Source organism: Amblyomma maculatum, chromosome 8, assembly GCF_055883805.1.
Source record: "Amblyomma maculatum isolate TAMU_Amacu chromosome 8, ASM5588380v1, whole genome shotgun sequence".
NCBI lineage: Eukaryota > Metazoa > Arthropoda > Arachnida > Ixodida > Ixodidae > Amblyomma > Amblyomma maculatum.
This window is the reverse complement of record NC_139351.1, coordinates 70555403-70665110: the sequence shown is the minus strand read 5'-3', so window position 1 is coordinate 70665110 and position 109708 is coordinate 70555403. Positions and strand designations below refer to the sequence as shown.

The following is a 109708-nucleotide window of genomic DNA, read 5'->3' as shown; positions in this document are numbered from 1 at the left end:
CGTGTGTGCATATGAGGCGGAGTGTAGTATAGTGGTGCTTGTACAGTGTTTTAATTTTGTTTTGGGTTATGTGCGTGTTTTTTAGTGTCGGCCGGTTTGTGTTTTAATTTTTTTTTTGCATATGTTAGTTTTATGAAGTGTTTAGCCTTTGTGACTAGCCTCTTGATGCGGGCTAGGTGGTAGTCGTGCGCGTTTAGGCTCCCGACCGGCCTTAGTTGTTGAGTGAAATGCCTCCGAGAAAAGACGTGCCAGATAGGGCCGCCGCTTCGGACGCCAGTGCGTCCGGAAGTGAGGTAAAGGACGCGGTAGAGTCTGTGCAGGTTACCGATGCGGCCGCCTTGATGAGGCAGATGAACGAGGTGTTGTCGGTGTTCGCCCTTCAGCTCGGTTCGGTGGCTAGCGCCAACCAAGCCACAGCTGCGGCGGCAGTCTCGCGTCCGCGGATAAATGTAGAGGTTCCCTCCTTCTCCGGTTATACGGACGTAAAGTCAGTCCACGAGTTCCTGCAAGAACTCGAGGATTATCAGACGGCACTGGGTTCCCCAGACGACGTGGTGCTAGCGCAGGTAATCCCCGTGGCACTTGTTGAGAGCGCGGCGCGGTGGAGACGCTGCCAGCCGGCCTTCCAGTCGATGGCAGACTTCACAGATCGCTTCCGCGCCGAGTTCTTGCCGCCCGATTACGAACGCCGGATGCTTGAGGAGCTAGCGTTGCGCACACAGCACCCAGAGGAGAGCCTCCTCGAGTATGTACGCGCAATGCAGGAGCTCTACAAGAGGGCAGATCCCACGGCAACCGATCTTGAACAGGTCGCGCGCGTGATGAGGCAATGCCATCCGCGCTTCAAGCCGTATTTGCGGGGACGTGGTTTTGCAAACCTCGAGGCCCTAGCACAGGAAGCGAAGGTAGTACAGGCGGATTTACTCGCTGAATTGCGCTACCAGCCACCCCCCAGGCCAGCCGAATCGCTAGAGCCGCAATGCGCCTGGGCCGGAGGCCATGACTCCGCGCCGCGCGCCAGGGGCGCAGACGTAATGACGGTAGGGCAGGAAAGGCCAGCGGAAGGCTCCGATATTCCTCGCGCTCTTGACCCGTACGCGTTCGAGCAGCGGCGTCGAGCTGGGCTCGCCAGCGACGTACGCACAGGCGCGGAGAGAGGGGAAAGACGTCCCCAACAGCTTCGTGGAACGCGGCATCCCCCGTCCGCGCGGCAGGTGAACGACCGGCTTTGCTGGAATTGCAACCAGCCGGGCCACGTGGCACGAGAGTGTCAAGCAAGGCGTATGCAGGGAAACGCGGACCGCCGGCGGCCATAATTGGTAACACCAGCCTGTCGCCGTCGGCGGGAGAATTTCGTGGTAGCCACGGCGGAAAATGGGAAATGTACTCCCACGCCGCGTCACCGGGCGCTGAGGCTTTTGTCCCCCTCGCCTGTAGAGCGCAAGGAATGTTGTCGCGCTCGAGCCCTTTTATGCTAGTGCGGTTAGTTGGTCAAAGCTACTCGGCACTCGTTGACACGGGCTCAACTCTGTCATTGGTCGGTGATGATGTTTTCGAGGCCTGCCGTAGATGTAACATCCGTGTCAGGCCAGCAGAAACCCCTTTGAGCTTAGCAGCAGGGACAACAAAAGCAGAAGGAGCGGTGCGTCTGGTCCTGCGTTTTGACGGCAGGAAGCGGAGGCATCGCTTCGTCTATCTGCCCGGCTTAGCCATACCAGTTATTCTGGGAAGAGATTTTCTTTCGAGCGAAGGCATTGTGCTTGACATGGGAGAGAACGGCTATCGATACAGCCCCTTCACCCCTCTCATTCCCTTTGTTAGCGCGCCCAAACAGGAATGCGTCGCTGAGCGAGCGAGCGTTCACGCTTTTGTGGCAGAGGGCTCCCCCGCGACAATAAATGGTAGCCCATTAGAAGCAATTATCGCGTCCTTCTCGGGAACCGGTAGTCAGCGCCGAAGGCTCGTGGAAACTTTACTCCCGTTTTCGGATTGCTTCACAGAGAAACCAGGCAGAACCGACTTGCTTCAGCACGAGATCGAAACGGGTGATGCGCGCCCTTTCAGATGTAACCCGCGGCCGTTAAGCGCGCATAAGAGACAGCTTCTCGACAGCGCCCTTGATGAGATGATTGATACCGGCGCGGTGAGACCCTCACAAAGTCCCTGGGCGTCCCCAGTGGTTCTAGCGCCAAAGAAAGATGGTTCGGTCAGGCTGTGTGTTGATTATCGAAAACTCAACTCACTGACGCCTACGGTTGCGTACCCTTTCCAGTCGATCGAGGCTGTGATGTACGCGTTAGGGAACGCAAGGTTCTTCACAGTCCTGGATGCAAGCAGAGGGTACCTGCAGATTGAGGTGGCGGAAGGTGACATTCAGAAAACCGCATTCACCTGTCACCGCGGGCTCTTCGAATTTACTCGACTCCCGTTTGGCTTGTCTAATGCACCGAGCACGTTCATGCGATTGATGGACATCGTGCTGGGCGATGCAAGGTTCAACTACGCGATGGCGTACCTCGACGACGTCGTGATATTCTCACAGTCGTTCGAAGAGCATCTCATTCACTTGAATTCCGTTCTTGAAAGAATGAGACGTGCGGGTATAACGATCAACCCAAAGAAAGTGCAGTTGGCATCGAAGAGAGTGAACCTCTTGGGATTTGTGGTTGATGATGGCACTTTGAGACCGAACGATGACAAACTGCAGGCAATTCTGAACTACCCCTGCCCGACGGACGTGAAAAGCTTGCAGAGGTTTTTGGGAATGGTTGCCTTCTACAGACAATTCATCCCTAGTTGTTCAGAGCTCGCTAGGCCGTTGAACCAGCTGTTGCGAAAAGGCTCGAAGTGGGCCTGGGGCAAGGAACAGAACGACGCTTTTGTTGCCTTGGCTCGCGCGATAGCGAACACCGCTAGTTTGCGCCTCCCCGACCTGAACAAGCCGTTTGTCTTGCAGACAGATGCTAGTGATGCCGGTGTAGGAGCGGTTTTGTTGCAGGAACACGAGGGCAAGCTGCGCCCTGTCGCGTTCGCTAGCCGCACGCTCACATCAGCGGAGCGGAATTACTCCGTGACCGAAAAGGAATGCCTGGCGATAATGTTCGCATTGTCAAAGTTCGACATGTACCTAGACGGAGCGGTTTTCACCGTGCAGACAGATCACCAGGCACTTTCGTGGTTAAAGAGGCTGAAAAACCCCGCAGGCAGACTCGCGAGATGGGCGCTGACGTTGCAACGTTACGCGTACGCCATTGAGTACCGCCGGGGCAGCATGAATAAGGTGGCCGATGCGTTATCGCGCGCACCGTTGAAGGCTGGCAGAAGCGCAGAAGAGGCGCAGACCAGCATTGCTGAAAGCGGCGTCGCCGCTAGTGGAGAGGAGGAGAGGGCGGACGCGAGTGTCGCGCCCTGCGTTGTTAAAGAGAGAAATGAGGCGGACAGAGTTGCCGCGCGGTGCTGCGAGAGAGAGAAGGCGCAGCAGCTGGTGGCGGCGACTACTCGCCTGCCAAGAAGCAAGGCAGAGAGAAATCTGTCATGGGGAGTAGCGGTCAGTAGGGAAGAGCTAATTGAGGCCCAGAAAGCAGACGGTCTATGCCAGCGGGTGCTGACAGAGCTTGCGAGTAGTGCAGCTTGCACCGGGAACGCTGAGGGCAAGTACGACGCGTATCTGCTGGGCGATGATGGCTTACTGCTCCGCTACATCCCCCAACTTGACGAGGAAGAGGCGATTGCATCCCCCTTCCGAGTCGTGGTCCCGAGGAAGTTGCGGAAACGATTCCTCCAGTACTTCCATGACTCAGCGCTGGCAGGCCATGGCAGCGGCAGTAAGACTTACGACAAGTTATGCCGTGTCGCGACCTGGCCAGGTATGAGAAAGGATGTGCTGGGTTACGCCCGTACATGTCCTGTTTGCCAGGTAGCCAAGCCTCGGGCGGGGAAACCCGCTGGCATGATGAAGCCGGTAGTTAGCAACTATCCGTGGCAAGTGGTCGCGTGCGATATCATGGGACCCCTCCCTCGCTCCGCGCGCGGACACCAATATATCCTGGTAATAACGGACCACTATTCCAAGTGGGTTGAGGTTTTCCCCCTTAGGAAGCTTGTGTCAGAACGGATTTGGGAGAAACTGTTGGAGACATTCACTCGTTTCGGTTTCCCCTCCGACCTCATTACAGACAATGCTTCGTATTTCACAAGCAAAGTCTTTGTTGATTCCTGTCGGGCGCTTCAAATCCGCCACAGGAAAACGAGTCCCTACCACGCTCAGAGCAACATAACCGAGAGAGTGAATCGGAATGTTAAGAGTATGCTGATTGCGACGACCGAGCAGCACAGAGATTGGGACGCACGGTTGTCCGAACTGGCTTTCGCCACTAGAACAACCGTGAACAGGTCGGTGGGTATGACACCTGCTTACTTGAATTTTGGGAAAGAGATCGCTTTTCCGCTAGAGAACGCCCTACTTGACGCGGCGGGGCCCGCGCCCCCTCCGCTTACACAGTACGCGGCAAAGCTCCGCGAGCGCCTTGAGGCAGCGCAGCGCGCGGCTCGTGAAAACCTCGATGTCGCGCGCATGGAGCAAGCGGATCAGTACAACAAAGGTCGTCGTCACGTCGTTTTCAACACGGGCGACTTGGTACTGAAAAGAACGCACCCGCTTAGTGACGCAGCGCGTGGTTTCGCCGCGTCGCTAGCGCACAAGTGGGTTGGACCGTTCGAAGTTACGGCACGGACAACGCCACTCACCTACCAGCTGCGGTTGTTGGCGAGCGGTGAAACCGCTGGTCCGGTGCACGTCGCAGACTTGAAAGCTTACCACCTTCGCAAGGACGATAACTGCGAAGCGGGGGAAGCTCAAAACGATGCAGGTAGCAACCCGGTTCGCAACCGACGCTATAACCTAAGGCCAAGGTAGTGCACTACTTTGTCTAACGTCTTTGCTTCTTTCAGAATGCATTCTGATAAGATTTTGCAGCAGCCAGATGAACCACCGTCGCTGGGGCGGGAAACCGGACCGAGCGCTTGGTTCAAGGAAGGGCCACTTAAACAGGGGGTACCCCCTAGTTTGTGGCCCATTATTGTGACCAGCGCGGCCATGCTGGCCGTCTTCAACGCGTCTGGAGTGGAGCCCGCTGCCCAGGCCTGGAGTACGGGCCTCAGGAAGCCAGGTGTGCCCGGGGCGAAAACGCCTGCTGCAATGTACATCCAGCACGGCGCCACGTGGCAAGGGGTCCACGATGCAGAGCAGCAGCTCAGGGCCGCTGCCAGGCGTATCCAGGGCCAAGCCCAGCTGCGCTGTGACCCCGAGGATGTGGCCGCTGCTGGAGAGGGACCAGCCGGAACAGCCCCGCCATGCCTGCTGCTTCTCCCGTCCCACGGACCAGCTAAGATGGCATCCCGCCAGAGCCAGGCGACAAGCCTTCATATTTTACGCTGACCCGGGCTCGGACATGGACATGGCCCGGCTGTTGGCGGAGCCCGGGTCGGACGCTGAGGGGGGGGAAGATGTAGGGCTCGTGGCGCGCCGCGCATTCGAAGGCCGCGCCACTTCCCAATGCTCCCTGCGCGCGTGCCTGTTTCCCTCTCCCCACTCGCGCGGGGATAACCGGTCCCGCGCGAGGGGGCTATAAAAGAAGGCACGCGCCGCCGTCGCGCTCTCTTCTTGGTCCCTGGCGCTTCCTGGTCCCTGGCTCGTCGCTCCCGCTTCCCTCCCGGCTCTCCACGGAAACGACCCGCAGCCACCCGGACGACAAGATCCCTGTGAGATTAAATATGTTTGTTATACGGCCCACTGTGTGTTTGTCGTGCGCATCCCTCGGGCAGAGGAATCGCCCACAGTTCTCAAGCTGTAGCCTCACTGCCGCCTTCCAGACGGCGCTGGGGACTTTCTGCCACGTCCTGGTTATATGCAGGCAGTCTGGGCAATTCTGTGCCAGCTTGCATGAAATTTCCAATAGCATAGCTGCTTCAGACTGTCACGGACCTGGAGATAGCAGGGTGTCAGCAAGCTATTCTTTTCAAGTTCCCTGACTTTTCCATGCTTTACTGACAACACTAACTTCTGTTTAGGGGGGACATAGGTTTTAGAGCTATTTTTTTTTTAATTTTTTTGCAAATTCAAATAAAAATTCACAGCCTTGCTTAATTCTTCATGCTGATTTCAAATATCTGTAGCCCAATTAGTTTGCAAGATAATTTACCTCCATTGTTTGAGGCCTAAATTCTGAAATAATAGATTGTTAAAAAACGAAATTTAAAGCATAGTTAGATAGCCAGAAGAGTAAAGAATGAAACGTTGGAAACAGTTTTTTTGATATGTTAATTAATAGTCATTTTACAGGCTTATGAACTTCACTATCGAAAATTGTTGTACCAATTATCACTAAATTGAAATAATTTTTTTTTAAAGCAAAATGCAAAAATCTATTCCCAACATCTCACACAGCATACTTTCAGCTGTATGTGACTTGGTTGCAGAGATATTGAGATCGCAAAATTGACAGTAGTCAAGAATTTGTGTTTTGAGAGAAGTCCAAAAAACAAACGGGACAGTTTAATGGATATTTACAGGTGCACTAGAGATATTTACAATAAGAAAGAGCTAGTAGCCACCAGGAATGTAATCTTTTTGCCTGCTGGTGTCCAGGTGCCGCTTCTTGAGCACTCCTTGGAGGTTTTCAGCGATGGTATGTTTTCGAGCACATTTTTGCTCTCGGCGCCCATCCGTCTCTGCCATTCTTTTTGCGACCTTTGCATTGGCACTGAGGCAAAGTTCCTTCAGTATTGCTGAAGATGTTCTCCCGCTTCCCCATTGTGCGATTTTAAAGCCCAGGCATAATGTGAGCTCAATTTTGTTACAAGGTTATATTTTGTGTCAGTCTGCCCTTGCCTCCAAGGTTTTCATTACCTTTGCGCTTTGACAACAAAGTCCGCAGGGCTGTTCCCATAAGTTTTTGTACATGGTTGACGCAGTCTTCCTTTTGTACTTTGATGAATTCATACACATCTGCCTCTTGCACAGCAAGAAAAGCCCGGCTATCACCGTCTGAAAGCATTGTGGTGTAGCGAAGGCCATACTTCTTTAGTGACCTTTCAAAAAGAATAACAGCTGCCTCAACCTCCATCTCTCCAGCCTTTTTTTCCGAGTTTTTTTGGCAAAAGTGCCCAGCCTTCCAAGACTGATAAAATTGATCTTCTTTCGGACCTCATTCGCAGCCGGCACAGAAGTTGCTCAACACAACATAATCGAGCACAAAACCAGTGAACAGCTCGATGACGGTCCCCACGCCTATGTGAGATGTGTGGCTGCGCGTCATCCACTTTCCGTCGTACGATACGGCGATGTTTCCAGCGTTACCAAGGTCCAGCTCGTTGTACAGTTCTCGCACTGACCGGGCACACTCTTGAGCCACTTGTTCGGCTGCACGATTCGCTGCAGGCGTCAGTTTATTCTTGACGTAATCTCGCCGGGTTTTCGTATGGAGACCGCATCAAGAAATATTCATCGTCGAAAATATATCGTTCACAGCTGTCTGCTGGTTCCCAGTGCTCTGCATTGCACGAGCAGCAAGCACATTTGCGACGAACGGATTAACTTTTTGTTCCGCACATACCCGCGGCGAACTCCGTGCAGACGATGTCTCTCCGCAGTTCAAACACCGAAGCACAAGTTTAAAGGCGAGGCCATATTTTCGCTCACCTTTTTCGAATTCCACATCGCCGCCGCCCGTTTTACAGCTCACTAGTTGCAACGAACTGTTGAGCGACTCCAAGCGAATTATCCCGAAGCTTGCCTCGTTGGGGGGACATGCCGCCGCGTCTTCCGCTTCGTTGCCGGAATTGAGGCGAGATCTTGAAGCTGTTCTTTCGTTTTTATCGTCTTTCGGACGACATCTGAGGGCTGCAGAACCACTGTATCGCGGCGAATGCAGGTGCTGCCACCAGCAGCTTCCCGAGCCGATGAGCACGCTAGGCCTACTTCTGCAGCCTCGCCGACTCGATCGCTCGGCGCGAGATCATTTTCGGCACGCACAGTCGGAGCAGGGTGTCTCTTCATATTCTCTTCATAGCGACTTCTTCCTTTGCCTCCCAAATTTATGCCGGGAACGGACTTTGCGCGCCGAACCAGGCATCGTTGTCACCACTGTCGCACAACACAAAGCGTCGCGTCTCTGCTGCGTTGCGGGGACGTCGAGCACCGAGCAGACGCTTCCAGCTCCACCAATCGGATGGCGCCCTCCGATCACGTGCGCTCCGACAGCAAATGGCGCTAGGAATATTACCTCTTCTTTTTTGTTTATTTCTCGGCGCCCAATAGCCAACAGGGAACTGGAGAGGCGGGAAATTGAAGCTAAAAGGCGGCTCTCTCAAATCAGACCAAGATGGCGCATAGAACGAGCACTATGCGTCATGGAATATTGCCGTTTTTTTTACAAATTTCAGGTGAAATTAGAGCGACTTCGGTTCTATAAATTGCTATTTAGACTAAAATATCGATCTTTGAGGCAAGAAATTTGGCAAATAGGTGGGTGGATAGCCACTGATTTCGAAAATCCTATTTTCTAAAAAGTGATTTTTTCGCGATTCTTTAGTCCGAAATATCCGTGTCCCCCCTTTAGTTTGAACCTGGAGGGACTGGAATAACTGTTCTTAACAGAGGTTCCCCTAAAAAGTGCTGTCCATGTCCAAATAAATTGTTAGAAATGGATAGTGGTGCAGGCAAAAGTGCTTGCTCTAAGCCTGCTGTAATTATTAATACAGTGTCATCACCATCGGTCAAGTGCTGTCTTTATTGGTTTGTCACCCTGTTACAATTATTTTACATGAAAGCAATGAAACAGTGCGATGCACTAACTTATATTACTGCACTATACAAGAAAAACTAAGGTTATGATCTTCTTCTTTAAAAATAGCATTAATCTAGTCCTTTTTTTTTTTTTTTTGTGAGTATATGTGTGTGCACGTGCCACCAGGGTAGCTGTGCCTCACTTAACTGCTGTTATCTGCAGTATAGTTCCAAAAGGCACACGACACACGAATTTCCAGAAATCCATTGTAGGCACTCTGCTACTCTGCAAAGCTCCGATATCTGGTCATCTTTGCACTGCGATAACTTTTTCATGTAGGGACGCTGTGCAAGTTGAAAATGTTCTTTGCAAATGGAGGCAACGCAATGACACATGACATGCGCGTGGTCAGATCTCTGTGCCAGTGCTGGCATGAAGGCCTTTTCTTGCTCTGGCAAAGCTGGCCCCCCATGAAAGCTTTACACAAACGTGCACAGGAGCAATCTTTCATCTTTTGGTGATGCGTCTGCTTGCATGGAAACTATTTTTTTCTGTGTGCATCAGCGTGAGTTGCAGTCGCTGCAAAATTTTGTACCGAAGGATGCACAAGCAGTTCTCCTCTAGAATTTTTTTTTTTTTTTTTTGAGTTGTATAAACCCAGTGGTTTCACAATCTTTGGCCTACTGTATTCAGTTGAAGTTTTCCTACCAATGAAAAGACGGAAAAACGTAGTGGCCTATGTTGCAATAAAAACAGTTCTGTTCCCGTTTGAGAAAGCAATTTTTGTCCCTATAGGGTGTCTAGTTTTAAACTTTAGACTATTTATCAATTTAAATCACTTGTTATCGCATAACTTGGGCTCACTGTATATTATAGAAGATCATGTAAGCTGTTTTCATGCAGGGAATCTCTTGCACAGTTAAAACTCGATTTAACAAAGTGACAAACAGGTACGAATAATTTTGTTAAACCAGGGAAGTTTGTAAAATTGAGAAAGGCATTTTTTGTTCTTTCGAAGTCTAACACTGTAACGTAGTGGCACCCAAAAGCTACCGCGGCCTATATGTATAATTTTTTTTTGAGATCGGAAAAAAAAAAAAGAACACACTTTGCTGTTCTGGAGAGAATTGTAAACTTGTTTTGCAGTATTCTGTATTCGTTGACACGTCCTTGCACAGCTGTCCTCAAGTCAGTACAGGTCAGTTTAACATGCTTGATCATTCCACATGGGATGTCCTCAGAATTTCTTCTGACACAGTGCATGACCGCCTTATCCATTTTACACACACGTACACCTTTATCATAAAATGACATTTCATGACCTACGAGTGCTTTCAATGCATACTCGGTTCCCTCGTGGGCCCTCAGCAAACTGGCTCAAGAGATAGACAGCATCCATCACCTGGCTTGGAGAAAACAAAATCTTCGGCATCTTCCACGACGTTCACATGTTCTGACTGCTCTTGTGCACTGTTAAAGATCCGAAAGATACCTTTCATCTACAGCCTCCATTGTATTCTCGGCTACATCAACATCAGCGCAAAGCCCTTCAAGCTCAAGTCTCCAGTCACCTCATTTCTCTAATGATGCTGTTCCTAGGAATTGGAAGCACCTCATTATCGTGTTGGGGGCTTCCAGAGTCGGACGCAGAGTCCGAAAAAACTTTGGCGGTGGCTGCTTAGAACTGGCATGTCTGAAGCAGTCGACAGTGCCCAAGTGCACAGTTGCCCTGAGTGATGCTGCCACTGTCTCGATCGCCATAAAAACATTGATCTTTGTCTCCGCTTTAAGTCCAAGTTGAGCAGCAGCTTGTCTATCACCATTACGCACACCTAACACTGTTAATTATCTCTTGATACCGGATCCAGAGAAAACACTCTGCAGATTGGGCCGCCCATAAAGCCGCAGTCGGCAACTGTTGGCCAACAGAGTGGTGATGCATGGTAACGGTTCGTGGGCTGTGAACAGTCGTAGTAGTTAGGCCATTTAGCCTTGAGATGCTATCAAGCTATGGCGATTGATTTTTACAGGTGTTTCAAGCTGCAGTACACTATTTCTAACATAATCAGAGTTACATGCTCGTAGCTCCCAAAGTTACGTTTTACTTCAGCCTCAGTGGTCATTGCAATGCACAGAAGCAGACCTGAATCAGTTTTTTTTTTTTTGTGAATGTTTTTTATGAACAACTCGTTTATGGAGTTTTGCTCAAGAACCAAAATGCCTGTATTAATGGTGCACTCCTGAATGGTCGTGATAGTTGAAATTAGCAGACAAATGAATTTCCGTGAAATGCAGTGATCAGCAGAAACAGCCATAGCATACAAATATTCTCCTTGTATCCTAATGCCTATCATGCATCATATAATAAGGTGAGGGAAATAATGTAGGTGTGGAATTTGTATAGGACGTAAATGTATTCACGGAAAAAAGCTGACAGCGTAATTTGATGTTTACACGACAAGGGAGTTGCTGAATATTGTCGTGAAACATTCTGCCCAATACGTTCTTCAGGTAAGAGGTGCTCTTGCTGTCAGTGTTCAGGCACAGAAGAGTGTATTTTTCTTTAGCGGCTGCTGAAGCTAGGTGTCTCCTCACTGGTCAAATGGGATCAATTATGCATATATGCAGACAAAAAACAACGGTTTATGTTGACAACACTCCTTCCATGTTTTCTTGCGACACCTCAAAAAAGAGGTGAGGAATGGTGCCAAACTATGGAATGGCATCAAATACAGTGTTCTTGATAGGACGGTGTCGCATTAGTGCAGTACTTTTTTTTTTCTTCTCAGCATTCTAAGAGAGCCAGACTGATTTGGGCACTAGGTTTTGGAGTCTGCTAAAGTTAAGCTTACAAATTTCTGTGCTAGGTACTTTATTGGTTCATAGGAGTGGTCATGTCAGATAGCATTACTTGGGCTTTCATTAGAGGAGTATACATCTTCAGATTTTCATTCTGATGGAATTACGTAGGCTTTCATTAGAGGAGTAGACATCTTCAGAATGAAAAAACTTTCAGCAAATTCCCTACATGGTGCACCTGATCCATATAGGGTGGTGCCTTTCAAGCAGAGGGCTAACGCAGGCAATGGTTCATCATCAGTGGCAAGCACTTTCCGACCTGTTCAGGTTCATGTCACTTTCAATAGCAGCATTGCTGTGGAATAAACATAAGTCGATTTTCATAAGAATATTCATGAAAAGCAGCTTTTTCTAATATTGGCGTCATAGCTCGAACCGTAAAGCAACTACAAACCATATTAGCTTTAGTTACTGCATGTTCAACCCTACTAGATTGACACATCCCAAGAGAAAGCTTTCCAGAACAATTTCGATGCAGCATGGTGGAAACTGAAGTTCACAAATTCCTGCATTTTTGGTTCTGGAACGTAGGCGGGAACTAACACAGAACAAACCAGTATGTGAAATGCTTTCCGGTCAGCAAGAAGGGAACATCAAATGGATAGGATGTCACACCTTACCCGCATTTGAAGCAAAAAAAATGCTGCGCCACCTTGACTAGACCACGTGCTGGGCACTCGCAGTTCTGGTACAATGCACAGCAGACCGTCGCATTAATACAGCCATTAATTTTCCACTACTTAGGCTAACTACGGTATCCCTATATCCCATTTTTCCTGGTTCCCATTTCCCCCAGAATTTCATGTTTTCCCAGGTCACTAGACACCCTGCATGTATACTTTGTAGGGCGTCTAGGCGACTTCAGCATTGATCTGCCCATTGTCGCTGCACAAATCAGTTTCTTCCACAAAGTGGACTATGTTTAATGGGAAATGCTCACCGAGTTTTGCTCCCATTCGCTCCTCCAGAACCAATATTTTCCGAGAGCCAGGATGGTTTAAACTCGGATTTTTCACTTGATACGGCAAGATGATTAAGGCCAGCCACACTGGCATCTAAAATAGAACGCCCCTCAGAGGTACCAGCGGAAGACAGAGATGACAGGGAAAACAAGTATTTTGAAAGGTTCTTAGGATAATGCTGCACTCTTGGGAGTTCCACTTTAAAACTAGTTTGTTCACACTAATTCGCTCGTATAAGAGGATGGTGGACTACGGAAACGAGAAAACAAACAAAAAAAGGGAAAGGGATAAGGAAACATATGAAAGATTATAGGCTCGTTGCAGAGAGGGAAAACTGAGCCACTTGTGACCTCAGCCCAGCCAAATGCTGCATTGCCTCTCTGGATTTTGCTAATTTCTTTATTGTTCTGTCTAAGGGGTGCTCCTAGTCATCAGTAGACATGCTTTTTGGAAACAAACAAGCTTGATCCTAACTTTTTAGCATAAATTTCCGTTAAATAGTTTCTTGGAAGCATGTTGGCGTATAGGTGTCAATGTTTACTAGTTTGCTTATTTTGCATGAAATTGTTTGAATTTCAGGTGGCCATCGTAGGCAGAACTGGAGCTGGGAAGTCGTCACTAGTTCCTAACTTTTTAAAGAGTGCATGAAAACTTAACGAGTTTCAATGGCCATTGAAGAAGTTTCTCTAAAATCAAGGATACTTAAGGATTTCAAGGACTTCTGTGGTCCTTGCGTATACATGACCAGGCACGGTCACCACAGAGAACGTAAACCGCAGCCATCAAAGTAACAGCTGCTGTTATGCCACCCTCTCCAGATGCTGCCTCATTTTTCTGTCGTCGCTTGCTGCCTCGGGTTAATTTATCAGTCCAAATTTAAATGACACGTCCTTGCAAGACTGTCCTCAGTCAGTTTAACATGCTTGATCATTCCAAATGGGATGTCCTCAATTTCTTCCGACACAGTGTACGATTGTCTCATGCATGTTACACACACACGTACACCTTTATCATAAAATTACATTTCCCTTTATTAAATCACAATCGTATTGCATACTTGCTACCAATAAATAGTGCTCGCTGGCTCCAGCTCACTTGCACAAATGGGATCACGACAACTTTTTGATGGACGCACGTTCCACGAGTGTTAAAAGAAAGGTTCACAAACGGTAACAAACAAAACAGCATAAAAACTTGAGTGCAATGAACGATACTGTGCAAATCTGCACTATGGAAACAAAAATGAAGTCCACATTATGAAGACATTATATTACGAAGGTTCTTTTCTTTTAACACTGGTCATTTTAAGTTTTGTGCATGTACGTTTGGGTTGCAGACTAACCATTATGTACCAATCTTGTTTTCAGTGCAAATTTCTTATGTCACTGCCCACTTGCTTTTTATACAGGCCTTGGCAAAACTACTTCGTAACTGTAGGAAATTACTCAATCGGCCTAGCAAAGAGACAGAGCAGACTTTTTGGCTATGGACATCCATAGTTAGATTATAAATGAGAAGGTGAAATTTGGAGTGCAAGAACTAAACAAATGACGAGGAAAAGTGAAAATTTTCATTTGGAAATCACTAGAACCACACTGTACTGCTTGCAAGCTTCTGTTGATACAGGGGTCTAATAAGATTCGACTGCTAATTTACACTCATCCTTGCCATCGGTCTTCTTGTGTAGTCATTTCAACCATGGTTTTGTCACCTAATTATTTTAATCGAGTACAGTCTTTTTCTCTATATAAAAATTTTTCCAGTCCTTCTCAGCAAATCAACAAATTCAAAACAGACACACTGTCCACAATGAACTCGCTAGTATAACAATGCACCCACCACAAACTGCACTGACCGAAAATGCCTTTTCTGTCGGAGGAAAAATGGCTTGGGCAGCTATGCACGGTCAAAACAAGATTGCAGCTGTACCTTGCGATGTTGTACTAAAGCTATAAGTGCGTTTAAGTAATCCCACACCCGACTACGATACACTTGCGGCCAGTTTGGTTTGGCCAGTCCACCCTGGCACTTCATAGTCCCCTAAAAACCAAGTAGGTACTCTGAAGGACCGGGAGGGGCTGTGCCTGTGTACTTCTGAGGAAGCAGCTTTGCCTGTCCGGGTTCTCAACTGGTATGCCTCGAAGCACAGCAAGAACAAACTGACCGCGACTGTTAGACATTCTGGCCACTGCTCGGGCAAGGCTTGAATCGTGCAGGAATTGCGAAGTCACTTTTTTTGTTGTGCAGCATACCACTAGAGTACTCGGACAAGTGTGCTGCTTGCTGGGACGTACATCCAACAATCCTTCGCAGCAATTCCACGCCCAAGCTCTCGGCGTTCCAAACGATGATGACCAGGTTTGGCTTGTGAAACACAAGCAATAAAAACGCATCACGCTGCGTGGCAAAATGAAATGGCAAATGACTCGAAAGCAGTATCTTCAGCTTGCTCTGCGGCATTAACATAAATGCTTTTACAACTTGTACATTGAATAAAGAAATCCAGCCACATATTTCCAGCGCATTAGCAGTGACGGTACAAAAGCACAGCATTTACGTTTAAAAGCAAAATAAAATGCGCTGAACGGACGGGGGGTGTGCTTACACCATTATAAAAACGGGGTGACTGTGTGACGCTAAAAGCATGCTTTATCAATGACGACGAAAAATTGAAAAGAAGAAAAAAATAAAAAAAAAAAAAAAAACGGAAGCAGTCATCCGGTGCTTTGTTCTTTGGGTACCTCAGCTATGTTGCCGCACAATGTACAATCTATGGAAGAAATATAACGGGAGTGAGCAACAAACGAAGCAAAGACAGCAAAAAAAAAAGTAACTACAGGTACCCTCTTCTGAGATGGTAGACACTAATCCCCCCCATGTCTTTTTATCCCGTCACACTACTGTATGTATCTGGGTTCTGACAGGGCACGAAAACTGATCACATCTGAGACAGCGAGAGAGGAGGGGTTATAAGTTCAAGAAAGGCACTTTCTGGCAATAACACTCCCTGCACTTGTGATCGAAGCACAGTTTGCCACGTACGCCAGCAGGGCGGCATGTAAACGCAGCTGGTCGAAGATGTCTCCGGCTTCGGCAACCCTTGCCAGGAAACCGTTGTAATCGTGTGTGTTAAAGGCAGGTAGAATTCTTCTGCCGGAAGATCGGCGCAGGAGAGAGAGCGATGACCGGGCATACACTGTTGAGGTACTGCACTCACATGACCTCTCCACACATTTCTTTTGTCTTGCGACCCTGAAACACAGCTGTGCTACTCCACAATTGCCCTCGCACATTCTTCGCTTACTCTTCTGAAAGAACTGTTCTTCCTGTTGTAGCTTGCTTTTCCACTTCGAAAGGAAAAAATATAAGTGCACGTTGATACTGCCAATACATGCCGGAAAGTTGTAACTCATAAGTCGAACTGCGCACCATAGGATAAAAAGATGAATGCAAACCCTGGTTTGGAGGCGGTGGAACAGATGGTCTCGCTGCATGGCCAACCAAAAATATTTACACTGTACACTGCGAGGAAAGATGCACGCAAAATTACTTTGGACTCTTCTGACCATGACCTGCACTGGCTGCTTTAATGTAGAGCTCACCAAAATAGCCAATTTGGACCAAAGCTAGGTTCACTGGGGTATCGACTGGACATTTCATCACCCTCGATTCCGCACCTAGCCCACAAATTCTGAAGGAACCTGAGAGGCTGACTACAATGACGTGCTCTCCATTTTGACCAAGTGTGTTAGGTACCAACCGACAGTACTTCTTTCTTCGTGACTTGCACTCTTCCAATCACTTTCACTCTCTTCTCATGAACCTGTCATGGGCCAGGCTAAAATGACGACTATTCAACAATTGCACAGCCCCCCCTCCCACACAACTAGGCAAACCCGGCATTCAACGAAGCCTCGACAAACCTGCTCCCGTAGCAGCAGCGCCAGCGGCCACACGCGCAGTCTGTCCTGCTGCCAAGGTGTCCTTTGCGTTTGCCATCTGCTCCACGCACACTGCTGGCTCAACACACGTGACGTTAAGTAATAAGCACACATTGTGGTGTCGTTCACAGAGGACACAACACGACTTTTCACCGCACTGCACCGAAGTTGCTTGAAGCGTGTGAAACACTGTTTAGCCCTGCGGTGGGGGCACCACTTTGGTCCCAGTTTTGCGATTCCTCATCTCTTGGCTCCGGCGTACAATGTTGGTGGCAGGGATGGATGCAACGGTGATGACGAGCAGAGATTCCATGCGCACGGGTGTCCGCCACACATTACTCGTCGGGAACCACTGTGTGCGGCCGGTCGGTCTGCCCAACAAGGGGTTGGGCAGCGGGTGCCGTGCTGACCAGGCTGGTGGCGGCCATCTTGTTCAGGACCTGAATGGTTGGGACACAGGATTCTGTGTCTGGTTTGCGCTAGACAAGCCTGCCGTAACGGCTGGGTAGCAGCAGAACTCTGCTAAAATAATGAGGTCACGCTTGCTTTTCAATTCAAGCAAAATGCTATACCACTCATGCTGACATTTCGGTCAAAATTATTTGTAACCTTTTGATAGTAAGGGCCTTGGCACCCGGATGTAGCTTCTGTGCATAAAAATATGTTAATTACACAGTAGAACCCATCTAAGGTAAAGTTGTTCAGACAAGAAAACATCCTACTATATCAGTATCTTTACTATCAGTTGTTGGTGATTGTATGGCTCTGATGATGCTCTCTGGTAACTAATTCAGCTGCATTTAATTTAAAGCATTGCTCAGAAAGGAAACATTTCAAAGTACCTTCCACCTTGTGCTTATCATCCCATCATATTTTCAGTCAGCACGTTTTATGTTACCATGTCTTCTATTTTACCTGACTGCATATGCAGGAACATGAGAATGTGGGGCAGAAAGTTCGATTTTGCGTAAAAAGCAAAGCATCTAGTGAACAAGGTGTCGTCTCCCATGGCTGCAGTAGAAGGCACCAGTTACGCAACGCACGATACACTTGAGCACTTGCCTCCTTTACTTAGTTCTCCATGCCGTCAACTACAGTGAACGCCTGTCCTTTTCTTCCCTTCCTTACTCTTCGCTGCATTTTAGTAGTTTAACCTCTACTGATCGCATGCCAAACCTCAAGGTCATCTGGCTCTGAATTTTTTACCTTGTACTCTCGCAATGTGCAGCAAACACCATCGCCTTCATCAAGTTCCAAATGCGAAACTCTCATATTGTGCAGTGAACATTGTCGGCTTCATGTAGTTCATCTGCGCCACTTCTTCATTTAATCTAGGTAAATAATTCATACATGTATGCTATCTCGTTAAGAGAAAGAAACTGCAGCCTTGCCGGACAGGCTGCCAAGGCCATCGAACAATGAGAATCCAGACTAGCCTGTTGCCAAGAGGCTTAACTAGCGCAGAGGCAAGCTGAAATTGAAGTGGCAGGTGCGACTGTGGCTGATATCTAACGCTTGACAAACTTGGTTCAAGGATAGTTGAACCTCTACAATTTTGTAGCGAAAGCTACACTACTGTAGGTTTTCAAGCCGTTGGTGTGGCACCGTAGAGGACGAAGAAAAGAAAAAGAAGGAAAAGAATAAAAGAAAAGAAAGAGGAATAAGAGGAAGAAAAAGAGGAAGTGAAAGGAGAAGAAGACAGATAACTGGGTAGTTGGTAGAGGCGGCGACAATAGCAAGTTGCTAGGACAGAAGGGGAAAGAAGGTTCCTTTGAAGGTTGTGGCAGCAGCACATTAAATCCAGGTGTCCGCAGAAAAATTCTCTGCAACACTTACAGCTTTCGCTCTATCACTAGGTTCAAGCCATGCTTAAACCCCCACAATTGTCTTTCCTTTCTCAGCAGCATGTGCCACCTTCTCTCCATGCATGCATCAGCTTTAATCTTTTTTTTTTCCTCACGCACTTTACTCTGTTTTTTATTGGGATAGCAATACTGCATCAGGTTTCCAGCTGTTGTGTAGCTCACCATCCCCAGGGATGACCTTCAAGTGACCTTGGTGTCCACCCGAAGTATACTGAGCCTTCTTTTCCTCAAAAATTCCTCAAGAACCAGTGCAGGTGTCCACGATTCAATGGTGTCCACCGAAGTTACTGTGCCTTCCTTTCCCCAAAAATTCCAAGAAGAAAAAAAATTCCTCAAGAACAACCAGTTAAAGTGTGGGTGTCCACTCGAAGTATACTGCCTCTTCCTTTCCCCAAAAATTCGAAGAAGAAGAAGAAGGCTCGGTCACCGGCAGCTAATGCTTTCGCTCCACATTCGGTTCAGCAGCACTGAACCCTTTTCATTTATATGTGGGGTGGTAGCTTACGCTCTCATGTCATACTCTTAAAGGATGAGCTTAAAGTGTCTCCAGTAATGTAGCAGGCAAGAGAAGCTTCCGCCGTTGCTATCGCAGTTCAACTAGAGTTAACCAGAGTTAAACCACAACAAATTCTGCCCCCCCCCCCCCCCCCCCCCCCCCCCCACCCAAGTGCTTTTCCACACAGCCCTCAGGCTTTCCTTTAGTTGGCTTTTTCCCGCTGCTCACACATCTTTCTAACTCCTTTCTAATTCCATCTGCCAGCCCAATCCTCTGCTGTCCTTTGTTACATAACTAAACAGACCATCATTTATCTGTCCTTATATTATGTTCCACCCATGCCATATAGTTATGAAGACAATGCTGTTTCAGCTGTTTCCCTTTATAAAGTGTATGATAATTATGCAAGTGTGGTGTAAACAGGTGCAATCAAACAGACTGGGGCAATCATCCACATGCATTGAGAGAGCCTCATTGCAGCCACGGAGTTAGGAGAAAAAGGTGTGCCATGCACTGACCTGTGCTACAGCACCACTCGGTGGCGTTGGTGGCACGGTCGCTGCAGCCTTGACGAGACTTGGCCTCGCAGTGGTGGCAATGAGCGGGAGATCGTCTTCGTCCGAGGAGCTCGCCGGCACCGCCCAGAGGCGGTCGCGCCCGTTTTCGCGCTTGGTGTCAGAGGCTGGTGTCGCTGAGGTTGTGCCGGATGCCTCGCGCCCATTTTCCTGGTGGGCCCCGATGAGCTGGCTGGCAAGCTGCAGGGGCAGGGCGAGCCGTGGCCGCTTCGCCTCGTTCGGGCTCGTCGACCGGTCACGCTGCGACTGCTGCTGCTGCTGAGAATTCTCCTGCTCGTCCAGGAACCGGTCCATGTAGTCCCTGCAGATTATACACACACGTGCGGTGCTTGAAACAAGAGGCTGCCAGTCTGTCCTGTCACTGAGAGCAGGTGAAACTACAGAACACTTCGCAGCAGCCAAGAAGGCTACAACCAAACTTTACACTAAGGACTTTTCATCTAGCCATTCTGGGACCATCGTGTACAATTCAATGAGGCTCGGCAAATGGCTGGCATAGCACCTTAGGCACAGGAACCCCGTTGTAAACAGCTCACTGCTGCCTCTTGCTACACATAAAAGTTTAGTAGGTTATACTGCATCTAACTTCATTTTTATATGCTCCTACCGAGACACTCCCACAGGTTCATTCCTTTGCTGTTCAGCTATTAGGCCATTTTAGCGCGAAAGCGCTAATCTGGAGGCTGCTATTTCAGTCAAAATCTTGTCTTGCTTGTGGAGCAGCTGTGATTGGTCAACAGCTGCATGGCAACAGTTGCCTAGCAACTGTTGCCATGGCAACGAGCAAGTCCTGCAGTATGGCACTGCAGTCACCCAGCCAATCAATAAAAGCCAAGGTTCAAGTGATGGTGACAAATGTCTCTCATTCTAGCTAACAACACAAAGGTAAGCAACCGAAGCGAAAAATGTGCACAACCCTGCTTTTTTCAGAACATGAGAATCTTAGTATAAATTCTCCATATTTTTTAATTCCATGGGCCACCAGTCCCGAGTCAGCGATCAAAACTTGCCTCGGTACTATTATATTTTCAGATGCCAGAGAAACAAAACAGTAAACTCAAGTTCTACTTAACAGATTGCTTCTCTCTTTTTCTAGCAACAAATTGGTGCCCTTGCAGGCTAAAAGTGCAACACACAACCTTTTCATTCTGCACAAAGATAACCTGCAAATAAAATTAGTGGCTGATTGGACTAAAGTGCAGAAAAGAGCTGATGCTAATCATTGAGCAGAGAATACCAAAAGAGGATCCACTGTTCACAAGTTTGGAAGCGAGGGCTGCAAAATGTAGTCCCAGCATATAACTACAAGAAGCTCTGTTCAGAAATACCTCAGAGCAAGTCCATTTCATGGACCCTGTTACTCGAGCTTTTCTGTGGCCACTTCCATCTTCTACACCAGGATGATTGCTCTCTTCGCCTCGGTTACCAAGTCGCACTGTAAGCTTGAAGCTTGTCACCGTTCACAGAACTTTCTCCACACAGTGTGCAACTTTGGGATGCCATTACGGGTTTAAAATCCATCGACAAACTTTGAGGCTGCTCTAAAGTGCTGAGAAAATACTAGTTGGCACTGGCCACTCACGTGGTTCCTGGGTGCAGCGAGTACTTCTTCTTTTCAAGGCGCACCCTGCTGGCGAAGATGTCATGCCGCTCCGTTTTCTTCCACAGGTAGTAGAAGTGGACTAGCTCGCCGACCGAGCGTGTGCGCACCTGCACGCGCGGATGGGCGAGGACATTATATTACTCGGACCTGCTTCCCCTCGTCTTTACCAAGAACCAAAACCCGTTCATTGCTTGGGCTGCCATTTCAGTTTCTAGGGCTCGGCACAAATTTCATCACTTTGTTGCAAAGCCCGTGAGCCCACAACTATAGTGGTGGGAGAACGTAAACCAGTAGCATTTATTAATTTATTATGGGAGCAGTTGTTGTCTACTCGAACTCATGCCGCACTGCATCTGACAATTTTGACAGGTGACACAGCTTGCAGCCAGCACTGTTGCTTATGTGCATAAGCCAATTACTTTGCTTATAACCGACAGCAGGACTTGTAATGCAAACCCAGTGCTCCAAAGCTCCGGAGATCAGAAAACTGCCCCGCTAGCCTCAAACACAAGGCCCTATATTTTCAGGCTCCAAGTTATTTTAACATTCGAGGCACCATTTCAAACCTGACATTATCTTTCGTCAACAAGCAGGCAGCAACATGGCTTTTCTCGAAATCATCCCAGTGTGACCACCTCATATGCTAAACCTGTATGTTTTGCAGTGCATTTGAACAATTTGTACAATCAAGCTTGCTGCTGACCTGCATTGAGAATAAGGGTGTTTGCAATTATCTTTCCATTCAAAAGAACCGATTATGAATGCCCATTTCGTTGCAAAATGTGCAACATTTACACGCACCCTAGAGAAAGCCAAATAGCATAAGAAAAAAACTTTGTCACACTTTCGCTTTTTGTTCTGCCTCTTTCGTTATCAGTTTCAGCATGCTAGCTTTGTTAAAGGCCCTATTCTCCAGTTCGGAAAATCTAGTGTCAGGTTTGGCAATGCTGTCATTGCACGTGAAAAATCACGAGCATGCCTTTGGCAGGTGAAGTGGCTGGCCAATGCTGTTGCACAATGCCACAAGACTATACAACATGGCTGTGTAGGTCATAATAAGGTATCCCACGACTGTATGCTAACAATCATGTATGAGATAATAAGGAACCAAATTAGAAGTTTAGTTTGGTTTGCTTTGTGGGGTTCAACGTCCCAAAGTGACTCGGACTATGAGAGACGCCTTAGTGGATGACTCTGGAAATTTCGACCACCCAGGGTTCTTTAACATGCACTGACATCGCAGAGCAAGCGGATGCCTTGCTTTTTGCCTCCATCGAAAAGCGGCTGCCAAGGCCAGAATTCGATGCCGCATCTCCTTGGGCACAGTAGTTCTCAGTGTACCCGCAATTTTGTTTCTCCACTTTCCTTACCACTTGCAAATGTACCACTTCTGCATCTATCCCTGGGTCTACCACATAGGTTCCACACGGTGCCTGTCTCCGCCGCCCAGTGATCACCAGTATCTAGGGTGCAGCTATCAGCTGAAATTGAGTTTTAACGAAAATAAAAACCCCATTCATGCACAGAATCCCCAAAATCCAAGATGGGAAGCAGCCTCTGCCGTCTCTTGCAAAGACACGTAGTGAGTGTCCACTGCAAGAGGAAAGCCCCTACCTTGTGAAGCTGGATGAGGTGGAAGTCTTTGCCATACAACCGGAGGCCACTCTCAAAGCTTCGGCACTCCTCTTCAGACCAAAGGCTCATCTCTAGAAGAGGGCAGGAGGGGAACAGGTGAGGTGCTGCAAAGCCTATAGGCACCTGTCTCACATGTAACAGTCCACCTTAATTCCAGCCCCTCCTCTGTATGTGCACTCGGTACTGATGCCTGCTGCTGCTGCAGCACAGAGCGTCAACTACCACCTGTGGCATCAGTGCGGAGATTGATGTATTTTCTTGTATGACACATTTTCTGTGCTTACTCGAGGTTTCATTGCTGCAGTCTAACTCAGTAAGTACTCCCCAAACACTGTTTTGACAACTGCGGTGTGTTTGAAGGCATTTTTGTGGTACCACCGGCTAGAGGTGCTGCATTTGTCTCTGTAGAAAGCTGTTTGTTCACATTCAAAACTCGCACCTTGGCTGAATTCGATTGCGCAGAAGCGAATGCACAAAAAGCAAAAGCTTCAAGGTCTCATCATGTCTCACAATGTGACTGTCCGCTTCAGCCCTGGTTTCCTCAGCAGCTTCCCCTAGCAACCGGTAGAGTTTGTGCAGAGGCTGATGATCTTCCGCTCAGCTAGCTACACTTGCTTGTCTCATTTTATGTTTTGGGTTTTAGACTATAGTGACCAACGTGCCTTTGAAAAAAAGTGATTTAATTTACACCAATTTATTGCAAGTAGCCGAGAAGTATTCCATATGGAGAAGGAGACGTCAAAAGAGCACCAGGCAAAAGGTTGGACAAGAAAATGCCGAATTCATAGCGGCACCAAGGGTTACAGCTCTGTTTCCCTTTAGAGACATACACATGGTGCTCAACTTTGAATGCCTTTTTCTCAAAACTACATTTCTTGACTGCCGCTCATCCTGTGGTGTTGATTTCCTCATGACTGTTTGATCTATTCTGACACTGTTTTCTTGCCCTCCCTGTACCGCATCAAATACTAATAATTGATGGGCCATGAATTCTAGGTATAATTATTTTGTTCACAATCTACACACATCTACGATAGCTGCGTCACAAAAAATAACAAGAAAATTTTTGTCTCGGTGATATAAAATCGTCACAATGCAAAGCATACGTTCAAAAATCGAATGAAGGTCAAACCGGTCTTCTATGTCATTTAGCAATGTGGAGAAGAAATTAAGTAGAAAATAAAGCTCATCAGAGATATAAAATGCAGAAATTTAGCAAGCTCAGTTTTGCAAGCATTAATAACAGGCAAAATATGAAACAAAATCCATCAACATTTTAGCCGCATGAAAAAAAAAAAAAAAAAAAAAAAACTAACCAAAAACCCCTTTTCTTGATATGTGTTACACAAAGCTGATGAATTAGAAAGGAACCTATATCCCAAAAGAAGTATAAGGCTATGTTCAAACCAAGGCACAAAGTTCTACACCCGTGTTGCAGCTAATATTTCTTCCCACATGCCTGCATGTTGCAAGTAAAACTTTCGTGGAATTGCAATCTCTGACTGCGTCACTAGTATAAAGTGCAAGAATAAAGTGCAAGACATCCATTGTGTCATATCTTTTTCATATTATTGAAGCATTTTGTGTACACAAACCCTTCAGCTTTTCTTTGAATGTTCAGAGTTCACTTACACATCTTATTTCTCAGATGTCCCTGGCTCGGTTTTGATGCATAGATTTTATAGATGATGAAAAAACAACTAAATAACAGCAAAACGCAGGTAGCTGGAACCATATAGCCAGAACCATAGCTTAAATAGTTCAAATAGGTTTTAAGGCGAAAGCCTTTATTGCCTCATCGTTGTCGTCAGCAGAAGTGTCAAGCTTTTGCGGCGGCTCTGAGTAGTCGAGGCAATATGACGTCATGGAGTTCTCGACCAATCACAGTGCACCACCACAGTATGCGCGAATGCGTGCCTTATATGGCCATATATCAATCAATGATTAATTACTGAATAATAATTAACTAATTAATGACTAATGAAACAATTACTAATCATTGACTAATGAAATTATGACTAATTATTGGCTAATGAAATAATAATTACCAATTAAAGACAATTGCATAATTATTTATTCATGAATGCCGTGCACCCGGTAAAATCAACCGCATAACAGCAAACGTAGAACGACTGCGAAGATACGATTAGGAGCATAAATGCACTCACAGAATGTGAAAAAGCAGTCGCTCGCTTTACTCGTAGCAGCAGTCATAGCTACATGCGCAACAGTCGCGTAGCAAAATGCAGCACTCGGGCTTTCGCCTTTCATCACTTTAGTCGCCAAAGTGTCCTCGTATTTTTTTTTTTAATAGTAGTTTGAATAGTAGTTGCCATTCAATTCAATTTGCATCACACTTTCCCTATTCGAAACTCCTAAATGTTCAAGAATTATGACTGCATAGTTAATCTCTGACAGCAAAACACTGTGACATTTTTAAATGATAGTAACGTGAACTTGTCACATGAGTTAACTTTCTCTTCCCTTCTAACCCTTGGAAGCGCCTGCCGGCTAGCAGCAAAAACGAGAGTGCAGTAATGCGCTCATGCCCATTAAGAGCTGCATCCACATACCTATGGGTCGGAAGAGAAACTGCAGCACCGTGTGGCATGCCAGTGCGTGTAGCCCCAATGCAGTGGACAACTAGCACCGAGCCCGACTGACAGCAATCACAATGTTTCATATTACCATATACATGCGCACGTAAGTGGTCTGGCTTGACGAGATTAGCGAAAGGCACGAGGTTGGCGCCTGCAGTCAACTACCTTGACTGTTTTAGGTCGTCAATTAAAATCCAGAAACTGTCCATCTTAGGCCACAGTGGTCAGAAAAGAACGCGTGAAAGAAGGGCCTGGCTTGAAGCCAGCACAAACAACTGTATCACGTACAGTGCGGCAAGCATGCTGGGGTGCCTGACAATGCGCTTCGATTTTCTTTTGTGCCTTCGCAGTTCACAATATTGTTTCTTGTGGTCAATGTTTATCATGAGGCTTGCATTCTGATGAAGCCTATATATGAGAAGGCCAAGCAGGTTACATGTCATGAATGCAGTTTTGGGCAACATTTCACGAGGCTTTGTCTTCATGTGTTGCAAGGGAGTGTGAAAGGGATGGTCCCGCTTGTATTGCATTGCCTGGCCTTTAATCGGCTGCTTATCTCACTTCTCCAGTAAGAAGGTAACCAACCGCCTTACAACGCTTCGTGACAGCATTCAGTAACTCTCTTTTCGATGTGATCATAAAGTGAAACTGCGATAGTTGACTTGTTTTCACTCGCAGAGTAATTGTTATCCAAAGAATTGTAAACAGGGTATTAGTCTATAAAATAAACTTTATTGCTGTTATTACTACATGATTCCAGCTCCCTTAGCCTGGTAGGTATTACAGGTGCAATAAACTATGCTGATAATTGTGAAAATGAAAATTTGTCTGCAATAACTTTTATTATTCATACCTAAAAATTTCATATTTGCATAAACATGCTTTCTTTTTTTCTGGCCATGTTTAGCAGAATATTTGATCTGTACTTTAAACTGTGAAAAACATTCAATTTGGTTTGCCCAGCTCTAGCTTTGACTTACAAAGTCATGGATAGCGTCACAAAACTGTGTCACGCTGAGTGGCTATTCTGGCGAATGTAACTGGCAGCGCTGATTATCATCTGTCTAAAGTGACCATGGTCAAGCTTGCAATTTTTCTTCATCAGCAAACGTGGGAAAATACTGACAAGCATGTATCTCATGGCATCATACCATGCCATGTTGCCCCACAAAAAACACCCCGACTGGGGTGGCAGAACGTGAAAAAAGAATGAACTTTCATTTGTGCCAAAGCTGAACAGCAGCCAGAAGCAAAACAGAGCGCAAGGAACCAAAGGACTCCAAAGAACCTACCGTGAAACTTTCAGTGAAATGTATGGGCACCAAAAAACCCGAGAGGTTCGCCTTTAACTTGTATATTGTGCACAGCTACGCATGCCGAGGTCTATGTAGCAGCTAACAAAGCAAGAATACAAAAGGGCACATTCGCATGAGGAACTATTCAGAGTTCCACTTATCATTCATACCAATACTGGTCGGTTAAAAGCCTGAGTGTATCATTTGGGCGGAGCACTGTTCAATTGGAAACATGAACATTCACACACTGCTTTCAGTCGTTTCTGTCCCCGGATGCTCTTGCGTGGTGTCGGCTTTCAGCTGACAAGTCTGACTCAGTGGCAAGCAGTGGCCAGCCTCACCGGTCGGTATGGTGGGGTTCATCCGCCGTCTCCGCAGAGCCTCCTCAATGTTGTGTCCACACTGGAGCAGCAAGTACAGGGCCTGTCCGTGCGGAAATCGAGACAATGTGCTACAGCGGTAGCTCAAAGGCAGAGTCGTGCACTCCAACCTCAAACAGCTCTGAGACTAACTAACTTTAACAAGCAATACTGAAAACCGCATAAATGATGCACCCTCCGTTAAACTTGGAGCTTGAGAAAACGAGAATGTATTGCGACCGTCCTAGAAAGAAGTACTCTGTGGTTGAGCAACACTGAGCACCAGAGTGCAGCAGAAACTTGATGATATGGATATCAAAGGGTTTGCAAAAAGGCAATTCCATTATTAAAATTTCGTATCACCATAGAACAAACAAAATCTGTACAACGGAGCATGTTGGACACATATGTAGAAATATATTTTTGGCTAATGGGACTTATCCATATTTTGCTTGCCAGTGCTTGGTGTTCGGGGTAACACTGCATGAGAGGCAATCGTGGGGACAGCATTTAGTACTTAATGGGTGCGGTCATGGCTCCCGCACTCATAAGGGTAATAATGTGTCCGGTCATGGCTCCCGCACTCATAAGGGTAATAATGTGTCGGAGCTGGCTGACACATCATTGGCCTTTCTACTGACCCTCATCTCAGATCTTGACTACCACCCTAATTTCCTTGCCATCTGGAAACAGTTTAAAATTGACAGCCTCAAAGCTGCGTTCACAAACAACTTACGATTGCGCTTAGGACAAGTTGACTCTCTCTAGTGCGATAACTGCACTGCAGTCAAAACAGTGGAGCATACTATCCTGTCTGCCCAGCACGTGCCGAAGAATGTGTGCATTACGAACATCTAGCAGAGTCACTCTCACTCAACTAGCTGCCCTTATCAGTGGACTGTGTATATTAGGTCCCTTTGGCCTGCAACCATCCTCATCATCTGGGCGTCTCTCATAACCTGAGTCGCTTCGGGACGTTAAACCCCACAAACCAAACCAAACCAACCCCTTTGTGCATTTAAATCCGCATTCTTGGCTTCCCATTTATTCTTTTTTAATACATTTTCTACATCTCCCTCTTCTGTCCTTTCTACCCTCATTTCCCTTCCCAGCGCAGAGTAGCAAGTGAGTAGATTGAAAACACCAGTTAATTTATCTGCCCTTTTCATTAAAAGAGTTCTACTTTCCTCAATGTTGCACCTCTAAACAATGGACACAGTCAGCTCATTTGTGGGACGCTGCACATCCCCTGCAATTATTGCCTAGCATACCCCTTCGTGCATCTCATTCCGCATTCTTGGCTTTATAATCTTTCTCATTTATTCTTCTTTAATACATTCTTTACACCTCCCTCTCCCATCCTTTCTACCCTCATTTACCTTCCCTCTGCAGAGTGACAAGTGAGTGGATTGAAAACACCGGCTAATTTCTCCGCGCTTTTCATTAAAAGAGTTCCTCTTTCACTCAGGTGCACAATCTGTGAGGAATCAGGTGTCTTTGCCTGCAGTGCACTCTGCTGGCTCTGAGAATATCACCCAGACTGCTCACCTGCTCGTCATCTCGCGTGTGGCTGCCCAAAGGTAAGGAGTTGATGCCCGTGATGGCATTGGTCGGTGGCTCCTGCGCTGTGGACAGGTAGTCTTCCACTGCACACAGAGATGCCCACGCACGGACAGTTAGCCATGATTTTTTCTCCCCCACCAATTGTGGTGTTCCGCTTCTCCAGAAACACACTGGAAGCAGCATAGCACTACATCAGTATCTCTGCACGCACAGACTGGAGTATATTTAGGTGTCCCTTCTTGGACCATGTAGTTGGAAGAGAAGAGTGGCGGCAGTCCTTGAGGGGAATGCAACCTTCCCATATAAAATTTCTCACTCGAGAAGGAACCAAGAGGAAGTAAACAGGACCTCTCAGAACTCTCACAACAAAACCTGTATTAAAAAAAAAAGGGCTAGCCCTGCAATATGTTCATCTGGTCAGAGCAGCATGTCAGCAAACATTTGTAAGTTTAGGATCTGAGAGCATAATAAGGTAGGATCTGAGAGCATAATAAGGGCACGTTCCAAGCATTTTCGATAACAGAATCAATAGGAATAGGAATCAACGGGAACAGAGCCAGTGCAACAGTTTCCTCTCTTGGAAAAATAACTGCAAAAATAAATAACTGATGAATGTGCTCATACCATCACTGTCTGATAGCTTGGCTGGATCCCAGAGCAGCCGGTCTTCATTCTCGTAAGCTGCAATCGTAACAGGTCGTCATGCAAGAGCAGAACAGAGCACAAGGCCCTTCAAACAGTTGGGGTGTGTGTCAAAGTCAATCAGTGACAGCTTATTTGGCAAAAGCACATCTGCCCACAAGTACGATTGCCACGAAAAGCAGCTTGACCAACAAAAACCTATGCACAGCAACTACAATAGCAAATAAATTGGTTATTTTGTCTTTGCATTACGTGCCTTGTTCGTGCCTATTTCTTCATCTTGGTTTTAGCTAGGGCATCATCAACTTGCATTTTGGCTCTGGCCCACTCTGCTCACTTCCCGTTCCTTATTGTTGCATTTACCATTTTTCTTTCCATGGCTCGCTGCATTGTCCTCAACATAAGTTGCGCCCTCTTCCGTTAGCCTCCACGTTTCTTCTCCACAGGTGAGTACAGGTGAGATACAGCTGTTACATACTTTCCTTCTCAGGGGTCTTGATAAACTACCACATATTCATTACAGGACAATGCCTCCCCATTCTGATTCTCCCAGTTATTTCAATCTCACGGCCTTGGTCAGCAGTTACTACTCACTCCAAGTAGATGTATTCCCTTACCACTTCCAATGCTTTGCTGTCTATTGTAAACTGCTGTTCCCTTCGAAGACTGTTTTCCATTGCTGCGAATTTATTCATATTAAATTTTAGACCCACAGATCCAATGCTTTGCCTTGCCTGTCTACGTCATTGATCAGGCACATTACTTACACCACAGGGAAAGGGCACTACACCTGTGAGCACTGAAAAACATTTTCCATAATCCACCTGTGCCCAAATCCGTGGCGCACACGTCAGGGTACGCACACATTACGAATCTGATGTGGCTGCGATTTAATGAATTTGAAAGACCCCTGCATCCGAGAAAAGAGGTGCTTCTCACCGGGAGCATCGTCGTATTTACACAGCCCCACAGGAATGGTAGCCTGGTACTCCGAGCCAACCTGAATGGTCTGCAAAAGAGAACGGATGGGAGTGATAAGGAATTTCATTTTACTGCATCAAGGCATGCTTTACGAAACAGCCGCTATGCTAATGCACTTTTTTCTTCAACAGAACTGACACACAGTAATGATTCATCACCTGTTTTCTTTTTTCACTTCTCCTTTCCTTTCACGTTCTCAGATTCCTTTACAGGACTGTAACATATTGTTATGTTGGGGCATTGTTATGAGGGGCCCAGAACGAGTTAGGCCACACAGGGCTCTTTAACATGCGCTGACATTGCACAGGACATGGGCCTTTTCAAATTTTGCCAGAATAAAAAGGCAGAGTACAGCCAGGATTAAGTTCCACAACTGTAGGATCGGCAGTCCAATGCCAGAGCCGCTGATTCATTGAGCCATCAAAGCAGATATTCCTCTATGACTGGGCAATGCACAAGCCAGAAAGCAGGGCCCTACACTTATCCATGCACCTGATAGAGCAGTTGGTGCATGGCTGAGTCTGTGACACATGAATACGAGCTTCACTGTGGCATCACCCACTAACATGCTTGAATGACTCTTCATGATAAAATTATTCTGGATTACACCTTGGTGCAACCTTAGCAGCATTATACAGTGGTGCCAGTAAAAATGCAGGCACCTGAAGATGGCCCAATGTAAGCATTCACGAGGTTACTGTATTGGGTTTTATGCACCATAACACCTAATACATTACAATACAATTACTATCTCAACATGCCTTCTGAACGGTCCAGTAAAATGCTGTGCAATGACAATCTGCACGCGACGGCTTACCTGATGTGGAACTCTTGCATAAGCTGGTCCCAATATGTTGACATCACTGCAGTTTTCATTCTGTAAGTTTAAAAAAAAGGATAGTGAGGAGAAGGGAATGGTTTTTAACCTGAGTATACTGGAAAAAAAAAAAAAAAAGCCAAATCTAAGGAGCACTATCCCAGTGAACAGTACTTCTGAACAATTGACACAGCTATCTAGCTGCACTGTCTAGGAAACCTCTTAAAAGGCATTAGAGGAGAAGAATGAAGCACATAACAGGTAAGCAAGGGTTCGAAGAAAGTGAAAGGCTCACAGTAATAAACAAAAGGAAACAAGAGTGAATAAGCAAAAAAAAGGAAATCAGGTTTTAAAAAGACACCGAGGTCCAACTGAAGATGGCTTGGATTCATAGCTCTGATGACAAAGAACTGCTTTTAGTGAAAACAGCATTTAATAATAATGACAATAATAATAATAATAATAATAATAATAATAATAATAATAATAACAACATCCCAGAAGCTATGGTGCCATACACTTTAAAACATTCTATTAGGAGCTATTTTCAGTGTAGATGCCATGAGTTCAGATTGAGTGGTGGAAAAAACTTTCATATGTAATAATCCTGGCAATGAATGCCTCTCGTGCCACTGGAAAAATGTCCACATAGACACAAAGAGCCATAGAGCAGATATTTATTTTTACTACTAGTAAATACTGAATGCAGCTCGCCACAGTATCCCATCAAATCCATTCAGAACCCTCTTTCGACACCCAGGTGCAAGATGAAGTTAAATTAGTGTGTTCCTTACCTTCTTCCAGTACTCCTCGAGTGTGAAGTCTTCGTCGGAGTCGGAGTTTGAAGATTCGCTTGCGTGAGAGACAGCTGCAAGAGAGAGGAGACAGTAACAGGGTGGCCAGAATGAGACGAAAAAGGAAAGGAAAATAGGGTCATCAAATGGCAAAAATTATCTATAAGCTATCCTCAATGACAGTTTATGATGTACGAGCACGAGTAGTCCTTAACATAAAGGCTGACTGACGTATGCACTGAAGTTGCTCTGTAAATCAAAAACAACAAAACTAACTTTCAAAGAGCACGCTAGATGTGTCAGCACATCATATATTGACATGAACCAGTGAAAGCTTTATTTGTTGTTATTTTTAACAGCCGCCGGCACACGGCCTTATCACTGCGATTGTAACACTCGAAATGATCTTGTCCATGCTAAGAGCCACCGAGACGCAGCTTTATCATTTTCTTTGTTGCACAAGATGCGCCGATATATATCTCGAACAATTCCAGCCTCTTGAGTCCGTTTCCACATTGTTCCAGATTGTTCTAGTCATCTTTTGCGTATTTATCTAGCTGCTTCTTTGCCAACTTTAAATTGAGCACTGTCGGATGCAACGGGCATCCATACTTCGATGACCGACGAGCATGCTCTTGCTGTTATCGCCGCTGCTTAGTTGCTTAGTTTTTTTTTTTGCGGGTGCAAGTCAGCCCAATAAAGAGTTAAGTACAACACCAGTCTTCATTTACTGCCTTCAGCACTGTCATGGCTACATGACAATATCAATGGTCGAATGGTACAGAAAATGCGACACTCACATCGAAGCAGGTGAGCCGTAGAAGTGGTCCGGTGCTCACGCCTGGGCGGTGGCTGTGGTGGTGTGGGTGTTGCTCGGGTGATGGGGGATGGAGTCTTCACACGGTTCACTGCCGCTCCTTTAACCTCGGCAGACGGTGGCAGTGCAGCTGGCACGGGGGCGGCTGCGGAGGAGGAAGAGGACTGCGGCGCGTCCTTAGGTGCTGCCACAACAACTGGTTCCTTGTGCAAGGACTCGGCGGCCGGCTTGTCTGCCACTGATGCCGCCGCTGCTGCTGCTGCCTTGGAGGCACAGCTCTCCGCGACCTCTTCGACAGATTCGTCCTCTTCGTCTTCTTCGTCCGATTCTTCCTCCTCGGATTCGGGCTCACCGCCAACCCGCTCACCATCCTTGTAGCCAAACATAGCGAGTAGGTCTTCTAAAGGCATCTCACCTTCCTGCCGTCACCCATGCAAAAAGCAAACGGAAGGCTTTAGGGAAATGCTCATAAGATTGGAAAGCGTTAGGGAATCACACAGGGCTTATCCCTACACCAAAGAGCTGACCAACATTTATTGCCTAGAGAAACAAATCCAGAAGCCAATCAATGTCAGTTTGAAAATGGATCAAGTTACAAAAAGTTACACTTACTAACAAGCATTAAGAGGTAGTTAGTGAAAGAGCTAAAACAAGCCGCATTTTGTCCTTTTTCTCTCTGTGTTTCCATCTCTTAGCGCTTCCTATGGACGAAGAGAAATGAACAAATGCTGAAGCGTCGACCATAGCTGAAACCACTGAACAACATTAACCACTTATGGTGGCATCCGCTCACCTTTTGCAGCGTGTTGAGTTCGTCGTCACTGGCGTCGCTCTCCAAGGCCTCCTCCTCGTCTAGTGTCTTCTCATCGTCATACTCATCAACGAGCATCTCAGCCGATGGGTCGAAGTCTTGGTCACTGTCTGCTGCGGAGAAAGAGCAACCCTGTTACCACAGTTTTACATGCCAAAACAAGGTTAGTGGGGCTACAGTGGGCTTGAAGAAATGAAAGGCGCGGTGACTGCCAAGTGGCACTTGAACTGGAGAACTACACGGCTGCATTCTGGGGCCTGAGCCCAGCCCGCAAAACTCAATGTTCTGAAACCCAACTTGAGCCCAGGCCTGTTCCTATAGCTCACCAACAGGTAAATTACTCTCGGAGTGCAAGCGGTCTTATGTTGCATGAGTAAAGTGGCTGATTGGTACGAACACAGGCATAAAGAGAAGATATGGCGGGTTAACCCACTCGGCTTTCTGAACAGTGATTCTGTCAAAGTTTCGAGAGCCAAATGAAAGGGTTGCATACATGCGCAATAAACTTTGCATTACCCCAATATTTTTAATCGGGAACTTTTTATGGCCCACAATGCCTAGATACCAACATGTCCTCAAAGCCATAGCAATGCCATTTTTTTTAAGGACCACAATCTTGCGGGCTGAATTAGGTTGCACTGGCCATGTTTTCATGCAAATAAAAATGCAAAGTGCTCGATAATTCAGACGCTCAGAAACTGAACTGGAGTACCTGCGTTCGAACCCAATCGCAGCAGCCACATTTTGATTGAGGCGAAATGCAAAGGTGTCCTTGTGCTATGCAATGTCAGTGCACATTAAAGATTCCAAGGTGGTCTGGATTATTTCGGAGCCCTGCACAGAGGACCTCTTTCCACTTCACTCCCACTTTCTTCCCTTCCCTTAAGGTGAGGTTTAGGTGCTTGCCGAGATAATCCAATTTACCAGTGCTACTACTAATACTATGGTATGTGTTTGAAGACCTGAAGTGTCCTAAACCAATATGCACTTCTCCACTGTTGCTGCTCCTGGCGTAATGATCTCTTTTAGAGAGATAAAGGCAGACATCCAAAGGGTATTTTAGAACAGGCAGCTGCCCGCACTACCTTAGAATGAAGCTCTAGCAGAACTTATGAAACTTAAAATGTCCAGTCATAAATGGCAACATGAAACCGAGCAGACGTGAGATACCGTCTGGTGGATCTGACCGTGTGTTCTCTCTGATAGTTTAAACAGCCCATGATAGCAATGCTGTGCACTATAGCGGACAAAATCACTCATGCAAATAAGCTGTGTGTCACGAGCTACAATGTTCCACTAAGAAAGCCGCTAAGTACGGCCTACTGCTTGATGTTTTCAACTTCATCGCCACTGTTCAACGTGGCCAGCCATGCACCCCTGAAATTACTTGGACATATCACCAAGCGAAAAGATGATTAAACTCTGTCTACAGATGAGCCTTCTGTCACTGTGAAATAAGTGAAAAGTTGTAGCTGTGGTTTATTAACAACCATGGGAACTATTTCACAGCCAGGATTCCTCCACTTTCAAGATGGTCCAGGCAAGAGCAAGAAAAAAAAAAGTCTTGCTTGCGATTTTTTTATTGTAAGAAAAGTGCAGCTATAGTTGACACCAAAACTAAGTAAATCAGTGCCGAGATTTCTTTTTCAGCCAACATCACGACTCTCTTTCAACCACACATTATTAGGACGCCTCAAATAAATGAGCTGTATACAGCCCCTTTTATGTACGGGCTTATCCTAGGTTAGCGACCTCAAGCCATTGCTGGGCAAGGGCTTTTGGGCCAGACCCAGCCCGTGTAGTGCCATAACCTGAACAATGCCACAGTGGAAAGCGAGTAAGTGAAAGGAGGAAGAGTCATTGTGGTTGAGGGTTCCAGATCTGTTTCCACCACTCGAGTTTCTTTACTGCTAGCTGATTATCCTCTTTGCTTTTTTTTTTGTTCATTGAAAAATAAAAATCTTGCAAACTTTTGCTCAGCAGCCAGAGAGCACAGCCATTGGGGTAGTGCAGTCAGTGGGAAGAGTCAAATACAGATCACAAATAGCATCACAGTGATTAATAGCTCAATAGATGTTAGCCCTTGGCAGCATGACATCTATGAATGTGCCGTGTGAATGGCATGTGTGAATGCAAATGCACATTTCAAACTTTTTTATAAAGACTCTAGGCAGTTTTCACAAAGTCACTGAAGACTGCTATATTCGAAATCCGTTCTGTACAAAATGGTAGGGCTATCCTCGCCTAAAAAAAAATAAATAAAAGATCGCTAAGAGAAATAATGATGGACATCATGAAGTTTTATGGTATGCAAACTAACTTTCTTCTCGAACACCATGCAATGTTCTACAGAGCACATTTAACAAACTTTTCAACAACAAAGAAACAGCTTTAGATGATAACGAAATTCATTCCTTTGGTATAGATGTCTGCAAATAAACTGGAAGTTTTGTGAGCGCATAAGTGTAATTGATTTCCTGCCATATTGGAGCCATTTGTGTTATTCTTGTAAAGAAGGTTCAAAATATGCACAAATCTTCAGGTTTCTTTTAACAGTAGGACACAATGGGTGTCTGGAAGGGTTATGCTTTTATAGCAATCCACTGTACAGCAACACAGTCATACAGAAGGTTTTTTTCCTCACGCTTTCCGTTGAAAAACTTCCGCTATCTTGAGCTTGCCCATGTAAATGACCGTAACAACATAGTCATGTCAATCACTTCAAACTGCAACTAACCGATACTGAATGCATGCACATGTGTAAGATCATACTAACTTTAGCGGAATTTCAGTGCTAACAAGATGTGCCCGGGAAGAAGGCATGCATGACGTATAATGTGGGCGTAGTACATGATTAATGCGAGTCTCTTCCGTGTCAAGGTCATGAGATTACTTTCTTTAACAATGAACTAACAACCCATGAAAAGGCACTCACTTAGCTCAACTATGTTATCTGTGTTTTCGCTTTCTAAACATAACAATAACTGATCCAAACAATGACCAACAATGGCATTATTAGCATCTCCAGAGCTCTACACTGGATGTAATAGCTGGCATTGAAAAGGCCAAAAACAACAGCCCCGCCTCAAATGTATAGCTACATTTCAAATTATGTTTATGCATGCATATTCATTTCACTTCTCAGGTTTGACAATGATGCTTCCCCCCATCTTTATCGCTGTTCATTATAATGAACTTTAAAACTTTGACGACCTGCAACTAAAAACGGCTCTACGCGTTGTTCAAAAAAGGAGTCAGCTGGGCTATCTACAGTATTGCGAAGGGAGTCAAAAGTCTGTCTTGCCTTATCTATGTGCACAAATGCACATATCTCGAACTTATCTATCTAAGCCAAAGTGTTTGAAATGGTGCCGACAATAGACCGGGAACAATCCAAGAAATTTCTATGCAATACCCCAGGCTGACCAATTTGATAAAAAATGTGACACAGTTGCTAACAGTAAGTGAACAATCATGAGGATAAGAAACAATACAATATGATCTTATCACACACCCGTGTAAAGAGCGAGCTTTGAACACCTGAATGGGCTACCTAAAATTAAAAGCAGAACCTTCACCCCGAAAGCCTTGACATGAGGCTTGCTTAATGCTACATTGTACAGAAGCTAAAGATACAATGGGTGTAAAGAAGACAATGGACCTTGTGTAATCCTCTGAAGAAAATACATCTAGCATCAGCCAAAGAAGTCAACTCAATGGTAAAATATGACAATTCCAACTCCTTATTCGTGCGATTCATTAAGTAGAGACGGCTGCAAGCTCTCTTCTTATATACAACTATGGCCGCGGCAGCTGCGACTCAATGACGGTGAGAGGTTAAAGGTGCCGTGTGCGTTACAATGTCAGTGCACGATCATCAGGTGGTAAAAATTATTTTGTCGCACTCCAGTGAGGCACTTCTGTATTCTCTGCATCCATTTTTCACCTCTTCCCTGACACCACAGTTCACAGAGAACTAAGGCAGTTATTGCACTCTTTCCTTTCTTCAAAACACATTTTCATTTTTCATGCAGCACTACTAGGCAGTGTAGATGGTGTAAAGGTATATAAATCATGCATTTTGCCTTGCAACCAACTGCTCACTTTTACAGAGGAGGCAGGCCACTCTATGCCAAACATTTTGCTAAAAAAGATACAAATGACTAAAAGTAAAAGGCAAGCTCTGTTGTGTTCAGTTTTATTGTGCATAAGACAGCTAAAGTGTGTGTGTGTGTGTGTTGGGTGCAGCTATCATGTGCAGTCTCCAAGTTCTTTAGGTTTGAGCCATCAGCCATTTGTGGCTTTCATGGGGGAAATAGACCTGTTCGTAGGAGTAAACAAACTGACAGTACAACATATTACAGTCTTAAGATATTCGCTCCATTTGGGAATCTAAAGATTTGTTCAGCACTCAAAAGCGAGTTTTCTATGAGAAGCAAATTGGGGTGTAAGTGACTGCATTCTTCAAAATATTTCACAAGATACTCTCTCTTTACTTCAGTCATGTCTAGTCAGCATTTTAGGGAGCTATGGGCAGCCTCTGAATGAGTTATAATAAAACAGGTTTGTCAACTCGTGAGACGCACACTATTAAAAATTGCACAGAATTCACAAACAGTTTTTTTTTACATGCCCAGAGTAGCAGTGGGCAACCGTCATAAAAATGGAACAGAACTCAAAATAGAGGAGGGTGAACCTGACAGCAAGGGATGAATGCAGCGGTCTTAAGTATTTGAAAATCTAGACCAGCTCCCCCCCAACCTTATATAGTTGCTCACTACTTCCTATGGCCCAGCAAAACCTCACTTCAAAGCTGAACTCCGTGCTAAGAATTGCCAATGTTTGTGCTGGCACTTTGGAACTCTACTGGCAGCCAATACAGAGCTGACATAATCCAGAACAGCAGCTGCCAGATCCATCATGCACTTCCTTTATTAACGGATTCTGCTCGCTCTGTAATAGGGCTGATTACTAGGAGCAGCTGTTGGCTATCCGGGAGAAGCAAAATAAAGGGACAATACTTACAACCTTCGCCTATGCCTGAAACAGCTGGAAAAATAATGTTGACTTCATTGTTTACTGGCACAGAGGGCTACCCACCAGTGGGTACCAAGATAGTGCTAAGCTTAGTTTGTCTCACACAGAGGGAGAAAGTAATTTACACGCAGTGCAGCGCAAAGAAAAGGAGACTCAATGAGAGCCTGGTGCAGAAAGCTTACATGAAATGCAGAAAAATACAGCAAAGCAAGCAGCACACATATTATCGGATGAGACGCATTTTAAGCATAAACGAAAAAGATTGAAAAGTAAATTATCTATACATTGGGGTACTACACAATGGCAGCAGAATATCTGCCAGCGGCTGGAGAAAGCAAACTATAAAGCAAGGTCAACTATTGGCGGCTTAGCGATGAACACCGTGGTGTTCTCTGCCTTTTCTGTCTTTCACTCGTTGTGTGCACTTGTAAGTGCATGTATTTGGAGACAGGCTTATTCCAAGTAAACCTTGAATTCTTTAAAACGCATACAAACACAAAAATGAAAAGACTGAAAGCAAAAAAAAAAAAAAATAAATAAAATAAGGTGCCTCTTTTAAGCCTAAACGACAAATCAGCAGCCACCTGTTGCTCTGGCTTCAACAGCAGGGTGAAAAAAAATATCGCAAGTACCAATTTATATGCCAGTACACATGGACCTATTGTGCTTTCTAAAAGTGGCGAGTCAGTCCAGAGCTAATTAGCTGCTAGAATACTTTTTTTAGTATCATTACCGAACTGCTATTAGTGTAGAAACTAGCCCAGGAGCGGCAGACAATAGAAACATTGGGGGGAAAAACAACAACACATGAGTTGACAACCACAGAGTTACAAATGAATGCCAAAATGCACCTCTTACAAAACTTACAAAATGCAACGTAATATTTGCAGAGGTTGAATGCACGCTTAAAGTATTAAAAGGCCACAGAACAAACAGAAAGAATCATTTAACACTTTTAAATTTTCCTGCAGCATACGATTACTTTCTGCCTATAGTTAGGCAATTTGCATGAACTCTGTGGCAAGGTCAACGCTGTTAAATTCTGAAAGGTTGCGATTTCGACAACTGGTAAGGCTCTGCATGAAATCTCAATTAATGTGCAAATAAATGCACTTCTTGCGCTTCCTCGAGCACAGCTGGAAGGGAGGCATGCTTCCTGGTTCAGAAAAATAAATACGGGCAAGCCATTTTTACAAACCACTTGTGCGCACGAAACGCATGCAGACAAACAAACTGTTCATGAATGAGAGACAACAAAGCCAAATTGTGAGTTGGTAACAGCGGCATAAGCATCGGCTACTACGTTCAGCCATTCAGTCACACTTTTATATCGGGCGGCATAGGTCACATGAAACACAAAAGCCAGCACAGGTCCTGACAAGTTCGCCTTATGAGCTGCATGCTAATGTGAAGTGGAAATTCCAGTCACAGTGGACTACAACTTGTAAGGACATCATCTTTTCTGTGTCCACCCCATTCACAACTCTATGTTAGTTACAATCACACGGGCCCTGAAACCGATATAAATGTGGTATTCAGTTTCTCTCATTTTCGGTCCTGCCAAGACCTTGACATATTTTAAACTTCAGACTTGACAGAGTGAGCGCAATGCAATGATAAACAAAAGCAAAATCTTTTTTACGAATACAGCAAAGATCACCTTTTACTACAACTTTCTGATTTGCAGTAACAATAGTTTAGTTCAGCCAGGCATTTAGAAGCAGCACATTACAGGGAGTCCAAGTTCGGTAATAAATGATTCTACTAATGGCAAAATGAGCTGAAAGAATATTGTTTGGTCAGTTTTATGAAAGACATATTAAAAGTGGCTGTTTCACCTCTTCAGAAGCGCATTAGACAAAATACTTTTATAAAACCCCTACATAAGTTGCAGATGCCCCCAGCTATGCCACAGCAACAATGAAGCTAAATTTCATTAAAAACCCCACAGTCCATTCTCCCTGGGCTCATGCAAGCAGGTTCTTTAAGCTGATGATCACCACGACTAGGCAGCAAGACCAATGCTTTTTTGCCTAGAATAGAGTATTATCCACAGATTAGCCATGAAACTGCAGTGCACAAACACTGTTATCCTCAACTCGAAAACAGATAGTGGGATATAAAAAGTCTGCAGTTAAAATGAGGGTTATCTCCACACGAGGATTTCCCAACACAAATCATGGACTCGTGGTGCGCAATGCTGGTGCTATCGCCAGATCAGCAAAACGATGGTATACTCTGGTACCCCAGATAAACAGAATGGTCTTGACAAACGAAGCCGGACACTAGCAGAGAAAGTCTATATGCGATCCGCGCCATGAACATTTCTTTCGATATTCTATTTGTGTGGTTTCAGCAAAGAATAGAGGAAAGCCTACTCACCCGCGGATCCATCGCTCGTGTTGGCCTGTAACAGCAAGTTTCTGGATTACAATGCGTCACAGACTGCATCGCTTGACGCGCTTACGTCACATCTCTCGGCGTCAGCACTCCAAACATGCGAACATGCGACTTATGGGCGCTGTGGTCGTAGAACGCGAAACGAGGGGTCCGGGAGGCGGCCAATCGTCTGCTACGTCTCGCAGGTTGGTTGCCGAGGCGCTTCGCGACGCTGTTCCGCGCTAGCACTGGCGTTCGAGGTGCTTATCGGTCGCAGCGATTGTCGCGACGTCGCAGGGAAAGGACCCCGTCAACGCCGCGGCTTATCACGGCTACGTCCGATCGCGCGCTTCGGAGCGTCCGTCGTTTCGTTCGAATTTGTACGTGCGCCTACCCGCGCGCCGCCGCGATCGTCGTCTGCAAACGGGCGAAAGCGCCGCGAGCTCGTCTGCATACAGGGCCAGTGAACGTCCTGCCAGCACGCTGCGCAGAATCGTTCGGTCACTTGTTACAATTCCGTTTTTCTAAACGATCCCGGATAGTTTGTGCACCGAACCTTGTCGCCACTGACAGCAGCAGCCATAGGACGACATAACAACAAAAAAGCGCGCGGGTTCGGACGACCACCGATACGCGGAGGCTGGGGCGGACGCTGCCCACGGGTTCAGTGGTGATCTTGCAACGCCCTGCGTCTGTCGTAAGCGGTCTCCGCTGTCCGCGAAAGAATGAAAACGCGCTTTTCGCGACGAGAATCGAAGGGTAAATAATGCTTACAAACCTCCGCCATTTTGCCCGCTGATGTCCAAACAAGTGGCCGCATGAGGCCGCCAGCAACAACTGCAATTAATGTCCCTCGTCGACCTTGTTTATAAAGAAATAACGACGTAAACTTTTAAAAATAAACTTAACCATAGTGTACATTTATGCGCGTATTATGATTTAAAATGCTTGTACTGCCTGAAAAAGTTATTTTCTCAAGAGCGACAGAAAACGTTTCAACTGGCAACAAGGTGTGGCCAGCGGTTGCAGACGACGAATTCAACATGGAGCAGACGAAAGAATTTGGACGAGCATTACTTCATTATATCTCAGTTTAGGACAAACCAACACCACGCAAACACCACATAAATAACTATGTAAAAGCATGATATTGCGCACCCGACATTACCTTCACGCAAACGCTAACATGGAGGATCCGTGCGCAAAACCGAAACCCCTCAAATACACGGTTCACGCACTTAAGAAATGCGCATAGTGATGCATCCGAGATTGATTCGACCGCTTTGGTTACTGAGTACATAGCTGAAATGCTTGTAATGATCCCTATCAATAGTTTTATTATCTAGTGCTTTAAAATACAGTAGTGACGCCAACGAGTTGTACCTCCATCAATTTATTCCGTTCTTTTCTTAATCCCCCTAAAAGTTTTAGTTTGCCTTAGTTATTATAGGCTCCTCACTGGAGTATACAGAATGTACCTCATAGATGGAATTAAGTGAGCTTGTATTGTTTTAAGGCCGTATGAAATGGTTGCTGGAGGAGAAATTCATTGCTAGAAAGCTCCCCCCCCCCCCTTATTGTATACAATAAAATGCTCCCGGCGGTTCCATTCAGGTAATAATGTGGAAATATCATTATACTCCGTCAACCAATCTCACGTAATTAAACGATGCCTCATATCAACCTGGCATGAAAGGCGCTGAGAAGTTCTTCATTATATATGGAGCGTATGGGTATTCCCTGTAGATCATGAACACAACATTCTGGATTTTTGGAATATGCGACAAATCGGGATGTATGACTTGAAGGAATAAGTGCCACGTGGTTTCAATGTCATCTATGGCACTTTTGATGTCACATGCGTAGGCTATAACGATTTTCACGAAAGCTGCGCCATATGCAGACGAGACACGAGGTACGACGGACGTCCGATAAATATCGGAAATAAAGAGCCGAGGCAGAAACATCCGCCGGAGTTACAACGTATGAACGAAAGTAGGCTTCTCAATCTGGATGCTCAGCGGACGGTCGCTGTATGTCCTCCATTGGATTCACTTGACATAAAATAAATTGCTTATAGTTACCGTCCTCTTTTGAGCGGTGTATAAATCATTACTGCTAACGAATCGGTCCGATGAGCGCAAAAGCACTCCTATACCCTGCCAGTCGCTTTTTCACTGAGATCGGGTAAGAACACGAGGTTCCAGCTGGCCTCGGCGGGGAATGGATATAGGAACGGCAATGCAACAAGCAATGCAAAATTTAGCAATGACCCTGCAGGATAAGAAGACAATGCATATGATATAGTACATTTGAAAATGTTTAGAACAAGTCATCGCTTACTCAAAATTTGACCTTGGAATAACCTCGGCCGAATTTTAGCGTTGATATGTATGGTTGTGTTCGAGTTCGAATGGGCTTGGCCTATGCTCCAGATTGGGTTACGGAGTTCTCAATACTGCCTTGGCCCACTCTAAAACGAACTTGGTCACTCCCAAAATTTGCGTGGCCCACCCCAAATTTGACCTTGCATATATCGAGAATTGGCCCAATCACAAAATGAACTTGGCCCACCACCAAAGTTTTGGTAGCCCATCTCCGAAATTGACTTCTCCAATTCAAAAACAGAGCTTACCTGCGTACAAAGCCGACTTGACTTGGCCCACTGCCAGAACTTCAAAATTGACTTTGCCCATTTCGAAAATTGCGTTTATTGCCGTTTAAAACTAACTTGGATCATCTCGAAATTTAAGTGGCCCATCCCAAAAATTAGGTCCGAAAGTCTACAAATGTGGATGGCATATCAAGATTTGGGCACTTTGGTACGGTACTAAGTTGATTGAAGAAGTCAAATCGCCTCATTTGTTTATTTTATGCCACGTTTAATCGTTTCATTTTGCTCTCAATTTTTTTTTAATGAAAAATATATGGCCACAAAATATTTAATAATTGTAATGCCGCCCTGTAAATCTAATTTTAGGCTGCGTAGACGCAACAACCGAAATGTTCATGGAGAACGAAACCATATTGATATCTCGACATCTCCAGGATATCCCATATATATATGTCCGAAAGCCCGATAGATTCCATGGTGAAGCATCAACTAGCATTGTTCTTTCTTTGTTACCGTTGCAGTATGTTTCCCTGTAACAAGCTTATCTACACTGTCCAGGCAGTGTGTTTCCGGGTGGACCCAAATAGCAAAAATTCGACATTTCGCTTGAGTGATTTGCGCATGCGCGAAACCTTAGCGGCGCACGATGGAACCAGTCTGGGCGGCGTGGCCAAAACCTCTCTAACATTCGGTAGTGTTTCTTTTTCTTTTGGTTTTTTTTTTTGTCGACAAGAAACATCATGGAGGGGCTTCAGAACTTAAGACATTAGAAACGGCCCTGTTCGTCTGCTACGTCACGTTCAAGCGCCTTCCAAAGCGGCGAGGAACATTTCACGCCAATAAAGACATTTTTACTACTAGTGCAAAAAGAGGATTACGTGAACCATGGCCTCTCGTAGTGCACAAAAAGGGTGCCTGGCTTATGATGATAAGTTCTGCAAGCATATGATGAAAGCTACCATTCAGAAGGCATTCAGGCATCACATGCGCTACGGCTTAATCATGGTTGGGTAGCGTAAATCATCTTCGAAATTCGTGCACGAGATATGCAGAATTAGCAGGTCATGAAGGAATGTGGTGGGTAAATGTCTTGACGCAAAGGAATGGACCTTAGTTTGGCAAGATATGGCGTAGTTTTCTCGGAAAAAAAAAAGAAAATGTATATCACTATAGAGGTGCACGGAAAACGCAGTTTTTGCCATTTCAAAAAGTTGCAAGTTTGGAGACCTGCTGCGTCCGCACTAAGACATTGTCATCTATTATTTTTTACGCATTAGTTCTATACTTTTATATCAGCTATTAGCAGCCCGTTTTATTTTGCAGTTAATTTTGTAAAAAATCTCAAACTTTGCTTCAGGAGCGACGCGCTGCAAAAATGTTGATTTTCAACCTTATATACTGACATCATGCCTTAAGTTATTTGCACTATACCACTACCCCCCCCATACACACACACACACACGCACGCACGCACGCACGCACGCACGCACGCACGCACACACACACACACACACACACACACACACACACACACACACACACACACACACACACACACACACACACACACACACACACACACACACACACACACACACACACACACACACACACACACACACACACACACACACACACACACACACACACACACACACACACACACACACACACACACACACACACACACACACACACACACACACACACACACACACACACACACACACACACACACACACACACACACACACACACACACACACACACACACACACACACACACACACACACACACACACACACACACACACACACACACACACACACACACACACACACACACACACACACACACACACACACACACACACACACACACACACACACACACACACACACACACACACACACACACACACACACACACACACACACACACACACACACACACACACACACACACACACACACACACACACACACACACACACACACACACACACACACACACACACACACACACACACACACACACACACACACACACACACACACACACACACACACACACACACACACACACACACACACACACACACACACACACACACACACACACACACACACACACACACACACACACACACACACACACACACACACACACACACACACACACACACACACACACACACACACACACACACACACACACACACACACACACACACACACACACACACACACACACACACACACACACACACACACACACACACACACACACACACACACACACACACACACACACACACACACACACACACACACACACACACACAAAGAAGGAAACGTGAGAATATGTAGTCCCAAAATGCACGTGGAAACAAGCATAAAAATCAAATTTGTGTGCTGAAAACTTTCGGTCACAAAATGCTAATTGTTTTCATTTTTGCATGCGGTAAAAACGACACTAAGAATCTGACAATCGGGCACACTGAGCATTGTGGCTGTTGGTTCTAGTAATCTGGCTGCTAGTCAACAGTTCATGATTTAAGGGGTTTAACATGCGCCTCAGGGCCACAAAGTTAATAAGGGGAACTATTGCAGAGGGCTCCAGTTAATACTGATAAGGGCCCTGGAAGCGAGTGATGTGTCATCTGACTCAGCACCAAGCATGTTCTAACCAAGCTTTGATAAGAACAGGTTAAATAGGTCAAGGACAGCAGAATCAATTACCTGCTGAAAACCGGTCCTTCGACACACTTATATGTGAAGAACAGGAGAAGCAGAGAAGAGGCGGGGGAGGAGGAGAAGGTGGGGGGAAAGAAGTGCGTGATAAGGAGTCTTAGTCAAACTATTCCTGGTGGAGTCTACTCGTGACTCACCTAAACACCCTCTCCGGATAGGTGGAGCGAATTTCGTGTATCCGCAGGTTTAGTGGGGCCAACCAATCGCTTGTCTTTATTTATTTGACACGTGGCAAAATGAACTGGAGTCTTCAAACCTTCACTCGCACCATTTGATAGCAGCCGTGTCGAGCTTATTTGGCCGTGTTTTGCTGAGCTGCGCCTTGCCGCAGTTGTGGTTTGCATTTGCGATCGCGTTTTTTCTTGCTCGTGATGTCTCCTGCCGTGGCTGTCTCGTCTTCCGCTCCAGCGACAAGCAACGATCTTCCCGATGTGATAATCGATACCAAATCCCAGAGGGAATACACCCGCGGAAAGCTCCTTGGGAAGGTATGGCCTGTCCTATAGGATTGGTACAAAATGCAGTGAACTGCGACTTTCACCGTTGGAGCACTAGCAATTCGATCTTTGTCATTCATTCAATCAGAGTTTCAAAGCCTATTTGTAGTAGGGCACTTGCGTTAGCCCTTTATATCCCTACGTGTGTATGGTGAGAACTCATGCCCTCGTTTTCGCAGCCTCTTTGACATTGATGCGCGGCTTCAGGCGACCACCAGAAGGCTGGCGCACAAACTGTGTTGGCTAGTTACTTTTGGAAATTGCGGCACATGTAGCTGCCTGTTGAAAAATCAAAAGTTGTCACAATCACAAGAATAAGCTTGTTTTTAAAATCCTGAAGGTTGGTGCTGTGGGTAATAATGTTAGCATTCGTTGTTTGAACTCTTTCCAACGTGTATAAAGCGGTTTCGCTGTGTGTGCGTATAAAGCATCTAGGCGCCCTGATATCTCAAATCAGCGCTGGTCGACTGCAGGTGTTCGTAAAATTGGCGTTGTGGTAGAGTTCTGTATAAGACCAGTTGGTTTGGTTGGTTTGTGGGGTTTAACGTCCCAAAGCAACTCAGGCTATGAGAGACGCCGTAGTGGAGGACTCCGGAAATTTCGACCACCTGGGGTTCTTTAACGTGCACTGACATCGCACAGCACACGGACGCCTTGCTTTTCGCCTCCACCGAAAAGCGGCCGCCGAGGCCGGGATTCGATCCCGCGTCCTTGGGAACAGTAGTCGAGCGTCGTAACCAGCTGATACCATTAATTCTTGCACTGGTTGCAGCTTTCAATTTACGTATGTGTATCTTTGACAACGGTGCCTATGTTTGTTCTCCGCTTTTGGGTAGACGACCTTTTAACTGGCATGATGGGGAATAGTTGTTTTATTGGGACTAAGACGCTGAATGCATGTGCGTCGTACACGTAAAGCAGGGCATTCCGGGACGCATTCAAGCGGGTGTCTTATTTTTGTATGCTGTGTTATGATTATACACCATGCTTATGGAAGGAAACTATCGACGTTTTGAACTGTCAACGCTCCCTGTTCTTTTTATTCGAGAGCTCTTTGCTGGATATTTACTTCACTTATCTGTTATCAGGATCTGCTGTGACAGTAAAGAAGTTAAGTACCTGGGAGTAACAATCACGGAAAATTGAGTTGGGAATCTCATATCGATAACATATGCACAAAAACATACCGACAACTTGGATTCATTCGACGGAAATTATCAGCTGCACCAGTGCAATAGTTTGGAACCCTCATCAATCTTATCTGAACAAAAAACTGGAAAGAATTCAAAACCGTTACGAAAGTGTGCACTTCTGCGTGAAAGCGCGGGCATTTCGACGTTGGAATGCCGGAGACAGACTGCGAGCATGAAATTTCTTTTCCTTCTATATAACAATTGCATCAACATAGATAAAGATTTGTACCTAAAGCCGCCTTATCATGGCTCTAAAAGAATTAACCATGACATGTGTATAAGACCGTTTTCTGCTAAATGTGACTTGTTCAAATTATCATTTTTTCCCCGTTCCATAGAAAAATGGAACAACCTGCCCCACCAGTTTATGAATAATGTATCGCTTGATGCCTTTTCTGCCAGCGTTGAATCTCTTTTTCAAGAGATGTCATTGTCGTAGAGTTGTTGTTTCACTGCCCTCTTTGTTGTTCACTAGTCTTAAAGTAGCTTTTAAATATCCGCAACCTCGATGTGTTATTCACGGTGTACTCTGTATGCTTTCCCTGCTGTTTTGGAACACTATGCCTGCTGCTTATACATTTTTTTTCCACTCCTGTCAGAGCCTGAGAAAGGCTCACAGTATTGTAAAATAAATAAATAAACTGCCGTGGTGCCAGGCTCATTAATATACGCGCCATATTTAATCGGATGAGACAAGCGGTATATAAAGAATGCGACATCCTGTTCATCATCATCAGCCTGATTATACCCACTGCAGGGCGAAGGCCTCTACCATATTTCTCCACTTAACCCGGTTCTGTGCTAGCTGCATCCACTTGACCCCTGCGAACTTCTTAATCTCATCCGCCCACCTAACTTTCTGCCGCCCCCTGCTACGCTTTCCTTCCCTTGGAATCCAGTTTGTTACCCTCAGCGACCAACGGTTATCCTCTCTTCGCACTACATGCCCTGCCCATGTCCATTTCTTCTTCTTAATTTTTATTAGAATGTCGGTAACTTGAGTTATTTTTTTGACCCACTCTGCATGCTTTCTATCTCTTAATGTTACCCCTACCATTTTTCATTCCATAGCCCTCTGGGTTGTCCTCAACTTAAGTAGAACTCTCTTGGTTAGCCTCCACGTTTCAGCCCCATAGGTGAGTACAGGCAAGATGCAACTGTTGTACACTTTCCTCTTGAGCGATACCGGTAAGCTGCTAGTCATAATCTGCGAGTGCTTGCCAAATGCGCTCCATCCCAATCGTATTCTTCTTGTTATTTCCTTTTCGTGGTCCGGATCTGCGGTTACTACCTGTCCTAAGTAGACATATGCCCCTACTACTTCCAGTATTTCGCTACCTAATGTAAACTGCTGTTCCTTCCCGAGGCTGTTGAACATTACCTTAGTCTTCTGCATATTGATTTTCAAGCCTACCTTTCTACTTTTCCTGTCTAGGTCATCAATCATTATTTGCAGTTCATCCCCCGAGTTGCTTAGCAAGGCAATGTCATCAGCAAATCGCAGATTACTGAGGTATTCTCCATCTACCCTTATCCCTAACTGCTCCCATTCCAAGTCTCTGAATACTTCCGCTAAACAAACTGTGAATAGTACTGGGGAGATTGTGTCTCCTTGCCTAACACCTTTCCTTATGGGAATTTTGTTACTTTCTTTATGCAGAACTATGGTTGCTGTGCAGCCACTATATATATCTTCCAGCACTTTCACGTACGGCTCGTCTACCCCCTGATTTCGCAATGCCTGCATCACCGCCGAGGTTTCCACTGAGTCAAATGCTTTTTCGTAATCAATGAATGCTATGTATAAGGGCTGGTTATATTCCGAGCATTTTTCTATCACCTGATTGATGGTATGGATATGATCGATAGTAGAGTACCGTTTCCGAAACTCTGCTTGATCCTTTGCTTGATTGCAGTCTAAGGTTGTCCTGATTCTATTAGCGATTACCTTAGTAAATATCTTATACGTAACAGACAGTAAGCTGATTGGTCTGTAATTTTTAAGGTCCTTAGAGTCCACTTTCTTGTGAATGAGGATAATGTTCGCATTCTTCCATGGTTCCGGTACCGTCGATGACACCAGGCACTGCGTATACAGGGTGGCCAGTTTTTCTAGCACGATATCCCCCCCGTCCTTCAGCAAATCTGTCGTTATCTGATCCTCTCCAGCTGATTTCCCCCTTTTCATAGTTTCTAGTGCTCTCTTGACCTCGTCCTTCGTCACTGGTGGAACGTCTGACTGTTTTTCCCTACCGCCAATCTCATTACGGTCCTGACTACTTTGGCTACTGTAGAGATCTGTATGGAACTCCTCGGCTACTTTGACTATCTTTTCCATATTAGTGATGACGTTGCCCGCCTTGTCCCTTATCGCATACATCTGGTTTTTGCATATGCCCAATTTCTTCTTTACCGCTTTAAGGCTTCCCCCGTTCTTTACAGCATGCTCAATTTTCTCCATGTTATACTTCCTTATATAGGCCACCTTGCGCTTATTGATTAGCTTTGATATCTCGGCCAATTCGATCCGGTCTGTTGGATTGGAAGCTTTCATACTCTGGCGTTTCTTAATCAAATCTTTCGTCTCCTTAGACAGCTTGCCGGTATCCTCTCTAACTATCATAACCCCCTACTTCTACCGCGCACTCAGTAATGATATCTCTGAAATTATTGTTCCTTCCCTCTAGGGTAATCTCGCCATCCTCAGTTAGAGCTGAAAACCTATTCTGTAGCGAGATCCTGAACTCTTCTGCCCTCCCCCTCACCGCTAATTCATTGATGGGTTTCTTTCTTACTAATCTGTTGCGTTCCTTCTTCAGATTTAGGCTAATTCGGGACCTCACCATCCTGTGGTCACTGCATCGCACTTTCCCGATTACCTCTACATTTTGCATAATGGCGAGGGTTGAACACATTATGAAGTCGATTTCATTTTTAGTCTCTCCGTTAGGACTTTTCCATGTCCATTTCCGGTTCTTCCGCTTGCTGAAGAAGGTATTCATGATTCGCAAGTTATTCCGCTCTGCAAACTCAACTAGTAACTCCCCCCTGCTATTCCTAGAACCAATGCCATAGTCACCTACTGCCTTGTCTCCTGCCTGTTTTTTCCCTACCTTGGCATTGAAATCGCCCATTAGTGCAGTATACTGCGTCTTTACTTTTCGCATTGCCGATTCTACATCTTCATAGAAGCTTTCAACTGATTGGTCATCATAAATACATGTAGGTGCATAGGCCTGTACAACCTTCTGTTTATACCGCTTATTAAGCCTAATTACGATGCCTGCAACCCTCTCATTAATAGAATAGAATTCATGTATATTACCCGCTATATACTTATTGACAAGGAAACCTACTCCTAGTCGCCTCTCTGGTAAGCCTCGATAACACAGTACATGCCCATCATTCAGTACAGTATATGCCTCATTCGGCCTCCTAACCTCACTAAGGCCTATGACATCCCATTTCATGCCCTCTAGTTCCTCTAACAGCACTGCTAGGGTTCTAGCATTAAACATTGCCAGGGTCAGTTTCCAATGGCGGCCTGTCCAGCGGAGCCAGGCTTTCTTAGCACCCCCTGCTGCGTCACAGGTCTGACCGCCGCCGTGGTCAGTTGTTCCGCAGCCGCTGGTGACTGAGGGCCGGGGTTTTATGGGGCTTATCATAGGAGGTTGCGGCCAACTCCTGTTCTGGTGAGGGAGTGCGTTGCCGGAGGTGTTCACCGGCATCAGGTCGCACCCCAAACCTGTTTATGCAATGCCATCGACACGCGGATTTTTTTTTCTTTCATCCGGTGGAGAATTGCGCGGCACCGGGATTTGAACCCCGGTCCTCTTGCATGTGAGGCGGATGTTCTACCGCGGCGCCACCGCATCCTGTTCGGTACGAACTATATCATATTGTTGATTAAATGGGCAGACACTTGTACTGCAGTAAATTTCTAAATACTGTCACATTAAAGAGGTCACGCGTGTCTGTGTGAATAAGCCGGGCGGCTCTAGCAGCGAAAGGTGCAGGAGGGAAGGGGGAAAATGCTTTTCCATAATGAGGGTTCCACAGCAGCCGCACTTAGAGCATTATATTAATTGGCAGTGCGATCTGTGGAGCTGGAAAAACGGTCCACGAGGTAGACGGCGCCACACCTCCGTGTGCATCCTGTAGCCTTTCCGACTGCAGTGTCATCACTCAATCCGCAGAACTGCCCGATTGGACATATTCGGGCAGTGATCAATGAACTAACCATAATCCGAAATGTCCACTCAAGCCTGCTTGTGGAATGGGTGTTTGCACTCTGGTATGTATGAGTGTAGGTGAAAATGTCCCCAGAAAAGACATCGCCGGAAGACAAGGTCCCTGGTGAAGCGGTCCAAAAGAAAACACTTCACCGAGCCAATAACTCAGCCATAAGAATAAGTCGTTCGGGAACTCAGGAAAAAAACAAACATTGTCTGATCCCCAGTTCCTCTGCTTTTTAACGAGTCAGCAAGACAAGTCTCATTAGCTCGGTAATATTACTCATTAAGAAACGTGCACTCGGCTGATTGAACTGCCCATGAGCGGCGGGGTCGCTGAAACACCATCTCAGATGTTCTGTTGACGGGCGTCAACCCTTTCCATGGTGACTGAGTAGAAAATGCTGTATAGGGACGGTAGGCTCAGCCTTAACCAGCTTTTGACCTTGGCCACCTGAAGCACTGTTCGCAGTGTCGGGCCCACAGAAGCAGCGCGCAATTTATCTTGCCCCTTCATCCCCCCCCCCCCCCCCCCCTAGAAAACCGAAAACAAGGACGCTGTGAATGGGACCATTATGGAGCACTAGATCACGTCACGCCAGTGCAGCGCAGGTCATGTCAAGAAACATGGCACTACTAAACACTTGCACCATTCATATCGTTGAAGCACAGTATTATCTAGATAGGCGCTTGCCCTCGCCCAATAATTTTCTGCTACCATCATTATTTGTGTTCTGAACGCCCCGCTTGAGTATGTTTGGTCACCTTGCCGCTTCATATCCAACAGTGAAAGCGATGTGCCATACAGTATTGCAGCACGCCACGGGGAAACGAAATCTGCGCCTTAAAGCACACACGCGAACTACACCACGCGAAATTAAAAGTAAAACGGCAGAAACAAAATGAAGGCTGACTACAAGCAGAAACCAGTTACAGATGTGAAGTACAATCAGTAAAAGCTAGTGATGGTAAACGCAATATCACTGATAAGCCGGGCACCAGGCGAGTTGAAGATTGATGTTTGAGTACGTTTGATCGCAACCGTTTGGGGAAATTTTCCTACTTCGCAAATGGGGACTTTTCTTCTGGGGACGTTTACTCCGGGCACGCTTTTACCGGAGCCCGGTATTATATATAGGAGGAACCTCTGGTGTAATCCATAGTTCTAAAATATTTATACATCTGCGCATTTCCGTCGTCACGAAATTTTACCGCAGTGCTGGAGAGCATGCTCATTTACTTGCCCTTACCCATGACTGTTTTAGCTACGTGAGGGGGTGTCTCGTCGATTATTTTCACTTACCACTTGACAGGCGAAGTATAGTTCCGTGTTCACATACATCTATGCTAGTATGCTGAGATAAAACGTATAATATAATTTGCTTATATATACCGGGTGTCCCAGCTAACTTGAACCAAGGGGTACAAAATAATATATTTGAGGTAGGTCAGTGAAACCAATTGCATTCAACTGCCAGCCTCCTTGCGCACTACAGGCAATTTTCTGTTTTGCAATTACTTAATTAGCTAATTATGTTAATTTATCTAATTTATTAAATATCGACTTTAGACCAAACATGTAAATTGGAAAGTTGTAGAGCACCTTCAGAAACCCCCATTCCATTAATTGCGATAAAGAAAGTCTCACGTGTATCTTTTTTTCCGGGCTCAGAAGAAAGCCCGCGAAATACAAATAATACCACGTGACTAGTGCATTTGTGCGCCGCGATTGTGGTGCTCTCAGTCGTGATTTGAGCGAACGAAATCAGCTGCGGCCGTGTCTTCTTGGCCCCGTTAAAGCGGCAGGCCGGTATGCCTGCGATGGCTTCTTCGCCCGCGTCAGACAGCCGGCCCACATGACGGTGCAGTAGCAGCGAGAGCGGAGAGCCGACACCACCGACATTCTAACAAGGCCTCCTTCTCTCCCATCAGCGAACGTCACGACAAACGAATGAGCGATAAGGTATCAGCCACTGAATCTGCGCATAAAGGATTGGGTAAACGGGCGAGATGACATCATGTGACTCGACTAAAATTAGCGCTGCACCTTCATTTGCTGGTTCTTTACCGCCATCCCCTGTCGTGATGTAGGCTACAGCGATGCGCAGGCCTGGCCAAAATCGCAGTGGCGACGGGCGAGCTCGAGCTTGCTCGAACCATCGCCAACATTTCTGCCTGCCGCTGCAACGGGACCATCGGGTCACGGCCGCAGCTTATGTCGTTCGCTCAAACCACGACTGAGAGCACCACAATCGCGGCGCACAAATGCGCTAGTCACGTGGTATTATTTGTATTTCGCGGGCTTTCTTCTCAGCCCGGAAAAAAAGATACACGTGAAATTTTCTTTATCGCAGTTAATGGAATGGGGGTTTCTGAAGGTGCTCTACAACTTTCCAATTCACATGTTTGGTCTAAAGTCCATATTTAATAAATTAGAAAAATTAACATAATTAGCTAATTAAGTAATTGCAAAACAAAAAATTGCCTGTAGTGCGCAAACAGGCTGGCAGTTGTATGCAATTGGTTTCACTGACCTACCTTAAATATATTATTTTATAACCCTTGGTTCAAGTTAGCTGGGACACCCGGTATAGAATACTGCGAACCACAAACAGCCGAAGAAATAGTGCCCGAAGCGGGCACAGTTCAGATCCATAGGGAAAGAGCACCGTAAGAGGCCACGAACACATATTTGCAATTCTTAAATCACACTTTGCGAACCCCGACAAAATTGGCAGCAAATTAGTTGGTAATAAAACACCCATTCGGCGTCCACAGAGATAGTAATCGGAAAAATTGGGGCTGTTTTGTGTACCGTCCTTCTGGATAGCTTGCCAATACAAGCTAAGAACAAATTTAGACTGTCTACTATGATATGACACCATAAATGTGTGCATGATATATGTATAAACGTGTTAGCGTAATGCAGCTCTAGCGACTTCTAAGCATAAGTAATGGCGTCGCATCGGTTATCCAAAGCCCACTGAGATCAGTCAGTCCTCGACAAAGTCATCGTGTCTCGAATCTCGTTGCAGGGTCAACTCAACTGTGCGCACGCACACTCTCTTTAGGCCGCATGCTATCACTTATCCTCCACAAACTACGCCTTTAGTTCGTGATCCTCCCCTCCGCCTTCGTCATGTTGATTAAATTTAGTTCCAACGCTATGATGTGCGCGCTGCTACCCAGTAGCAGGGGAACAGGGCTACAACAAACAGCTCTGTACAAGGGCTATAGCTGAATAAAACTCAAGAACGCACCGGAAAGCATCCTTCAAAGGGGCTTTCCAGACCATGCCATTGACAGGCCACCATCCTGTCTCTATTAGTCTTGTTTCTTGGCAGCACTTGTTCGCTAAGAGCGATTTTTAACTGGTTTACCCGCACTGACTTCATGAAAATCGGTAACCACAATAGCTTGAAGCTCCATCTTCCTCCATTTTATTTTTTTTTTTTACGCAAGCTTACCATAAGGCATATTATAAAAACCGGTGTAAATTATTGTCCGTAAGGAACTGGAGAATGTTCCTGCTCTTATTGTTGTCGGTGAGTCATTTGGAGAAGTCCTCCTTTGTTGCGGTTATTCCCACTTCCTGCAGAATATTTATCATTGATGCCCTGGTCCCTGCACAAGTCCACAGCAGGTGGCGAACATCTACTTCAGCAGCTGGTGTGAAACACTTTGGGCATGTAGTGGGTCCGATGTCTTTTTCAGATTCCCATCAGCATGTTACCGACGAGGTAAGGGCTGCCCCAGCTATTATCCTTCTAAGGGAAACCTCCTCAAATCTCGTTAAGTTATGAGGGTGGGGGAAAGTACACGGGAGAAGGAGAGCACTCGCTGTGCCTTTTTCAGTTGTATCGGATTGTTTTCTTTTTATTTTTTCTCGTCATGTCAACGAAATTGTAATGCATGTGGAAGAGATATTTTATGGCGCAGGTATTTGGGATTTTCCCATTATTTGGTTAGCAGTGCAAGCAGGCTGTCATTTGTTCTTTTTTCTCTTAGGGCGGATTTGCTGATTGCTATGAGTTTGCGGACACGCAGACCAAGGTTGTCTACGCAGCCAAGGTCATCTCCAAGAATCGTCTCGACGCTCCAGGTCTCAAGGAACACGTACGTACCCATTACTGGACTTCCTTCTTGCTTGAAAGCGTTTCTAGCTGTATACGTTTTCTTGACTTCACAAAATATTTATTCGCAGAAAAAATTGGTTGTGCTTTCTGGCTTGTTTGATAGAAGGTTATGGTTTTACGAATAATTTTAATTAAAATTTTTTGTTTGCTATTTGAGTTAAGCCCGTGACGACAATGACTAAAAAACAAATGCGTGATTGCCAGTAGAAAGTGATTCGTATAGTGTCAGCCCGAATAAGTGAATCAGAGTAGAAAAATACTCTCTTGAAGAGCGGCAGTTTGTCTGAGAAAGCAGTCAGGGCGGTGACGCCTGTGCGCTGTTTTTGTTTTCCTTTTCTTAGGTAAGCGGAGTAATGTAGGATGCTGTGGACAATGACCCATTTTTACAACCTGCTGTTCTATTATTATTGCGAAAGCATTAGTAGACTATGTTGGCACCGAAAGTGTCCGCAATAAAGTATGTGACGTCATCAGCAAAAGACCGGAAGGAATTTGCGTCATCGTTTCAAAATGCTGCATAATCAATGAGCCGTGATTCATTAGTCATGTGACATGAAAGTGTCTAGTCATGTAATTCATGAGTCACAAGTCACGCGAGCAATGAGACAAAAAATGCGAGTCACGCTATGTGGGTAAGCAGATGCAAAAGGCGTCGACAAGGAGCCATCAACGTCATGCCAAAGCTAATGCTTGCGCGTGCTTCCAATGCATTTTCTGCAGTTGCCTCGAAGTATTTTTTATCCAAATAAAGTGGGCGAATTTCTTGTCATCATGGTGGCTCTTGACGGCTTCAGTGTGCGGCTGAACTAACCTCACTTTGGAAACTCTTTTCCTTCCACATTTACTTCTTTTCCTGTATGATACATCCTTGCTCAGTTTTTAATTTCTTTGCTATCCGCAGATACTAGAGGAAATAAATATCCACAGTAGCCTCGGCCACAAGCACATAGTTGGCTTCAACAGCCACTTTGAAGACGAGGATAACGTGTACATCATCTTGGAACTGTGCACAAGAAAGGTGAGCTAACGTTTCTGCCCACTGGTACCTGTTAATCTATCAGCCTTTTTTTTTTTTTTTGCCTCTTATGCACTATCTCAGACTTTTTCTTTCTCCGGTACGACTCGCATTCTCGAAGAGCGGACCAAAATCATAACAGAACGCGCGCGAAGGACATTCTCCTACGACACGGGCGCCTTGCTTCTCGCCTCCATCGAAAAGCGGCCGCCGTGGGCCGGATTCGATCCCGTGATAGTGGTGATAGTGGATTCGATTCCGTGATAGGGCATTGTGATAGTGGTATGCCCTCAAGCGCTGCCCATGCTGTGCGGGTGGGGTGGGCCCATAAGCTGCTGGTTGCTTCTTTTTTATTTCGCAGGCATGCCGTCAGGTGGCAGAGTAATGAAATTATAGTTTTTTTTTCTCTCTCTTACAACTGGGGCACCAACACGGTGCCCACCCGATGCAAAGGGAATAGTCAATAAATCATCATCATCATCAGGAGGGACCACAAAGCATATGAAATAGCGTTGGCGAGTGAAGGGAAGAGGAAGGGTAGAGCAAAAAAAAAAAAAAAAAAAAACCCCTGAGTGTATGAATGTAGCCTGTTATTATTCATGTAGGTATACTAAAACACACTGCGGGTCTTTCGACCGGCTTTACATCCCTTCAATACAGGAATCGAAGTTGAAATCGCGGGTAGAAATAGAGAGCCAGATTTCAATAAAGTACCATAAGAGTGGCAATATAGAATCGGGCTCTTGCTTACATTCGTGTCATAGCTATTTTTGGATCTACGAAGTTACTATCATGTCTTTATTTTCTTATGATACAATACTGTGAGTAGCCATGTTTTCTTTCATAAATCGTTGTTTACGGTGCATCCACAACCGCAGTCTACATCCGCTTTTGCGACGACTGCCATTTATTTTTGAGATGCCTTCGGATATTTGACATGTGCTTTAGCTCGAAAAATACGTATACTCCAATCGATCTCACTGGATAACATACTTTGCCAAAGCTTGGTACAGTCGTCACATCTCAATGTAATATTTCAAGGCAGCCCTATCATTGTTGTGATTACTTCAGTGTGCCTCAACTTCAGCAAACTTCATTTGCACATTTATTTCGCAGTCTCTGTTGCACATGCTTTGCCGCCGCAAGGTGTTGCCCGATGCCGAGGCGCGCTACTTTCTGCGCCACCTTCTCCTTGCCTGCGAGCACCTCGTTGAGCAGCGGGTCATCCACCGTGACCTGAAGCCCAGCAATCTCCTGCTCAACGAGGACATGCAATTGAAAGTGGCCGACTTCGGTTTCGCCGCTCGCGTCGACTACGAGGGGGAACTGAAGACGGGTACTCCCGGTACCCCTTACTACATCGCCCCCGAAGTCCTGGCCAAGACGGGACACAGTTACGAAGCGGACGTGTGGTCCCTCGGATGCATCGTGTGAGTACCACATGAATGAGCAAATATATTCCTAATAGGCTGCTTGAACTGAGAACCCGATCCATGCTTTCAAAGTATACTAAGCATCAATAAGGGACAGTTTAAGCGTAGAACTGTAAAATATCTTGGCATACTCGTGCTATAGTCGCGAAACTTGGTGAGAAGACATAGGATAAAGATAACGACGACGAATGACGTGACCGGGAGTTGGTGTCTCCGTCCTAGCCGCTCTAGTGGCAGTACTACTAGGTTACCTGCATGTGTAAATTTTATAAGCTAGAGTGTATTGTAAGTTAAGGAGCGTTAATGTTTCTTCTCACAATTCGTCACCGTTTCCTGCACGTCTTTTCTTTGTTTTTCAACAATTATTAAGATGCTTAAAGGAGGCCGCTGTCGCTATGCAAAAATTGTTACTACCATCGTGCATGCTTTGGGGGCAAAATTGCTCTTATCTCTAATACTTAGTTGTAAGAAAGGATACCAACAATTCATTGGGCCGCTCATTGTGTTCTCGGCGGCTGGTGAGCGATGCTCTTGAATGCCTCATCTGGTTTGGTTTGGTTTGTGGGGTTTAACGTCCCAAAGCGACTCAGGCTATGAGAGACGCCGTAGTGGAGGGCTCCGGAAATTTAGACCACCTGGGGTTCTTTCTTGGACACATGATATCATGGCTCGCTTACTCCGATAAAGACGGAAAGTGACGTTCTTACGTAAACAAAGAAGATTGCGTTTCAGATTTGTCTGCCGCATTTCTTAGCCAGGCGGCTGCGTTTCTGTTTCTTCGGCCGTTATTTTTGGATTGCCACGAGAAAAATACGTTTGATAAAGTTAGGCCGAACGCCGCATATCAAGTCAAAATAAAGAACATTCTGCTCCACGTTCAAAACCGGGCACTTCGAGTGTCGCTGCCCTGACCTGCATTACTAATCAAGTGGGATTATAGAATATGGGTTTGCTGCCGCTGCTGTGCGTGTACTTCATGAAGCTGTAACGTGCTGATATGATAGCCGTCACAAATGGTGCGAACATCCCGCCGTAATTGATTTGCGTGGAACTATTCTTCGCAGTTACAAGATGCTGGTGGGACATCCCCCGTTCAAGTCGCCGTCGCGGAAGAAGACGTACGCCCTAATAAAAAGCAACGAATACAGCGTTCCCTCGACGGTGTCCCCCGATGCAAGCACTCTTATCCAGTGGATGCTCCATCCGGAGCCCGCAAAACGGCCAAGCATTAAGGACATCATGCAGCATGATTTCATGACTAAGGGTAAGATTTATTCCTTTCTGATTCGATTCCTAGTGTCATTGCCGAAATCTGTATGCTGTGGTGTCTAGTAGGTCCGAAACGTTTATAGCACTGGTGCAGTGGCATAGCACTGCATTTTAATACGTATCTACGCGTATGCCATGAGAACGGAATAAGAAATACGTGAATTGATTACTTTGAATCGGTTTGGAACTAGTATTTTGTCTATATATACACACCACTGGCAGACGTGCATGAGGGCCTATTTTCCTCATCACTGTGCGAAAATATTTATCCAATATTTCCGTGTACAGATTTAAGAGGGCAGTTAGTTAGATTAGAGCCTAACTCACGTCAGAGATACGAACCGACGACACACGAAATTTTTTCGAAATTAAATATATCCAGAACAAAACTAAGTCAACATTTTCTGTACTCAAAGGATCACCTAGAGATCCTAATTTCCCAAAAGCTTTGTGAATGTAAGGCACTCAGTAAAATCCAGAAATCCTGACCGCAAGCCCTGCGTCAAAATAAAATATTACGAGGGACAAAGCCCGAGTACCGCATTCTGCTACACAACAGACACTAATCACTATCAGTAATAAGTAATATATTTAATCAAATAATCATTAGATAAGTGAATAACTCTGCACTTACTTAAATAGTGATTGGTTTATTGGTCATTAATGAATTGTTGATCGTTGATTGGCATATGGCCATATAAGGCACGCATTCGCGCATACTGAGGTGATGCTTTGTGATTGGTCGAGACCTCCATGACGCCATCCCGCCTCGGCCAATCAGAGCCGCCGCAAAAGCGGGGCGCATTTTGTTCACGACAGCATGAGCCATTAAAGGCTCCCGCCTTAATAAAAAATTGAGCGATATCCTGCTGATGTCAGTAGCAAAATGCACCACATGTACTCGTGGGATGCTTTCGCCTCTCCTTCAGCCTCAGAGGGGAGTCTGTTTCGAGCGAGCGTTAACGTTCGAAACAATCTCCCTTCTGAGGCCACTGCTACTTTACCGTCGTCTGGCAAGAATCTGGAGAGACTGTTGTAAGATCAGAGCCCAGACGACGAAGATAACGATATGACCACTAGCCCCGTTGTGGATAAGGCAATAGTGTCTCGCTGCTACTGCGAACGTTAAGACATTTAACTGGGTAAGTTCGCAGTGACTTTCTCAATCCAACAGTATAAATGAAACAGTCGAGCCAGGCAGAAAACAATACTAACCGTTGCCATGATGCGTTGCGCTCTCTAGGTGTCTACCATTGGGCGAATGCTCAAGAATTGAAGGTGGTACAGAGAAGTAATGTTATTTTTAAGTACACTCCAGCTATTTTACTTTCCACGGGTGAATAGTGCACATCAGAAAATACAATCGCAGGTGTGCTTGAAGCAGAAGCCGGCTGCTTGCTCGCGTTAAAATACAACACTGCTCCCGATTGCATACAATGAATTCTCCCTTCGTTTTAGCGCTATATTAACAGTGGTATAATTTATAGGCATTATTCTTAATAATAGAGGTGAAAATGACTAAATGTGTGTTTTTTTTTGTTTTTAGAGCAAAATTGTCAAATCTTGACTTTTCATTTAGAAAGAAAGGCAAATTTAAAATTCGGTCTGAGGCATTTTTAATGATGTGCGTTATTCGTCGTTTAATTGCACTGTTTTGTTTGTCCAATCAGTATATGAAGCATATATATATAGATATATATATATAGAAAATGAGGGTGCTCGTTATAATACGTGAAGGAAAGAAGCCAACAGTCGGCGAGGCCAAGGAAAACGTTGGGGATGGAACTTTGTCTTTTCTTTTTTATAGTTTGCTTGGATAATCACAGAAATTAGTTATGTATTCTGTTTAGGGGAAAGATAATTAAACACAAAGAAGAAAAAAAACAACGTGCCGATGGTGGGAACCGAACCCACGACCTCCGAATAACGCGTCCGGTGCTCTTCCAACTGAGCTACATCGGCCGCTGTCCCCCCTGCTACTTGCTTGGGTATTTATGTTGTCTGTATACGAACATTGAGAATGTTCACCAGCGCCACCCTCAGCCATAGCGGCGGACGTGGAACGTCCTTTGTTACCGCCAGCGTCACGTAGAACGTGATCAAGAGCGAGCTCGAAAGCTGTGCTAGAACCCTCTTACGCTACCCTATGGCTTCAAGACTAGCACAGCTTTCGTCCTCGCTCTTGATCACGTTCTACGTGACGCTGGCGGTAACAAAGGACACGGTGTAAACCCCGCTGTGAGCACCCGCTGAATGCATTCCGCGCACTTCTAGGATTCCTTCCTGTCCAGCTGCCAGTATCCTGTCTGAAAGGAGCCCCTGACTTCGACGCACTTCGTGCTACCCTCGTCGCAGTCGACCGGAAACCCATTGCGGAGAAAAAGGACTGTCCTGGTGAGTTGGCTTCTACGTCTCTCAGCTTGGGATGCCGGATGGAGAGGCCAGCACTGCTGCAATGAAACATCGGGGATTTTCTTGTTATGTTGAGATGAACCTGGCACGACAAATGAATTTCAAATTGCCGGTTGAAATCATTTTAAAATTACCGAAAACAATAATGCCAACTTTATTACCATGACCAATATCATGCGTTGAAGGCGTAGCGTGACGTCCGATGCGACATGCATGGACAGCATGTTGGTGAGGGTATGGTTTGTGTGCTCGTTAAGACCGTTGGTCTATGGGTGGTAAGTCGTGGAGTGGCGGTAGTTGGAGCCGCACATCCGAAGTAATTCTTGTACAAGAGTCCACCATGATGAACGGTGTAGAACGTGCTCCTGTGTTGGCCGCGGAAACAAAACGTTGCAACGTGAGGTAATTTTTTCTTGCTTCGACGGAAGTTTTATGTGTTTGAAAATGGCGTGGAAAGTATCCCTAGAAGTGTGCCTCTCCGGTAGCTGTTGGCAACTAATGGCGCGACAAGCAGTCAGCGTCACTGTGGCGACGACCACTTTTGCAGGTGACAGGCGTAAGGTCCAACGCGCCAGACGACCAGATGGATCGCGTAGGCCTATGAGCTAGCATAAGGAATGATCGTAAACGAAAGTCCATATAGGTATGGGTGGAACTTGTCTACGAAAGACGTGAAAGTGACTATATCGAATCAACAAACTATTTACAAAATGTATGCAATGTGTGTATTGGGAACCTATGCTATATTGGCAATCACTGTTTGGGAAATATTTGAGCGTATAAATGAACTGCGTTTTGTAGAAATGTTAAGCAGATATTGCGAAGAAAAGCGTCAATTCTTGTGCATTTTGCAAAAAATAATTTTTGACAAAGATTTGCAGGTTATGAAAGTCCTCTTGTGTCGAAAGGAATGTGCAGGACTAAGCTATCTTCCATTGGTCTCTAGTTAACCCTATCCTGAGCCAGCTTCGGCCAAACTTGCCTTTTCAAACTACCTGATCTTTTGTCATCCACGTTATCATTCTCACGTTCATTTTGAATTATGTACGATCCACTAAAGGAATATCGATTATATCTCCTTCATGTTGCATGTCCGGTCCATATTCATTCTATCTCGGTTTTTCAGTTGGGCCGCCATTTACCATGGTTTGTTCCCTCACCAAATCTGCTGCTATCGGATACCTCAAAGTTTTCCTTTCGATTTTTCCATTTATTACTTGCTACGTAAACTACAATTTTATCTTCAGCAATTTTCTTTAGCATGGTTTAGATAACGTGGCAGTTCTGGCGAGGTATATAAAGTTTTATACAGGTATATGTAACTGACGATTCTGGATCGGCTGACATTAGATACTTGCCCAATGTATACGTATTCTCTCACCATTTCAGATGCGCTTCGTGTTGCGCGTGGTTATTACTTTTCTATGCTTTTGAACACTAATAGAGAGATTTAGTTTACCGTGATCCGCGATCTGCCACCGTGACCCTACACCGCGCGTGGGTGGGGCGCACAAGCTGATTGGTCCCGACGCGTAAGGTCTATGTGCTGCTATCCGGTATGTAGCGCCATCTATCGGCGTCAAGGGGATCTGGGCATGCGCAGTGGAACGGGCGGTGGCGGATCACGGTAAACTAAAACTCTACTATTAGAGAGTTTTAGCTCACCGTGATCCGCGATCCGCTACCGTGATCCGCCACCGCGCGCTCAAGACCTGCCGCGTCGGGACCAATCAGCTTGAGCGTTCACGCGCGGTAGAGAGTCATGGCGGATCGCGGATCACGGTAAGCTAAATCTCTCTATCATGCGATAGCGTTAAAGGTCCCGTCGCCCAGAAAATTTGGCATCGGTGCGGAGAGCGAAGAAATTCTCTGGCAGGGGGAAGCTGCCAGCTGGCGTGGACGGGTACTGATACGCAAGAGATCTGAGTTTCGAGTCTACTTGGCATTCAAACTCTTGGTTTCCTAGGACGGCATTTAACTAGAGACGAATATGTGACTATTCGTCACTCGGCTTGCACCATGCTGGCCCAAGTAGTCGATCCCTCATAAAACTATAAAAATCCCGCATCATAACCGGCCAGGTTCGTTAAGGCATTGAGGATTAGCAATGTATACCTCCCCAATACAACTTTCAGGATACTCCTTGCAAATACGCAGTGAATGTCTTTGTAGATGTTTCGTAGCCGTGCCTGGCATTTCTTCTGACTGGTGATGATCTTTTATCTATTTTCCTTTCTTCCTTACAACTTTGAGAATACGTCTTGCAAATACGCAGTGAATGCCTTTGTAAATTTTTCGTAGCAGTGCCTGGCATTTCTTCTGACTGATGATCTTTTTATCTATTTTCCTCTCTTTCTTATCCAGCTGACCAAGCCGGAGGCTGTGCATCAAGCTCCCCCATTGGATCACACACAGGATAGTCTTCGAGTGCTCGATCGTCTGCGTGGAACGATAGCCCACTGAGGTGCTGGGTTGACTGATTCAGTAGTATTCAGTGGCGAACTTTATTGTAGGCTAATAACTGAAATATATGTATAGCAGTTATTGAAAAAAAGGTGAATAAACATGGCGCTTCTGGTTTGGTTTGGTTTGGTTTGTAGGGTTTAACGTCCCAAAGCGACTCAGGTTATGAGAGACGGGGTAGTGGAGGGCTCCGGAAATTCAGACACCCTGGGATTCTTTAGCTTGCACTGACATCGCACAGCACAGGGGCACCTGGCTTTTCGCCTCTACAAAAAAGCGGCCGCCGAGGCCGGGGGCATTCGATCCTGCATACTTGGGAACAGTAGTTGAGCGCCCTAGCCACAGCGCCACCCCGGCTGGAGTTTCACGTCACGCTTCTAAGGTGACTGGTTTATGATTAGCTGTATGACGAATGTCGCTATGGGATATCTTGTGCTCCCTGATATTTTACACAGATGTTTATTGCACAATGCAGATTGCAGCGACCGTTTGTTTTCATACTTGATTTTTCATCTTTTCTTGCTGGCATGTACTGTTAATGCTCTTTTTGTTGCCACAAATACCCACATACCATTTTCGACAGTGCCAGTGGTCTAATGTGCTGGTCTACGACTCATCCGTGAAGTCCAATTACAATGAGCTAATTCTCGTGTGTTCACACAAGCTGTCACCGGAGTACATCTGTCATGTTTGTACGGTGAAATTGTGTATAAAATGCTGTGTTTTATGTACCGTAGCTTCTTGTGCTTACTGGAGCTGTTGAAAAGCAGCTCATTATTGTGTCACAGGAAAAAAGAAAACAACGTGATGGTGGTGGGAGAGCTGTTTCTCCATAAAATAGCGAAACTTCGCTTCCGCACGCTGCTGCAACCCGTGTCCACTTCCCGGAGGCTATCAGATTGTGGCGGCCCTATGAGCGATAGCCGGCTATCGGTGCTGCCCTGCAAAATAAATATTTCCCCTAGGGCCTAATTCAGCCGAAAAAGTCATTTCAACGCTAGCATTCCACTGCAGTGCCAGGTGGTGCGAGGAGTGCCTTGTCATTGAGCAGGAGTTAGTGTCGCTCCTTACTGTAAGTATTAACGCACGCCCGAGCGCAGCCTATTGCACAGCTACTGTGAGTAAGAAGAACCTTGTAGAGTGGTTTATAATTTCTTCCGCTCACACATTTCGGGCCTTTTGGTGCGTCATTTGGACGGCAGCCGCCGGGTATGTATACACGGTCATGAATTATTCGGATTGATATAGTAACAGTTTTCTATTAGCAGAACTTCGAGAAGCGGTCGAGTTACTAAGTTTTGTCATCGCTTTGCTCATGAGAAGAATTTTTTTATGAACTAAATTATGTCACGGAGTAGTTAGACAGTGGGCATACGCCGGAGGCGACTTCTTCTCTCTGCCGCTTGCTATACGCTCTAAACGAAATCGCACCATTAAAGAAGCACTTTCAAGTCTATAACTTTCACGATCTATAAGGGATTAATTGAGGTACTGATGCACCAAATAGCAGGGTTCACCCATACATCATGCACCCTTTCTGGAGGGTATTATCACAGACGCGAAAAATTGTGAGATTTTTACAGTCTACGCTCTTTTTCCCACGCGCAACCCGTTGACTACAAACTGCGTTCGAAACGACAGTTCCGCAAGCTGAAGTTCAACCCTGTAGGCATTGTTGCCGCGCTGCTCTCACGCCCACCATTCATGCACGACGAGAACTTTCTGCATCGACCGTAGCACTGTGGTACGGCGCCTGCTGCGTTATCCGCGAAAGGTGGCATCTAATGCGAAAACATTTCTTCTCTTAGAGTGCCATCGACAGGAATTGTGGACAGTGCGTGATGGCAGACAGTGTTCGCACGAATTGTCAATAGACAATAAAGAAATAATTAGAGGGCACTTTGGAGCAGTAAAGTGAGATGAGGCGAAGGCCATTATAGCATGGTGGATCATAGCCCTCCACTACGGCACTTCTATCCCCCTCTCTTCTTTCACTCTCAACTTCCTTCTTTCCTTACGGCGCGGTACATGTGTCCGCGGAGAATTGTAACATATACTGCGCCTTTTCTATCCTGAAAATCAATTTCAAACGCCGCTGATGCCTACTGTACTAACGCCTCCTAGACATCTGGGTCTGATTCTGTTTGCTGTGTGGTGAGACAAATGAAAGGCGCCGTATGGACGCCTGGATCGGACGACCGGCGCGGTCAGCTTCGTGTATGCATGAATCGCCTGATGACGTCATGACCTGTAGTGACGGTACATCGCGCGCCCCTTGTCGAACACAACCAGCATTTCACTAAACGTATCAAAGTTCACCGGCGTTCTATAATTCGTTTACAGGTTGAGGGCAGACAGGACGTCTTATATACGGATGTCGCACAATGCGCGGACGGTATGGGAAGCGTTTCAGTAGCAACTAGAGAAAACGGGGGCTCGGTAGTTTGCTGCAGCACCCGACATTCGACCGCAACGGAGGCCCAAGAGGTGGCAATTGCGCTAGCTCTAACCCAACAACAGGCCAAAAGTATAGTTACAGACTCAAAATCAGCAATTAGAAACTGTGACGCGGGCCGCATTTCGGCCATAGCAGCAAGAGTGTTGGCCAGTGGTCCACCACCGGCAGAGCAGGTCGCTCTCATTTGGACACCGGCGCACCAGGGGTTGAGGGAGAACAAGAAAGCGCACGTACTGGCCCGATGATTAGCTACATTCCGGGATCCCAGTGACGTCTTATACGCAACGCCATACGTCTTGTGCGATGAGGAGCCCCTACAGTTCGATGATGACCTTAATACCTACCAAGGTATCCTAAATCATTACAAATTAGGCGGATCAATATTCCCAAAAGCGTGTAAGCAACTCACCAAAAGCAAGGAGGTTATGTGGCGTAAGCTACACACTGGAGTATTCCCGAACCCCCAGCTTTACAGCAAGTTGCACCCGGATATTTTTAGCCCCAGGTGCAAACGTTGCGATGGCATAGCAGACATGATCCGCATGATATGGAAGTGTCCTAGGTACGGAGAACCTGACAGAGCAGATGAGTCCAGGAGGCACTACTTCTCAAACAGGATGAAAAAGGGCAATGTGCAGTCATCCGTCTCGCCCTGGCCGCTGTTCAGATCCAAGAGATCCAGGTCGGCGGCTGAGGGGGAGGACACGGCTGGGACAGAGCTGCGCCTCGGACCCTCGCCAACCTTTTGCCGAGTGCCAATAAATGTTATTTCTCTCTCTCTCACACATAGGAAAAGAAAGGTGCAGTATCTGTCACTCGCGGAATCCCGCTATCATCCTCACATTCACTGTGCTTAATCTTTAAACGAAACGGCTCTAAGTATAGAGTGAACAACAATGGAGATAGAGGGCATCCTTGCCGCACTGATGCCAATACTTCAAAGGACGCTGGGACACTCTTATTCATAACAAGACTCGTAGAACACATTGAATATACAATCTTAACGAAGCCGAATACTAATTATCTAACGTTAACGTGTTCTGGAATGAGATACAAAATTTCGTGGACTACCCTATCAAAGACTTTATCTAAATCTAGCTGGATCAGGGCAACACGCTCTCCCCATAGATCGTAAAGCCCTAGAACACTTCTGGCCGCATGGATATTTATAAAATGGTTCGTCTTTTAATCGTGTAGGTCTCGTGCGAACCAACAATTCGTTTCATAACTCTTTGCAGTAGTTTTCTGTAATACCATGATGAGGATATTATAATCCACATTCGTCAGGCTTATTGGCCGACACAAAGTTACGGACAATTTTTTTTCCACTTTTTTTTTTTTCAGCATGACATTTGTTACACTGGTTTACATGCAGAAAAGAGCTATATATACTGTTTACAAAGTAATCAGCCTGTAGCCCAAACAAGTTCAATTGAAATATACAACACACAACTAAAACCCGTCTTAACACAACTCCACTAAAACGGTGGCCAAGAAAAACAACACATCAACAATGAGAGGCAGTCCGGTTGATAGCCACTATATTCGTAAGTTTCTCTCAGCACATGCACCATCTAGCCAAAATGAGTACATGGGGAAAACGAAAGGCTCAGAATTCTGGTCTACCATAAGAATTTTACTCAGACTGTGCAGCCCAAACAAGGAACATCATGTCAAAAAGTTCATTGTCATGTTGGGTGGCCATTAGGTAACGCACACGGGGAGAATTCAAAATAAAGTCTTCAATGTTCTTTGCAGATCTTCACAAAATAATACCGCATCATTGAAGACAATAAAACCGTGTTCGATGGTTTCAGGTGTATTACATTGCCGACAGTTAACAGGAGAAACAAAAATACTTTTTTTTTTGTGAAGCCACATTTTAGGTTAGAACTTCGGCATGAAGGTTGAAGCAAAACGTTTTAGTACAGGCGAGATTGGCATTTTACGTACTCTTCTCAAGACGTCATGCACCCATACAGTTAGAGTAGAGAAATCGATGCGGGAACTACATACATATCAATTATTTGTATAAATATTTCCATGAAACAGATAATAAGTATTCATAAGAAAAGCGAACTGCCTGAAAACGCACAGAATTGTAAACTTCTTTAATAAAACCAAATTATAAGGGCCGATCAGTAAAATTGGAAGAGACCACTAAGTCGGGAAGAAGGTTCACAAAGTTACTTTGTTGGGATGCTCTCATAATTGGATGGGAGCTATTACAAAAAAAAAAAAAAGAAACGAGCAACTAGGTATTTGACATAGAGATGTGTCGAACCTAGTCCGCCAGCGGCAACAGGCCTGAATAGGTCATCGCGCCGCATCGACTCAAAATTGGAGGACCATGTGAACGTCGGAAATGTTCAGTGAAAACTCTATGTAGTGCAATGGAGTTCCTGCAAAACATAATAGTTTTTTGTTGCCACAAACATATTGCAGGCATGCGCTCGACCAAAATTGATAGCCGGTGCTGAACAAAAGCAACAGCATAGCTTTGAATGATCGGGACCCGCTCTCCCAGCAACGCCCACTACATCTGAATGTATGAAGGGGAACTTTAAGGTATATAGTGGGGACACGAGACCATTTAATTGTAGCATAATGAGTCGGCATTGATCCTCATGAATTGGACCACATACCCGAACATTTAGAGCTGTTCATTTGAGTGCCAGAGACAATGCCAAACTGCTCAGTAGTGGTTGTAGTTTTTTTCAATACTGGATTTATCAATTGCAGAAAAAACACCAAGCCATCGGCGTACGCAAGCACTTTGACTTCATTGCTGATGACAACAAAACCCCGGATATTGTTGCTTCGCAGTACACTCAAAGTGGCTCTAGGTAGAGGGCAAAAGTAGCTTCAGGGATAATCGAATTGGCACAGGCTCTGAGAGGTCAAATGGAACAGTTGTCGTAATAATGTTGACCCTTCAAGTACAGTTGATCCAACATTGCCACGCTCGAGGAGAGAAAACAGAGACAAATGCAGGACACAATCGAATGCCTTCGCAAGGTAAATCTGGAGTAGAGCGACCTGTTTATAAGAGCCAGAACAAGATTGAAAAATTGTACGTGCAATATATATGTTTCTTTGTATGGAGCGACCCCTCAAACCACACGTCTGATGAGAGCGAATGAGAACCGACGTCGCATGTTGTAGACGATTTGATAGAACGTTCGCAAAAATTTTGTTGTCCGTATCTGCCAACGTGACTAGCCTATAACTATCCACTGAGCGCATTTTTTCTTTATTCGCGCTCTTTGGAATTAAGACTGCGTGATTTCAAGCAAATGACGGAGGAAGAGCCTCTACATTTAAACCTAAGGTGAAAATCGTAAGTAAGATAGGGCTCAGCAAAGATTTAAAATGCAAAACTCGCCTGATATACCAACGGGGAAAAGTGTTTTCGAGAGATATAACTGGTCAGTCTTGTTCTGTTTCCTCCAAAGTGACATGGCCATTCATAACAGCACATATATTATGTTGAGTCATGAAAAGGAAAGAAAAATAAAGAGCCTCTGCCCGTGCCACATAGTAAATAGTCATGATCTGATAAAGGTGTTGCAAGAGCTGTGGAGTTAGCTGTAGGTCGTGATTAGGAGTAGCAGGAGCATCAGTGAACAGTGCCGTGCTATAGCTCACAAACACGGAGATCGCATCACATGCTTTGGTTACAAGGGTGCCATTGGACATCATTTCCGGTACTAGCTTGGTAGTAGCGAGACTGTGTTCGCCAAGTACAGCTTGTCGCGTAGGATTTTCGCAGTGCAAAACATGATTCGTCCGAAATCGAACTCAAGCACTCCTGTATTTTGCAGCGTCATGCTTTTGTAGGTCAATCCGCTTCGTACGTGTGTGTGGCTCTTGACTAACGCAAACGCGTAACGTTGCAGCTATGACGCTAGTCTCCGCTTGAGTTTGTGAGTAGCGTCTGAAGAGTTTCTCTAATCTAGTTAGCGGATTCCCCTGAACATTCGACCGACACTGTTCACACCTTGCGTTGTTGCCCAGTTTGAGCAATAACATATCCTATCTGGTATCCTCCAGCGTTGAAGTTCAGTCAATAGAGCGACCGCACAGAATAGGCGATGGTTCCGCGTCCGAACCCGGAATCGGAACAGTTTTCTTTTTTTCCGGGAAAATTGTATAGCTATGTTTTGTAATTGCATGACTGCTTTCATGGACGCTAATAAGCCATCAATCTCTTACAACAATAAATCAATGAACAGATCCTGAGGGTCCACTATATTTGCCGTTAGTAGCGACTTCTCCTACATGCGAGGGTTTTATTCCAACTGCGTGCTGTTTTCGGCATCCCCAGCACTAAATAGTCATAGAAAGAACAATCAGCGGGGTCATCGTGGGTGCTCAGCTCCATAGCAGCTGACGATTTGCAGGGGTTGCTACACATTAGTCGGAACAGCGTGCAGGATGCCACTGCCTTCCTTCAGCAGCAGGAATGGTCGGTATGCATTCGTCTTCGCAGTACTTTTCCTTCTCCTATGACTTCCTGCCTAGCAGCAGCCGAGCAATAGATAGTATTAAAGGTCCGGAAGACGCTGTCAACGTGCTCACAGTACTCAGACGATTAGACCTATAATGAATGATATTCCCCAGCTGGGGAACTGGGTACCACTAATTGGATAAAACTAGCCGTATGTCATTATCTTTACCATGCTTTTTTCCATGTCTTTCCCAATGTCAGCAAACATGTCTGGCACCCAGGGGACCCAGTTTCAAGCAAAGGTTAATTACATCTCTAATCAAAGCCAAGAAAAAATTCAATAAATGGCTCATTTCTTTCCAAGTTGGTTTTAAATTTAATTATTCTTCATTTGGACAATTTTGGTCCTAGGAACGCTTTTTCCATAAAGGCCACAGGCTCAGGGGCATTTTCTTCCATACGTTTTCATCCGCCCCTTTCAGCGTGAACCTATCCACTAAAATGGATGTCACTTCATCAAAACCCTCTGCTCACAGTCATTCCTTTCACTTCTCAGTTTATTCCTGCCACTTCGATGATCTTCCTCTGGACCAAGGGACAACATCCAAGTAAAGGGGCCACACAATGCGAGCAAACTCATTATGCCTATGTGAGCCTCGTATTGCGCTTCTGCGCATGCACGAAGTCACCTCGGCTGCCATTTTTGCGCGTAAAAAGAAAAAAAAAAAGAAGGGTTGGGGATGGTGGGGGGGGGGGGGGAATTTTCAGTGCTTTGTATGTGCTTTTCCATGAAACGACATCCTTCTCTTCATCGACGCCACTAACTGCTGTACGATAATTACGTGCAGGGCTATCGTCTTCTACACCTTCCGAAGGCAGGCTTTCATTGTCCCACTTCCCCAACATCCTCACAAGCGAAAAGGCAGGGCAACTATTGTAATGGGTTAGCATGGGGTGAGGGAGGGTGCAGTGTGTCTGTCCACAGATGACTCACGGGTCTCTGCCAGGCTAGGCGAGGCCAGTCTTGCACTTAGCTACAGCTTAGAAAATGACACAGGTTACTATTGTGAACGAATTCGTGCATAAATATGCGGGGGAGACTCGGTAACCGGTCCTGGCAATTATACTTCGCCTGACTGCCGAAGAGTGGTTCCCTACTGAAAAAAGATCCATTGTTAGTCAGCCTGGTTCTGTCTCTTTCTTATGGTGTTTTCCAGTTCCGCGAAGTTTCAACTTCCACAGCGAAAATGGCTATTTAGTGTGAATGAACTGCTCTATTGATATTTCTGTGCGTCGAAGGAGCGTTTAGCAAGTTTGATGAAATCACGCTTTCCAGTACTTCTGGAATTATTGCATTAGCGGCGGACACCCTTACCAATTCAGATATTGTACATTTCAGGCACTATTTAATACGTCGCGTCGCTTTTACCGATAAGAGCTCATTTACAGCGCTGGAATACGTTTGCGAGGCTGGCTCCAAAATCTTGTGGCATGAATGGAATTGAAGTGCAAAACTTTGCCTAGCTGTTAAGTGTGGTCGAGCATAAGGCAAAATCTGGCATTTCTGCAAAGGCCTAACCAAATAACAGACCTTAGTGAAAATCAGTGGAAGTGTGCAATCACTATAGTATAATTTTAGTTTTCTGGCCTGTACTTCCGTTTATCTTGAATGACAAGAGGTCTGAACAAGAGGTCTGTCTTCTGAGATACAAAGACTTATTTTGCGCTTTTTTCTGGAACATTGCTATGTGCAAGCACTATTTTTCATCACAGTGTTTTTAATGCAGCGTTGACAAGCGGCAACCAGTACAGACCACGTAGCGATCAAGAAGAAACGAAGCTGCAGGCGCGTTTCACAGGAACGAATATCACACAAGAACTAGCAAGAATGGATTTTGTATACGTGTACGTGTAGACGCACTTGGATGCGCAATACAACAGAAACGTGTATTGTGTGCCTGCTTCAATATTGGAAAAGAAGTGGTAAAAAGATGGTCGAGGGGGAAACTGACGGGCGTAGATAGTGCAGGCTGCTCTTGGCAAGATGTTTGCAGCACTGCGAAAGGCAGAGGCACCCTGGTCCAATACGGATCGTGCGCACTACAATAGACAATTGTGCTTCTTTGTGCCTCTCATCCTCCAAATTGGCGGGAGTGACAGCAGAAGCACAATTCTTTATTGTAGTACGCGGGGGCGAGAGGCACTTAGGAGCACAATTGCAAGGGCTCTTCTGCCTTTAGCAGTGTTGCAGATATCTTGTGAGACGAAGTATAAGCATGACACACGTGGCTTGGCAGCCATGTTCGTTGGAGGCGCTTTCCACCCAGCCTGTAATGAGGTCACGGAAAGAAATGAAGCATCTTGAAAGCTTGATGACTTGCTGGAAACCAGTCACAAAGACGCCTATATATGAAAGGCGGTAGGGCAACGCGTGGGTAGGGGGGAGGTGCAGTGGTTTTTAGGAAGGGGTTGTTGTTTGGGACTTTAGGATATTTTGGCCTTATACTTAGAAAGGGTTATAAGGACAAAATCGGAATTCTGCTGGCAGTTCCAACGAAATTTCCTCATCGGGCACGAGACATATCACTCCGTATGATCTCGCCAACCAGTAATGTCCTTCTTATTTCCCTTGTAGTTGGAACTGGTTTATTCCAATCCACAGCACACCTTAGCGGCTGAGTATAAGTTCAGTTGCTGTTGCTGAGCCGTTGACTGCGGCAGTTGCAGACGAGAGGGAGCGAAAGCGTTGTCCTAAAATTGTTCGTGATGACTTTCACTGCGTCCACGAGCAACCAAGTCCCCGCGGTGGTGATCGACCCGATTTCGCATAGGGAATACACTCGTGGCAAATTTCTCGGAAAGGTATGTTGCATTCCATGCTTTTGGTGTTGTGCCGGAGATGCTGCCGCTGGTTCTTACGCAAGATAAAGTTCACTACTGGAACACTATAGCAGAAAGATTATGATTCGTATCCGACAAAGGAAACCGAGTAATGGGGCATGTTTCTTGGCATTTAAGGGAATATTCAAGCCTCTAGCGTTTCTTTTTTTTACATTTTATTTTAAGTGCTTTGATCTAAAATAAATATGTCGGTTTTGTAAGTATATCAGAAAATGCAAGAACATGACAGAGCATATCATTAATCATGAGTTCATTTAGCCGTGAATTTATTGTTCATCCAATCATCAAATCGGACCCAATGTCGTCATATCCGCTGCCAAAAAAATGGCCGCTGTGTGCCGGGCACCATCAGTGGTCCGAACTCGCTTTCACGAACAAACTAAAATATTAAATACTGGATAATACACAAACCAACCACCGTTAATAGTGTCACCATAACTCAATCTACGTAACCAAAAGGCAAAACAATGTGCTTAAAAATCGTTTCGGGGCTCCTTTAAGGTAAGAACTGATGCCCTTGCGTGTGACAGCGTTTGGTAAAACGTGCAAGGGGGAGGGGGGGGGGGGGTGTTGCTCTTTCTTCAGCTGTGAGGAAAGCGCCGTTGCCAGGTTACTTTTGGCACCCTGAAAGCGGCGCTGGCCATCGAGGCATCGCTTCGATGCGTGCTACACTTCGCCGCCGTGCAGGGCGGAGATAACTGCGTCGTCAGCTACGACGTCCACCATTCGATGCCCGGTGGCAGCGGAAGATAGCATGCGCATCGAGGCACCCAACCTACGCACCTCGGGAAGGGACATGTAGGGATCGTTGCGATAAAACGTGTGTTTGCTGACGATATGACGAGGCACAAAATTTTTGGATCGGCACTGCTAAAGTCTCGGAATAATATTTTGTAATGCTTGCTTTCAAAGAGCAGTTTTGGGCTGGACTTCCTGCAGCAGAAAACTACCGTGAAGGCCAGCCGCATAAAAATCTTAAAGGAACGTTTTGTTGGGCTAGTTGGTAACTATTCATCTCTATTAAATGCGCGAAACACACAGACACGAGTCCCGTCCTCGTTCGTTGTGTCTGTGTGTGTCCCGAATTTAACCAAAGCGTAAATACAGTTTGGCTTCCGGCTGAAAGAAGAATTTTATTAAACAGACAACATGCAGCCACGAGGCAAGAAAATCTATTATCATCGCAAACACTTGCAATTATTTTTTTTTTTCGAAATAGTCCTCAGCTAGCCCACTGCTACAACGCTGAGTAGAAGGCAATGGTCGTGATAGGAAAATAATTACTTTTTCATAGGGTTTAATGGAGTCGTGTGTGTGTGTGTGTGCCGTTCTAGCAGTACATAAGGGTTATTACTGGGGTCACGGAAACTGTAGTGAAGATATGAGCGTATACGTTTGAAAGGCCGCATTTACAACATTTGGACATAAATGCGATTTCCTAGCTGGATGTCGCCATTTAAACATATACAGCGTGTCTGGACATAAGGGTTATTACCGGGGTCCCGGAAACTGTAGTGAAGATAACAGCGTATACGTTTGAGTCTGCGTTACATGCATTGTTCGCCAAATTTTAAGTGTGAAAATTGATTTTGGATAGCTTATACTTCAGGTACGGGGCACGTAGCAAACACAGCTTATTTTTCTTATTTTCTCTTTTAGCTCTATTCGATACTTACTCTGAAGCTCTGCACTTGTCACACTTGAGAAATCTTTACCACTGCATATTTCAACCTATGTAACAATCACGGCCCTTTGGGATTTTGCGACATCGGCTGTGACGAAGCAGTCGTGGAGGGCATCAGAAATTTAAACCACCTGAGGTACTATCAACCTGCACCGACATATAGCAAACGGTATCGTGTTCTTCACCTCAGGAGAGTTGAGCGCCATATATCACCGAAAGAATACTTAAGGGTCACATTTAAAGTTTCATTTTAGATATAAAAGAAATTTATACTTTTGTTTTCTGCAAGGTTTTACATGCTAATACCATGATACGAACTACTTCTGGCATATCTTTTTGTTTAGCTTGAGTAGGTCTATACAACATGTTATTTCATTTTATGCAGGTACACATAATTGTATTTTATGGACGTTTTCCGTTTTGCAAAATGTTATAGCTATTGTGAATTTGGTTTGATTGTGGGGTATAACCGCCCAAAACGACTCAGGCTATGAGAGACCCCGTAGTGGAATACTTCAGAAATTTCGACCACCTGGGGTTCTTTAACGTGCACTGGCATCGCACAGCACACGGGCGCCTTGCTTGTCGCCTCCATCGAAGCCGGGATTCGATCTCGCACTCTCGGTAACAGTAGTCGAGCGCCGTAACCACTGTGCCACCCCGGCAAGGCTATTCCGAATTTTATTTTGTTTGTTTATCCTGTAAAGATACAATGAGGGTAAACAGAATTTTTAATACCTACCAGATTCTTTGGTTTTTAACAAGCTTTTGTCAAATCATGTCATCACGGTTTATCCTACCGTTAAACGGTCATACAGTCATAAAATCTTCGTCACTCATGTCTTGTCAGATGCTCAGATAATTAACCGATCATCCAGTGAGGACAGAAAAGTGAACGTCTCTAGACAATGCATGATCACGGGGCTCGTACAGCTATATAGTTTTTATACATACCTTTACTGTCCCTAAATGAGTCATGATGATCCTGACATTAAATGCTTGTCACATCCACATAAGCGTGACGCTTGGTGATACGCCTCATCTCACACATACAAAAACACGCATGCGCACACCGTCCAAGCTGGGCAATGGCACGAGAATAACAACTCCGGGAAACTGGCTGAGGCCTTCGAGTCGATAGACAATTTGTTCGAGGGCCTTCGAAATGCCCGTGTGACAGCGGTATTAGAGCCCACTTTACGTTCTGCTGCGTCTTTCACGTACTCATTAATCAGCGCATAAAAACAAACTGTACAAGAGGTCGGTAGAAGAGAGCACAAAACGTACGCGCCCATCTTTACGCCCGTACAGAACGAGAAATTAAGAATTAAGCATTTTGTGTTATCCAGAAATGAACAAGTTAAACATGCAAAAACACGCCGGATATGCACACCCAGTTACATTAAGCTTGAGCCCTACAACGGAATGATCTAGGTGGCATACTAGAAAGGTTTAGCTTATCGTGATCCGCGATCCGCCACGGTGACCCTCTACCGCGCGTGGGCGGGGCCAACAAGCTGATTGATACCGACGTGGCAGGTCTATGTGCTGACATACAGTACGTGGCGCCATCTATCAGCGTCGAGGGGGTCTTGGCATGCGCAACGGAACGCGCGGTGGCGGATCACGGTAGCGGATCACGGTAAGCTAAAATGCTCTAATACTCCCTCTTTAGTCCTTTATAGGATAGTATGTTTTTAGAGCATATCTTCGGTCTGCCTGTTGTGTCGCACAGTGCGTATGGCCTATTACTGTGTTTGGCTAGGGTTCTGTATTGCATGGGCATAATACCCATTTACAGGTGCAAAAAGCAGTCCGGGTAAAGAAAACAGAAGAAACCACGTTTCCTATCTGCCGCCACGCTCGAACTGTCCGGCCAATGGCGAGATAATCCCGTGTGCAATCTCCCTTGAGTCCCCGCTCACATTACAAAGCTATGATGGTTTCTAGCAAGAATTTTATCCCCGGTGACCTCTCAAATATTATTGGTGGGTAATAATTTTGACTTTATGATGTCGGATTCAAGACTTGATGGTAACACCTCTTTTCAGCAACAACCACATAACCGTGTAGGTACTTTTTGGGAAAAGGTAACAACCATTCGTTGTTCGAGCCACTACAAAAATTTCTGACTGCATGCGATTAGATATTTGTGGAGGTTTGGAGCTACATCTGCAGCAGGCACCACGATTCACTAGCACGGGTGCCATCGGAATGGTGGTAATTAATGGCTATATTTTAATTTGACATTATATTGTTTGCCCTGCAATCACTGCTAAAATTCTTTCCACACGGCCTTGATAACAACTTGTCAATTGAAATCGTTGCTGAACGATGGCTCAAATGCCGGGGCTTAAATGCGCACTCCAGACTGTTATTGGTGCATTGTATGTGTGGTGTCTTATGCAGGCCCCATATTTCTTGCTCCGTGGTAGTCTATGCGTCCAGATGTGATAGAGTACGTGGTAAATCAAGGTGTGAAATGGGACAGTGTCTGTGAGCTCAGCGTACATGGAGGAAGGAAACAACTAAGGAGAGGCCCTTGCATTCCCAATGCATTGGAGAAAGTGTGGCGGAAGTGACGTCAAAATTTAGGGTTAGTCAATTCGGGCCATTAGCAACGGCATCGCTGTTGCTATGAAAATTCGGGCCACTAGCAACAGCGTTGCTAAGGGCCCGAGGTACGTGAGCGTTGGGTAGAACGAAAATGCGGAGGGTAAAGAAGGAGGAGAGACATTGCAGCGTCCGGTCGCGGCGCCGCCGCGCCGGCTTCAAAAAAGTAACATCAGATGGACGTATCACGCGTGTATAAAAGATCACTTTTCGGCATCTCAAAATGCTGAATTTTTTTTAGCTTCGTACGTTTACAGATGCACTGAAAGTTTTTTGGCGTCTTTGTTTGAGCACTGATTCGATGTAAAAAAAGGTAAAAAATGCAAGGAGACCATGTGCCTATGTCTTAGTTACCAATGATTCACTTCCTTCTGTCACGATCCTACTGTCTACGATCTAGCTGTAACATTGCGGCCAGTTTAGCGCACCGCATTCCATACATGGTGCTGTTGCCACAGCAAACGCGTGGAATATTTTCCATTAAATGGTATGCCCTAAACAGGGCTTTTAGATTCGTCATATATCTCGTGCAGGTATCGCGCATTTCCCCCGGCGTTTTTATTTTCGCGGTCACACACTCTCCGCGGAGTGCCACACCTGCTGCAACATGCTTTCAGGGGCCCAATATTTCCTTCAGAATACCCAATGCGCGTACTATGGGTGATTTTGATCAACCCTTGCACAGAGACCTTTTATGATGAAAGAGAACGACCGTACGTCCTCACCCTCTACCACAATAAATGGGCCACTTTAAGAGGCATTTCCCGGTCCACAAGCTAGCACACACTGTCCTCATTTGCGCCAATGCAGGATGCGATGCATGCCAGGATATATATGCTCGGAAACTTTAATGCGGCGTCACAAACCATATTGGATTTCAAATGACTCTCCCTTTATCCCATGGAACATGCGAATATCTGGGCAGTTCCGTCGTCGGAAGATTACCACAATCGTACAGCGAATGCGTCACAGGTTGGGAGCCCATTACGCCTTCCAGCCAACGTATCATCATCATCGTCATCATCAGCCTGACTATACCCGCTGCAGGGCGAAGGCCTCTCCCATATCTCACTAATTAACCCAGTTCTGTGCTAGCTGCATCCACTTCACCCCTGCGAACTTCTTAACCTCATCCGCCCACCTAACTTTCTGTCGCCCCCTGCTGCGCTTTCATTTCCTTGGAATCCAGTTCGTTACCCTAAGCGACCATCGGTTATCCTCTCTTCGCACTACATGTCCTGCCCATGTCCATTTCTTCTTCTTAATTTCCACTAGAATGTCGGTAACTTGAATTATTTCTCGGACCCACTCTGCACGCCTCCAATCTCTTAATGTTACCCCTACCATTTTTCGTTCCATAGCCCTCTGGGTTGTCCTCAACTTAAGTAGAACTCTCTTGGTTAGCCTCTACGTTTCAGCCCCATAGGTGAGTACAGGTAAAATTCAACTGTTGTATACTTTCCTCTTGAGCGATACCGGTAAGCTGCTAGTCATAATCTGCGAGTGCTTGCCAAATGCGCTCCATCCCAATCTTATTCTTCGTATCCACGTATCCACATGTATACCTGTGTTCTGGAGAATAGCTTCATTAAGGTAGTGCTATAACATTTGCTGGGATTTGTATACGTCCGTGCAAAAAGGATGCCTTTTCTTTTTCAGGGAGGACATGCAGTGTGTTACGAATTCGTGGACAGAGAGACGAACGTGGTCTACGCTGGCAAAATCGTCCGCAAGGAGACGCTTTACTCGTCGCGCCTCAAGCAGCATGTAGGTTCATTTATACTGGACTTTGTATTTTATCAAGCAGATTTGTGGACAATTTTAGACTTCATGAAACTATTAGATTGCAGAACAAAATAGTTTAATTGCCTGTTTCTGATATGGTAATTTCGACCGACAGAAAAAAACGTTTCTTTAGTAAGTGAGCGCAACCTAACATTTTTTGTCACTGCATTCAAACTCGTGACATCAATGCCAAGAAAGAGATTGATCATAGACAGAAGGGGGTTCATAGATTTTTTTTGTAGCCGCAGTGATGAGCTTAAAAAGCCACCTTGAAACTGCTAATATACTTCGATAAACGGACGGGGTAGTGATATCGAATTTTAATTCTTGGTTATAAAACATTTGTTTCATACAAATTAGATTAATTCTTTTTGATTTGGACGCGTTAACATACTTGCAGGTTAGCATCATTTTCCCAACGCCATTTGATACTCGCAGAGGAGTGCCTGCACCTCTTTAACTGTAGACATTGGTCACTACCATGGATTAATACCTATAGATGGTTCTTGATGCGAAAGCAGGAGTACGAATGTGTATAATAAGATAACGCTATACTCGGACGTAGCTTAACGGTTCTGTAGGCGCAGCACATAATTTTTTTCTCACGAATGTGGTCTACCATTGAATATTATCTGGCCCCTAAATAAAAAGCTAACCATTACAAACAATTATAAGTTCCGTTATTTTCACGCAGGCCTTGTTTTGCAGAGTCGAAATTCAAAAGCGTAGCTTAGTTTATTATTGTGACCAAGATCCGTATAACCCGTGCTATGGTCTTTCCAGTTGTGATGTATGGATGCGAGAGTTGGACTGTGAAAAAGGCTGACCGCCGAAGAATTGACGCGTTTGAATTGTGGTGCTGGCGAAGACTCTTAAGAGTTCCTTGGACTGCCAGAAGATCAAATCAGTCGATATTGTCGACCATAAACCCTGACTGCTCATTGGAGGGTCAAATTCTAAAGTTAAAGCTCAGCTACTTTGGTCATCTGATGAGAAGAGAGGAGTCGCTGGAGAAAGATTTGATGTTGGGAAAAGTTGAGGGTCGCCGGAGAAGGGGTAGGCAGCGAACGCGATGGTTAGATGGCATTCTCGAGGCATTGCAGATGAAGCTATGTGATGTTAAGAAGATAGTGAGAGACCGGAAAGCGTGGCGTGACATGGTCCATAGGGTCACAAAGAGTCGGACACGACTGAACGCCTGAACTGAACTGAAGAGGAGTATATAAGACAGGACCCCGCGGACCATGATCCACTGCTACCAATCGGTATTTTTAAAATCTAATGTCCTACTAGAGTTGGGCTCAGTACCCTTGCCATCAAAGCAGCTTCTCAAAGTGTGGATCATAAGTTATCGCACTTAAGCTACTTTCCCCACATTCCTTTCTTTATTTTAGACTCCAAATAACACACGTGTCGTTGCTAATTAGTTAGTTTTTTACAGATGAAAGATGAAATCGAAATCCACAAATCCCTACGTCATAAGCACATCGTTGATTTTCACTCCCATTTTGAAGACAACAACTGCGTGTACATCATCTTGGAGCTCTGCACGAAGCAGGTAAGGGAGCTCTTCTGCTCTCTGTGCTCCTATTGAGCCAACGGGGCCATCTTCAGCCGTAAATAAGCAACCTCAGCTCTCTGTGTTCTACGACATTTTAATGTAATATCCCAGTCTTTACCTTTGGAAGGATTCCCTCCAGCACTGCTCAGACAATGGAGCAACATAGATAGGGAAGGTCACGGTAGCAGGTGCAAGGGGGTAGGCCACGACAACCTGAGAATGGCTCGAAGCCATTGGCTATACAGAAGGGTCCGTCGAGAGACAGAAGCCGTTCTTTAATTTTTAACAAAAACGGGAGGCGATATGCCTAGCGCATCCTACGGATGGCATATCAACGTCATGAATTCTGTAGTACACTCACCTCTCATCCTGCTCAGCTTTACCATCTTATGTAGGTACAATAATTATATTCGCTCGGTAAAGGGAAGGAAAAGCCAACATGTACAATGCGTGTAGTCCAGTAATAATAAGAAGTGCGTAGGAAAGGGCACAGGATATGTCGACAGCGTGGCTTCACTGGCTTGTGTAATTGCACATACCACATGTGGTATGCACTGGCGCCCAACTACGTTGCCGGCCGCCGTACTCCCGGTGCACGCCGAAAAGACGAACGTCTCCTCTAGCATGCTTTCTTCGCTCTAGCATTCTTGATCGCGTGCTTGATCGAGATTGCCTTTCGGAAATCGTGAGCACGGGAGATTCTGCCGACCGTCGCCGCTCGCGACAGCAGCAAGAAAGTTCGTCGCAAATAAACGCCATGTCGGATGGGCAGCTGCGCTGCTTAGCGTTGCTTGAGCCGAGTTCGACAAACAGGTGCAACGACGCCGTGGGCTAACTCGAAGCACAGATAATGGTAAAGGCAGCAGCGCTCCCGTGAAATCAATCAGTCAGAATTTTAAAGCCTTATTGTTACCAGAGAAACGTTTTTTTTTTTTTTTTTCACAAATGTGCTGTCCATTGTCTCGGTTAATAAGTATAAGGTACCAAACTGGGCTAAGTGCATGGTGGTGGTTTGTTTTTGTACTGTGCGCAGTCTGTTTTGACAATGGTCGACACGCGAGTGTGTAGCCGATACTTGGTAGTCAGTGTTCCGTTTCTGCCGTGTCTGTCTTTCGTGTTAGCATCTGTAGCACAATGCATGTACAGTGCATTGATCGAGTTAAACTGGCAGGCTACCGAGCTAGGCGACGAGCTTGATTTCGCCCTGGCGCAAGCGTAGATTTCTAGCATGTGTACAAGGAAACAAATGTAATCGCTAGGGTGGTTAAGACACCCCCGCGCAACAAATTGGTCCTCAAGACCAATTAGTCCGAAACAGAACGAGGTCACATATTATTTCGTACGTACAGCTTTTGGGAACTTTTATTGGTGCCCATCATAAGCTTATTCTGGCTGCACCTCGTCCAAAACGTTTGCTGTTAACCCCGAGGGCAAACTCTGAAGCGCTACGTCTATGTCACATATGCGGAAGAGATGAAAATCAAGCGTTCTGCACGGATACGTCGTAATGCAAGAGCCCCGTAGAACCGCCGCAGAACCACACGTGGCTTTCCGTATTTTGGGAACGGTTATTTTCACCACTGTCCGAACTTTCATTCCGGAATAGAAAAAAAACCGAATCCGCGAACAGCGTTCGTCGTTGCGCCTTTTTCGCGTACCTGGGCTCGAGCAGCGCTAACCAGCGCATGTGCCAAGTGGCGTTTGTTTACAGCGCATTTTCAAGCTGATATCGAGTACGAAAATTACAGGCCCGTTTTTTTTTTGCATGCGGATTCTAAGCGATAACATGAATGTGGTACGCGAGCCACCGTAACACGACGAAAGCATTTCGGAGCAGGACTGGCAGAAGTTCGTCTGCTACGTGCACCGCGAAAATGGCGGCAGGCGGCGTAGTTGGGCGCCAAGTGGGTGCAGTGCATACAAACGATGGTGCATACCACCTATACAACATGTCAGCCAAACGGTCGTCAAGCAAGGCAAGGGGCTACACTGCCGCTTGGACATAGTGAGCAGTCGAAGAGCATTACATTAATACATTGTGCAGTTCATCCCTGCTGAAAAAGTTCTGCGAGACAAGAAGCTCTCCCTATTTTCTCGTACAATCTCAAACAAATTGCGTAGAATCTCACACATTATCATAAATTATGGAATATATTCTATTAAAAGGATGACTGCATGCAGGGACGTGAGAGACACAACTCTCAGGTGCTTGTCTTTTTGCTCTTCAGACTACTCCACAATGGGCAAACTCCATCAGCTAGCGCAAGAAACGTCTGGCAAAAATTACCTCCGCTGTGTTGACTACTACAGTTTTTTTATTCAGATGACTTCAAGTCGGCAGTGTATTTTGTGACTTGGGAAATAAATACTTTAATCACTCTTAGTCGAGACCGGCAAGTCTACTACAGTTTGCTACAGTCGCCACGTATCGACCGTAAGCTTGAGGACAAGCCTCTTTTGTTGGGGGATTGTTCCGGTTCCTTCAGACTGCGTTAACTTTAAGGCTGTTCTACAAGGTACACTGATGCTTTTATTTCGCAGTCCCTGCTGCAAATGCTGAACTGCCGCAAGACGCTGACGGAGGTTGAGGTGCGGTACTTTGTGCGACAGCTGCTTCTCGCTTGCGAGTATCTTGTACAGGAACGTGTCGTCCACTGGGACCTGAAGCTCGCTAACCTGCTCCTCACCGGAGATATGCAACTGAAGGTGGCCGACTTCGGACGCTCCGCTCGCGTACGCTGCGAGGGTAACAGTAAGAACGGGATGACAAGCACCATCGACTATACCGGCCCCGAGATCTTGGTCATGAAGCGCCCCAGTTACGAAGAAGACGTCTGGTCCATAGGGTGCATAATGTGAGTAACACTTGCCTAAGCCGATACGCTCGCAACAAGTTACAGTAATTATAAATAAAAAGAGCTCAATGCCTGTTGTAAAAGGTAATATTCTAGAGCACTAACCAAAATACAGCGTAAGAGACAGAGGATAAGAGAATGTCATAACCAATTGTTGATCGTGACCTGTTGTGTCAAGTAGAAGAATATAACTAACAACTTGTGCAGGAACAATGTTTTATCTCGGGGACGAAATCCCTCTTGGGGCTGTTGCAGTTGTGAAAAGTGGCATATGAAAGTGGCTATCCGGGCGCCTGCAGGATATAAGGCAATAAGTAGAAGTATGCAGCTCAGCACCCAACTTCTGTCCCTCCTGTTAGCCTAGTCGTCGAGATATATGAGTTTCTACGATGCAGGAAAGTTCATTTGTGGAGATTTGAGAAAATCCGATGGCGACTAGGCGAAACGCTACTGCCAGCGCAGCTTTTTTGCAGAAACAATTGCCGACAACTGTGCTAGGTTCCCCCCCCCCCCCCCCCCTATATTCTTGGTAATTTTCCTACCCCACGCATGCAAGGAAAAACACGTATCAATTAATGATGTGCTCCATATTGGCCCCGTGGCAAGCACATCGTTGTCGATTCAGCACTTCCTTGGTCATTTTTCTTTTTCTTTTTTTTTTTTTTTTTTGATGCAGGAAAGGAAATCAATGGTGACAATCCGTAGACGGGAAGCGCCATTCTTATGTCAAAAAATGACGTTTTAAAGTTTTCTGTTCAATATCTGAGCCTTGCAGCTTGGTGTACGGTATTTCAGCGGAATTTTGATGGTTGCAACATACAATATGCGATACGATTCGGTAGGATGGCTTTTCATGTAATTAGCCGCATCAGATATTGCGATCTCCCTCCGAGACTCAGTTCAGTTCAGTTCAGTCGTGTCCGACTCTTCGTGACCCTATGGACCGTATCACGCCACGCTTTCCGGTCTCTCACTATCTTCCTAACATCACATAACTTCATCTGCAGCGCCTCGAAGATGCCATCTAACCATCGCGTTCGCTGCCTACCCCTTCTCCGGTGGCCCTAAACCTTTCCCAACATCAAATCTTTCTCCAGCACCTCCTCTCTTCTCATCAGATGACCAAAGTAGCTGAGCTTTAACTTTAAAATTTGACTCTCCAATGAGCAGTCAGGGTTTATGGTCGACAATATCGACTGATTTAATCTTCTGGTACTCCAAGGAACTCTCAAGAGTCTCCGCCAGCACCACAATTCAAAGGCGTCAATTCTTCGGCGGTAAGCCTTTTTCACAGTCCAACTCTCGCATCCATACATCACAACTGGAAAGACTATAGCACGAGTTATACGGATCTTGGTTGGCAGTGTAATGTCTTTGCTCTTTACTAAGCGGTCAAGGCTAGCCATGGTTCTCTTTCCCAGAAACAGGCGTCTCTTAATTTTATGGCTGCAGTCTCCTTCCGGGGTAATCTTGGAGCCCAAGAAGAGAAAATCTGTTGATGGCATGTAAATGTTTTTCGCAGCTACACGCTACTGGTTGGACAAACCCCGTTCAAGTCGTCCGCCCAAATTACGGACAATGACTGCCATTTCCTCTCCGCGATGTCTCCGGATGCAGGCGCCATCGTCCGGTGGATGCTCCAGGCTAATCCCGCAGAGAGGCCGAGCATAACAGACGTCATGCACCATGATTTCATGACAAAGGGTATGAACTTCATACTTTCATCATTCCTGTGTTTATGCGTTTTATTACAGAGGATTCTTTTCCGTGTTGCTCATGGCAAGAGGTCTTTTCATTTCCTTTACAACAGGTGAAGGGAACTAAGCGGCCAGTTTGAAACCATCCTCAAAATTTTGCTGCAACTCAAGAGGCATCGAGTTGGGTTTTGGCACATGATGCGACCTGTTAAGCACTTGACATGGAGGAGCCATGCTCTTAAAAAACTGCTTTATATAGCTCTAAACCATCGGTTGTGGCTTGTTCCAACCTCCTCACACACTTTTTCTCTTTGAGCGCTGTGGACTCTTGCAACTCCAGTTGTTAGTTGTTCATTCCAAAGTATTTTTTTTTATTGCTACACGTGGGCTCAAAAAATCGCTGTCGCAAGAGGCCTGTTGTCGATCCCTTTCTCCAGAATTGCTCAGAGCACTGCCGTCTTAATGGGGACGATCTATTGTTCATCCCTTGAATGCTCTCCGCAAACTTTTTCCAGGGCTCCTTCCAGCTTTTTTGCCAGAGTTGTGCCTCACAACTGAGCCTGAGTTGGATGCATTCAGTGCCACTCCGGACCTCTCCGACCAGGAAACCTTGCCGGAGAAAAATGAGATTCTTGGTGAGTTGATCTGTCTCTTCGGCTGAATTTTGCCGGGAGAAATATGAACTGTTATAATTACGCTGTTTTTTTTCATTCTGTGTATATTCGGAAGATGATCGCGTTTCATTCCTAGAGGTGCCTTCAATCTGATGCGAAAAAAAATATACCTTCAAAAAGTACCTAGGAGTGATGTCCATATAAAAATAATAAAGCGAACCTTTTTTTTTTTTGGCGAGTGCGGTGTTTTGCAGACGCAGCGATGAGGTCGTAAGTATTGTTCACAGAAAATACATTCCTTAATTTTTTTATTAGTACTTAAACAGCGACTGGAACTGATGACTTCACTTATAAAATGACAGCGAGCTCCGAAAATTTACTGAGGCGAGGATGGAAAAGGAGACGTCATATAGGCAATACTTTTCACGAAAAAAGCTCAGTGTCGCCGGTTAAAATTGCTGAAGCGTTCAGCAGGAAAGCCGAAGATTTTAAATCCAATTAGTACAGCACAGGGCTGACAGATTTGGTGAAGCTGATCGTAGTGGAATTGATAAGCAGTCCGAAATGTACATGAGAGCACATGAGTCTTCCAAAAACGAGACACTTTAACACGCGTACACCCTTCAATGATTCTGGGAGCATCTCACTGGTGGTGTTTACAAACCGCGTGTAGTCTTGGTGGAAGCCTGATGATACGGTGTTCACTGTATTGACGCGAACATTTGAAATCTGTATTTGTTGTCTTCAACAGCCTCTAGTATATCACTGGACAGCAGCGCACTGACTGATCTTGCGCTTTTTGTTTGTTCATGCTTGGTATTGTGAGACTCTCCTTTATCACTTTCTTTCCATCGGAAGATGCGCCGAGATCAGTCTGGAACGACCGCAAGCAAGCACAACTGTTTCCGTACTTTTCCATAATATCTTGGCTGATTTATCTAGACATTTCTGCGGTGACTTTAAACTGAGCACTGCTGTATCGGACGGCATTCTAACTTCGACAACCGACGGGCACCCTTCCTGCTATCGAGGGCTCCAAATTGCTTAGTTCTTTTCCGAGCGAAAGTCAGAATGATCTTAGCCTTCTATATATCATACATACCCGATCAACAACACCGGCGCGGACGTTCAAGATATAGTGCCTAGAATATATAGGCACTATAATTGTTATCTCAAAGCGCAAATTGTTGGCGCCGCTTCGTGTGACGCACCAAAAGCAAGTTCCATAGCTTCCTATATTATCCAAGACTGGGCATGGATAATATAGGAAGCTATGACTCAATAAAGAGTTCATTCATATGCAACGCCAGTGTCTTCATTTGTAGCTACCGGGCTTGTCATCACTGCAAGAGAGTATTAGCGGACTGGCGAGCCTAGCAAAAGAACGTTCCGTTGCTGGCACTTCCATGTGCGACCATCAAAATGAGCTGCAGAAAGCAAATGAAAGTGTCAGGATGCCGTTTTAGCTGGTTGGTATCATCAGTGAGAGACCTGGTGTGGTAGGTCTGTTTTTGCGTCTCGCGGGTTTTTAGCGTTTTGATGCCAACGTGGATACTAGGCGATGTTACGCTTACTTCGATTCAATGACGTCCCAGCTAGGTAAGGTCGTTCAGGCTTATGCAAACAGGAAGAACGGCGGCGCTGATGCACTCATATTTGTGCACATTTTATCGCACGGGCCGAGTCAATCAGACGCACAAAATATGCCTCTCAATACATGTCGAGTATCGTGTGCTCCCACATTACCTCTATGCTCCTTATCTACTGTAACAGCCTCTCTTTGGGCGCTGATATGCTATTACAATTACCTTTTCCCTTGATGGTATGTCGGTTACTTTCTCCTCATATTATTCGTCCAACCCATGTTCAATTCATCGTGGCGTCCCTTAATGTTATCCTCACGACTTTATTTTCGATAACTTGTCGCATCATTGATCACAATAGCAGCCCCATCTCCTAGTGCTGCCAATACAATGAATATATGGTTTGATCTATTCTCGGGTTTTCTTAAGCTGCTAGTAATGACTAGCAAGTCTGCAAAATGTGTTCTACCACAATCTTATTATCTAGCGGTCTCACTGTTATGGCCACCCTAGATCTGTGATCAATATGTGCCCTATATGGGTGTATTCCTTTATTGTTTCCAATGCACCATTGTCTGCTGGACACTATCGCTCATTGCGTATGTTTTACAGCATCAGCTATTGTAGTTTTCATATGATCTTTAACCCCGCTAGGGTGGCGCAGTGGTAAACTTCTAGTGTATTTATTTAGAAATGAAAGTTTTTTTGCACCTTGGGGAAATCACTGTTTCATATGCTGCAAACCGGAAACTGTAGAACACATTTTCTTAGACTGTTGGAAGCCTTTTTCTTCTGGAACATTTTACAACGAACAATTAAAAAAGACCTATCCGTGGGTGCATTCGAAATTCGATTTTTTACCAATTGAAGATGATGATGGGCTACCGCTGGACATGGTAATGTTATTGGGCCTGCACAGTGTCTGGCGATCCAGAATGGCGTTCAGGCATGCAGAACGTGATGCGAGGAAAATACGACAGTATTTTCGCGAAGCCGTTGCGAGTGTTATTGAAGTTTTTAAGACACAAGACGAAGTGCCTGAGTGGCTTCCGAGAATAGAAGTGTTGCTACAAATGCCTGATTTGTAATGAATCACGCAGCCCAAATCGCGTGGTTGTAACCCATGTTGTGTGTTTGTCGCGTAATATTCTGTGTGTGTGTGTTTGTGTGTGTGTGTGTGGAGTAATGTTCTTTATGTGTAAAATCTGATAATAAATTATGCAATAAAGAAAAAAAGGGGGTGGCGCAGTGTTTACAGCTCTTGACTGCTGCTCCCAAGTACACGGCATCGAATCCCCACCTCGGGGACCGCTTTTTGATGGACGCAAAAAGCAAGGCTCCCGTGTGCTTTGCGATGTCAGTGCACGGTAAAGAAGCACAGGCGGTCGAAATTTCCGGAGTTCTCCACTACGGCGTCTGTCACAGCTTGAGTCGCTTTGGGACGCTAAACCCCACAAACCAAACCATATCACCTTTTTTGACCCGAAGTTTAGTGTAACTAAACATGAGCTCAACCTTCGCCTTGGTGCAGCATAGCTTAACTTTCTATATACTCCTCTTTTATAAAGATGCATAGCATTGTATACACTCCTCTTTTATGAAGATGCATCGATTGACGACCTCTTTTACATACCTCTGAGATTTCTTAGCCAGTTTATCCTAGTCGTAAACGTACGACTATAGCAAGTTGAAAAGCAAAATGCATTTCTCTAATACATCACTAAGCCTGCCACAAAGTGGCCCGAATAGCCACTGTGTCATAATTGTAAAAAAAAAAAAAAGGCCAACGAAACAAACAAGACAAAATGGTATTTGTGCCGGTAATCGCAATTCGACACACAAAATCCACCTGAAAAATAAGCACTGACTGCCATTGGTTAGATCGCGTAGCCTCATATGAGCTTGTTCTTGACTGCTGTTTTTATATTTTCCTCCTTTTCTTGTCCAGATACCTGAACCTGGGTCGGCGCCTTGAGTATGATGGAAGAATCGGCCACAGGCTGCATTGCTTTACTGCAAGGGATTCACTTCTCAGAATCATGACCTCCTACAGAGCTCTGACGACCGATTCAGGGATTAAAGATATTTTTCATTGTAAATAAATCAATGCCCTTTCAAGACTCTAAAAGAAACTGCGAAAGAAGAACTACCCTATTATTCGTGGCACCATTATGCATACCTGTGTGTCTGATGCCGCCACCACCTATTCCAGTTTTAGCTAATTTAATCAGTCCTTTAACGACAGAAGAAAACTATCTCCGCCAATGACTTTACATATTTTTTTTCTATTATAGAAATGTGTTGGCATAATCTACCCTCGCAGTACGTATCCGTACGCTTTTCGACAATGCCCGGTCTCTATCTGGAATGGCTTCTGGGTTGTATGCAGTTGAACTACAAATATTTGTTTTGTTATGTGTGCACATGACGCTTTAGTTGCAGTACAGTTCTTATCATTCATCAGCTAAAACTTTGAATAAAACGTTTTGCTCGATGTGCTACTGCAATGTGTGTTTCTTGGAGCTGCCCAAAAACAACTTTCAGTTGCTTTCCAGGATGAAAAAATGACAGTGGTAGGAAGAGCTACTCTTCAATCATGTATGCCAATTACTAAGAGTTGCTTCAAAGCCCCGCTGCCCCATGAGGCCACTTCGTAGAGGTTATCGAGTAGCAACACACTCTGCGAGGAAGTCTGCTCAAAAATCACAAATCCCTGCAGCATAAACAAAGATGTTGCCCTGCAAGATACCTCAATTTGATGGGGCCTAGTTTTGTCGACAGCGCCAGGGTCACATTGGCATCCCTCTCCACAAGAAGATTTTATGGCTATACTTGCCTGCATTTTATGGCCTTAAAACATGCGCACCACCAATGCCGCTGGGGTATCCAGTATCACCCCTCATTCTACACATGGCCACCATAAGTAGTCTACCCTATGCCCTGCTGTAGCAAAGCTCCGCTGCCCAGGGTGCGCGACTAAAATCGCATAAGGAGCGCCACCTGGTTTCAGAATGAGCAAACTTGTAGTAGGATGGCCAGACTAGTGGGCGGGACCTGGTTGATGTGGTCGTCAGATGGTAAGCTTTCTGTTTCCACATGTAATATTTTTATTTCACATTTAAAGTTCTGAAGAACTTAAGTTTACAGAGATTGGCTTAAATGCGCAGCTTGGCCACCGCAACTGCCTGCCAACTTGGCTGCAAGCCACGCTGTGGTACTTTTACGGAAACTATAACGCCGCTACACGCCAGTTAGAAATTGAGGCTATTGACGTTTTGTTTTACTGAAGGACCATTGCTACGTTTTGTCTCCTTGAAAAGCAAATTACGGCACGATTTCGAGCAAGCAAGCTTTAACTGCGATGAAGCATCGCTACTGGAGAAAATATACAACACAATGTGAAACGATATCCTCAGATGTCAACGTTCAGATTTTCGTGCTAACACAGTAACCGTGACCAAAACTTATCCACAGCACTTTTGAAGAACTGTGATGAGTAGTCATATAGGGAAAATATGACTGCAAGAATTGATCTTCGTGTCTCGCAATAAATAACGGTTTGTGAGGGCGAGGAAATGTAGACATAACTGTAGACAAACATTAGATCAGCCGTCGCGTTTCGACACTTTCAGGATTACTACCGCTCAAGGCTAACATTCGGTAGGTTCAGTTGCCTTTCTATTATCCCTCGAAGTGGTTAAAACCAAGATCCGCGTCGAAGTCAAAAACCAAGATCCGCGTCGAAGTCAAGGCGGAAGCCTTGCTTGGCTCTGTTCGCGAAAGCATGACCCAAAAGGTGGAAACAATATATGAAAGCAAAATATAACGTGTTAGGCAGGTAGTCTGAATGTGTGTAATGACAAGTGATATACAAATATGTTCTGCCTAGTAATGTCATGTGAGTCATTACCGTTTAGTCATGAGTCATAGATATTTGTCACGAGTCAGTCTGATCGGATGTCCAATGCGAACGACTATCGTGTCCACGATGTGTAAGTCAATGGAAGTGGCTATACTGTCTAGTGATGACTGTGAAAAACGCCGAGTCACGACCCTCTAGGAGCTACTTAAGAGAACCCAACGCACATGCTTTCGCATTTCTCCAATACAGATCTTTGCAGTACTGTGTTTTGTTTCGCATTGATAACTGTCCCGAGTTAGATTCCAGAAGTTCAAGACAGCATTCTAGTGAACCATTTTCCCCTATTTGGGGCCAAAATGATTAGCTCTCCTGTGGCTGTGGTCAAAATCGTCAGCGCAAGGTTTCAAAGTATATACTCGGATTGAACGTGTCTCTCCATTTCTCTTAAAAAATACTTGAGTTTCGAGAACTCAAGTGCAAAGAATAAATTACTGGCTGTTGTGCCGGTGGGGTTATCACACAGTAGCCAACTGTCAACAGGGCTGTGCCAAGGAGTTGGTTGCGTAGCGCTCGTCACCCGTATCGTGAACGAGGGCTGTCAGCTCCCTGGGCGGTAGCGATGAATCCTAGTCGGCGCTGGGGAGATGAAGAAAAGGCTTTATACACTATTTACAGGCATTTACACAATGAGATCGGCTCTGGGGCAGAAAGCTAACATAGCCATACACGACTGTTCTCGCGCAGCGACGGCCGGGGAGATTCCGCCGCGTCCGCTCTCTCACGGGGCGAACTACTCCCTATGGACGCTAGTGACGAACTCACACTCGGAGTCTCGAACCGAAGCACTTGAGTCTCCGTAAACCGAGAAACCGTTGACGCTCAAATGGTGGAATCAGATGACAGCACTTTCGCAGGACCAATGGGAAAGCTTGCTGTGCTCTTGCTTCAAATATGCTGTGGGGCGAGAAGGGGTCCACCGCCAGCGCCACGGCGCCGAGCTGTCTGGATGCTCAGCTCATGTTCAAACACTTCGCTTCTCTCCCCTTGGCACGACTCGCCTCCAGTACACCGGTGCTTTGCAGAGCAGTATCCAGATTTTGCGAAGGAGGCGTTCGCCGGAGAAGTTTGGCGTCCGGCTGAATTTCTGGGCGGCTTTGGCTGGACACGACATGGCTCAAAAACATCGATCTCGTGATGTTAATAAAATTATTGAAATCACCCGCATCCAATCAGAGGTATTTCAAAAAAGCAACAACACGGAAATTGGGCTTGGCTGCACCATCACGGTTAAATGTTTTCCCGATAGACTAAACAGAAGATTTTTTTCACCAATTTTGTATTGAAGAAAAATAAACATAACCATCCTTCCTTGCTCAGTGTCACCAAGCGCACTAAAACTACCGGCGTGCTCAATCTCGTTAACGTACTTTAGGGATGGACTACCGGATGATGTCATCAGTGCGGGCAGGTAATATCGAAGCAGTAAACGCGGATACGTGTCGAGTGGTTGTGACTTGCTGATGATGAGCTGTCAGCGGGGCTTCGAGGTAGAGCAGCAGTCCGTGCTTGCAATGTGGCGAAATCACAGCGTGAAAAACGAGGACGAAAGAAAACACGCAAACAGAATGGCGGGGACTACCAATTTCTATTTTTCGAATATTAAGCACGAGAAATACCACACAGTTTGGAGCACGTAGTGTAGTTGGTCACATGATAAAGCAAAGTCTATAAGCTTGGCCAGGCTGTCCTTCAACGGTCGCCGAGAGCGCCATGGTTGTTTCGAGTTCCAGCGCGATTTCATAGCTTTGCCGTGCCAGGGAGAAGTAGAAGGAAGGGACACTTGTTACGGCTTGCACGTGGAGAGCTTCAAATTTTCTCCCCACATTTAGCAGTGAGGAAGAAAGGTAACAGTCTGCTTAGGAGTATGGTGAAAACGAAGGTATGCGCCGCCGGGAGCACCCGTAGGGTGGCTACAATGTAGATAGGTAGGCATCTGTGTTTATATGTATGTATACATATATGTAGGTTGGCAGGCTGTTAGGTAGGCCTGCAAATATGTAGGTTGATAGGAAGGTAAGTAGGTAAGAATCTGGTTTGGTTCGGTTTGTGGGGTTTAACGTCCCAAAGCGACTCAGGCTATGAGTGACGCCGTTGTGGAATACTTTGAAACTTTCGACCACCTGGGCGGGTAGGGTATGTATCTAGGGAGGTATGTATTTATTTATGTATGTATGTATGGATACATGGATGAATGTAAGGACGCATGGATATATGCATTTAAGTATTGCTGCATGACTGTATGTATAGATGCATGCATGTATAATGTATGCACGTAGTTAGGAAGGTGGCAGGTAGGTGGGTATGTAGGTAGATAAGATATGTATGTATGTTGTAGGGAGGTAGTTAGATAGGTTAGGTATTTAGGATAAGTAGGTGGGTAGGTTAGGTAGGTAGGTAGTGTCGTGCCAGTGCGGTGGTTCGGGAAATACGATACTCGGGGTCCTCAACGAAGTGACTCAGCTCACAAAGATCTCTGTTTAATTTTGAAGCAAAATTAACTTTAACAGGGATGAGTGTCATGGACAGTTTAGAGAGAGAGAGAAAAGAGATTATGGAACAACGTGCAAAAACCCATAAGCAGGCTGCTTGCAACTGTCCGGCGTAGTCTCTGGTTCTTGGATTTCGGCGAACTTCAACCGTAAACCTGACGCAGAAATTTACGGGAAACATAGCAGTAACGCAGAAGCCTTCAAAGACAGCGAATGAGCTGTTTGTCTCAATACGAGAATACGTACTTCGGCGGTCACTGCCGTGCGGCCACCGGGAACAATTCTTGGCCCCTCCTTTTCCATCCATGCTGTGCGGTTCCCCGTGTTGTACCTTTGAGCAGCGCGGGCTTCTGCGTGCTCCCTCCTTCCCCTTGAAAGCCGGGGGAATCATCCCTATCACAACAGTGGGTAGGAAGATGGGAAAATGGACAGAAACTCTTTTTCTCTCATGCCAATCGCTCTCAGGTGACAAAACCGTGCCTCGTAGGTTTATTGCGCAGTCGACTGCTGTGGCTGCTCTACGAATATCTTATCCTCTTTTAAAGGGTGAAAACTAATTCCATTCAGATCCAAAAACTGCCGGCAGAAGCAAGGGACACACACAAGAGATAACCAATTGTCTCTTCGCAGCTACATCTTGCCAAGCAGAGCTGTCGTATCAGAGCACAATAAAACCCATCGTTTCCATCCCTAAGGGAGAGCTTCCTATGAGCAGCGCTGCAGGCGGGACGCAATGCTGGTGTCTAACCGAAATGAGACACGAAGAAGCCTCCAGACGTGAGGCACTATAGCTTTGATAGACAAAATGAGTGCCTAACGCATTCCGCACATGCTGCCTAATTAGCAAGAGAAGTGAGGGCTTCGAGCCGGGCTCTTGCAAGACGAAAACGCCATATTCCCCACGGTCACTGAAAATCAGAAAATAAAAAAATCGGAAAGTACTATCTCACCAAAAATAAAAATAACCTTGACTGAAAATTAAGAACGCTTATCCAATACGGAATAAACCGCGTCCTTTGGCCAGAAGTAGCCTAGGTAATGCAGAAGTGTCCATTTTGCACCATGTTCCAAATGGGAAAATTTCAATGGGTGGTATGAGCAAATAGTATATCTTTTAATCGCCTAGACAAAAGCCTGTAGCTCTGAAATGAACTGTTTTGAGGAAAGGGATCTGAGACAACATTAGAGACTTTTAGTTTACCGCTGCCGCTCACCGCGGCCGTCTACCGCTACCGCGCACCATTAGCACAGCAAGCGCTGATTGGTCCCCGCGAGTGGCGTTCGCCGAAATTTGACTAGGGTGCCTCGATGCGCGCCCGAGAGCGGGTGCGCATCGAGGAACCTTAAATTTGACTAAAATTTGACAGGAACGTGGCGCCATCTGTCGCCATCTGTCGCCATCGGGTGATCTGCTCATGCGTGCTGACGCTCGCGCGGTAGCAGTAAGCCGTAGCGCTAAACTAAAAGTCTCTATTATCTTTGCGGATGCCGGAGGAAACGAGCCAGCGCGCAATGCTGCATAGTGCTGCGGGTGGTGCGGTTGGTTCTTGTCGTGCAAGGGAGGCGGAGCCGACAACGCACACAGGGCGAACCTTTAGCTTTCTCAACTGCTGTTCCTTACGAAGTTCTTGCTTGTTAAGCCGCGCTTGAGCGAGAGCGTATAGCAAGCGATAGGGCGAAGCATCCACCCCGGTCTACCAGCAATTGTTTAACTAGACATTCACCTAATTTCGCAATTAAAATTATTTCTGGTCGCGAGCAAAATGCTTACAAAACAAGCTCCACCGCTGAGATGAATTGCCATCAGGGCAATTCATCTCAGTGTTTGTACGTACCTGGCTGCTGCCGTCCAAGAGCCGCGCTCCACCAAAAGTCTTAAAGAGTAAAGACCTGAAGAATACATTAAATCTCAGTTCAGGGTCCTTATTTCTCACATTAGCTGTACCGTGTTGCACGCTGCGCAGTCAAAACGGTACAGCTTTCGGGCTTCACCACTGACAATAAGTGGAGAAACTAACTCTCGCCGCGATAATGGTACATATGCTGTTACAAACAAGATTAGAAAGGAAATTAAGAGGCAAGTATTTTTGACCCCACGTGTCTCTACAGTGGGCTGCTAGCGTGGATATGACGCTGTCGCCATAATTGCGTCACTGGAAAACGATTTAAGGCGTAGGGTACAAAAGACAGCCGACTGTAGCTCATAGGGGCTACACCATGTGGTAGCCCCGACGATGTTGCCGCGCTGCAAAGCAATGTTGGCAAGCGAAGTTTCACTGTTGGTACGGTGAAAAGGGAGTGCCTACCACCATCGCACTTTTCTTTTAGGCTTTGAAGACGAGGTGCTCTTTCCAACAGATGCAGTAACAACAAAGTACACCAAACAAAACTCTTTATTTAATATTTTACCGTGAAAAGAACAAGGGCGCTGTCGATAAAAGTATGTGGATATTTGTGGCAATGAAAATGTATTAACAGTATACGCCAAAAAGGAAATTGGAAAAAGAAATTTGCAGGTAAAACAGAAATGGCCCCTAACATCAGCATTGTGAAATAAACCCCTGAGTAACAACAAAACCCATGCCAGTTATAAAGTCTGACAGCCATTCATACAGCAGTGACTTTACAAGGACAATATTTACCGGCATTTTTGTACACATTTATGCACACATCTTTTATTCACTATAGCCAACAACGTCATTCAATGTCGAACCAGTCGTCGCTGCACCGCAGTAGGCCATTCTTCCATGAAGAGAAACCCTGGCAGTCTATCCTGTGGGTGATGCTGCTGGCGTACTTGATGCACAGCCACAGGTTTGGTCAGCTGCACAAGGGAAATATGAAAATGGATAAAAGAAAATTCAAAAGAAGTTCGAAACATCTCGAATGGCATACACTAAGCATGTTCAAACATCATTACGTTTTTGAAAAATTTGGGAAACTTGGAATAAGAAAACACGACACGAAACTTGAATGAGGAGCGGAAGCTTGTAGCAGAGGCGACTTGTGGTGTTATAGGTACAAAATAGGGTTTGTCGAGTGCTGCAAAGGAGTCGTCTATAAGATTTCGCTCTCATGTAGTCGAGCATATGTGGGGCAAACGTACCTATTCATCAACGAAAAGCTCAGAGAAATCAGGCGTAACTGTGGCCAGTATAATGCAACTGGAAATCTGGGGCCACAATGCAAAGATTGCAGACCCTATTCCTATGAGACTGCAGCTCTGCTAAAATCATTGGGAGAGGTTAACCACGGAGCCGAGGGAGGTTTACTGCATCGAAAACGGAAAAGAAGGGCCCTGTGTCAGCGACCCTAATGTGAGGCGATCCAAACAAGAACAAGACTTCTTGGAAAAGTAAAAAATTGGAAAACTGATATGTTGTGTCAAATGGCACACTTGCGCCCGTAGATATGATAACACCGTTGCCGACTTTGATTGTTTTTTAAGAAGTTTCGACTTCCGAAGCTCCCATATGTGGGCATACTGCAATACAATTTCAGTCGCTAGTTTGCGCACCGGTGTCTCGTGTCGTTTTCTGTTCTTTGTCCATTTGTTTCACAACCGCAGCGATGTTTGAACATGTGAATCACCGACTATCCCAACATCAAATACACTTCGCGTTTGTAAGACGTATATTTTAAAAGCTGGACGGGGATGAGAAAGGGTATAACTTAGCAATTGAAAATTTGTTGACGATCTTGTTGTTCTATGATGTTGACGTTTGTTTTATGGTGCATATAATACTTGGCCCACGTTAAGTTGATTAGCGTGAAGGATATGAAATCCAAATTTCGTTCCCTTTTTAAACGCCCTTGTCAATCCGTTATGAGCAGCGTAAACATCTTGAGAAGTGCGACTGCTTTGAGAAGGTGTAAGTCATTTTATGTATTTTTACAAAGGGTAACAAAATGGGATGCGCCGTTATACGTAAGTCGATTGTATAAATTCTGTTCATAGTTGAGCTCCTAAGAACTTGGTCCAGGAAAATCAGACGCGAAATCGCAGCCTACACATCTTGAGAAGTGCGACTGCTTTGAGAAGGTATAAGTCATTTTATGTATTTTTACAAAGGGTAACAAAATGGGATGCGCCGTTATACGTAAGTCGATTGCATAAATTCTGTTCATAGTTGAGCTCCTAAGAACTTGGTCCAGGAAAATCAGACGCGAAATCGCAGCCTACACATCTTGAGAAGTGCGATTGCTTTGAGAAGGTGTAAGTCATTTTATGTATTTTTACAAAGGGTAACAAAATGGGATGCGCCGTTATACGTAAGTCGATTGTATAAATTCTGTTCATAGTTGAGCTCCTAAGAACTTGGTCCAGGAAAATCAGACGCGAAATCGCAGCCTACAAAAAGAATAACTGCGTGAAATGCATAATGAGGCACTCAAATGGTGATATAAGACATTTATATATATATACATTGGCAAATGCATAGTTACAGACGTTTCGGGACCGAAATGTGGAACTGCTAAGAGAATAGGATTAAATTGGAGTGAATTTGGCAGGTACTTTCGAGGAAGCTTAAAAATATACAAAAAATTTAAAACTATAAAAAGATTGCTGATGCTTAAGCATGATTAAATTTAATGTGTAAGCGAAAGCTTCATTACTAATGGTTACAGGTGATAAAGCTCTTTACGTACAGAAGAGCAAGAAGATTAAGAGATGACAAGAAGAAAGAGAGGAATGATGTGTAACTTTATTATTGATAGAAAGAGAAGAGTCCAGAAGAAGGGAAGAAGATGGGGCGCATGCGCAGTTGCGGCGTCCGACCGGCACGGTAACCTTAGCTTTACACGGCCTAGTGAAGCTTTCTCTTCAAAGAATAGGAGAACACTTAAGCTCTTTCGTTAAGGGTATTACGCGATAGCTTTTTACTGACGATGGCGTTTCTCACTTATTGTTATTATTTTTTTTTTTCATTTGTCTCTTATAGCATGCCATGTCATGACGTCACCATTAAGCTCGCACGCCGCTTCTTTAAATTGGATGCGTACCATTGCGCGCTCAGCCGAACGCGCTGTCTGAGTTCGATACAATGGTGGAGGACTCTAGAGTTAAGGGTTTCATGCAAAGTGTTTCGCGCACACGAACGACTTTTTTAGTTTTATAATTTCTTAGTTTTTAAATTCTTTGCACACCGATACTTAGCGTCAGCAAGATTGACTTTCTATTATGAGAATTTTGTCCCATTTGTACCCGCCTTTTCTCTTATGTTTTATTTGTTCAAATAATTGTTCATTACACTCTAATTTTTATTGACTAACACCAGCAAACATTGGCCTTCATTCTCAGCATTTTGACACATTTGAAACCCATTTTTCAATTTTGTTTTAATTAACTAATTGATCAATCACGCACTCAAACATTTTGAATTTGCATTGACAAGAATTAGCTTCTCGTATGAGCATGTTTACAGTTGAACTGCCCATTACAAAACTTTTGTATTTCTTTATCTCATGGACTTTATTAAATAAATTAAAATAATTTCCTTAACGCGTCATCGATTATTAATAGGAATAAATCATCAATCACTGCAACTCCATTTTTTTTTATATCTGTAACTTGCCATAAGGCATGTATACCACGATACATTTTCTACGCAGCCCCATTTTTTCTTACACGCGGTCCGACAACTACTACTACCGCTATTACTACGACGCCGACTGCTTTTCATCTGAATGAGCTGTATAAGCTTTCCCACATGGGGTAAAAGCCATGGTAAAGAAATGTAACAGAATGGGAGCACCACCGAAAACGAAAGACGCGTACACAAGAGGAGACGTTAGAGACGTACGGCACTGGCAGATGAATTTGGCACATTCCAGTATCGTCCGTGTCTATCGTCTCTTCCTGTGCACGGTTCTTTTGTATTGGTGGTAACCACATTTTGTTACATTTTAAGAGGCACCAACTGGCCCAAGACTTTAGTCTTTTGCATTTGTTAAATAAAATAGTTCTAGGTCAAAATGAGGCTACTGTGTCCAAGGATGCGGGATCGAATCCCGGCCTCGGCAGACGCTTTTCGATGGAGGCGAAAAAGTAGGCGCCCGTGTGCTGTGCGATGTCAGTGCACATTAAAGAGCCCCAGGTGGTCGAAATTTCCGGAGACCTTCACTACGACGTCTCTCATAGCCTTAGTCACTTTGGGACGTTATATCTAACAAACCTAACTAGGTCAAATTGAGAAGGAAACATCAAGACACAGCTACAAAACACCTAAACAGAGCGCGAGAGAACAAACGAGGGTTAATGTCATCTAAACTGAAATCCCGAACAGGGAATAAATATAAGTTGGACTAGCAGTGAAAACGTGACGTAGTCAATAGCCCCTCAGTGTAAATTAGGTACTCTTAAAAGCATTCAAGCGCAGCTGGCGGCTGGCAAAGGTTCAGAAGGGAGATGGAATGAGGAAGAATACGGAGAATACGTCGACCGCAGATGCTGTTGCATGGTGAGATCTGAAGATTCCTTAGTCCTACATTTTTTTTTTGCTAAAGTGTATCTGTTTGCAAACAGTCATTCAATATTATTTCACAACATTCCAGATGTTTGTTACTTTCACACGCTTAAATATCTCCTGGGAAATATCGGAGAATTCTACAAGATAGATTCGGTTTCTAATACACTTCTAGCGTATATTTCTATTTGGTACCTGCTACTATCTATCGGGAAAAATAGCTTTTTAATATTTTTTTCTAAAAGTAGGTGATCTTGAAGAACCAGAAAGAGGGCGGCGTGGTATAATGTTTGAATTCGAATGTAATACAATAAATTAAATGCCGAATTTCGATGGAGGCCAAGGGCAACTCCGCATTTACTGTGCAATGTCTGCACAGTTGAAGACCTCTAAGCGGTTAAAATTCTCCACAGCGTTTCACTACGGATTCTGTTATATCCCGAGTTGATTTTAGAGCGTAAACAAAGATAAATATTCCGAACCAAACCCGAAAATAAAATTCCGGTACCGTAAGAAATTGCGAGTTGACGCGTAATTGTCTTAAATTTCATGCTCAGAAGGTCGAAGTAAAAATTTCCAGTCCATATCACTGAACATCTGATTGGACACCAATAATGCGCAGAGGCTTTCATTGCAGTCTTCCTTGCTTTAGGGGATAAATAAAATGGGGGAGATAAGCTTCGCCATTAAGAGTATTTATGACGTGACAGCTTTAAAGGCTGCCCTTGATGTGGACACTGGTCTGAGTAGGTGCGCTTTGCTGCTCACTTCGTTACTAATCCCTTAACCTGCGTCTCTCATGTCGCTCATCCGCCCGTTAGCATACAGCCGCAAGAAACCACAGTAGTTGACAGACTGCCCGACATATATATAAACCGCCGTTTTAATCAGGCTGTACGAGATTGTCTGCGTGGCCTCAGGTAGTAATCTGCCTGAACCAAATCTATCAAGGGTCGGCTACCATCTCACCCTGGCATTCCGAAAGAGCTGTCCAGCCTCCAACCCTGCAATATCATGTGCTCTTGTCATGCCACACATTCTCCCAACCACTGCCCATCAATTCCACCTGCCAACTACCACCTTCCAGAAGAGTGGTCGTGATTTCTCGCTCACTACAGCAGATTTACTCGATAGCGATGCCTTTAACGCCAACATTAGAAAACTTAACCTGATACGCTATTTACTTAGCCGCCATCTTGGATTCGTATGCTGCATGTCAGAGAAGATGCGTCCTTCCATCCGATGGAGACGAGTAAGCTCCATCTATTTAATTGTCACCCTTCCCTTGTTTTTCGCTTTTAGGACAAATTTTACTGTTTGCACAAAATAGTCGGCCAACGAAGCAAGTTTTCGAAGGATTAAAAAAATTGTTATTAAAGTGACCTTCCTTTGACACAAGGTTCAATCCCCTCCCCCCAACCCTAGGAGAGGTCGCCATTATCCCCGAAAGATAAACTCCGGGGTATGCTTTTCTAGAACCGCAAGTCCTATTGGGGCATCTGCTGCTGCTGCTTACTATTTCCAACCAAATCAACTGCACTAAGCTTAGAAATCTAGTGGCCTTCCATCCAGACGCAAGCCGTGGGTTCAAATTCCCTAATGGTCTTCTCACATTCGAAGCTCAATGACCACAAGCGGAGAGACACATATAAACCCACTCACCGCGACTTTCCTTTTTCTCCGCTAGGAGATTCCGGTCGCTCTCGCCGAGGGCGGTGCCAACTTCGTCAAAGCGAGGGGCTCTTCTGGGAAAGGATGGTGGCAGCTGGGAAAGAAGGAACTCTGGAAAGCGTGCGCCAAACGTATTGAATGGCTGCACAAGGCCTCTTTTTTGGGATCGTACTGAATTGTGATAAGCTCAATAATCGTAATGTATATGAACACATGTCAGCATGAAAAAAAAAGGAAACTTCGGAACTAACTCGCAATTGGAGCGACACTAAACTTTTCCGCTTCAATTCACCAGCGATGACATTATTTATGTATTTATGTAATGGTATATATTTATTTATTTATCACTTATTATTTAATTATTTCACAGCAGGCAGGTAGCGTCGCTGCCCGAGCAGTAGAGGTTGCAAAAATACAGTCGTTACAGAGCACTCGAACATAACAATGCTAGCGCATTCAACAACACATGAGGGCATACGGTTCCATTGCTCGTTGCAGTTTGGAAAAAGAGGGTTTTTGAAAACGTTTAGTTCCTGCAAGAAACCTGCGTATGACTTTAAAATAGTTGAAGCGTGATGATTTGTTTTTTGGGGGAATCAAATATTTATCTTTTGGTAAACCTATGTTGTGATTGTAGAATAAGTACAGGAATTTCAGTTTTGCTAGAGCTCGTCTTCTTGGAGCGGTTCCAGCTCCATCTGCTTCAGTATGTCAGTCAGCGAAGACGTAGCCCTTTAGTCTGATAAGATAAATTGGGCGGCGAGTCCCTGTATCCGCTCCAGCACGGCAATATATCCCCATAGCACGTGTCCCACGAGATTCACGTGTGCTCGAGGAAAGGGCGAACCAAGGTGCGATAAGCCTCGGGCTTAAGATGGAGGGACATATTTTAGTTTTCTGCGCAGAAACCATACCTTACCGTCTGCTGCTGTGCATATGCTCTGAATATGCACTTCCCAGTTTACTTTACCGGATTTAACTGCGGTGGACCATTGATAAAAAACTAAAGGGGATTTTTTTTTGTGGTAATGGACATGGAAACGGTTTTAATGAAATTAGTTTGCATTCCTTTACGTTCGCACCAATCCCCGAGTTTACGAAGATTTGCATTGAGCAATAATTGAGAAGATAAATTGTTTATAACCGAATTAATAACGCCATTTTCGGAAACAATTTCACATTTATACAGTCATCCATATTTTTCGTAATATAATGAACAGATAAGAAACAGTAATAGACTCAGCACAGAACCTTGCGGTACACCCGACTGGACCGCATTATCCATGCTTCAAAGCGTTCAAATGAACCAGGCCTGTCGTTCTCAGGGGCCCTCCAAAAACAGAAAAAATGCGGACTTCGTGGCTTGGTTAAAAAAAATAGTCAAGTCATCATCTTCCTGGTTTCTCGTGCTTAAATTAGACCTTAGGTATTGCAATGCCGAATGCTCCAAAAGCTGGTCGTCTGATCATGCGCCTAATCCCAAAGCCAGCCACATAGAGAATGCAGCAAGCGGATGCATATCAATGAAAGAAAGGAGCGAATCATAGCAAGGAATGAAAGTTCATACCCTTCGTTATGAATTCATGTTGCATGATGTCCTTGATAGTCGGCCGCTTCGCTGGCTCCGGATGCAGCAACATACGGATGAGTGCGTTGGCGTCAGGGGACACCGTCAAGGGAATATCGTATTTATTCGTCATGATTCGAGTATGTGTCATCTTCCGCGTCAGCGACGTGAACGGAGCACGTCCCACCAGCAGCTCGTACCTGCGAAAAACAGTTCCATGCCAATCAATGTAGGTGAGATCTTAACATCGCCTTTGGCTGTCCCCAATACACCTACCACGCAACCTACCACTAACGACACCCGGGCAAGCGTCACTCGTTACGCTGCCCATCCTTGAACATCTATCTAACCGCTCTTTGTTTGAACCCGAACAACGAGGCTCAGCCTAAATTTATAGAAAGATCATGGCCCAGCTGAATGAGAGGTGGCAGAAATATTTCAAGCAAATTGATTTTTACGCAAGAATGTATCTTTCCTTCTCCAGATATGCGTCAGCATGTCCTGATATCAAAGCCATAACAAGATAAGGAATTGAAAAGCATCGCAAATTGGTGGCCTAGAACACGCAACTGTTCATGTCAACGACATGTGCTTTCTTGAAACTATAAATCAACACGAAGCGGTAGCTTAGAAACAGTATCACAAAAATAAGTGTGCCGATATTCATCACAAATAGCCGCAATTTTTTCCCCACAGCCTCGATGACGATGGCAGTCCCAGTGTATTTACTGTGGCAGGAGGCATATAACAAAATTTTAGAAAATTCTGAAAAATTGCATTTACGCGTACAGGAAATGGTGACTGCTTGTAAGATAAGATAAGACCAAAACTTACGAGGCGTACTGTGTTTACGTTTATTAGAGAGTTTTAGTTTACCGTGGTCCGCGATCCGCTGCCGTGAACCGCCACCGCGTGTTCCACTGCGCATGCCCAGATCCCCCTGACGCCAATAGATGGCGCCACATACTGGACGTGGGTTTAGACGTGGGCACATAAACCTGCCGCGTCGGGACCAATCAGCTTGCGCACCCCGACCACGCGCGGTAGAGAGTCACGGTAAGCTAAATCTCTGGATTGGCGAGATTGCTACAAGAGCTGATACGTTCGAAAAGAGGATTGATTGCCTCACAGTCAGCCAGGTGACACCATTCGTCACAAGTATAAAATATCGTTGTGGTAGAAGCTGTTGCTTCTGCCTATTTTCTTGGAACGACAGGTCGCCGTAAACATGAATATCCCATTTATTTTTACCCTTCTACGCTTAGACTGCTACTTGCAATTGCACACTATATCTTCTACAGCAGGCATCCTGCTCCGGTTTTTATCATCTGAGTCGCAATTTATTGCTAACCTTTCAACTCAATCAGGTCCTACTCACATGATACACCCGATAGACCAGACGTCCGCTTCGTAGCTGTGGCCAGTTCTGGATAGAACCTCAGGGGCAACGTAGTCTGGACTGCCGCAGATTGTCGTCTTTCGTTCCCCCTCTCTCCGAATGCGGGTAGCCATACCGAAGTCCGCAACTTTCAGCTCCATTTCCTCCGTGAGGAGCAGGTTTCTTGGCTTCAGATCGCGGTGGACGACCCGATGTTCAACCAGGTAATTGCACGCTAGGAGCAGCTGGCGAAGAAAGTACTGCACCTCGGCATCGAGCAGCGTCTGGCGAAGGCGCAGCCATTCCGATAAAGACTGTGAAATAAAGGCGCGAATAAGCTTGAAGGAGAAGTCTGAGGCTAAGGTATTCTTAAGGAAACACGAAAGCGCGGAAATGATGGGCTTGAACCTGTCTAACATTAGAGCGTACCGACAATAGCAAGCTTATGTGTCAGTCTCCAGTAAGGTCGATTGGAGTTCTTACTTTCTGAGCTACAAATTACCCACACGAAGGCATCTGAAAATATATGGCACTCGTCTCAAAGACAGATGTATGAATTTCATTTTTGCCTGCGCCATAAGCAACGTTTCATGACTGCACAAACGGCTGTTCATACTATCTTATCTCGATAAAAATAAAGGGATGGAAATGTGTGTCGTAAATATAAAGAAAGATACGAGACGAAAATAAGGAAGCACACAATTCAAACTTGATTTGTAGGCTTTAACGTCTCAAAGCAACTCAGGCAATGAGAGATATGCCTTAGTGGAGGACTCCGGAAATTTCGACCACCTGGGGTTCTTTAACGTGCACTGATATCGCGCACACGATTCAACACTGTTCCTGTTGTGGGCTTTAAGTAAAGCGTCTCCCTTTTTACAAACGACTTTGCCGCTCGATGCCGACCTTCGTTTTCTGTAAAACTGGTCGAGCGCCCCGAAAATGAACTTTAGCATATGGAATCGCCCAGGATACATTCATGCACTCAGTGATTTCTTTTGCTCTTTTTTTTTTCTTCCCTTTCGTATGCGTTTTCGTATGATCATTTTTCTTTTCATATAACCCTCCACACAAACGAAAGAAGTCGATTGCGCCGCCATTAGGCGAATGTCCTGGGAACAAAAAAAAAAAAAAAAGGAATAGGCGGCCAGCAGGACATGGGTGGGCCACCTTTGTCATACCGTAGGCACATTCAGTGTGATGTAACATTCAACATGTTGAGTCTGCATATTGAAGAAAAACTGTTAAATATGACATTTCCTTTACATTACGCATCCGCCAAGTCCGTCGCTGTTAATTAATGCATTCTCATTTAGCCTGGAATGCCCATTGATAAGCCGAATTTGCTCCGTTTCCTTTTAATACTATGTTGCGCTTAGCGATATTGCGAATAATTACAGGAGGACGCATACAAGTTGTGCAAAAATATGCAGATATAGATAATCTATAAACGGAATGGTAATGGCAACAAAGAAAAAGCAGTCACACTTAAGAATGTCTCTTATTTAAACAATAATTAACAAATTTATATGTTGGATAGGATTCACACTCAGGCCTGTGCATCAACTTAAGCGAAGCATGTTCCAAAGTTGCTTTTGAGCGAGGCATAGCCTTCGCTTATAATCTGCTTGTGGAAAATGTCTGTCGTGCAAGACAAAGCATATGTGATACAGAAGAAATGCTAGGAGGTTAACGGGGCCGCCAAGCGGCAAAATTAACTCACCTGTCTTGTGCATAACTCCAATATCATGTACACGTTTTCGTCGTCTTCAAAATGGCTGTGGAAATCGACTATGTGTTTGTGACGCAGGCTACTGTGGATATGTATTTCCTCTTCCATCTGTAGACAAAAAAAAAAAACACTTAATTATTTACGCAAGGATGGTATCACGCGGGAACAAGGAAATACATTTGCAGGAAAAAGTGTATCTCAACTGGGATAACTTATACAACATAAACTGGTGGGCGAGTTGGTCTGACATATTTACCTACTGAAACAGCGCAACGGCACAAGGCCAAGAGAAGAAAGGGACAGCCATGCGCTGTGTCTGCCGTGTGTGCTTTTCTTCCCTTGGCCTTGTGCCATTGCGCTGCTTCACTAGGGGTAACTTAGACCGCATGCTAAATGCAGGAGCAATCATGATCTCAAAGGATTTGGCCATTCCCGTTGGATAGGTTGTAAAAATGGGTAATTTCCATACCGTCTTTTATTGATACACTGAGCAGTCGCGATGGTAAGCGAAGTTACCTTTTAGGTTTCAACTACAAAAAACAGGACAGAGGGCATGAAAATAATATAGTTGTTTAGGGAGCAAGGAAAAGTTTGAGTTCGATACATATCGTCTTGAAATAAATCTGTGAAACACTCCACAAATTTCAATTGTATCCAACAGTGTTGTCTTGTAAAGGACCGCTGCACTTATATTTCTTGTGGTAGAAACGAGTATAGACAATGAAATTTTCTACAATTGCCCCATTCTACGAGATGAACTCATTTCTGTTCCGTATTTCATCTCATCACGGCTGGACCATGCATATAAAGTCGGCATCACATCATACAAAACCAAAGCTTGTTCGCAGTCGTTTATTCCCCGCACATCAGCAGATTGGAATCACCTTCCCGGATCGATAGCCAGCATTCAAGACAGCCTGCGATTCCGTGCCAACTTAGCCAACATTGCATACTCAGGCTTTTAACAATTGTAGTTGTTGCTACTACAATTACCAATGTTATTTCTGCCTTTCACTTACAGCTATATCCTTACTATAGTAGCTAAAATGTATTATCAGGAACACGACGCTTATATTTTTCAATTTTGTTCTTTAACCTCTGTTCTACCATTTTTTTTTTAATGAAAAAAAAATAATTTCCAGTAATATACAGGAAATGGGTTTTGCTACCACTCCCCCCTGAAATGCCCCTGACCTTGATAGTAACGAATAAATAAATAAATAAATAAATAAATAAATAAATAAATAAATAAATAAATAAATAAATAAATAAATAAATAAATAAATAAATAAATAAATAAATAAATAAATAAATAAATAAATAAATAAATAAATAAATAAATAAATGGTTGTCACGCAGTGGTACATGAAAATATCCTGCAGCGTCAAGGCACTGAGCAAATGGTGCTAGCCTGCACCAACGGTACCAAGCCAATCAAACATAATG

The 109708-nt window shown here is 45.2% G+C and overlaps 3 protein-coding genes across 8 annotated transcripts; 2 read left to right on the top strand and 1 right to left on the bottom strand.

Moving 5' to 3' along the window:
* Positions 1-13620: 13620 nt before the first annotated feature.
* Positions 13621-41676, bottom strand: LOC146181428 (mesoderm induction early response protein 1). Of its 6 annotated transcripts, none has more exons than XM_084576459.1 (14): positions 41596-41676; positions 40821-40845; positions 33384-33514; positions 32574-33009; positions 31774-31847; positions 30980-31039; positions 30121-30190; positions 29164-29220; positions 28525-28622; positions 26866-27040; positions 22702-22793; positions 21067-21194; positions 19428-19785; positions 13621-16988 (listed from the first exon to the last, which is right to left on the bottom strand). In XM_084576459.1, exons 1-14 carry the CDS (start codon positions 41635-41637, stop codon positions 16884-16886), a joined length of 1851 nt encoding a protein of 616 aa, XP_084432585.1. In that variant the 5' UTR covers positions 41638-41676; the 3' UTR covers positions 13621-16883. The 6 variants fall into 6 exon arrangements, with proteins under 6 accessions (XP_084432585.1, XP_084432586.1, XP_084432583.1 ...); XM_084576460.1 differs by having other exon boundaries at positions 33384-33511; positions 41596-41674; XM_084576457.1 differs by lacking the exon at positions 41596-41676 and adding an exon at positions 40906-41567 and having other exon boundaries at positions 40821-40861.
* Positions 41677-55719: 14043 nt separating this feature from the next.
* Positions 55720-70143, top strand: LOC146181427 (serine/threonine-protein kinase PLK1-like). Its single transcript, XM_084575791.1, has 8 exons — positions 55720-55776; positions 56116-56223; positions 57145-57261; positions 58375-58688; positions 59756-59955; positions 62235-62354; positions 65801-65907; positions 70036-70143. Exons 1-8 carry the CDS (start codon positions 55720-55722, stop codon positions 70141-70143), a joined length of 1131 nt encoding a protein of 376 aa, XP_084431917.1.
* A 4290-nt stretch (positions 70144-74433) lies between these two features.
* LOC146181426 (serine/threonine-protein kinase PLK1-like) lies at positions 74434-90992 on the top strand. Its single transcript, XM_084575790.1, has 7 exons — positions 74434-74605; positions 80601-80708; positions 82168-82284; positions 84829-85142; positions 86665-86846; positions 87355-87474; positions 90985-90992. The coding sequence occupies exons 1-7, from the start codon at positions 74510-74512 to the stop codon at positions 90990-90992; spliced, it is 945 nt and encodes a 314-aa protein (XP_084431916.1). The 5' UTR covers positions 74434-74509.
* Positions 90993-109708: the final 18716 nt, after the last annotated feature.

Excerpts from the sequence above, each read along its gene's own strand:
- LOC146181428 (XM_084576457.1), bottom strand. The coding sequence starts at position 40,937 with ATGTTTGGAGTGCTGACGCCGAGAGATGTGAC. Across the intron at positions 40,862-40,905 it reads CTGACGCCGAGAGATGTGAC|AAACTTGCTGTTACAGGCCA; the intron begins GTAAGCGCGTCA and ends ATTGTAATCCAG. Across the intron at positions 33,515-40,820 it reads CACGAGCGATGGATCCGCGG|CAGACAGTGACCAAGACTTC; the intron begins GTGAGTAGGCTT and ends CTTTCTCCGCAG.
- LOC146181427 (XM_084575791.1), top strand. The coding sequence starts at position 55,720 with ATGCCCTGGTCCCTGCACAAGTCCACAGCAGGTGGCGAACATCTACTT. Across the intron at positions 56,224-57,144 it reads CTCCAGGTCTCAAGGAACAC|ATACTAGAGGAAATAAATAT; the intron begins GTACGTACCCAT and ends TGCTATCCGCAG. Across the intron at positions 65,908-70,035 it reads AGTTAGTGTCGCTCCTTACT|AAAAAACACCAAGCCATCGG; the intron begins GTAAGTATTAAC and ends TATCAATTGCAG.
- LOC146181426 (XM_084575790.1), top strand. The coding sequence starts at position 74,510 with ATGACTTTCACTGCGTCCACGAGCAACCAAGTCCCCGCGGTGGTGATC. Across the intron at positions 74,606-80,600 it reads GTGGCAAATTTCTCGGAAAG|GGAGGACATGCAGTGTGTTA; the intron begins GTATGTTGCATT and ends TTTCTTTTTCAG. Across the intron at positions 86,847-87,354 it reads CCATGATTTCATGACAAAGG|GGCTCCTTCCAGCTTTTTTG; the intron begins GTATGAACTTCA and ends AACTTTTTCCAG.